This window comes from Lonchura striata, chromosome 4 (genome assembly GCF_046129695.1).
Source record: "Lonchura striata isolate bLonStr1 chromosome 4, bLonStr1.mat, whole genome shotgun sequence".
NCBI lineage: Eukaryota > Metazoa > Chordata > Aves > Passeriformes > Estrildidae > Lonchura > Lonchura striata.
Genome location: NC_134606.1, coordinates 47,544,020 through 47,687,584, shown reverse-complemented (window position 1 = coordinate 47,687,584; position 143,565 = coordinate 47,544,020). Strand labels below are relative to the sequence as shown.

The 143,565-nt window shown below is 43.3% G+C and overlaps 1 protein-coding gene and 1 long non-coding RNA gene across 6 annotated transcripts; one reads left to right on the top strand and one right to left on the bottom strand.

Moving 5' to 3' along the window:
• Positions 1–89,718: 89,718 nt before the first annotated feature.
• NPNT (nephronectin) lies at positions 89,719–138,371 on the top strand. 5 transcript variants are annotated; one of them, XM_021525511.3, is made up of 13 exons: positions 89,719–89,850; positions 91,179–91,279; positions 98,584–98,634; positions 106,773–106,865; positions 113,583–113,702; positions 114,455–114,574; positions 118,615–118,749; positions 119,976–120,092; positions 121,975–122,319; positions 130,746–130,841; positions 131,231–131,329; positions 134,779–135,035; positions 136,441–138,371. In XM_021525511.3, the coding sequence occupies exons 1-13, from the start codon at positions 89,780–89,782 to the stop codon at positions 136,534–136,536; spliced, it is 1,701 nt and encodes a 566-aa protein (XP_021381186.2). In that variant the 5' UTR covers positions 89,719–89,779; the 3' UTR covers positions 136,537–138,371. The 5 variants fall into 5 exon arrangements, with proteins under 5 accessions (XP_021381186.2, XP_021381185.2, XP_021381187.2 ...); XM_021525510.3 differs by having other exon boundaries at positions 119,970–120,092; XM_021525512.3 differs by lacking the exon at positions 98,584–98,634 and having other exon boundaries at positions 119,970–120,092.
• On the bottom strand, positions 131,624–139,206 carry LOC110468015 (uncharacterized). Its single transcript, XR_002464969.3, has 3 exons — positions 139,021–139,206; positions 137,353–137,537; positions 131,624–132,565 (listed from the first exon to the last, which is right to left on the bottom strand). It is a non-coding gene; the product is annotated as an uncharacterized LOC110468015 (long non-coding RNA).
• Between the last annotated feature and the right edge of the window lie 4,359 nt (positions 139,207–143,565).

Genomic DNA, 143,565 nt, shown 5'->3' with positions numbered 1-143,565 from the left:
GTCCATGGGCCGCTCCAGGCCGGGCTGGGCAGGGCCCTGAGCGCCCTGACCTGGGGGGCGGCAGCAGCAGCAGGCGATGGCTGAGCTGCCTCCATGGCCTTCTGGAACTCCGTGGGTGAGCACTGCGGCCATCAGCTCCCTGGGCATGGAACGTTGCCACCGGTTGCCAGGGGCACTCCTGGTTCCATGTTCTGTTGGCACGGAATCTGTTGAGCCAGTTGAGGGATTCTCTGCTGCGCAGCAGACGCAGAGCATCCCTCTTCTCCACCCCACAAGGGATTAGAGAGCGATTTGCTGACTTTTGCGAGCCAAACTCTGGACTGACCGTACAGGTGAGTGCAGACAATTCTTGGAAAGGCTTCTGATGCTGAGGGGCTGGGCTGGGCTGCAGGATGGGCTGCAGGTGGGCTCAAGTACCAGAGTCATGGACTTTGCCTCTAGCTTTGGACAGGAACTGGAGACTTGGGAATGGGAGTCTTAGGGCATGGGAGTGTTCAAGAAAACTGGCAATCCAAATGGATAATCTCGCCTCTACTTTTATGATAGGTTTGGAAGAGCACGCCGAAAGATCTGCAGTGGGCTGCCTAAAGGAACCGAAGGGATTGATCACATCCCTGGCATTCCTTTTTTGGAGTTTGTCCCGCTTATTTTGGTGGTTGTTTTTGATCACCAAACACCATGAGTTCAGTAAGTACTTTGCAACTCCATGCAAATCTGATTCTTGAAGTGTTTTCCAGGGTAGGCCTAGAAAGCATTTCAAGAGTTTGTAGCAAATGCGGAGGAACAGAAGCCTTTGAAATCTTCATGTACTTGATGTTCTGGAATTGGGAAGGTTTTGGATCTCTGTGGGTGTTAGCAGTAGCGCAGAAATGCTTACGGTGTGAGCAGCAACCTGCTGGAATTGGGAACTGGTGTCCTCATTTTCAAGCCATTGGGACAGGCTCTTTCTCGGGGAGGTGGCTTGTCCGAGATCAGGGGTGCTGTCTTTTCCCTGACGTGATGTGCTTGGGTGGAAATGGCCCATAGCAGCATTTGGTGTGTATTCCAGCCTTTGCAGGAGTGTTTTCTGAATCCTTGTGTGCTGCCATTGGTGTTGCAAAGCCCAAGGGCCATGTTAATATTAGTGGCAGAGAAAATGCTAAGGCTTTGTTCCCTGTCAGCGTCAGCGAAAGCGCCCTAGAGGAGCAGTTGATTCCAGACCAGCTCGGAAACGGAGCCGGCTGCTGCCCTCCAGCGCAGGTGGAACTTCACAGACGGAGCCAACAGACCTTGAGGAAAGTGGCACACCTGCTTCTGAGCCTGGTAAGAACAGAAGCGGCTTCTGGAGGGTGGAAGACCATCTGGCCATGTGCTTTTGCCAGTTTCTAGGCCCTTTACTGGGGAGGAAGGGAAACCTTGGGATTGGGGAAGCTCCTGGTATGGCATCCCTAAACAGCAAGCCTTCTGACAACTGTTTTGGTTTGTGACTGAGATCATTATTGCTGCTGCTTGTTATTGCTGCTCTTAGTGGCTGCAAGTGGCAGATGAGCTGTGTAGGAAAGGTCCTCCAGTGCTGCTCAAACACCTGAACGTGTGTTCTGATGAGCTGGCAGTCACTGCAGCTGCCACAGTGGAGGGTGGCAAGCTGAGTTTGAGATCTCCCAAGCTGGATGGAGACGAAGAAAACCTGTCATTAGCTCTGTCCCATCCTTCAAGGAACCAATCTACAGCATGGTGCCAGAAAATTAGTAAAATTGCTGTGGTTTGTTTGGTTTAGTTTGTTCTATATGAAATGAATCACCTGTTGATGTGAACGCCCTGTCATCTGTAGTCATCCAATAGAACCTGTGAGGAGCTCAGCTGCCCTTCAGCTTGTTTTGCACAGGGTCTGCCCTGCTCCCTGTGCACTGTTGAGGGCAAAGCTTGCGTGAAATGTCGGACACATTCCTGAACTTGAGGGCACGGGGAATCCAGCCACAGCCTGTTCTACAGTGGCAGCCCATTGCATTCCTCTGCAATCTCTGACCATGGTTCTAATGTTCTCTCTTTTCAGCTGGTGGAGAAGTCATAGATCCCACACGTGACTCTTCTGAGCCTGAAGTCATCACTATCAGTGATGATGAGTCTCCTGTGGTAAGTAATGACTGGCACACTCCTCTCCATCTTGCATTCAAATTAGTTTTCTTGCCTGTCTTCTGAAATCTTACCGAGTACCCTGGCCTCAAACGTTGAATGATGGCTCTGATTTGCCACAGTTTAGTCAGCAGTTCCCAGTCAGCCCCAAACATGCTCATGAACACATCAGCATGCCTGAGAAGTGCTTGCAGAGAGTGGGTGAGCAGCCTAAGAGGTTGTTCCTTCTGTGATTTAAAGGAGAGCACAGGAAGTCTTTGACTTCCCAAGGAAGAAGTGTTTTAGCTGCAACATCAGTTTAAGGTACCTCTGTCACTGAGGTGTAAAATGCAAGTGTGGCTGACTGGGGTACACAATAATTTGGTTTCTTATTCCAAGAAGTCTTTAAAAGGGTCACATTTGGTACTTTTTCATTTTCCCCTACTATTTGGTAAGAATATGCTTGGGTGCAGCCCACAGTGCAGTGTATCTGCTCAAATTTGGGTTGCCACTGCTGCTGTGCAAAACAGAAACATGCAGCAAACATAGCACGGGAGTTATATCCTGACGGGGTTGTTCCTGAACTTTGGCAAAGAAAAGGCCCCAAAGTTTACAGCAGAATTTGCATGACCCAGCTCCACATGCACCAAATGCAAGAGCAGGGCTGGGTACAGGGTATTTCCCCCTTCAGCAGCTGTTCATATAGATAATAAGTAGTGTTCAGGCTATCACAGGTGAAATTGCCAGTTTGGGGGAGAAAGAGAGAAAGAAATAGCTCCATCCCAAATCCAATTAGGGAATGGAAATAGGGACGCAGGAAGTACAGCGTTCAGGTGGTTCCTAAGTGGTGGTTCCATTTCTACCCCATTTCAGGACAAGCAGCAGAGCCAGCAGCAGCCACATCTTCCCAGAGCATCAGAGAATCCAGCCGAGCCACTGGCAAGGAATGATGAAGAGGAACCTAGAGCATATGATGGGTATGTGCGAGTGAAAGTGTCTATCAAAACTCTAATTTCAGATAAGTGGTCAAAAGAGGTTTTAGCCAAGCTTTTGGGTTCTGCCTAACTCTTTGCAAATACTTCAGACCTGGCATCTAGTGGCCTACCTGGAAGAGAATTAAAATAAGCCCAGCAAAATCCAGCAGAAGCCTTTCTTGTCTGTTTGTGAAGCCTTAGCTTCTTAGGAGTTGTCCATCTAACATCCAATGGAAGAGGATGGCTGGGCACACCGTCCACAAAAAATCTTGGAATGACTGTGTTTCTGGGCTGGGATGTTGCTTAATCAGAAGAGGGGATGTTTTAAGTACCAGTGTTTTCTCTGTTAGTAACCCTTGATGTCCAGTGAAATTAATGGCTGTTTTTTCTTGTGGTTCTGCTCTCTCTAGTTACTATCTATTTGATTTTGATCCTCCATATTGGTCAGAGGAGGACTCAGAGGTGAGGATCCACATGTTCTTGTCCTTTGTGGTTTGTGGGAGGAAAAGGGACAAAAGGGGAGCTCCACAACTCAGTTGTTTTAGATGGGTGCTATGGGCAGCTGGCTGGAAGCACAGCCCTTGCTGGGAAGCTCCAACTTGCCCATCCCCCCAAGTCCCTTCTTGGTGATGTCTATAGAGGGAGAAATCCCTGCCAGGATGACACTGTCAGATCTCTGTGTTCTTTGTAGTTCTAGCAGGAAGTAGCAGATTTCACATAGTCCATGTCCAATTTGCCTGGATAGAGAAATAGAGTAGCAAACTGGAATTCTTTACACACAAATTTCTGTTTTGGTTTCCATTCTTCAGCAGCTGTTCATCCAACATGAAGTGTTTAGGGCTGGGACTGCAGAAGTGGCCCTTTTTGGGGCTAACAAGCAAAAGAAAAGCTTCTAGCCCAAATCCAATCAGGGAACTGATAGAGGGAGGTAGGATAGAGTTGTTTTGAGTGGTTCCTACTCTGTTTTCATTTTTACCCCACTGCAGTCCAGGGAGCAGAACCAGCAGGACTCACATCTTTCCAGACTGTCAGAGAATTCAGCTGGTCCACTGACAACCCATGATGAAGAGGAACCAGGAGATAGTGGGTATGTGAGAGTAAAATATCTCTCTAAATTTTAATTTCTGATATAGAGTAGGAACAGGTTTTTCCAAGATTCTGGGTTCTGCTGAAGTCGGTGCAGAAACTTCAGACCTGCAATATAGTGGCCTGTCTGGCAGAGAAGTAAGCAAAAGAACCCAAAAAGACACATAGCAAAATCCAGCTGAAACCTTTCTTTTCTTTTCATGATGTCACGGTTTAATATTTGTTACAGTGTGGCATGATATATGCTGAAATGCTTGCAGTACATAGTGGCTCGGGGAACAGTTGTGGTGCTGGGCTGGGATTTTGCTTAATCAGAATAGGTATTACATGTTGGTAACTCTCTGTCTGCAGTGAGATTATTGGCTCCATGTTCAAATGGCTGCATGTTCTTTCTGGTTCGCTCTAGTGCATGGCCAGCAGGTCCTGCTAGTCCTTCAGTGAGGGAGGGTGACAGCTCACAGGTGCAGGACCAGGAGCACAGCCAGCAGCACCCACTTGGCTCCAGCAACACAGAGAATTCAGCTGAGCTTCGGGCAAGTGACAGTGAAGAGGAACCAAGACATAACGATGAGTATGTGACTGGTGAAGTGTCTCTACAAAGTGTAATTTCTGATACATGATAGAATCAGGTTTTTGCCACACTTTTGAATTCGACTTGATTCAGCCTGGAGAATTCTGACTTGACACGTAGTGGCCTGTCTGGAAGAGAAGTAACGGAAAGAAAACTCTAAAAACCCACAAAATGCCGGAGGAACCTTTCTTCTCCAATCAGGAAGTCATTACTGACTTTCTCTTACATTATGCTTTGAGATACACTGTAGTGCTTGCAGTACATAAAAGCTCTTTCACTGACTGTGTTTCTGGGTTGGGATGTTGCCAAATCAGAATGAGGGGTTATTTCTATTTTTGCAATTTTATGTTGTGGGAGCCCTCTGTGCTCTGTGAAATTGACAGCTGCATGTTCTTCTGGTTCTGCTCCCTCTAGTGCATGGTTGGCATGTCTCCTGCGTCTTCCGACTTGTGAGGATGACAATGCAGAGGTGAGGATCCACAGCCCTTGCTGAGAAGCTCCAACTTGCCCATCCCTCCAAGTCCTTTCTTGGTGGCGTCCATAGAGGGAGAAGCCCTTGCCAGGATGGTACTGGCAGATCTGTGTGTTCCTTATAGTTCTATAGCATTGAGTGACAGACTGCACATAGTCCAAGTCCAGTTTGCCTGGCGCCAGTAGAGCAGCAAACTGGAATTCTGTGCTGCAAATTCCTGTTGTGGTTTCTGTTGTTTAGCATCTGTCCATCTAGGACAAAATCTTTAGACTAATGATTGAGCCTTTTGGGGGAGAAAGAGGGAAAGAAAAGACTCCATGCCGAATCCACTTAGGCAACTGATACAGGAGAGCAGGTTGTTCAGGAAGATTCAGGCACCTCCTAATCTGTCTCCATTTTTACCCCGTTCTGGGAGCAGAGCCGGCAAGACCCACTTGATTCCAGAGCAGCAGAGAATGCAGCTGAAGTAGTGGCAGATGAGAATGAAGAGGAAGCACAAGACATTGAAAGGTATGTGACAGATAAAGTGTCTCTTCAAAGTCTAATTGCTGATATATGGTAGAAAACAGGTTTCTGCCAAGCTTTATGGCTTTTCCTTTCTGTTGATGAAAACCTAATCGAATGTATCTTTCAGTAACACTGTAGTAACACTGAAGAGGCTGAAGTATATGAAAGTAATTGAAATGGGGCTGGGATGTTGCTACATCAGAAGAAGGGATGTTTTACTTTCTGGCATTTCTCTATCAATAACCTGTCATGCATGGTGAAATTAACGGCTGCATGTTCTTTCTGCATCTGTTCTCTATAACGCAAGGCCCTCTGGTAGTCTCCTCTGCGTGATTTGCATGAGTTGTTACTCACAGGTAAGGATCCACCTGTTGTTGTCCTTTCAGATTAGTGGGAGGGGAAGGGACAACAAGGGAGCTGCACAACTCAGTTGTTCTAGATGGGTGCTATGGGCAGCTGGCTGGAAGCACAGCCCTTGCTGGGAAACGCCAGTTTGCCCATCCCTCCAAGTCCCTCCTTGGTGGTTTCCGTAGAGGAAGAAGCCCTTGCCAGAATGGCGCTGGCAGATCTGTGTGTACCTTGTTCTAGCATTGACTGATAGAATTAATTACTCCCAAATTGATGTGGTGGCTTCCTTTCTTTCGCAACTGTTCATCTAAGGGGAAGTGTTAAGGTTATCATAGCAGAATTTGCCAGTTTTGGGAGAATGAGGGAAATAAAGAGCGCCAGGTCAAATCCAACTAGGGAACAGGAACAGGGGAGGAGGGTGTTCAGGGGCTCCTAAGCTGCCCCTGTTTGTACCCTGTTGCAGCAATGAGAGCAGAATCAGCAGCACCCACTTCTTTGCTTTTCAGGGCAGCGGCTCTTTGTGCTACTGCTTTGAATGCTCTTAGGCAAAGTTCGAGGGTGATGCCCTACCCTTGCTCCCCTCCTCTGCTGTAACTGCTTTCTGAGCTGGGGTTTGTGTGCAGCACCAGGGGGGCTCACCAAATCTAATTGTATCTTCTTTTCTCTCCCTTCCCATGTGCATCGATGGAAGCTTCTTGAAGGTGAGTTGATGTTTCACAGTAGGTAATGGACTTTTATCTAAAATGTGATAGCTAGTTTTGTTGTACTTTCCCAAGAAAGTTGAGCAGCAGGGATTGAAACTGCTCTTAGCAAAGGGCAAGGGACAGGGCTAAAGCCCCTGGCCAGTGTCTTAGAGAACGGATGCAATGTGTGTGTGGTGGCCTCTGTCAGTCACAGTGGGAAATCCCTGCAATAAAAGTTGTAGCTGAATACTTATGCAGAAGGAACTTTAATTTGGTAACACTTTCTGCAGTTTTGATTGATTAGTGATTGATTAGTGTTACATGGACACTGGAGTTGCAGAGGTCATGGCTGCCTGTGGTTTCTGAGAGTTAAAAAGCATTTCTTGACCCTTTTGCTGTTACAGAGCAGGCCATTAAGAATGGTTCTCCCTGTGACTTGCTCAATATGTTGTCCACAAAAATAGGATTGGTTACTGGGGTGTGACAGGTAAATAATCATACACTTGAGAGAGACATTGGTTGTTCATTTCAGTGTTTCACCAGTCTGGGTGCTCAGTGGTATTTCACAAATCAGACACAGCCACTATCAAAATAACTTCTATTATTTATAGATGTTATCAAACAAAGAAATTAGCATTACAAGTGACATGGTTATCTCCTTAGCTCGTGTTCTGTCTTCTTTTGGTTAATGACTGTCTTTCTTCTCACCTTAATTAGTCCACTCAGTCCATTGCTCAGTCTCCCTCTTCTTTTGGGCTGGGGAGATGTCTTGAGTTGCTGCTCCATGAGTTGGGGGCTGCAATCTCCCCCTGGCAGGAATTATTTTCTACCAGTCAGAGCTGCTTTCAGGAGAGTTGGCTTTCTTAGTTTCTTCCTTATCTTGGGAGTTGTGCCAGATGTCCTTTTGGCCCCTCAATTCTGCATTTTTTGCGTCCACTCTCAGTGGGCGTCCTTCTCCCCAAGCTTTGTTAACCCTTCCCCAAATCTGAGCTCCTTCAAGCATGTCAAGCCCTGAACCTTTCCAAGGCAATTCTACCAACAAGGAGTTTGTTTTTCTGCCACCTGGGCATCACTCAGAGCTTGTTTGTTAGTTGCTGTCTATTTAATGGAATAAATCTCCCTTCCAGGTGATTTGGTTTGATAGTGCAGAATGCTCAAATACAGCAATACAAAGATCATCCTTCCTTAAGAAATCTTTCACATATGTTTTGATTTTGTATCTGATATAACTTATGAAACTTACAGATTATCAACAGCAAAGGAGAAGGGCCACCCTGAACAGACACGAACAGGTGGATGGCTCTGGTAATGGAACAGGAGCTAATGGTGCATCTGTGCCTGACTCGGCCCCTGCAGGACAGGGAGCAGCAGAGGAGGGAGCTGCACTTTCCGAGTATGTATGGCTCACGCCCTAACAAACATGAAATTTTGTGCCCTTTTTTTTGTTTTCTGTATAGGACTAAGTTACACAGGTATGCCTGGTTTATCTTTGAGGCCTTCTCATACTCTATGTATTTCCCTCCTTCTCCCATGTTGCATGATGATCACATGATGCCATTTGCATTTGGGGAGAAAAAGGCAGCCCAAGGCAGATGTACAACTTTGCACAGAACCTTAGAGATGAGTGTGAGGGTATGGCAAAGAATGGGGATTACTTGCATCAAAGCCCAGAGCAAGGTGACTGACTGCACTTTTCTCCTAGTGAAAACCAGGACACCCTTTCCCTCAGAGCAGGGAGACCCCCCCATATGCTCATTAAATGCAGCAGAGACTTAAAGACAGCAGGGTTCTTCAAAGGAAATGTGTCATGGCTAATCCGTGCAGTTGTATGAAGATGTGAGATTTTATGGATCAATAAATGTTGAAGTGTGGTGATCTTTACAGCTGCATGTGCTCTCTGGTTCTGTTTCCTCTAGTGCACAGCAAGGAGGTGTCATTAAGTGTCCAATTTGCATGGATTCTTACTCAGAGGTAAGGATCCACCTATTGTGATCCTTTCTGCTAGGTGGGAGGAGAAAGCAAGAAGGGGAGTTGCACAAGACTGGGATACTGTGGGGATGTGGGATGCTGTGGGCAGCTGGCTGGAAGCACAGCCCTTGCTGTGAAGCTCCATGAGTCACTTCTTGGTGAAGTGACACTGGCCGATCTGAGAGTCTCTTGTTATTTTGATTCCAGATGCTCAAAGTCTCATTTGCCTGGTGCAAGTTGAGCAGCAAACTGGAATTCTTTCCTCCTAATACATGTTGTGATTTTCATTCTTCCAGATGATGCAAAGTGGACGACTGATTCTGGCAACCCTGTGTGGCCATGTCTTCTGCAGCGAGTGCCTCCCTGTTGCCCTGGAGATTCTCGGCAGGTGCCCAATCTGCCAGGTGGAACTTACTCCAGAACTATACCATCCCATTTATATATGAGTTCTTCTCCTCTCAGGACAGACTGAGGTGGATCTTGGACAATAGGCAGCGTAGAGACTTGCTTCTTTATGTATATAGTTCTTCCTGCATATAGTTTCATTTTAGATGAATTCAATTTTAAATAAAGTTTGGATTGATTTAAATATAGTCTATCTGCTCTTCTGTCTGCACTGTGCTGATAGACAGAGATGTTGTTTAAAAGGTGGAAATAAGGCTCTTGATTGGAGCAGTCAGAAGCTCATTGTTTTCATCTCCCTGTAGTCATTGATTTGGGGGCAATGTGCTAAAGCCATAAGCTTTGCAGTTCTTGTGGCCAGTGTGTGTTGTACAGGGAAAAAGAAACACAGCCTGCTTGGGGTGAGAGGGATTCAATTTCTCAGGCCAGACTCTGGTGGACGCTTTGGGGAAAATGTCATGACTTTATCCCTCAGAAGATGGAAAGAGTAGCAGGTTGTGCACACATCCAAAGAAAGCAATGTTCTTTGGCAATAACTGCTACATTAACAAACTGCTGCATTTAGTGCTGTAAGGTTTCATTAGAAGTAGTATCTGGAGGCTTTTGAAGGAAGGTGTTTTTGAATGTCTGAAGTTGGTTACCATCTTTGAGCTGTTGGCAGTACAACTGTGTTGTAGCTTCCTTCAATCACAGCAGTATAATCCTATGTTACACTGAAGAGGAATGCAACTGTCCAGAGATTTAAAGATTGGACATAAGGGAGGAAAGAAAATTACTTCTGTTATACAAAAGTAATAAAGAGGCACAGGCAGATCTCAGGTGAACAGTGGGAGAGTAAATTCATTGTTCCACGAACGAGAAAACTCAGATGACCAAACTGAACTGAGGTCCTCTGTGTGTTAAAAGTTGGACATCTCTGTGGACATGAATCCTTAATTTTGGTTTTTCATCTTTGTCTTTATTGTATTATTTATCTGCTTCCTCAGTCATATTTCAAGATGTCCTAATATTGCCATATTTAGGTAGAGGTAGTAATAAACAAGGTTCAATGTAGCCCCCAAATTTTATGTGGCTTGGTCTTAATAAAAAAAACGAAAACATTAGTATTAGCCTGATAAAGTGATTTTTCGATTTTCGTTTTTAACGAAACCTACTTGAGTTGTCAAAATTAAACTCAAAGATCATTCTTCAACAGACACAAATAAAATTATTGAATTACAAGATGGCCATAAATTTTAGACCGATGTTTTTTGGTTCTCATTTTTGGCTAGACTTTTAGCTACTTGGTGGATGCAATGGCAGTGAGCAGAAATGTCTCGCTGAATTATCTATATGTCTTTCCCATAGCTATATTCCCAGGTGGCATGCAATGCCACGTATTCTCATTAAAAGGAGCACTTAAGGAAACGATTTATGGTCAAGTAAATTTAAGTAATGAAATGGCACTCAGCTGATTTTATAATAGGTTTAAACAGATGTTAATATGGTTCAACACTATTGGCTGAGGCAATTTTCTTTTAAAATTTTGGTATAGGGTTAGGAATTAAAGCATTCCCTGTGTGTATATATATATATATATATATATATATATATATATATGTATATAATTTTTAGAAAGTATTGATCTAGGAAAGCACTGATTGGCAAAAAGTAACTGAAGAGTTAAAGTATTGGTTTCAGTTGTGGTGCATAGTTGTCAGCAGAAGGAAAAGCACATTTTCAGCTCATTTCATCATTGATCTGTAGGCACAGAAGAAATGGGGTTTTTTGGGCTTTGAAGGCCAGACCAGAAAGACAGCATATTTGAATTGTTCATTTCTCATAATCGGTGCTTTCGGATTCATACAAGGTGCTTAAATATTCATCTATTAAATGTATATTAGGGATTGCTTTAGTGTCTTTGCATTTTTATATAAAGTATTAAATTTCCTTTGGGATTTTTCAAAAAATGGAAAAGTCATCCCTACCCATTCTTCAACACCCAGCATGTTGTCAAATACCCAAAAGGATGAATTGCAATTGTAAGAAATGAGCCTCCTCATGTAGAGCTGGAGCTGAACATATCCTTGTGCTCTTGTCGTGGTTTGACATGGAAAGATAATTTTTTCCAGAAGGAAGAGGTCAATTTAGATATTGACCAATTGAAAGTAGACACGCCTCTGAGAACACAGAGGGTTAAAAGCAGAATTCCCAGGGGAACTCGCTCTCTTTGGTTCTGGTCATCGTGCAGTGCAAACTCTCCCCTGCCCAGCCACGAGCTGGGTGGGGGAGGGGAAGCCCCCATGGCCTGAAAGGTAGGCCCCAAGGGTGGTGGAAGGACTGGAACCGGGCTGGCCCCTGCAGATGGAAGGGTGGAAGAAATCTGGGATTTCTCCATTTCCCCCCCCACCCCCCGGTTTCTCTCCCGAGGGGGAGAGAGAAAGAGACGGCGGCGGTCCTGTCCTGTCAGCAATTCCACCGCGAGGAAGGAGGAGCGGGGGGAGCTGCAAGGTGCCCAGTTGTGTGGGAGTTGCTGGATGTCCGGGCATCGAGCCATCCCTGGGAGTTCGGACTTTTAACCCTTCCTTGAGAAATGAAAGCTTTGTGAATTTTCCTTTCCCCTTCTCGGTTTGAAAGAGAGGAAGAGGGACACCTTGGACCCTGGGATGTTGGAAGGAGGAATTCTAGAGGGGAGGGGGACAAGGAGTGGCTTTTGGCTGGACTTTTCCATGTTAGCCACAACCTGAACCAAATCTTCTCCTTCAAGAGGGACTGTGTTTTGGGAGGATGCCAGTGAGTCAAGAGACCTGCTTCAGCTGGGAAAAAGACAAAAGTGGAGTGAAGAGAGAAAAGGTTAGGGGGTTTGTGGTGGCGCCCCCTTGCCCTGGAAAGGAAAGAGAAGAGAAGAAGATCTCTGTTCTTGAGGCCTCGGCCCCAGGGGAAAATGGGGGGGGACTGTGGTCCCAAACAATGAAAAACTGAACTGTTGTTTTCTCCCCTCTTGGCAGGGCATCCTTGAAAGGAAAAATCCTAAAGGCAGTCTGACCATCCATGCATTGTGGTGAGAGCACTGTGCATGGAAAGGAGAAGGGTCACCAAGGCAAACTTTTTCTCCGGGCGGTGCCATGTGTGACATGGAAACACAGGATGTGGAGCTGTGTTTCTTGAGGGGTCTGTGGCACAGGAGAGACTCTGTTCCCTCGATAGACTGAGTATCGATTGCTTGGAGGGTGGAAACCTGATTGGGGTCCAGATTGTGTCTCACTGTGGTTTGTTGGAGTTGGGTGGTGGGGGGAGGAATGTTTTGCAAGGTTTTCATTTGATCTTTGTGTGGATTTTTTTCCCTTGTTTAGTTTTCTCTTTTCTTTAGTACTAGTAGTTTAATAAAGTTTTTTTTTCCTGTTATTAAGCTTGGGCCTGCTTTGCTCTATTCTAGGTTCCACTTCACAGCATTCAAGGGAGGGATCACATTTTCATGGGGGCACTGGCATTATGCAGGTGTCAAACCATGACAGCTCTCCAGAGCCCCGGATCAATTTCCACCATTCTCCCCACACCCCAGAGCACCCAACGGGACCAGGGGCGGAGGAGCAGCCCTGAACCTGGCAGGGCTGAGATGGGTTCCCTGCTGCTCTCAGGAGCCACAGCCCTTCCTTCTGAACACAGGTCCTGAGGCAGAGTGGCTAGAAGGAAAAGCGAATACTAATTCTGCTTCTTCTGCTCTGTCACCTTCCGTAGTGGAGCAGGGCCTCAGGAGGAAGGTGCTGTCCCCGGGAGCAAAGCAAAACTCCTCAGTGCTGCTGGGAACGCTGGTAGAGGAGCATTGGACCCCTGAAAATGTCAAGACTTCAAAGACTTGAAATAATGATCTGAATTGTTAGACTTTCCACAGTCTGAGAAAAAGCCCAACAAATTTTGATTCTTTTTTAATGGCTGTTTATTAGGGTTAAAGTTCAAACACTCGGATAAGAGTTAAAACAGCAACAGACTCATAGACCAGAAGGAGGAGGGTTAAGGAAGGGTTTAAATTTCTTTCTGACTTGGGGAGGTGTGGTGTGATGGGGTTTCTTTAGCCGCAGAAAGGCTCCAGTGATGCTCGGCTTGCTCAGGCTGAGGGCGCGGGAGGTGCAGCTCTGCCCCTGCTCTGCCCCTGCCCTGCCCCACGTGCGGAGCTGTGCCCAGCTGTGCCCAGCTGTGCCCAGCCCAGCAGGATGTGCCTGTGGAGCAGGGCCGGAGGAGCCCTAGGGAGGTGTGGGGGCCTGGAGCACCTGTCCCCTGGCCAGGCTGGGAGAGCCGGGGCTGTCCCGCCTGGGGAGCAGCCGGGAGCGGGGAGGCCTCACTGCGGCCTTGCGGTGCCCAAAGGGGGCAGAGAGCCATGGGGAAGGGGAAGGGCTTCAGACGAGAAGGGGAGATTGGGATCGGGTGTTTGGCAGAGCTGAGGGGGCGGTGAGACATTGGAACGGGCTGCCCAGAGAAGCTGTGGCTGCCCTGTCCATGGGCCGCTCCAGGCCGGGCTGGGCAGGGCCCTGAGCGCCCTGACCTGGGGGGCGGCAGCAGCAGCAGGCGATGGCTGAGCTGCCTCCATGGCCTTCTGGAACTCCGTGGGTGAGCACTGCGGCCATCAGTTCCCTGGGCATGGAACGTTGCCACCGGTTGCCAGGGGCACTCCTGGTTCCATGTTCTGTTGGCACGGAGTCTGTTGAGCCAGTTGAGGGATTCTCTGCTGCGCAGCAGACGCAGAGCATCCCTCTTCTCCACCCCACAAGGGATTAGAGAGCGATTTGCTGACTTTTGCGAGCCAAACTCTGGACTGACCGTACAGGTGAGTGCAGACAATTCTTGGAAAGGCTTCTGATGCTGAGAGGCTCTCCGGGCTGCAGGATGGGCTGCAGGTGGGCTCAAGTACCAGAGTCATGGACTTTGCCTCTAGCTTTGGACAGGAACTGGAGACTTGGGAATGGGAGTCTTAGGGCATGGGAGTGTTCAAGAAAACTGGCAATCCAAATGGATAATCTCGCCTCTACTTTTATGATAGGTTTGGAAGAGCACGCCGAAAGATCTGCAGTGGGCTGCCTAAAGGAACCGAAGGGATTGATCACATCCCTGGCATTCCTTTTTTGGAGTTTGTCCCGCTTATTTTGGTGGTTGTTTTTGATCACCAAACACCATGAGTTCAGTAAGTACTTTGCAACTCCATGCAAATCTGATTCTTGAAGTGTTTTCCAGGGTAGGCCTAGAAAGCATTTCAAGAGTTTGTAGCAAATGCGGAGGAAGAGAAGCCTTTGAAATCTTCATGTACTTGATGTTCTGGAATTGGGAAGGTTTTGGATCTCTGTGGGTGTTAGCAGTAGTGCAGAAATGCTTACGGTGTGAGCAGCAACCTGCTGGAATTGGGAACTGGTGTGCTCATTTTCAAGCCATTGGGACAGGCTCTTTCTCGGGGAGGTGGCTTGTCAGAGATCAGGGGTGCTGTCTTTTCCCTGACGTGATGTGCTTGGGTGGAAATGGCCCATAGCAGCATTTGGTGTGTATTCCAGCCTTTGCAGGAGTGTTTTCTGAATCCTTGTGTGCTGCCATTGGTGTTGCAAAGCCCAAGGGCCATGTTAATATTAGTGGCAGAGAAAATGCTAAGGCTTTGTTCCCTGTCAGCGTCAGCGAAAGCGCCGTGGAGGAGCAGTTGATTCCAGACCAGCTCGGAAACGGAGCCGGCTGCTGCCCTCCAGCGCAGGTGGAACTTCGCAGACGGAGCCAACAGACCTTGAGGAAAGTGGCACACCTGCTTCTGAGCCTGGTAAGAACAGAAGCGGCTTCTGGAGGGTGGAAGACCATCTGGCCATGTGCTTTTGCCAGTTTCTAGGCCCTTTACTGGGGAGGAAGGGAAACCTTGGGATTGGGGAAGCTCCTGGTATGGCATCCCTAAACAGCAAGACTTCTGACAACTGTTTTGGTTTGTGACTGAGATCATTATTGCTGCTGCTTGTTATTGCTGCTCTTAGTGGCTGCAAGTGGCAGATGAGCTGTGTAGGAAAGGTCCTCCAGTGCTGCTCAAACACCTGAACGTGTGTTCTGATGAGCTGGCAGTCACTGCAGCTGCCACAGTGGAGGGTGGCAAGCTGAGTTTGAGATCTCCCAAGCTGGATGGAGACGAGGAAAACCTGTCATTAGCTCTGTCCCATCCTTCAAGGAACCAATCTACAGCATGGTGCCAGAAAATTAGTAAAATTGCTGTGGTTTGTTTGGTTTAGTTTGTTCTATATGAAATGAATCACCTGTTGATGTGAACGCCCTGTCATCTGTAGTCATCCAATAGAACCTGTGAGGAGCTCAGCTGCCCTTCCGCTTGTTTTGCACAGGGTCTGCCCTGCTCCCTGTGCACTGTTGAGGGCAAAGCTTGAGTGAAATGTCAGACACATTCCTGAACTTGAGGGCACGGGGAATCCAGCCACAGCCTGTTCTACAGTGGCAGCCCATTGCATTCCTCTGCAATCTCTGACCATGGTTCTAATGTTCTCTCTTTTCAGCTGGTGGAGAAGTCATAGATCTCACACGTGACTCTTCTGAGCCTGAAGTCATCACTATCAGTGATGATGAGTCTCCTGTGGTAAGTAATGCCTGGCACACTCCTCTCCATCTTGCATTCAAATTAGTTTTCTTGCCTGTCTTCTGAAATCTTACCGAGTACCCTGGCCTCAAAGGTTGAATGATGGCTCTGATTTGCAACAGTTTAATCAGCAGTTCCCAGCCAGCCCCAAACATGCTCATGAACACATCAACACGCCTGAGAAGTGCTTGCAGAGAGTGGGTGAGCAGCCTAAGAGGTTGTTCCTTCTGTGATTTAAAGGAGAGCACAGGAAGTCTTTGACTTCCCAAGGAAGAAGTGTTTTACATCAATTTAAGGTACCTCTGTCACTGAGGTGTAAAATGCAAGTGTGGCTGACTGGGGTACACAATAATTTGGTTTCTTATTCCAAGAAGTCTTTAAAAGGGTCACATTTGGTACTTTTTCATTTTCCCCTACTATTTGGTAAGAATATGCTTGGGTGCAGCCCACAGTGCAGTGTATCTGCTCAAATTTGGGTTGCCACTGCTGCTGTGCAAAACAGAAACATGCAGCAAACATAGCACGGGAGTTATATCCTGACAGGGTTGTTCCTGAACTTTGGCAAAGAAAAGGCCCCAAAGTTTACAGCAGAATTTGCATGACCCAGCTCCACATGCACCAAATGCAAGAGCAGGGCTGGGTACAGGGTATTTCCCTCTTCAGCAGCTGTTCATATACGTAATAAGTAGTGTTCAGGCTATCACAGGTGAAATTGCCAGTTTGGGGGAGAAAGAGAGAAAGAAATAGCTCCATCCCAAATCCAATTAGGGAACGGAAATAGGGACGCAGGAAGTACAGCGTTCAGGTGGTTCCTAAGTGGTGGTTCCATTTCTACCCCATTTCAGGACAAGCAGCAGAGCCAGCAGCAGCCACATCTTCCCAGAGCATCAGAGAATCCAGCCGAGCCACTGGCAAGGAATGATGAAGAGGAACCTAGAGCATATGATGGGTATGTGCGAGTGAAAGTGTCTATCAAAACTCTAATTTCAGATAAGTGGTCAAAAGAGGTTTTAGCCAAGCTTTTGGGTTCTGCCTAACTCTTTGCAAATACTTCAGACCTGGCATCTAGTGGCCTACCTGGAAGAGAATTAAAATAAGCCCAGCAAAATCCAGCAGAAGCCTTTCTTGTCTGTTTGTGAAGCCTTAGCTTCTTAGGAGCTGTCCATCTAACATCCAATGGAAGAGGATGGCTGGGCACACCGTCCACAAAAAATCTTGGAATGATTGTGTTTCTGGGCTGGGATGTTGCTTAATCAGAAGAGGGGATGTTTTAAGTACCAGTGTTTTCTCTGTTAGTAACCCTTGATGTCCAGTGAAATTAATGGCTGTTTTTTCTTGTGGTTCTCCTCTCTCTAGTTACTATCTATTTGATTTTGATCCTCCATATTGGTCAGATGAGGACTCAGAGGTGAGGATCCACATGTTCTTCTCCTTTGTGGTTTGTGGGAGGAAAAGGGACAAAAGGGGAGCTGCACAACTCAGTTGTTTTAGATGGTTGCTATGGGCAGCTGGCTGGAAGCACAGCCCTTGCTGGGAAGCTCCAACTTGCCCATCCCCCCAAGTCCCTTCTTGGTGATGTCTATAGAGGGAGAAATCCCTGCCAGGATGACACTGTCAGATCTCTGTGTTCTTTGTAGTTCTAGCAGGAAGTAGCAGATTTCACATAGTCCATGTCCAATTTGCCTGGATAGAGAAATAGAGTAGCAAACTGGAATTCTTTACACACAAATTTCTGTTTTGGTTTCCATTCTTCAGCAGCTGTTCATCCAACATGAAGTGTTTAGGGCTGGGACTGCAGAAGTGGCCCTTTTTGGGGCTAACAAGCAAAAGAAAAGCTTCTAGCCCAAATCCAATCAGGGAACTGATAGAGGGAAGCAGGATAGAGTTGTTTCAAGTGGTTCCTACTCTGTTTTCATTTTTACCCCACTGCAGTCCAGGGAGCAGAACCAGCAGGACTCACATCTTTCCAGACCGTCAGAGAATTCAGCTGGTCCACTGACAACCCATGATGAAGAGGAACCAGGAGATAGTGGGTATGTGAGAGTAAAATATCTCTCTAAATTTTAATTTCTGATATAGAGTAGGAACAGGTTTTTCCAAGATTCTGGGTTCTGCTGAAGTCGGTGCAGAAACTTCAGACCTGCAATATAGTGGCCTGTCTGGCAGAGAAGTAAGCAAAAGAACCCAAAAAGACACATAGCAAAATCCAGCTGAAACCTTTCTTTTCTTTTCATGATGTCACGGTTTAATATTTGTTACAGTGTGGCATGATATATGCCGAAATGCTTGCAGTACATAGTGGCTCGGGGAACAGTTGTGGTGCTGGGCTGGGATTTTGCTTAATCAGAATAGGTATTACATGTTGGTAACTCTCTGTCTGCAGTGAGATTATTGGCTCCATGTTCAAATGGCTGCATGTTCTTTCTGGTTCGCTCTAGTGCATGGCCAGCAGGTCCTGCTAGTCCTTCAGTGAGGGAGGGTGACAGCTCACAGGTGCAGGACCAGGAGCACAGCCAGCAGCACCCACTTGGCTCCAGCAACACAGAGAATTCAGCTGAGCTTCGGGCAAGTGACAGTGAAGAGGAACCAAGACATAACGATGAGTATGTGACTGGTGAAGTGTCTCTACAAAGTGTAATTTCTGATACATGATAGAATCAGGTTTTTGCCACACTTTTGAGTTCTACTTGATTCAGCTTGGAGAATTCTGACTTGACACGTAGTGGCCTGTCTGGAAGAGAAGTAACAGAAAGAAAACTCTAAAAACCCACAAAATGCTGGAGGAACCTTTCTTCTCCAATCAGGAAGTCATTACTGACTTTCTCTTACGTTATGCTTTGAGATACACTGTAGTGCTTGCAGTACATAAAAGCTCTTTCACTGACTGTGTTTCTGGGTTGGGATGTTGCCAAATCAGAATGAGGGGTTATTTCTATTTTTGCAATTTTATGTTGTGGGAGCCCTCTGTGCTCTGTGAAATTGACAGCTGCATGTTCTTCTGGTTCTGCTCCCTCTAGTGCATGGGTGGCATGTCTCCTGAGTCCTCCGACTTGTGAGGATGACAATGCAGAGGTGAGGATCCACAGCCCTTGCTGAGAAGCTCCAGCTTGCCCATCCCTCCAAGTCCTTTCTTGGTGGTGTCCATAGAGGGAGAAGCTCTTGCCAGGATGGTACTGGCAGATCTGTGTGTTCCTTATAGTTCTATAGCATTGAGTGACAGACTGCACATAGTCCAAGTCCAGTTTGCCTGGCGCCAGTAGAGCAGCAAACTGGAATTCTGTGCTGCAAATTCCTGTTGTGGTTTCTGTTGTTTAGCATCTGTCCATCTAGGACAAAATCTTTAGACTAATGATTGAGCCTTTTGGGGGAGAAAGAGGGAAAGAAAAGACTCCATGCCGAATCCACTTAGGCAACTGATACAGGAGACCAGGTTGTTCAGGAAGATTCAGGCACCTCCTAATCTGTCTCCATTTTTACCCCGTTCTGGGAGCAGAGCCGGCAAGACGCACTTGATTCCAGAGCAGCAGAGAATGCAGCTGAAGTACTGGCAGATGAGAATGAAGAGGAAGCACAAGACATTGAAAGGTATGTGACAGATAAAGTGTCTCTTCAAAGTCTAATTGCTGATATATGGTAGAAAACAGGTTTCTGCCAAGCTTTATGGCTTTTCTGTTGATGAAATGCTAATTGAATGTATCTTTCAGTAACACTGTAGTAACACTGAAGAGGCTGAAGTATATGAAAGTAATTGAAATGGGGCTGGGATGTTGCTACATCAGAAGAAGGGATGTTTTACTTTCTGGCATTTCTCTATCAATAACCTGTCATGCATGGTGAAATTAACGGCTGCATGTTCTTTCTGCATCTGTTCTCTATAACACAAGGCCCTCTGGTAGTCTCCTCTGCGTGATTTGCATGAGTTCTTACTCACAGGTAAGGATCCACCTGTTGTTGTCCTTTCAGATTAGTGGGAGGGGAAGGGACAACAAGGGAGCTGCACAACTCAGTTGTTCTAGATGGGTGCTATGGGCAGCTGGCTGGAAGCACAGCCCTTGCTGGGAAACGCCAGTTTGCCCATCCCTCCAAGTCCCTCCTTGGTGGTGTCCGTAGAGGAAGAAGCCCTTGCCAGAATGGCGCTGGCAGATCTGTGTGTACCTTGTGGTTCTAGCATTGACTGATAGAATTAATTACTCCCAAATTGATGTGGTGGTTTCCTTTCTTTAGCAACTGTTCATCTAAGGGGAAGTGTTAAGGTTATCATAGCAGAATTTGCCAGTTTTGGGATAATGAGGGAAATACAGAGCGCCAGGTCAAATCCAACTAGGGAACAGGAACAGGGAAGGAGGGTGTTCAGGGGCTCCTAAGCTGCCCCTGTTTGTACCCTGTTGCAGCAATGAGAGCAGAATCAGCAGCACCCACTTCTTTGCTTTTCAGGGCAGCGGCTCTTTGTGCTACTGCTTTGAACGCTCTTAGGCAAAGTTAGAGGGTGATGCCCTACCCTTGCTCCCCTCCTCTGCTGTAACTGCTTTCTGAGCTGGGGTTTGTGTGCAGCACCAGGGGGGCTCACCAAATCTAATTGTATCTTCTTTTCTCTCCCTTCCCATGTGCATCGATGGAAGCTTCTTGAAGGTGAGTTGATGTTTCACAGTAGGTAATGGACTTTTATCTAAAATGTGATAGCTAGTTTTGTTGTACTTTCCCAAGAAAGTTGAGCAGCAGGGATTGAAACTGCTCTTAGCAAAAGGCAAGGGACAGGGCTAAAGCCCCTGGCCTGCGTCTTAGAGAACGGATGCAATGTGTGTGTGGTGGCCTCTGTCAGTCACAGTGGGAAATCCCTGCAATAAAAGTTGTAGCTGAATACTTATGCAGAAGGAACTTTAATTTGGTAACGCTTTCTGCAGTTTTGATTGATTAGTGATTGATTAGTGTTACATGGACACGAGTTGCAGAGGTCATGGCTGCCTGTGGTTTCTGAGAGTTAAAAAGCATTTCTTGACCCTTTTGCTGTTACAGAGCAGGCCATTAAGAATGGTTCTCCCTGTGACTTGCTCAATATGTTGTCCACAAAAATAGGATTGGTTACTGGGGTGTGACAGGTAAATAATCATACACTTGAGAGAGACATTGGTTGTTCATTTCAGTGTTTCACCAGTCTGGGTGCTCAGTGGTATTTCACAAATCAGACACAGCCACTATCAAAATAACTTCTATTATTTATAGATGTTATCAAACAAAGAAATTAGCATTACAAGTGACATGGTTATCTCCTTAGCTCGTGTTCTGTCTTCTTTTGGTTAATGACTGTGTTTTTTCTCACCTTAATTAGTCCACTCAGTCCATGGCTCAGTCTCCCTCTTCTTTTGGGCTGGGGAGATGTCTTGAGTTGCTGCTCCATGAGTTGGGGGCTGCAATCTCCCCCTGGCAGGAATTATTTTCTACCAGTCAGAGCTGCTTTCAGGAGAGTTGGCTTTCTTAGTTTCTTCCTTATCTTGGGAGTTGTGCCAGATGTCCTTTTGGCCCCTCAATTCTGCATTTTTTGCGTCCACTCTCAGTGGGCGTCCTTCTCCCCAAGCTTTGTTAACCCTTCCCCAAATCTGAGCTCCTTCAAGCATGTCAAGCCCTGAACCTTTCCAAGGCAATTCTACCAACAAGGAGTTTGTTTTTCTGCCACCTGGGCATCACTCAGAGCTTGTTTGTTAGTTGCTGTCTATTTAATGGAATAAATCTCCCTTCCAGGTGATTTGGTTTGATAGTGCAGAATGCTCAAATACAGCAATACAAAGATCATCCTTCCTTAAGAAATCTTTCACATATGTTTTGATTTTGTATCTGATATAACTTATGAAACTTACAGTTTATCAACAGCAAAGGAGAAGGGCCACCCTGAACAGACACGAACAGGTGGATGGCTCTGGTAATGGAACAGGAGCTAATGGTGCATCTGTGCCTGACTCGGCCCCTGCAGAACAGGGAGCAGCAGAGGAGGGAGCTGCACTTTCCGAGTATGTATGGCTCACGCCCTAACAAACATGAAATTTTGTGCCCTTTTTTTTGTTTTCTGTATAGGACTAAGTTACACAGGTATGCCTGGTTTATCTTTGAGGCCTTCCCATACTCTATGTATTTCCCTCCTTCTCCCATGTTGCATGATGATCACATGATGCCATTTGCATTTGGGGAGAAAAAGGCAGCCCAAGGCAGATGTACAACTTTGCACAGAACCTTAGAGATGAGTGTGAGGGTATGGCAAAGAATGGGGATTACTTGCATCAAAGCCCAGAGCAAGGTGACTGACTGCACTTTTCTCCTAGTGAAAACCAGGACACCCTTTCCCTCAGAGCAGGGAGACCCCCCCATATGCTCATTAAATGCAGCAGAGACTTAAAGACAGCAGGGTTCTTCAAAGGAAATGTGTCATGGCTAATCCGTGCAGTTGTATGAAGATGTGAGATTTTATGGATCAATAAATGTTGAAGTGTGGTGATCTTTACAGCTGCATGTGCTCTCTGGTTCTGTTTCCTCTAGTGCACAGCAAGGAGGTGTCATTAAGTGTCCAATTTGCATGGATTCTTACTCAGAGGTAAGGATCCACCTATTGTGATCCTTTCTGCTAGGTGGGAGGAGAAAGCAAGAAGGGGAGTTGCACAAGACTGGGATACTGTGGGGATGTGGGATGCTGTGGGCAGCTGGCTGGAAGCACAGCCCTTGCTGTGAAGCTCCATGAGTCACTTCTTGGTGAAGTGACACTGGCCGATCTGAGAGTCTCTTGTTATTTTGATTCCAGATGCTCAAAGTCTCATTTGCCTGGTGCAAGTTGAGCAGCAAACTGAAATTCTTTCCTCCTAATACATGTTGTGATTTTCATTCTTCCAGATGATGCAAAGTGGACGACTGATTCTGGCAACCCTGTGTGGCCATGTCTTCTGCAGCGAGTGCCTCCCTGTTGCCCTGGAGATTCTCGGCAGGTGCCCAATCTGCCAGGTGGAACTTACTCCAGAACTATACCATCCCATTTATATATGAGTTCTTCTCTTCTCAGGACAGACTGAGGTGGATCTTGGACAATAGGCAGCGTAGAGATTTGCTTCTTTATGTATATAGTTCTTCCTGCATATAGTTTCATTTTAGATGAATTCAATTTTAAATAAAGTTTGGATTGATTTAAATATAGTCTATCTGCTCTTCTGTCTGCACTGTGCTGATAGACAGAGATGTTGTTTAAAAGGTGGAAATAAGGCTCTTGATTGGAGCAGTCAGAAGCTCATTGTTTTCATCTCCCTGTAGTCATTGATTTGGGGGCAATGTGCTAAAGCCATAAGCTTTGCAGTTCTTGTGGCCAGTGTGTGTTGTACAGGGAAAAAGAAACACAGCCTGCTTGGGGTGAGAGGGATTCAGTTTCTCAGGCCAGACTCTGGTGGACGCTTTGGGGAAAATGTCATGACTTTATCCCTCAGAAGATGGAAAGAGTAGCAGGTTGTGCACACATCCAAAGAAAGCAATGTTCTTGGCAATAACTGCTACATTAACAAACTGCTGCATTTAGTGCTGTAAGGTTTCATTAGAATTAGTATCTGGAGGCTTTTGAAGGAAGGTGTTTTTAATGTCTGAAGTTGGTTACCATCTTTGAGCTGTTGGCAGTACAACTGTGTTGTAGCTTCCTTCAATCACAGCAGTATAATCCTATGTTACACTGAAGAGGAATGCAACTTTCCAGAGATTTAAAGATTGGACATAAGAGAGGAAAGAAAATTACTTCTGTTATACAAAAGTAATAAAGAGGCACAGGCAGATCTCAGGTGAACAGTGGGAGAGTAAATTCATTGTTCCATGAAAGAGAAAACCCAGATGACCAAACTGAACTGAGGTCCTCTGTGTGTTAAAAGTTGGACATCTGTGTGGATATGAATCCTTAATTTTCATTTTTCATCTTTGTCTTTATTGTATTATTTATCTGCTTCCTCAGTCATATTTCAAGATGTCCTAATATTGCCATATTTAGGTAGAGGTAGTAATAAACAAGGTTCAATGTAGCCCCCAAATTTTATGTGGCTTGGTCTTAATAAAAAAAACGAAAACATTAGTATTAGCCTGATAAAGTGATTTTTCGATTTTCGTTTTTAACGAAACCTACTTGAGTTGTCAAAATTAAACTCAAAGATCATTCTTCAACAGACACAAATAAAATTATTGAATTACAAGATGGCCATAAATTTTAGACCGATGTTTTTTGGTTCTCATTTTTGGCTAGACTTTTAGCTACTTGGTGGATGCAATGGCAGTGAGCAGAAATGTCTCGCTGAATTATCTATATGTCTTTCCCATAGCTATATTCCCAGGTGGCATGCAATGCCACGTATTCTCATTAAAAGGAGCACTTAAGGAAACGATTTATGGTCAAGTAAATTTAAGTAATGAAATGGCACTCAGCTGATTTTATAATAGGTTTAAACAGATGTTAATATGGTTCAACACTATTGGCTGAGGCAATTTTCTTTTAAAATTTTGGTATAGGGTTAGGAATTAAAGCATTCCCTGTGTATATATATATATATATATATATATATGTATATAATTTTTAGAAAGTATTGATCTAGGAAAGCACTGATTGACAAAAAGTAACTGAAGAGTTAAAGCATTGCTTTCAGTTGTGGTGCATAGTTGTCAGCAGAAGGAAAAGCACATATTCAGCTCATTTCATCATTGATCTGTAGGCACAGAAGAAATGGGGTTTTTTGGGCTTTGAAGGCCAGACCAGAAAGACAGCATATTTGAATTGTTCATTTCTCATAATCGGTGCTTTCGGATTCATACAAGGTGCTTAAATATTCATCTATTAAATGTATATTAGGGATTGCTATAGTGTTTTTACATTTTTATATAAAGTATTAAATTTCCTTTGGGATTTTTCAAAAAATGGAAAAGTCATCCCTACCCATTCTTCAACACCCAACATGTTGTCAAATACCCAAAAGGATGAATTGCAATTGTAAGAAATGAGCCTCCTCATGTAGAGCTGGAGCTGAACATATCCTTGTGCTCTTGTCGTGGTTTGACATGGAAAGATAATTTTTTCCGGACGGAAGAGGTCAATTTAGATATTGACCAATTGAAGGTAGACACGCCTCTGAGAACACAGAGGGGTTGAAAGCAGAATTCCCAGGGGAACTCGCTCTCTTTGGTTCTGGTCAGCGTGCAGTGCAAACTCTCCCCTGCCCAGCCACGAGCTGGGTGGGGGAGGGGAAGCCCCCATGGCCTGAAAGGTAGGCCCCAAGGGTGGTGGAAGGACTGGAACTGGGCTGGCCCCTGCAGATGGAAGGGTGGAAGAAATCTGGGATGTCTCCATTTCCCCCCCCACCCCCCGGTTTCTCTCCCGAGGGGGAGAGAGAAAGAGACGGCGGCGGTCCTGTCCTGTCAGCAATTCCACCGCGAGGAAGGAGGAGCGGGGGGAGCTGCTGCAAGGTGCCCAGTTGTGTGGGAGTTGCTGGATGTCCGGGCATCGAGCCATCCCTGGGAGTTCGGACTTTTAACCCTTTCTTGAGAAATGAAAGCTTTGTGAATTTTCCTTTCCCCTCCTCGGTTTGAAAGAGAGGAAGAGGGATACCTTGGACCCTGGGATGTTGGAAGGAGGAATTCTAGAGGGGAGGGGGACAAGGAGTGGCTTTTGGCTGGACTTTTCCGTGTTAGCCACAACCTGAACCAAATCTTCTCCTTCAAGAGGGACTGTGTTTTGGGAGGATGCCAGTGAGTCAAGAGACCTGCTTCAGCTGGGAAAAAGACAAAAGTGGAGTGAAGAGAGAAAAGGTTAGGGGGTTTGTGGTGGCGCCCCCTTGTCCTGGAAAGGAAAGAGAAGAGAAGAAGATCTCTGTTCTTGAGCCCTCGGCCCCAGGGGAAAATGGGGGGGGACTGTGGTCCCAAACAATGAAAAACTGAACTGTTGTTTTCTCCCCTCTTGGCAGGGCATCCTTGAAAGGAAAAATCCTAAAGGCAGTCTGACCATCCATGCATTGTGGTGAGAGCACTGTGCATGGAAAGGAGAAGGGTCACCATGGCAAACTTTTTCTCCGGGCGGTGCCATGTGTGACATGGAAACACAGGATGTGGAGCTGTGTTTCTTGAGGGGTCTGTGGCACAGGAGAGACTCTGTTCCCTTGATAGACTGAGTATCGATTGCTTGGAGGGTGGAAACCTGATTGGGGTCCAGATTGTGTCTCACTGTGGTTTGTTGGAGTTGGGTGGTGGGGGGAGGAATGTTTTGCAAGGTTTTCATTTGATCTTTGTGTGTTTTTTTTTTTCCCTTCTTTAGTTTTCTCTTTTCTTTAGTACTAGTAGTTTAATAAAGTTTTTTTTCCTGTTATTAAGCTTGGGCCTGCTTTGCTCTATTCTAGGTTCCACTTCACAGCATTCAAGGGAGGGATCACATTTTCATAGAGGCACTGGCATTATGCAGGTGTCAAACCATGACAGCTCTCCAGAGCCCCGGATCAATTTCCACCATTCTCCCCACACCCCAGAGCACCCAACGGGACCAGGGGCGGAGGAGCAGCCCTGAACCTGGCAGGGCTGAGATGGGTTCCCTGCTGCTCTCAGGAGCCACAGCCCTTCCTTCTGAACACAGATCCCGAGGCAGATTGGCTAGAAGGAAAAGTGAATACTAATTCTGCTTCTTCTGCTCTGTCACCTTCCGTAGTGGAGCAGGGCCTCAGGAGGAAGGTGCTGTCCCCGGGAGCAAAGCAAAACTCCTCAGTGCTGCTGGGAATCGCTGGTAGAGGAGCATTGGACCCCTGAAAATGTCAAGACTTCAAAGACTTGAAATAATGATCTGAATTGTTAGACTTTCCACAGTCTGGGAAAAAACCCAACAAATTTTGATTCTGTTTTAATGGCTGTTTATTAGGGTTAAAGTTCAAACACTCGGATAAGAGTTAAAACAGCAACAGACTCATAGACCAGAAGGAAGAGGGTTAAGGAAGGGTTTAAATTTCTTTCTGACTTGGGGAGGTGTGGTGTGATGGGGTTTCTTTAGCCGCAGAAAGGCTCCAGTGATGCTCGGCTTGCTCAGGCTGAGGGCGCGGGAGGTGCAGCTCTGCCCCTGCTCTGCCCCTGCCCTGCCCCACGTGCGGAGCTGTGCCCAGCTGTGCCCAGCTGTGCCCAGCCCAACAGGATGTGCCTGTGGAGCAGGGCCGGAGGAGCCGTAGGGAGGTGTGGGGGCCTGGAGCACCTGTCCCCTGGCCAGGCTGGGAGAGCCGGGGCTGTCCAGCCTGGGGAGCAGCCGGGAGCGGGGAGGCCTCACTGCGGCCTTGCGGTGCCCAAAGGGGGCAGAGAGCCATGGGGAAGGGGAAGGGCTTCAGACGAGAAGGGGAGATTGGGATCGGGTGTTTGGCAGAGCTGAGGGGGCGGTGAGACATTGGAACGGGCTGCCCAGAGAAGCTGTGGCTGCCCTGTCCATGGGCCGCTCCAGGCCGGGCTGGGCAGGGCCCTGAGCGCCCTGACCTGGGGGGCGGCAGCAGCAGCAGGCGATGGCTGAGCTGCCTCCATGGCCTTCTGGAACTCCGTGGGTGAGCACTGCGGCCATCAGCTCCCTGGGCATGGAACGTTGCCACCGGTTGCCAGGGGCACTCCTGGTTCCATGTTCTGTTGGCACGGAGTCTGTTGAGCCAGTTGAGGGATTCTCTGCTGCGCAGCAGACGCAGAGCATCCCTCTTCTCCACCCCACAAGGGATTAGAGAGCGATTTGCTGACTTTTGCGAGCCAAACTCTGGACTGACCGTACAGGTGAGTGCAGACAATTCTTGGAAAGGCTTCTGATGCTGAGGGGCTGGGCTGGGCTGCAGGATGGGCTGCAGGTGGGCTCAAGTACCAGAGTCATGGACTTCGCCTCTAGCTTTGGACAGGAACTGGAGACTTGGGAATGGGAGTCTTAGGGCATGGGAGTGTTCAAGAAATCTGGCAATCCAAATGGATAATCTCGCCTCTACTTTTATGATAGGTTTGGAAGAGCAGTTTTCTGTCACGCCGAAAAATCTGCAGTGGGCTGCCTAAAGGAACCGAAGGGATTGATCACATCCCTGGCATTCCATTTTTGGAGTTTGTCCCGCTTATTTTGGTGGTTGTTTTTGATCACCAAACACCATGAGTTCAGTAAGTACTTTGCAACTCCATGCAAATCTGATTCTTGAAGCGTTTTCCAGGGTACGACTAGAAAGCATTTCAAGAGTTTGTAGCAAATGCAGAGGAACAGAAGCCTTTGAAATCTTCATGTACTTGATGTTCTGGAATTGGGAAGGTTTTGGATCTCTGTGAGTGTTAGCAGTAGTGCAGAAATGCTTACGGTGTGAGCAGCAACCTGCTGAAATTGGGAACTGGTGTGCTCATTTTCAAGCCATTGGGACAGGCTCTTTCTCGGGGAGGTAGCTTGTCAGAGATCAGGGGTGCTGTCTTTTCCCTGACGTGATGTAGTGGGGTGGGAATGGCCCATAGCAGCATTTGGTGTGTATTCCAGCCTTTGCAGGAGTGTTTTCTGAATCCTTGTGTGCTGCCATTGGTGTTGCAAAGCCCAAGGGCCATGTTAATATTAGTGGCAGAGAAAATGCTAAGGCTTTGTTCCCTGTCAGCGTCAGCGAAAGCGCCGTGGAGGAGCAGTTGATTCCAGACCAGCTCGGAAACGGAGCCGGCTGCTGCCCTCCAGCGCAGGTGGAACTTCGCAGACGGAGCCAACAGACCTTGAGGAAAGTGGCACACCTGCTTCTGAGCCTGGTAAGAACAGAAGCGGCTTATGGAGGGTGTAAGACCATCTGGCCATGTGCTTTTGCCAGTTTCTAGGCCCTTTACTGGGGAGGAAGGGAAACCTTGGGATTGGGGAAGCTCCTGGTATGGCATCCCTAAACAGCAAGACTTCTGACAACTGTTTTGGTTTGTGACTGAGATCATTATTGCTGCTGCTTGTTATTGCTGCTCTTAGTGGCTGCAAGTGGCAGATGAGCTGTGTAGGAAAGGTCCTCCAGTGCTGCTCAAACACCTGAACGTGTGTTCTGATGAGCTGGCAGTCACTGCAGCTGCCACAGTGGAGGGTGGCAAGCTGAGTTTGAGATCTCCCAAGCTGGATGGAGACGAGGAAAACCTGTCATTAGCTCTGTCCCATCCTTCAAGGAACCAATCTACAGCATGGTGCCAGAAAATTAGTAAAATTGCTGTGGTTTGTTTGGTTTAGTTTGTTCTATATGAAATGAATCACCTGTTGATGTGAACGCCCTGTCATCTGTAGTCATCCAATAGAACCTGTGAGGAGCTCAGCTGCCCTTCCGCTTGTTTTGCACAGGGTCTGCCCTGCTCCCTGTGCACTGTTGAGGGCAAAGCTTGAGTGAAATGTCGGACACATTCCTGAACCTGAGGGCACGGGGAATCCAGCCACAGCCTGTTCTACAGTGGAAGCCCATTGCATTCCTCTGCAATCTCTGACCATGGTTCTAATGTTCTCTCTTTTCAGCTGGTGGAGAAGTCATAGATCCCACACGTGACTCTTCTGAGCCTGAAGTCATCACTATCAGTGATGATGAGTCTCCTGTGGTAAGTAATGACTGGCACACTCCTCTCCATCTTGCATTCAAATTAGTTTTCTTGCCTGTCTTCTGAAATCTTACCGAGTACCCTGGCCTCAAACGTTGAATGATGGCTCTGATTTGCCACAGTTTAGTCAGCAGTTCCCAGTCAGCCCCAAACATGCTCATGAACACATCAACACGCCTGAGAAGTGCTTGCAGAGAGTGGGTGAGCAGCCTAAGAGGTTGTTCCTTCTGTGATTTAAAGGAGAGCACAGGAAGTCTTTGACTTCCCAAGGAAGAAGTGTTTTAGCTGCAACATCAGTTTAAGGTACCTCTGTCACTGAGGTGTAAAATGCAAGTGTGGCTGACTAGGGTACACAATAATTTGGTTTCTTATTCCAAGAAGTCTTTAAAAGGGTCACATTTGGTACTTTTTCATTTTCCCCTACTATTTGGTAAGAATATGCTTGGGTGCAGCCCACAGTGCAGTGTATCTGCTCAAATTTGGGTTGCCACTGCTGCTGTGCAAAACAGAAACATGCAGCAAACATAGCACGGGCGTTATATCCTGACGGGGTTGTTCCTGAACTTTGGCAAAGAAAAGGCCCCAAAGTTTACAGCAGAATTTGCATGACCCAGCTCCACATGCACCAAATGCAAGAGCAGGGCTGGGTACAGGGTATTTCCCTCTTCAGCAGCTGTTCATATAGATAATAAGTAGTGTTCAGGCTATCACAGGTGAAATTGCCAGTTTGGGGGAGAAAGAGAGAAAGAAATAGCTCCATCCCAAATCCAATTAGGGAATGGAAATAGGGACGCAGGAAGTACAGCGTTCAGGTGGTTCCTAAGTGGTGGTTCCATTTCTACCCCATTTCAGGACAAGCAGCAGAGCCAGCAGCAGCCACATCTTCCCAGTGCATCAGAGAATCCAGCCGAGCCACTGGCAAGGAATGATGAAGAGGAACCTAGAGCATATGATGGGTATGTGAGAGTGAAAGTGTCTATCAAAACTCTAATTTCAGATAAGTGGTCAAAAGAGGTTTTAGCCAAGCTTTTGGGTTCTGCCTAACTCTTTGCAAATACTTCAGACCTGGCATCTAGTGGCCTACCTGGAAGAGAATTAAAATAAGCCCAGCAAAATCCAGCAGAAGCCTTTCTTGTCTGTTTGTGAAGCCTTAGCTTCTTAGGAGCTGTCCATCTAACATCCAATGGAAGAGGATGGCTGGGCACACCGTCCACAAAAAATCTTGGAATGATTGTGTTTCTGGGCTGGGATGTTGCTTAATCAGAAGAGGGGATGTTTTAAGTACCAGTTTTTTCTCTGTTAGTAACCCTTGATGTGCAGTGAAATTAATGGCTGTTTTTTTCTTGTGGTTCTGCTCTCTCTAGTTACTATCTATTTGATTTTGATCCTCCATATTGGTCAGATGAGGACTCAGAGGTGAGGATCCACATGTTCTTCTCCTTTGTGGTTTGTGGGAGGAAAAGGGACAAAAGGGGAGCTGCACAACTCAGTTGTTTTAGATGGGTGCTATGGGCAGCTGCCTGGAAGCACAGCCCTTGCTGGGAAGCTCCAACTTGCCCATCCCTCCAAGTCCCTTCTTGGTGATGTCTATAGAGGGAGAAATCCCTGCCAGCATGACACTGTCAGATCTCTGTGTTCTTTGTAGTTCTAGCAGGAAGTAGCAGATTTCACATAGTCCAAGTCCAGTTTGCCTGGATAGAGAAATAGAATAGCAAACTGGAATTCTTTACACACAAATTTCTGTTTTGGTTTCCATTCTTCAGCAGCTGTTCATCCAACATGAAGTGTTTAGGGCTGGGACTGCAGAAGTGGCCCTTTTTGGGGCTAACAAGCAAAAGAAAAGCTTCTAGCCCAAATCCAATCAGGGAACTGATAGAGGGAAGCAGGATAGAGTTGTTTTGAGTGGTTCCTACTCTGTTTTCATTTTTACCCCACTGCAGTCCAGGGAGCAGAACCAGCAGGACTCACATCTTTCCAGACCGTCAGAGAATTCAGCTGGTCCACTGACAACCCATGATGAAGAGGAACCAGGAGATAGTGGGTATGTGAGAGTAAAATATCTCTCTAAATTTTAATTTCTGATATAGAGTAGGAACAGGTTTTTCCAAGATTCTGGGTTCTGCTGAAGTCGGTGCAGAAACTTCAGACCTGCAATATAGTGGCCTGTCTGGCAGAGAAGTAAGCAAAAGAACCCAAAAAGACACATAGCAAAATCCAGCTGAAACCTTTCTTTTCTTTTCATGATGTCACGGTTTAATATTTGTTACAGTGTGGCATGATATATGCCGAAATGCTTGCAGTACATAGTGGCTCGGGGAACAGTTGTGGTGCTGGGCTGGGATTTTGCTTAATCAGAATAGGTATTACATGTTGGTAACTCTCTGTCTGCAGTGAGATTATTGGCTCCATGTTCAAATGGCTGCATGTTCTTTCTGGTTCGCTCTAGTGCATGGCCAGCAGGTCCTGCTAGTCCTTCAGTGAGGGAGGGTGACAGCTCACAGGTGCAGGACCAGGAGCACAGCCAGCAGCACCCACTTGGCTCCAGCAACACAGAGAATTCAGCTGAGCTTCGGGCAAGTGACAGTGAAGAGGAACCAAGACATAACGATGAGTATGTGACTGGTGAAGTGTCTCTACAAAGTGTAATTTCTGATACATGATAGAATCAGGTTTTTGCCACACTTTTGAGTTCTACTTGATTCAGCTTGGAGAATTCTGACTTGACACGTAGTGGCCTGTCTGGAAGAGAAGTAACAGAAAGAAAACTCTAAAAACCCACAAAATGCTGGAGGAACCTTTCTTCTCCAATCAGGAAGTCATTACTGACTTTCTCTTACGTTATGCTTTGAGATACACTGTAGTGCTTGCAGTACATAAAAGCTCTTTCACTGACTGTGTTTCTGGGTTGGGATGTTGCCAAATCAGAATGAGGGGTTATTTCTATTTTTGCAATTTTATGTTGTGGGAGCCCTCTGTGCTCTGTGAAATTGACAGCTGCATGTTCTTCTGGTTCTGCTCCCTCTAGTGCATGGGTGGCATGTCTCCTGAGTCCTCCGACTTGTGAGGATGACAATGCAGAGGTGAGGATCCACAGCCCTTGCTGAGAAGCTCCAGCTTGCCCATCCCTCCAAGTCCTTTCTTGGTGGTGTCCATAGAGGGAGAAGCTCTTGCCAGGATGGTACTGGCAGATCTGTGTGTTCCTTATAGTTCTATAGCATTGAGTGACAGACTGCACATAGTCCAAGTCCAGTTTGCCTGGCGCCAGTAGAGCAGCAAACTGGAATTCTGTGCTGCAAATTCCTGTTGTGGTTTCTGTTGTTTAGCATCTGTCCATCTAGGACAAAATCTTTAGACTAATGATTGAGCCTTTTGGGGGAGAAAGAGGGAAAGAAAAGACTCCATGCCGAATCCACTTAGGCAACTGATACAGGAGAGCAGGTTGTTCAGGAAGATTCAGGCACCTCCTAATCTGTCTCCATTTTTACCCCGTTCTGGGAGCAGAGCCGGCAAGACGCACTTGATTCCAGAGCAGCAGAGAATGCAGCTGAAGTACTGGCAGATGAGAATGAAGAGGAAGCACAAGACATTGAAAGGTATGTGACAGATAAAGTGTCTCTTCAAAGTCTAATTGCTGATATATGGTAGAAAACAGGTTTCTGCCAAGCTTTATGGCTTTTCTGTTGATGAAATGCTAATTGAATGTATCTTTCAGTAACACTGTAGTAACACTGAAGAGGCTGAAGTATATGAAAGTAATTGAAATGGGGCTGGGATGTTGCTACATCAGAAGAAGGGATGTTTTACTTTCTGGCATTTCTCTATCAATAACCTGTCATGCGTGGTGAAATTAACGGCTGCATGTTCTTTCTGCATCTGTTCTCTATAACACAAGGCCCTCTGGTAGTCTCCTCTGTGTGATTTGCATGAGTTCTTACTCACAGGTAAGGATCCACCTGTTGTTGTCCTTTCAGATTAGTGGGAGGGGAAGGGACAACAAGGGAGCTGCACAACTCAGTTGTTCTAGATGGGTGCTATGGGCAGCTGGCTGGAAGCACAGCCCTTGCTGGGAAACGCCAGTTTGCCCATCCCTCCAAGTCCCTCCTTGGTGGTGTCCGTAGAGGAAGAAGCCCTTGCCAGAATGGCGCTGGCAGATCTGTGTGTACCTTGTGGTTCTAGCATTGACTGATAGAATTAATTACTCCCAAATTGATGTGGTGGTTTCCTTTCTTTAGCAACTGTTCATCTAAGGGGAAGTGTTAAGGTTATCATAGCAGAATTTGCCAGTTTTGGGATAATGAGGGAAATACAGAGCGCCAGGTCAAATCCAACTAGGGAACAGGAACAGGGAAGGAGGGTGTTCAGGGGCTCCTAAGCTGCCCCTGTTTGTACCCTGTTGCAGCAATGAGAGCAGAATCAGCAGCACCCACTTCTTTGCTTTTCAGGGCAGCGGCTCTTTGTGCTACTGCTTTGAATGCTCTTAGGCAAAGTTAGAGGGTGATGCCCTACCCTTGCTCCCCTCCTCTGCTGTAACTGCTTTCTGAGCTGGGGTTTGTGTGCAGCACCAGGGGGGCTCACCAAATCTAATTGTATCTTCTTTTCTCTCCCTTCCCATGTGCATCGATGGAAGCTTCTTGAAGGTGAGTTGATGTTTTACAGTAGGTAATGGACTTTTATCTAAAATGTGATAGCTAGTTTTGTTGTACTTTCCCAAGAAAGTTGAGCAGCAGGGATTGAAACTGCTCTTAGCAAAAGGCAAGGGACAGGGCTAAAGCCCCTGGCCTGTGTCTTAGAGAACGGATGCAATGTGTGTGTGGTGGCCTCTGTCAGTCACAGTGGGAAATCCCTGCAATAAAAGTTGTAGCTGAATACTTATGCAGAAGGAACTTTAATTTGGTAACGCTTTCTGCAGTTTTGATTGATTAGTGATTGATTAGTGTTACATGGACACGAGTTGCAGAGGTCATGGCTGCCTGTGGTTTCTGAGAGTTAAAAAGCATTTCTTGACCCTTTTGCTGTTACAGAGCAGGCCATTAAGAATGGTTCTCCCTGTGACTTGCTCAATATGTTGTCCACAAAAATAGGATTGGTTACTGGGGTGTGACAGGTAAATAATCATACACTTGAGAGAGACATTGGTTGTTCATTTCAGTGTTTCACCAGTCTGGGTGCTCAGTGGTATTTCACAAATCAGACACAGCCACTATCAAAATAACTTCTATTATTTATAGATGTTATCAAACAAAGAAATTAGCATTACAAGTGACATGGTTATCTCCTTAGCTCGTGTTCTGTCTTCTTTTGGTTAATGACTGTGTTTTTTCTCACCTTAATTAGTCCACTCAGTCCATGGCTCAGTCTCCCTCTTCTTTTGGGCTGGGGAGATGTCTTGAGTTGCTGCTCCATGAGTTGGGGGCTGCAATCTCCCCCTGGCAGGAATTATTTTCTACCAGTCAGAGCTGCTTTCAGGAGAGTTGGCTTTCTTAGTTTCTTCCTTATCTTGGGAGTTGTGCCAGATGTCCTTTTGGCCCCTCAATTCTGCATTTTTTGCGTCCACTCTCAGTGGGCGTCCTTCTCCCCAAGCTTTGTTAACCCTTCCCCAAATCTGAGCTCCTTCAAGCATGTCAAGCCCTGAACCTTTCCAAGGCAATTCTACCAACAAGGAGTTTGTTTTTCTGCCACCTGGGCATCACTCAGAGCTTGTTTGTTAGTTGCTGTCTATTTAATGGAATAAATCTCCCTTCCAGGTGATTTGGTTTGATAGTGCAGAATGCTCAAATACAGCAATACAAAGATCATCCTTCCTTAAGAAATCTTTCACATATGTTTTGATTTTGTATCTGATATAACTTATGAAACTTACAGTTTATCAACAGCAAAGGAGAAGGGCCACCCTGAACAGACACGAACAGGTGGATGGCTCTGGTAATGGAACAGGAGCTAATGGTGCATCTGTGCCTGACTCGGCCCCTGCAGAACAGGGAGCAGCAGAGGAGGGAGCTGCACTTTCCGAGTATGTATGGCTCACGCCCTAACAAACATGAAATTTTGTGCCCTTTTTTTTGTTTTCTGTATAGGACTAAGTTACACAGGTATGCCTGGTTTATCTTTGAGGCCTTCCCATACTCTATGTATTTCCCTCCTTCTCCCATGTTGCATGATGATCACATGATGCCATTTGCATTTGGGGAGAAAAAGGCAGCCCAAGGCAGATGTACAACTTTGCACAGAACCTTAGAGATGAGTGTGAGGGTATGGCAAAGAATGGGGATTACTTGCATCAAAGCCCAGAGCAAGGTGACTGACTGCACTTTTCTCCTAGTGAAAACCAGGACACCCTTTCCCTCAGAGCAGGGAGACCCCCCCATATGCTCATTAAATGCAGCAGAGACTTAAAGACAGCAGGGTTCTTCAAAGGAAATGTGTCATGGCTAATCCGTGCAGTTGTATGAAGATGTGAGATTTTATGGATCAATAAATGTTGAAGTGTGGTGATCTTTACAGCTGCATGTGCTCTCTGGTTCTGTTTCCTCTAGTGCACAGCAAGGAGGTGTCATTAAGTGTCCAATTTGCATGGATTCTTACTCAGAGGTAAGGATCCACCTATTGTGATCCTTTCTGCTAGGTGGGAGGAGAAAGCAAGAAGGGGAGTTGCACAAGACTGGGATACTGTGGGGATGTGGGATGCTGTGGGCAGCTGGCTGGAAGCACAGCCCTTGCTGTGAAGCTCCATGAGTCACTTCTTGGTGAAGTGACACTGGCCGATCTGAGAGTCTCTTGTTATTTTGATTCCAGATGCTCAAAGTCTCATTTGCCTGGTGCAAGTTGAGCAGCAAACTGAAATTCTTTCCTCCTAATACATGTTGTGATTTTCATTCTTCCAGATGATGCAAAGTGGACGACTGATTCTGGCAACCCTGTGTGGCCATGTCTTCTGCAGCGAGTGCCTCCCTGTTGCCCTGGAGATTCTCGGCAGGTGCCCAATCTGCCAGGTGGAACTTACTCCAGAACTATACCATCCCATTTATATATGAGTTCTTCTCTTCTCAGGACAGACTGAGGTGGATCTTGGACAATAGGCAGCGTAGAGATTTGCTTCTTTATGTATATAGTTCTTCCTGCATATAGTTTCATTTTAGATGAATTCAATTTTAAATAAAGTTTGGATTGATTTAAATATAGTCTATCTGCTCTTCTGTCTGCACTGTGCTGATAGACAGAGATGTTGTTTAAAAGGTGGAAATAAGGCTCTTGATTGGAGCAGTCAGAAGCTCATTGTTTTCATCTCCCTGTAGTCATTGATTTGGGGGCAATGTGCTAAAGCCATAAGCTTTGCAGTTCTTGTGGCCAGTGTGTGTTGTACAGGGAAAAAGAAACACAGCCTGCTTGGGGTGAGAGGGATTCAGTTTCTCAGGCCAGACTCTGGTGGACGCTTTGGGGAAAATGTCATGACTTTATCCCTCAGAAGATGGAAAGAGTAGCAGGTTGTGCACACATCCAAAGAAAGCAATGTTCTTGGCAATAACTGCTACATTAACAAACTGCTGCATTTAGTGCTGTAAGGTTTCATTAGAAGTAGTATCTGGAGGCTTTTGAAGGAAGGTGTTTTTAATGTCTGAAGTTGGTTACCATCTTTGAGCTGTTGGCAGTACAACTGTGTTGTAGCTTCCTTCAATCACAGCAGTATAATCCTATGTTACACTGAAGAGGAATGCAACTTTCCAGAGATTTAAAGATTGGACATAAGAGAGGAAAGAAAATTACTTCTGTTATACAAAAGTAATAAAGAGGCACAGGCAGATCTCAGGTGAACAGTGGGAGAGTAAATTCATTGTTCCATGAAAGAGAAAACCCAGATGACCAAACTGAACTGAGGTCCTCTGTGTGTTAAAAGTTGGACATCTGTGTGGATATGAATCCTTAATTTTCATTTTTCATCTTTGTCTTTATTGTATTATTTATCTGCTTCCTCAGTCATATTTCAAGATGTCCTAATATTGCCATATTTAGGTAGAGGTAGTAATAAACAAGGTTCAATGTAGCCCCCAAATTTTATGTGGCTTGGTCTTAATAAAAAAAACGAAAACATTAGTATTAGCCTGATAAAGTGATTTTTCGATTTTCGTTTTTAACGAAACCTACTTGAGTTGTCAAAATTAAACTCAAAGATCATTCTTCAACAGACACAAATAAAATTATTGAATTACAAGATGGCCATAAATTTTAGACCGATGTTTTTTGGTTCTCATTTTTGGCTAGACTTTTAGCTACTTGGTGGATGCAATGGCAGTGAGCAGAAATGTCTCGCTGAATTATCTATATGTCTTTCCCATAGCTATATTCCCAGGTGGCATGCAATGCCACGTATTCTCATTAAAAGGAGCACTTAAGGAAACGATTTATGGTCAAGTAAATTTAAGTAATGAAATGGCACTCAGCTGATTTTATAATAGGTTTAAACAGATGTTAATATGGTTCAACACTATTGGCTGAGGCAATTTTCTTTTAAAATTTTGGTATAGGGTTAGGAATTAAAGCATTCCCTGTGTATATATATATATATATATATATATATGTATATAATTTTTAGAAAGTATTGATCTAGGAAAGCACTGATTGACAAAAAGTAACTGAAGAGTTAAAGCATTGCTTTCAGTTGTGGTGCATAGTTGTCAGCAGAAGGAAAAGCACATATTCAGCTCATTTCATCATTGATCTGTAGGCACAGAAGAAATGGGGTTTTTTGGGCTTTGAAGGCCAGACCAGAAAGACAGCATATTTGAATTGTTCATTTCTCATAATCGGTGCTTTCGGATTCATACAAGGTGCTTAAATATTCATCTATTAAATGTATATTAGGGATTGCTATAGTGTTTTTACATTTTTATATAAAGTATTAAATTTCCTTTGGGATTTTTCAAAAAATGGAAAAGTCATCCCTACCCATTCTTCAACACCCAACATGTTGTCAAATACCCAAAAGGATGAATTGCAATTGTAAGAAATGAGCCTCCTCATGTAGAGCTGGAGCTGAACATATCCTTGTGCTCTTGTCGTGGTTTGACATGGAAAGATAATTTTTTCCGGACGGAAGAGGTCAATTTAGATATTGACCAATTGAAGGTAGACACGCCTCTGAGAACACAGAGGGGTTGAAAGCAGAATTCCCAGGGGAACTCGCTCTCTTTGGTTCTGGTCAGCGTGCAGTGCAAACTCTCCCCTGCCCAGCCACGAGCTGGGTGGGGGAGGGGAAGCCCCCATGGCCTGAAAGGTAGGCCCCAAGGGTGGTGGAAGGACTGGAACTGGGCTGGCCCCTGCAGATGGAAGGGTGGAAGAAATCTGGGATGTCTCCATTTCCCCCCCCACCCCCCGGTTTCTCTCCCGAGGGGGAGAGAGAAAGAGACGGCGGCGGTCCTGTCCTGTCAGCAATTCCACCGCGAGGAAGGAGGAGCGGGGGGAGCTGCTGCAAGGTGCCCAGTTGTGTGGGAGTTGCTGGATGTCCGGGCATCGAGCCATCCCTGGGAGTTCGGACTTTTAACCCTTTCTTGAGAAATGAAAGCTTTGTGAATTTTCCTTTCCCCTCCTCGGTTTGAAAGAGAGGAAGAGGGATACCTTGGACCCTGGGATGTTGGAAGGAGGAATTCTAGAGGGGAGGGGGACAAGGAGTGGCTTTTGGCTGGACTTTTCCGTGTTAGCCACAACCTGAACCAAATCTTCTCCTTCAAGAGGGACTGTGTTTTGGGAGGATGCCAGTGAGTCAAGAGACCTGCTTCAGCTGGGAAAAAGACAAAAGTGGAGTGAAGAGAGAAAAGGTTAGGGGGTTTGTGGTGGCGCCCCCTTGTCCTGGAAAGGAAAGAGAAGAGAAGAAGATCTCTGTTCTTGAGCCCTCGGCCCCAGGGGAAAATGGGGGGGGACTGTGGTCCCAAACAATGAAAAACTGAACTGTTGTTTTCTCCCCTCTTGGCAGGGCATCCTTGAAAGGAAAAATCCTAAAGGCAGTCTGACCATCCATGCATTGTGGTGAGAGCACTGTGCATGGAAAGGAGAAGGGTCACCATGGCAAACTTTTTCTCCGGGCGGTGCCATGTGTGACATGGAAACACAGGATGTGGAGCTGTGTTTCTTGAGGGGTCTGTGGCACAGGAGAGACTCTGTTCCCTTGATAGACTGAGTATCGATTGCTTGGAGGGTGGAAACCTGATTGGGGTCCAGATTGTGTCTCACTGTGGTTTGTTGGAGTTGGGTGGTGGGGGGAGGAATGTTTTGCAAGGTTTTCATTTGATCTTTGTGTGTTTTTTTTTTTCCCTTCTTTAGTTTTCTCTTTTCTTTAGTACTAGTAGTTTAATAAAGTTTTTTTTCCTGTTATTAAGCTTGGGCCTGCTTTGCTCTATTCTAGGTTCCACTTCACAGCATTCAAGGGAGGGATCACATTTTCATAGAGGCACTGGCATTATGCAGGTGTCAAACCATGACAGCTCTCCAGAGCCCCGGATCAATTTCCACCATTCTCCCCACACCCCAGAGCACCCAACGGGACCAGGGGCGGAGGAGCAGCCCTGAACCTGGCAGGGCTGAGATGGGTTCCCTGCTGCTCTCAGGAGCCACAGCCCTTCCTTCTGAACACAGATCCCGAGGCAGATTGGCTAGAAGGAAAAGTGAATACTAATTCTGCTTCTTCTGCTCTGTCACCTTCCGTAGTGGAGCAGGGCCTCAGGAGGAAGGTGCTGTCCCCGGGAGCAAAGCAAAACTCCTCAGTGCTGCTGGGAATCGCTGGTAGAGGAGCATTGGACCCCTGAAAATGTCAAGACTTCAAAGACTTGAAATAATGATCTGAATTGTTAGACTTTCCACAGTCTGGGAAAAAACCCAACAAATTTTGATTCTGTTTTAATGGCTGTTTATTAGGGTTAAAGTTCAAACACTCGGATAAGAGTTAAAACAGCAACAGACTCATAGACCAGAAGGAAGAGGGTTAAGGAAGGGTTTAAATTTCTTTCTGACTTGGGGAGGTGTGGTGTGATGGGGTTTCTTTAGCCGCAGAAAGGCTCCAGTGATGCTCGGCTTGCTCAGGCTGAGGGCGCGGGAGGTGCAGCTCTGCCCCTGCTCTGCCCCTGCCCTGCCCCACGTGCGGAGCTGTGCCCAGCTGTGCCCAGCTGTGCCCAGCCCAACAGGATGTGCCTGTGGAGCAGGGCCGGAGGAGCCGTAGGGAGGTGTGGGGGCCTGGAGCACCTGTCCCCTGGCCAGGCTGGGAGAGCCGGGGCTGTCCAGCCTGGGGAGCAGCCGGGAGCGGGGAGGCCTCACTGCGGCCTTGCGGTGCCCAAAGGGGGCAGAGAGCCATGGGGAAGGGGAAGGGCTTCAGACGAGAAGGGGAGATTGGGATCGGGTGTTTGGCAGAGCTGAGGGGGCGGTGAGACATTGGAACGGGCTGCCCAGAGAAGCTGTGGCTGCCCTGTCCATGGGCCGCTCCAGGCCGGGCTGGGCAGGGCCCTGAGCGCCCTGACCTGGGGGGCGGCAGCAGCAGCAGGCGATGGCTGAGCTGCCTCCATGGCCTTCTGGAACTCCGTGGGTGAGCACTGCGGCCATCAGCTCCCTGGGCATGGAACGTTGCCACCGGTTGCCAGGGGCACTCCTGGTTCCATGTTCTGTTGGCACGGAGTCTGTTGAGCCAGTTGAGGGATTCTCTGCTGCGCAGCAGACGCAGAGCATCCCTCTTCTCCACCCCACAAGGGATTAGAGAGCGATTTGCTGACTTTTGCGAGCCAAACTCTGGACTGACCGTACAGGTGAGTGCAGACAATTCTTGGAAAGGCTTCTGATGCTGAGGGGCTGGGCTGGGCTGCAGGATGGGCTGCAGGTGGGCTCAAGTACCAGAGTCATGGACTTCGCCTCTAGCTTTGGACAGGAACTGGAGACTTGGGAATGGGAGTCTTAGGGCATGGGAGTGTTCAAGAAATCTGGCAATCCAAATGGATAATCTCGCCTCTACTTTTATGATAGGTTTGGAAGAGCAGTTTTCTGTCACGCCGAAAAATCTGCAGTGGGCTGCCTAAAGGAACCGAAGGGATTGATCACATCCCTGGCATTCCATTTTTGGAGTTTGTCCCGCTTATTTTGGTGGTTGTTTTTGATCACCAAACACCATGAGTTCAGTAAGTACTTTGCAACTCCATGCAAATCTGATTCTTGAAGCGTTTTCCAGGGTACGACTAGAAAGCATTTCAAGAGTTTGTAGCAAATGCAGAGGAACAGAAGCCTTTGAAATCTTCATGTACTTGATGTTCTGGAATTGGGAAGGTTTTGGATCTCTGTGAGTGTTAGCAGTAGTGCAGAAATGCTTACGGTGTGAGCAGCAACCTGCTGAAATTGGGAACTGGTGTGCTCATTTTCAAGCCATTGGGACAGGCTCTTTCTCGGGGAGGTAGCTTGTCAGAGATCAGGGGTGCTGTCTTTTCCCTGACGTGATGTAGTGGGGTGGGAATGGCCCATAGCAGCATTTGGTGTGTATTCCAGCCTTTGCAGGAGTGTTTTCTGAATCCTTGTGTGCTGCCATTGGTGTTGCAAAGCCCAAGGGCCATGTTAATATTAGTGGCAGAGAAAATGCTAAGGCTTTGTTCCCTGTCAGCGTCAGCGAAAGCGCCGTGGAGGAGCAGTTGATTCCAGACCAGCTCGGAAACGGAGCCGGCTGCTGCCCTCCAGCGCAGGTGGAACTTCGCAGACGGAGCCAACAGACCTTGAGGAAAGTGGCACACCTGCTTCTGAGCCTGGTAAGAACAGAAGCGGCTTCTGGAGGGTGGAAGACCATCTGGCCATGTGCTTTTGCCAGTTTCTAGGCCCTTTACTGGGGAGGAAGGGAAACCTTGGGATTGGGGAAGCTCCTGGTATGGCATCCCTAAACAGCAAGACTTCTGACAACTGTTTTGGTTTGTGACTGAGATCATTATTGCTGCTGCTTGTTATTGCTGCTCTTAGTGGCTGCAAGTGGCAGATGAGCTGTGTAGGAAAGGTCCTCCAGTGCTGCTCAAACACCTGAACGTGTGTTCTGATGAGCTGGCAGTCACTGCAGCTGCCACAGTGGAGGGTGGCAAGCTGAGTTTGAGATCTCCCAAGCTGGATGGAGACGAGGAAAACCTGTCATTAGCTCTGTCCCATCCTTCAAGGAACCAATCTACAGCATGGTGCCAGAAAATTAGTAAAATTGCTGTGGTTTGTTTGGTTTAGTTTGTTCTATATGAAATGAATCACCTGTTGATGTGAACGCCCTGTCATCTGTAGTCATCCAATAGAACCTGTGAGGAGCTCAGCTGCCCTTCCGCTTGTTTTGCACAGGGTCTGCCCTGCTCCCTGTGCACTGTTGAGGGCAAAGCTTGAGTGAAATGTCGGACACATTCCTGAACCTGAGGGCACGGGGAATCCAGCCACAGCCTGTTCTACAGTGGAAGCCCATTGCATTCCTCTGCAATCTCTGACCATGGTTCTAATGTTCTCTCTTTTCAGCTGGTGGAGAAGTCATAGATCCCACACGTGACTCTTCTGAGCCTGAAGTCATCACTATCAGTGATGATGAGTCTCCTGTGGTAAGTAATGACTGGCACACTCCTCTCCATCTTGCATTCAAATTAGTTTTCTTGCCTGTCTTCTGAAATCTTACCGAGTACCCTGGCCTCAAACGTTGAATGATGGCTCTGATTTGCCACAGTTTAGTCAGCAGTTCCCAGTCAGCCCCAAACATGCTCATGAACACATCAACACGCCTGAGAAGTGCTTGCAGAGAGTGGGTGAGCAGCCTAAGAGGTTGTTCCTTCTGTGATTTAAAGGAGAGCACAGGAAGTCTTTGACTTCCCAAGGAAGAAGTGTTTTAGCTGCAACATCAGTTTAAGGTACCTCTGTCACTGAGGTGTAAAATGCAAGTGTGGCTGACTAGGGTACACAATAATTTGGTTTCTTATTCCAAGAAGTCTTTAAAAGGGTCACATTTGGTACTTTTTCATTTTCCCCTACTATTTGGTAAGAATATGCTTGGGTGCAGCCCACAGTGCAGTGTATCTGCTCAAATTTGGGTTGCCACTGCTGCTGTGCAAAACAGAAACATGCAGCAAACATAGCACGGGCGTTATATCCTGACGGGGTTGTTCCTGAACTTTGGCAAAGAAAAGGCCCCAAAGTTTACAGCAGAATTTGCATGACCCAGCTCCACATGCACCAAATGCAAGAGCAGGGCTGGGTACAGGGTATTTCCCTCTTCAGCAGCTGTTCATATAGATAATAAGTAGTGTTCAGGCTATCACAGGTGAAATTGCCAGTTTGGGGGAGAAAGAGAGAAAGAAATAGCTCCATCCCAAATCCAATTAGGGAATGGAAATAGGGACGCAGGAAGTACAGCGTTCAGGTGGTTCCTAAGTGGTGGTTCCATTTCTACCCCATTTCAGGACAAGCAGCAGAGCCAGCAGCAGCCACATCTTCCCAGTGCATCAGAGAATCCAGCCGAGCCACTGGCAAGGAATGATGAAGAGGAACCTAGAGCATATGATGGGTATGTGAGAGTGAAAGTGTCTATCAAAACTCTAATTTCAGATAAGTGGTCAAAAGAGGTTTTAGCCAAGCTTTTGGGTTCTGCCTAACTCTTTGCAAATACTTCAGACCTGGCATCTAGTGGCCTACCTGGAAGAGAATTAAAATAAGCCCAGCAAAATCCAGCAGAAGCCTTTCTTGTCTGTTTGTGAAGCCTTAGCTTCTTAGGAGCTGTCCATCTAACATCCAATGGAAGAGGATGGCTGGGCACACCGTCCACAAAAAATCTTGGAATGATTGTGTTTCTGGGCTGGGATGTTGCTTAATCAGAAGAGGGGATGTTTTAAGTACCAGTTTTTTCTCTGTTAGTAACCCTTGATGTGCAGTGAAATTAATGGCTGTTTTTTTCTTGTGGTTCTGCTCTCTCTAGTTACTATCTATTTGATTTTGATCCTCCATATTGGTCAGATGAGGACTCAGAGGTGAGGATCCACATGTTCTTCTCCTTTGTGGTTTGTGGGAGGAAAAGGGACAAAAGGGGAGCTGCACAACTCAGTTGTTTTAGATGGGTGCTATGGGCAGCTGCCTGGAAGCACAGCCCTTGCTGGGAAGCTCCAACTTGCCCATCCCTCCAAGTCCCTTCTTGGTGATGTCTATAGAGGGAGAAATCCCTGCCAGCATGACACTGTCAGATCTCTGTGTTCTTTGTAGTTCTAGCAGGAAGTAGCAGATTTCACATAGTCCAAGTCCAGTTTGCCTGGATAGAGAAATAGAATAGCAAACTGGAATTCTTTACACACAAATTTCTGTTTTGGTTTCCATTCTTCAGCAGCTGTTCATCCAACATGAAGTGTTTAGGGCTGGGACTGCAGAAGTGGCCCTTTTTGGGGCTAACAAGCAAAAGAAAAGCTTCTAGCCCAAATCCAATCAGGGAACTGATAGAGGGAAGCAGGATAGAGTTGTTTTGAGTGGTTCCTACTCTGTTTTCATTTTTACCCCACTGCAGTCCAGGGAGCAGAACCAGCAGGACTCACATCTTTCCAGACCGTCAGAGAATTCAGCTGGTCCACTGACAACCCATGATGAAGAGGAACCAGGAGATAGTGGGTATGTGAGAGTAAAATATCTCTCTAAATTTTAATTTCTGATATAGAGTAGGAACAGGTTTTTCCAAGATTCTGGGTTCTGCTGAAGTCGGTGCAGAAACTTCAGACCTGCAATATAGTGGCCTGTCTGGCAGAGAAGTAAGCAAAAGAACCCAAAAAGACACATAGCAAAATCCAGCTGAAACCTTTCTTTTCTTTTCATGATGTCACGGTTTAATATTTGTTACAGTGTGGCATGATATATGCCGAAATGCTTGCAGTACATAGTGGCTCGGGGAACAGTTGTGGTGCTGGGCTGGGATTTTGCTTAATCAGAATAGGTATTACATGTTGGTAACTCTCTGTCTGCAGTGAGATTATTGGCTCCATGTTCAAATGGCTGCATGTTCTTTCTGGTTCGCTCTAGTGCATGGCCAGCAGGTCCTGCTAGTCCTTCAGTGAGGGAGGGTGACAGCTCACAGGTGCAGGACCAGGAGCACAGCCAGCAGCACCCACTTGGCTCCAGCAACACAGAGAATTCAGCTGAGCTTCGGGCAAGTGACAGTGAAGAGGAACCAAGACATAACGATGAGTATGTGACTGGTGAAGTGTCTCTACAAAGTGTAATTTCTGATACATGATAGAATCAGGTTTTTGCCACACTTTTGAGTTCTACTTGATTCAGCTTGGAGAATTCTGACTTGACACGTAGTGGCCTGTCTGGAAGAGAAGTAACAGAAAGAAAACTCTAAAAACCCACAAAATGCTGGAGGAACCTTTCTTCTCCAATCAGGAAGTCATTACTGACTTTCTCTTACGTTATGCTTTGAGATACACTGTAGTGCTTGCAGTACATAAAAGCTCTTTCACTGACTGTGTTTCTGGGTTGGGATGTTGCCAAATCAGAATGAGGGGTTATTTCTATTTTTGCAATTTTATGTTGTGGGAGCCCTCTGTGCTCTGTGAAATTGACAGCTGCATGTTCTTCTGGTTCTGCTCCCTCTAGTGCATGGGTGGCATGTCTCCTGAGTCCTCCGACTTGTGAGGATGACAATGCAGAAGTGAGGATCCACAGCCCTTGCTGAGAAGCTCCAGCTTGCCCATCCCTCCAAGTCCTTTCTTGGTGGTGTCCATAGAGGGAGAAGCTCTTGCCAGGATGGTACTGGCAGATCTGTGTGTTCCTTATAGTTCTATAGCATTGAGTGACAGACTGCACATAGTCCAAGTCCAGTTTGCCTGGCGCCAGTAGAGCAGCAAACTGGAATTCTGTGCTGCAAATTCCTGTTGTGGTTTCTGTTGTTTAGCATCTGTCCATCTAGGACAAAATCTTTAGACTAATGATTGAGCCTTTTGGGGGAGAAAGAGGGAAAGAAAAGACTCCATGCCGAATCCACTTAGGCAACTGATACAGGAGAGCAGGTTGTTCAGGAAGATTCAGGCACCTCCTAATCTGTCTCCATTTTTACCCCGTTCTGGGAGCAGAGCCGGCAAGACGCACTTGATTCCAGAGCAGCAGAGAATGCAGCTGAAGTACTGGCAGATGAGAATGAAGAGGAAGCACAAGACATTGAAAGGTATGTGACAGATAAAGTGTCTCTTCAAAGTCTAATTGCTGATATATGGTAGAAAACAGGTTTCTGCCAAGCTTTATGGCTTTTCTGTTGATGAAATGCTAATTGAATGTATCTTTCAGTAACACTGTAGTAACACTGAAGAGGCTGAAGTATATGAAAGTAATTGAAATGGGGCTGGGATGTTGCTACATCAGAAGAAGGGATGTTTTACTTTCTGGCATTTCTCTATCAATAACCTGTCATGCGTGGTGAAATTAACGGCTGCATGTTCTTTCTGCATCTGTTCTCTATAACACAAGGCCCTCTGGTAGTCTCCTCTGCGTGATTTGCATGAGTTCTTACTCACAGGTAAGGATCCACCTGTTGTTGTCCTTTCAGATTAGTGGGAGGGGAAGGGACAACAAGGGAGCTGCACAACTCAGTTGTTCTAGATGGGTGCTATGGGCAGCTGGCTGGAAGCACAGCCCTTGCTGGGAAACGCCAGTTTGCCCATCCCTCCAAGTCCCTCCTTGGTGGTGTCCGTAGAGGAAGAAGCCCTTGCCAGAATGGCGCTGGCAGATCTGTGTGTACCTTGTGGTTCTAGCATTGACTGATAGAATTAATTACTCCCAAATTGATGTGGTGGTTTCCTTTCTTTAGCAACTGTTCATCTAAGGGGAAGTGTTAAGGTTATCATAGCAGAATTTGCCAGTTTTGGGATAATGAGGGAAATACAGAGCGCCAGGTCAAATCCAACTAGGGAACAGGAACAGGGAAGGAGGGTGTTCAGGGGCTCCTAAGCTGCCCCTGTTTGTACCCTGTTGCAGCAATGAGAGCAGAATCAGCAGCACCCACTTCTTTGCTTTTCAGGGCAGCGGCTCTTTGTGCTACTGCTTTGAATGCTCTTAGGCAAAGTTAGAGGGTGATGCCCTACCCTTGCTCCCCTCCTCTGCTGTAACTGCTTTCTGAGCTGGGGTTTGTGTGCAGCACCAGGGGGGCTCACCAAATCTAATTGTATCTTCTTTTCTCTCCCTTCCCATGTGCATCGATGGAAGCTTCTTGAAGGTGAGTTGATGTTTTACAGTAGGTAATGGACTTTTATCTAAAATGTGATAGCTAGTTTTGTTGTACTTTCCCAAGAAAGTTGAGCAGCAGGGATTGAAACTGCTCTTAGCAAAAGGCAAGGGACAGGGCTAAAGCCCCTGGCCTGTGTCTTAGAGAACGGATGCAATGTGTGTGTGGTGGCCTCTGTCAGTCACAGTGGGAAATCCCTGCAATAAAAGTTGTAGCTGAATACTTATGCAGAAGGAACTTTAATTTGGTAACGCTTTCTGCAGTTTTGATTGATTAGTGATTGATTAGTGTTACATGGACACGAGTTGCAGAGGTCATGGCTGCCTGTGGTTTCTGAGAGTTAAAAAGCATTTCTTGACCCTTTTGCTGTTACAGAGCAGGCCATTAAGAATGGTTCTCCCTGTGACTTGCTCAATATGTTGTCCACAAAAATAGGATTGGTTACTGGGGTGTGACAGGTAAATAATCATACACTTGAGAGAGACATTGGTTGTTCATTTCAGTGTTTCACCAGTCTGGGTGCTCAGTGGTATTTCACAAATCAGACACAGCCACTATCAAAATAACTTCTATTATTTATAGATGTTATCAAACAAAGAAATTAGCATTACAAGTGACATGGTTATCTCCTTAGCTCGTGTTCTGTCTTCTTTTGGTTAATGACTGTGTTTTTTCTCACCTTAATTAGTCCACTCAGTCCATGGCTCAGTCTCCCTCTTCTTTTGGGCTGGGGAGATGTCTTGAGTTGCTGCTCCATGAGTTGGGGGCTGCAATCTCCCCCTGGCAGGAATTATTTTCTACCAGTCAGAGCTGCTTTCAGGAGAGTTGGCTTTCTTAGTTTCTTCCTTATCTTGGGAGTTGTGCCAGATGTCCTTTTGGCCCCTCAATTCTGCATTTTTTGCGTCCACTCTCAGTGGGCGTCCTTCTCCCCAAGCTTTGTTAACCCTTCCCCAAATCTGAGCTCCTTCAAGCATGTCAAGCCCTGAACCTTTCCAAGGCAATTCTACCAACAAGGAGTTTGTTTTTCTGCCACCTGGGCATCACTCAGAGCTTGTTTGTTAGTTGCTGTCTATTTAATGGAATAAATCTCCCTTCCAGGTGATTTGGTTTGATAGTGCAGAATGCTCAAATACAGCAATACAAAGATCATCCTTCCTTAAGAAATCTTTCACATATGTTTTGATTTTGTATCTGATATAACTTATGAAACTTACAGTTTATCAACAGCAAAGGAGAAGGGCCACCCTGAACAGACACGAACAGGTGGATGGCTCTGGTAATGGAACAGGAGCTAATGGTGCATCTGTGCCTGACTCGGCCCCTGCAGAACAGGGAGCAGCAGAGGAGGGAGCTGCACTTTCCGAGTATGTATGGCTCACGCCCTAACAAACATGAAATTTTGTGCCCTTTTTTTTGTTTTCTGTATAGGACTAAGTTACACAGGTATGCCTGGTTTATCTTTGAGGCCTTCCCATACTCTATGTATTTCCCTCCTTCTCCCATGTTGCATGATGATCACATGATGCCATTTGCATTTGGGGAGAAAAAGGCAGCCCAAGGCAGATGTACAACTTTGCACAGAACCTTAGAGATGAGTGTGAGGGTATGGCAAAGAATGGGGATTACTTGCATCAAAGCCCAGAGCAAGGTGACTGACTGCACTTTTCTCCTAGTGAAAACCAGGACACCCTTTCCCTCAGAGCAGGGAGACCCCCCCATATGCTCATTAAATGCAGCAGAGACTTAAAGACAGCAGGGTTCTTCAAAGGAAATGTGTCATGGCTAATCCGTGCAGTTGTATGAAGATGTGAGATTTTATGGATCAATAAATGTTGAAGTGTGGTGATCTTTACAGCTGCATGTGCTCTCTGGTTCTGTTTCTTCTAGTGCACAGCAAGGAGGTGTCATTAAGTGTCCAATTTGCATGGATTCTTACTCAGAGGTAAGGATCCACCTATTGTGATCCTTTCTGCTAGGTGGGAGGAGAAAGCAAGAAGGGGAGTTGCACAAGACTGGGATACTGTGGGGATGTGGGATGCTGTGGGCAGCTGGCTGGAAGCACAGCCCTTGCTGTGAAGCTCCATGAGTCACTTCTTGGTGAAGTGACACTGGCCAATCTGAGAGTTTGATTCCAGATGCTCAAAGTCTCATTTGCCTGGTGCAAGTTGAGCAGCAAACTGAAATTCTTTCCTCCTAATACATGTTGTGATTTTCATTCTTCCAGATGATGCAAAGTGGACGACTGATTCTGGCAACCCTGTGTGGCCATGTCTTCTGCAGCGAGTGCCTCCCTGTTGCCCTGCAGATTCTCGGCAGGTGCCCAATCTGCCAGGTGGAACTTACTCCAGAACTATACCATCCCATTTATATATGAGTTCTTCTCTTCTCAGGACAGACTGAGGTGGATCTTGGACAATAGGCAGCGTAGAGATTTGCTTCTTTATGTATATAGTTCTTCCTGCATATAGTTTCATTTTAGATGAATTCAATTTTAAATAAAGTTTGGATTGATTTAAATATAGTCTATCTGCTCTTCTGTCTGCACTGTGCTGATAGACAGAGATGTTGTTTAAAAGGTGGAAATAAGGCTCTTGATTGGAGCAGTCAGAAGCTCATTGTTTTCATCTCCCTGTAGTCATTGATTTGGGGGCAATGTGCTAAAGCCATAAGCTTTGCAGTTCTTGTGGCCAGTGTGTGTTGTACAGGGAAAAAGAAACACAGCCTGCTTGGGGTGAGAGGGATTCAGTTTCTCAGGCCAGACTCTGGTGGACGCTTTGGGGAAAATGTCATGACTTTATCCCTCAGAAGATGGAAAGAGTAGCAGGTTGTGCACACATCCAAAGAAAGCAATGTTCTTGGCAATAACTGCTACATTAACAAACTGCTGCATTTAGTGCTGTAAGGTTTCATTAGAAGTAGTATCTGGAGGCTTTTGAAGGAAGGTGTTTTTAATGTCTGAAGTTGGTTACCATCTTTGAGCTGTTGGCAGTACAACTGTGTTGTAGCTTCCTTCAATCACAGCAGTATAATCCTATGTTACACTGAAGAGGAATGCAACTTTCCAGAGATTTAAAGATTGGACATAAGAGAGGAAAGAAAATTACTTCTGTTATACAAAAGTAATAAAGAGGCACAGGCAGATCTCAGGTGAACAGTGGGAGAGTAAATTCATTGTTCCACGAAAGAGAAAACCCAGATGACCAAACTGAACTGAGGTCCTCTGTGTGTTAAAAGTTGGACATCTGTGTGGATATGAATCCTTAATTTTCATTTTTCATCTTTGTCTTTATTGTATTATTTATCTGCTTCCTCAGTCATATTTCAAGATGTCCTAATATTGCCATATTTAGGTAGAGGTAGTAATAAACAAGGTTCAATGTAGCCCCCAAATTTTATGTGGCCTGGTCTTAATAAAAAAAGCGAAAACATTAGTATTAGCCTGATAAAGTGATTTTTCGATTTTCGTTTTTAACGAAACCTACTTGAGTTGTCAAAATTAAACTCAAAGATCATTCTTCAACAGACACAAATAAAATTATTGAATTACAAGATGGCCATAAATTTTAGACCGATGTTTTTTGGTTCTCATTTTTGGCTAGACTTTTAGCTACTTGGTGGATGCAATGGCAGTGAGCAGAAATGTCTCGCTGAATTATCTATATGTCTTTCCCATAGCTATATTCCCAGGTGGCATGCAATGCCACGTATTCTCATTAAAAGGAGCACTTAAGGAAACGATTTATGGTCAAGTAAATTTAAGTAATGAAATGGCACTCAGCTGATTTTATAATAGGTTTAAACAGATGTTAATATGGTTCAACACTATTGGCTGAGGCAATTTTCTTTTAAAATTTTGGTATAGGGTTAGGAATTAAAGCATTCCCTGTGTATATATATATATATATATATATGTATATAATTTTTAGAAAGTATTGATCTAGGAAAGCACTGATTGACAAAAAGTAACTGAAGAGTTAAAGCATTGGTTTCAGTTGTGGTGCATAGTTGTCAGCAGAAGGAAAAGCACATTTTCAGCTCATTTCATCATTGATCTGTAGGCACAGAAGAAATGGGGTTTTTTGGGCTTTGAAGGCCAGACCAGAAAGACAGCATATTTGAATTGTTCATTTCTCATAATCGGTGCTTTCGGATTCATACAAGGTGCTTAAATATTCATCTATTAAATGTATATTAGGGATTGCTTTAGTGTCTTTGCATTTTTATATAAAGTATTAAATTTCCTTTGGGATTTTTCAAAAAATGGAAAAGTCATCCCTACCCATTCTTCAACACCCAACATGTTGTCAAATACCCAAAAGGATGAATTGCAATTGTAAGAAATGAGCCTCCTCATGTAGAGCTGGAGCTGAACATATCCTTGTGCTCTTGTCGTGGTTTGACATGGAAAGATAATTTTTTCCGGACGGAAGAGGTCAATTTAGATATTGACCAATTGAAGGTAGACACGCCTCTGAGAACACAGAGGGGTTGAAAGCAGAATTCCCAGGGGAACTCGCTCTCTTTGGTTCTGGTCAGCGTGCAGTGCAAACTCTCCCCTGCCCAGCCACGAGCTGGGTGGGGGAGGGGAAGCCCCCATGGCCTGAAAGGTAGGCCCCAAGGGTGGTGGAAGGACTGGAACCGGGCTGGCCCCTGCAGATGGAAGGGTGGAAGAAATCTGGGATTTCTCCATTTCCCCCCCCACCCCCCGGTTTCTCTCCCGAGGGGGAGAGAGAAAGAGACGGCGGCGGTCCTGTCCTGTCAGCAATTCCACCGCGAGGAAGGAGGAGCGGGGGGAGCTGCAAGGTGCCCAGTTGTGTGGGAGTTGCTGGATGTCCGGGCATCGAGCCATCCCTGGGAGTTCGGACCTTTAACCCTTTCTTGAGAAATGAAAGCTTTGTGAATTTTCCTTTCCCCTCCTCGGTTTGAAAGAGAGGAAGAGGGACACCTTGGACCCTGGGATGTTGGAAGGAGGAATTCTAGAGGGGAGGGGGACAAGGAGTGGCTTTTGGCTGGACTTTTCCGTGTTAGCCACAACCTGAACCAAATCTTCTCCTTCAAGAGGGACTGTGTTTTGGGAGGATGCCAGTGAGTCAAGAGACCTGCTTCAGATGGGAAAAAGACAAAAGTGGAGTGAAGAGAGAAAAGGTTAGGGGGTTTGTGGTGGCGCCCCCTTGTCCTGGAAAGGAAAGAGAAGAGAAGAAGATCTCTGTTCTTGAGGCCTCGGCCCCAGGGGAAAATGGGGGGGGACTGTGGTCCCAAACAATGAAAAACTGAACTGTTGTTTTCTCCCCTCTTGGCAGGGCATCCTTGAAAGGAAAAATCCTAAAGGCAGTCTGACCATCCATGCATTGTGGTGAGAGCACTGTGCATGGAAAGGAGAAGGGTCACCATGGCAAACTTTTTCTCCGGGCGGTGCCATGTGTGACATGGAAACACAGGATGTGGAGCTGTGTTTCTTGAGGGGTCTGTGGCACAGGAGAGACTCTGTTCCCTTGATAGACTGAGTATCGATTGCTTGGAGGGTGGAAACCTGATTGGGGTCCAGATTGTGTCTCACTGTGGTTTGTTGGAGTTGGGTGGTGGGGGGAGGAATGTTTTGCAAGGTTTTCATTTGATCTTTGTGTGTTTTTTTTTTCCCTTCTTTAGTTTTCTCTTTTCTTTAGTACTAGTAGTTTAATAAAGTTTTTTTTCCTGTTATTAAGCTTGGGCCTGCTTTGCTCTATTCTAGGTTCCACTTCACAGCATTCAAGGGAGGGATCACATTTTCATGGGGGCACTGGCATTATGCAGGTGTCAAACCATGACAGCTCTCCAGAGCCCCGGATCAATTTCCACCATTCTCCCCACACCCCAGAGCACCCAACGGGACCAGGGGCGGAGGAGCAGCCCTGAACCTGGCAGGGCTGAGATGGGTTCCCTGCTGCTCTCAGGAGCCACAGCCCTTCCTTCTGAACACAGATCCCGAGGCAGAGTGGCTAGAAGGAAAAGTGAATACTAATTCTGCTTCTTCTGCTCTGTCACCTTCCGTAGTGGAGCAGGGCCTCAGGAGGAAGGTGCTGTCCCCGGGAGCAAAGCAAAACTCCTCAGTGCTGCTGGGAATCGCTGGTAGAGGAGCATTGGACCCCTGAAAATGTCAAGACTTCAAAGACTTGAAATAATGATCTGAATTGTTAGACTTTCCACAGTCTGGGAAAAAACCCAACAAATTTTGATTCTGTTTTAATGGCTGTTTATTAGGGTTAAAGTTCAAACACTCGGATAAGAGTTAAAACAGCAACAGACTCATAGACCAGAAGGAAGAGGGTTAAGGAAGGGTTTAAATTTCTTTCTGACTTGGGGAGGTGTGGTGTGATGGGGTTTCTTTAGCCGCAGAAAGGCTCCAGTGATGCTCGGCTTGCTCAGGCTGAGGGCGCGGGAGGTGCAGCTCTGCCCCTGCTCTGCCCCTGCCCTGCCCCACGTGCGGAGCTGTGCCCAGCTGTGCCCAGCTGTGCCCAGCCCAGCAGGATGTGCCTGTGGAGCAGGGCCAGAGGAGCCGTAGGGAGGTGTGGGGGCCTGGAGCACCTGTCCCCTGGCCAGGCTGGGAGAGCCGGGGCTGTCCCGCCTGGGGAGCAGCCGGGAGCGGGGAGGCCTCACTGCGGCCTTGCGGTGCCCAAAGGGGGCAGAGAGCCATGGGGAAGGGGAAGGGCTTCAGACGAGAAGGGGAGATTGGGATCGGGTGTTTGGCAGAGCTGAGGGGGCGGTGAGACATTGGAACGGGCTGCCCAGAGAAGCTGTGGCTGCCCTGTCCATGGGCCGCTCCAGGCCGGGCTGGGCAGGGCCCTGAGCGCCCTGACCTGGGGGGCGGCAGCAGCAGCAGGCGATGGCTGAGCTGCCTCCATGGCCTTCTGGAACTCCGTGGGTGAGCACTGCGGCCATCAGCTCCCTGGGCATGGAACGTTGCCACCGGTTGCCAGGGGCACTCCTGGTTCCATGTTCTGTTGGCACGGAGTCTGTTGAGCCAGTTGAGGGATTCTCTGCTGCGCAGCAGACGCAGAGCATCCCTCTTCTCCACCCCACAAGGGATTAGAGAGCGATTTGCTGACTTTTGCGAGCCAAACTCTGGACTGACTGTACAGGTGAGTGCAGACAATTCTTGGAAAGGCTTCTGATGCTGAGGGGCTGGGCTGGGCTGCAGGATGGGCTGCAGGTGGGCTCAAGTACCAGAGTCATGGACTTCGCCTCTAGCTTTGGACAGGAACTGGAGACTTGGGAATGGGAGTCTTAGGGCATGGGAGTGTTCAAGAAATCTGGCAATCCAAATGGATAATCTCGCCTCTACTTTTATGATAGGTTTGGAAGAGCAGTTTTCTGTCACGCCGAAAAATCTGCAGTGGGCTGCCTAAAGGAACCGAAGGGATTGATCACATCCCTGGCATTCCATTTTTGGAGTTTGTCCCGCTTATTTTGGTGGTTGTTTTTGATCACCAAACACCATGAGTTCAGTAAGTACTTTGCAACTCCATGCAAATCTGATTCTTGAAGCGTTTTCCAGGGTACGACTAGAAAGCATTTCAAGAGTTTGTAGCAAATGCAGAGGAACAGAAGCCTTTGAAATCTTCATGTACTTGATGTTCTGGAATTGGGAAGGTTTTGGATCTCTGTGAGTGTTAGCAGTAGTGCAGAAATGCTTACGGTGTGAGCAGCAACCTGCTGAAATTGGGAACTGGTGTGCTCATTTTCAAGCCATTGGGACAGGCTCTTTCTCGGGGAGGTAGCTTGTCAGAGATCAGGGGTGCTGTCTTTTCCCTGACGTGATGTAGTGGGGTGGGAATGGCCCATAGCAGCATTTGGTGTGTATTCCAGCCTTTGCAGGAGTGTTTTCTGAATCCTTGTGTGCTGCCATTGGTGTTGCAAAGCCCAAGGGCCATGTTAATATTAGTGGCAGAGAAAATGCTAAGGCTTTGTTCCCTGTCAGCGTCAGCGAAAGCGCCGTGGAGGAGCAGTTGATTCCAGACCAGCTCGGAAACGGAGCCGGCTGCTGCCCTCCAGCGCAGGTGGAACTTCGCAGACGGAGCCAACAGACCTTGAGGAAAGTGGCACACCTGCTTCTGAGCCTGGTAAGAACAGAAGCGGCTTCTGGAGGGTGGAAGACCATCTGGCCATGTGCTTTTGCCAGTTTCTAGGCCCTTTACTGGGGAGGAAGGGAAACCTTGGGATTGGGGAAGCTCCTGGTATGGCATCCCTAAACAGCAAGACTTCTGACAACTGTTTTGGTTTGTGACTGAGATCATTATTGCTGCTGCTTGTTATTGCTGCTCTTAGTGGCTGCAAGTGGCAGATGAGCTGTGTAGGAAAGGTCCTCCAGTGCTGCTCAAACACCTGAACGTGTGTTCTGATGAGCTGGCAGTCACTGCAGCTGCCACAGTGGAGGGTGGCAAGCTGAGTTTGAGATCTCCCAAGCTGGATGGAGACGAGGAAAACCTGTCATTAGCTCTGTCCCATCCTTCAAGGAACCAATCTACAGCATGGTGCCAGAAAATTAGTAAAATTGCTGTGGTTTGTTTGGTTTAGTTTGTTCTATATGAAATGAATCACCTGTTGATGTGAACGCCCTGTCATCTGTAGTCATCCAATAGAACCTGTGAGGAGCTCAGCTGCCCTTCAGCTTGTTTTGCACAGGGTCTGCCCTGCTCCCTGTGCACTGTTGAGGGCAAAGCTTGAGTGAAATGTCGGACACATTCCTGAACCTGAGGGTACGGGGAATCCAGCCACAGCCTGTTCTACAGTGGAAGCCCATTGCATTCCTCTGCAATCTCTGACCATGGTTCTAATGTTCTCTCTTTTCAGCTGGTGGAGAAGTCATAGATCCCACACGTGACTCTTCTGAGCCTGAAGTCATCACTATCAGTGATGATGAGTCTCCTGTGGTAAGTAATGACTGGCACACTCCTCTCCATCTTGCATTCAAATTAGTTTTCTTGCCTGTCTTCTGAAATCTTACCGAGTACCCTGGCCTCAAACGTTGAATGATGGCTCTGATTTGCCACAGTTTAGTCAGCAGTTCCCAGTCAGCCCCAAACATGCTCATGAACACATCAACACGCCTGAGAAGTGCTTGCAGAGAGTGGGTGAGCAGCCTAAGAGGTTGTTCCTTCTGTGATTTAAAGGAGAGCACAGGAAGTCTTTGACTTCCCAAGGAAGAAGTGTTTTAGCTGCAACATCAGTTTAAGGTACCTCTGTCACTGAGGTGTAAAATGCAAGTGTGGCTGACTAGGGTACACAATAATTTGGTTTCTTATTCCAAGAAGTCTTTAAAAGGGTCACATTTGGTACTTTTTCATTTTCCCCTACTATTTGGTAAGAATATGCTTGGGTGCAGCCCACAGTGCAGTGTATCTGCTCAAATTTGGGTTGCCACTGCTGCTGTGCAAAACAGAAACATGCAGCAAACATAGCACGGGCGTTATATCCTGACGGGGTTGTTCCTGAACTTTGGCAAAGAAAAGGCCCCAAAGTTTACAGCAGAATTTGCATGACCCAGCTCCACATGCACCAAATGCAAGAGCAGGGCTGGGTACAGGGTATTTCCCTCTTCAGCAGCTGTTCATATAGATAATAAGTAGTGTTCAGGCTATCACAGGTGAAATTGCCAGTTTGGGGGAGAAAGAGAGAAAGAAATAGCTCCATCCCAAATCCAATTAGGGAATGGAAATAGGGACGCAGGAAGTACAGCGTTCAGGTGGTTCCTAAGTGGTGGTTCCATTTCTACCCCATTTCAGGACAAGCAGCAGAGCCAGCAGCAGCCACATCTTCCCAGAGCATCAGAGAATCCAGCCGAGCCACTGGCAAGGAATGATGAAGAGGAACCTAGAGCATATGATGGGTATGTGAGAGTGAAAGTGTCTATCAAAACTCTAATTTCAGATAAGTGGTCAAAAGAGGTTTTAGCCAAGCTTTTGGGTTCTGCCTAACTCTTTGCAAATACTTCAGACCTGGCATCTAGTGGCCTACCTGGAAGAGAATTAAAATAAGCCCAGCAAAATCCAGCAGAAGCCTTTCTTGTCTGTTTGTGAAGCCTTAGCTTCTTAGGAGCTGTCCATCTAACATCCAATGGAAGAGGATGGCTGGGCACACCGTCCACAAAAAATCTTGGAATGATTGTGTTTCTGGGCTGGGATGTTGCTTAATCAGAAGAGGGGATGTTTTAAGTACCAGTTTTTTCTCTGTTAGTAACCCTTGATGTGCAGTGAAATTAATGGCTGTTTTTTTCTTGTGGTTCTGCTCTCTCTAGTTACTATCTATTTGATTTTGATCCTCCATATTGGTCAGATGAGGACTCAGAGGTGAGGATCCACATGTTCTTCTCCTTTGTGGTTTGTGGGAGGAAAAGGGACAAAAGGGGAGCTGCACAACTCAGTTGTTTTAGATGGGTGCTATGGGCAGCTGGCTGGAAGCACAGCCCTTGCTGGGAAGCTCCAACTTGCCCATCCCCCCAAGTCCCTTCTTGGTGATGTCTATAGAGGGAGAAATCCCTGCCAGCATGACACTGTCAGATCTCTGTGTTCTTTGTAGTTCTAGCAGGAAGTAGCAGATTTCACATAGTCCAAGTCCAGTTTGCCTGGATAGAGAAATAGAATAGCAAACTGGAATTCTTTACACACAAATTTCTGTTTTGGTTTCCATTCTTCAGCAGCTGTTCATCCAACATGAAGTGTTTAGGGCTGGGACTGCAGAAGTGGCCCTTTTTGGGGCTAACAAGCAAAAGAAAAGCTTCTAGCCCAAATCCAATCAGGGAACTGATAGAGGGAAGCAGGATAGAGTTGTTTTGAGTGGTTCCTACTCTGTTTTCATTTTTACCCCACTGCAGTCCAGGGAGCAGAACCAGCAGGACTCACATCTTTCCAGACCGTCAGAGAATTCAGCTGGTCCACTGACAACCCATGATGAAGAGGAACCAGGAGATAGTGGGTATGTGAGAGTAAAATATCTCTCTAAATTTTAATTTCTGATATAGAGTAGGAACAGGTTTTTCCAAGATTCTGGGTTCTGCTGAAGTCGGTGCAGAAACTTCAGACCTGCAATATAGTGGCCTGTCTGGCAGAGAAGTAAGCAAAAGAACCCAAAAAGACACATAGCAAAATCCAGCTGAAACCTTTCTTTTCTTTTCATGATGTCACGGTTTAATATTTGTTACAGTGTGGCATGATATATGCCGAAATGCTTGCAGTTCATAGTGGCTCGGGGAACAGTTGTGGTGCTGGGCTGGGATTTTGCTTAATCAGAATAGGTATTACATGTTGGTAACTCTCTGTCTGCAGTGAGATTATTGGCTCCATGTTCAAATGGCTGCATGTTCTTTCTGGTTCGCTCTAGTGCATGGCCAGCAGGTCCTGCTAGTCCTTCAGTGAGGGAGGGTGACAGCTCACAGGTGCAGGACCAGGAGCACAGCCAGCAGCACCCACTTGGCTCCAGCAACACAGAGAATTCAGCTGAGCTTCGGGCAAGTGACAGTGAAGAGGAACCAAGACATAACGATGAGTATGTGACTGGTGAAGTGTCTCTACAAAGTGTAATTTCTGATACATGATAGAATCAGGTTTTTGCCACACTTTTGAGTTCTACTTGATTCAGCTTGGAGAATTCTGACTTGACACGTAGTGGCCTGTCTGGAAGAGAAGTAACAGAAAGAAAACTCTAAAAACCCACAAAATGCTGGAGGAACCTTTCTTCTCCAATCAGGAAGTCATTACTGACTTTCTCTTACGTTATGCTTTGAGATACACTGTAGTGCTTGCAGTACATAAAAGCTCTTTCACTGACTGTGTTTCTGGGTTGGGATGTTGCCAAATCAGAATGAGGGGTTATTTCTATTTTTGCAATTTTATGTTGTGGGAGCCCTCTGTGCTCTGTGAAATTGACAGCTGCATGTTCTTCTGGTTCTGCTCCCTCTAGTGCATGGGTGGCATGTCTCCTGAGTCCTCCGACTTGTGAGGATGACAATGCAGAGGTGAGGATCCACAGCCCTTGCTGAGAAGCTCCAGCTTGCCCATCCCTCCAAGTCCTTTCTTGGTGGTGTCCATAGAGGGAGAAGCCCTTGCCAGGATGGTACTGGCAGATCTGTGTGTTCCTTATAGTTCTATAGCATTGAGTGACAGACTGCACATAGTCCAAGTCCAGTTTGCCTGGCGCCAGTAGAGCAGCAAACTGGAATTCTGTGCTGCAAATTCCTGTTGTGGTTTCTGTTGTTTAGCATCTGTCCATCTAGGACAAAATCTTTAGACTAATGATTGAGCCTTTTGGGGGAGAAAGAGGGAAAGAAAAGACTCCATGCCGAATCCACTTAGGCAACTGATACAGGAGACCAGGTTGTTCAGGAAGATTCAGGCACCTCCTAATCTGTCTCCATTTTTACCCCATTCGGGGAGCAGAGCCGGCAAGACGCACTTGATTCCAGAGCAGCAGAGAATGCAGCTGAAGTACTGGCAGATGAGAATGAAGAGGAAGCACAAGACATTGAAAGGTATGTGACAGATAAAGTGTCTCTTCAAAGTCTAATTGCTGATATATGGTAGAAAACAGGTTTCTGCCAAGCTTTATGGCTTTTCTGTTGATGAAATGCTAATTGAATGTATCTTTCAGTAACACTGTAGTAACACTGAAGAGGCTGAAGTATATGAAAGTAATTGAAATGGGGCTGGGATGTTGCTACATCAGAAGAAGGGATGTTTTACTTTCTGGCATTTCTCTATCAATAACCTGTCATGCATGGTGAAATTAACGGCTGCATGTTCTTTCTGCATCTGTTCTCTATAACACAAGGCCCTCTGGTAGTCTCCTCTGCGTGATTTGCATGAGTTCTTACTCACAGGTAAGGATCCACCTGTTGTTGTCCTTTCAGATTAGTGGGAGGGGAAGGGACAACAAGGGAGCTGCACAACTCAGTTGTTCTAGATGGGTGCTATGGGCAGCTGGCTGGAAGCACAGCCCTTGCTGGGAAACGCCAGTTTGCCCATCCCTCCAAGTCCCTCCTTGGTGGTGTCCGTAGAGGAAGAAGCCCTTGCCAGAATGGCGCTGGCAGATCTGTGTGTACCTTGTGGTTCTAGCATTGACTGATAGAATTAATTACTCCCAAATTGATGTGGTGGTTTCCTTTCTTTAGCAACTGTTCATCTAAGGGGAAGTGTTAAGGTTATCATAGCAGAATTTGCCAGTTTTGGGATAATGAGGGAAATACAGAGCGCCAGGTCAAATCCAACTAGGGAACAGGAACAGGGAAGGAGGGTGTTCAGGGGCTCCTAAGCTGCCCCTGTTTGTACCCTGTTGCAGCAATGAGAGCAGAATCAGCAGCACCCACTTCTTTGCTTTTCAGGGCAGCGGCTCTTTGTGCTACTGCTTTGAACGCTCTTAGGCAAAGTTCGAGGGTGATGCCCTACCCTTGCTCCCCTCCTCTGCTGTAACTGCTTTCTGAGCTGGGGTTTGTGTGCAGCACCAGGGGGGCTCACCAAATCTAATTGTATCTTCTTTTCTCTCCCTTCCCATGTGCATCGATGGAAGCTTCTTGAAGGTGAGTTGATGTTTTACAGTAGGTAATGGACTTTTATCTAAAATGTGATAGCTAGTTTTGTTGTACTTTCCCAAGAAAGTTGAGCAGCAGGGATTGAAACTGCTCTTAGCAAAAGGCAAGGGACAGGGCTAAAGCCCCTGGCCTGTGTCTTAGAGAACGGATGCAATGTGTGTGTGGTGGCCTCTGTCAGTCACAGTGGGAAATCCCTGCAATAAAAGTTGTAGCTGAATACTTATGCAGAAGGAACTTTAATTTGGTAACGCTTTCTGCAGTTTTGATTGATTAGTGATTGATTAGTGTTACATGGACACGAGTTGCAGAGGTCATGGCTGCCTGTGGTTTCTGAGAGTTAAAAAGCATTTCTTGACCCTTTTGCTGTTACAGAGCAGGCCATTAAGAATGGTTCTCCCTGTGACTTGCTCAATATGTTGTCCACAAAAATAGGATTGGTTACTGGGGTGTGACAGGTAAATAATCATACACTTGAGAGAGACATTGGTTGTTCATTTCAGTGTTTCACCAGTCTGGGTGCTCAGTGGTATTTCACAAATCAGACACAGCCACTATCAAAATAACTTCTATTATTTATAGATGTTATCAAACAAAGAAATTAGCATTACAAGTGACATGGTTATCTCCTTAGCTCGTGTTCTGTCTTCTTTTGGTTAATGACTGTGTTTTTTCTCACCTTAATTAGTCCACTCAGTCCATGGCTCAGTCTCCCTCTTCTTTTGGGCTGGGGAGATGTCTTGAGTTGCTGCTCCATGAGTTGGGGGCTGCAATCTCCCCCTGGCAGGAATTATTTTCTACCAGTCAGAGCTGCTTTCAGGAGAGTTGGCTTTCTTAGTTTCTTCCTTATCTTGGGAGTTGTGCCAGATGTCCTTTTGGCCCCTCAATTCTGCATTTTTTGCGTCCACTCTCAGTGGGCGTCCTTCTCCCCAAGCTTTGTTAACCCTTCCCCAAATCTGAGCTCCTTCAAGCATGTCAAGCCCTGAACCTTTCCAAGGCAATTCTACCAACAAGGAGTTTGTTTTTCTGCCACCTGGGCATCACTCAGAGCTTGTTTGTTAGTTGCTGTCTATTTAATGGAATAAATCTCCCTTCCAGGTGATTTGGTTTGATAGTGCAGAATGCTCAAATACAGCAATACAAAGATCATCCTTCCTTAAGAAATCTTTCACATATGTTTTGATTTTGTATCTGATATAACTTATGAAACTTACAGTTTATCAACAGCAAAGGAGAAGGGCCACCCTGAACAGACACGAACAGGTGGATGGCTCTGGTAATGGAACAGGAGCTAATGGTGCATCTGTGCCTGACTCGGCCCCTGCAGAACAGGGAGCAGCAGAGGAGGGAGCTGCACTTTCCGAGTATGTATGGCTCACGCCCTAACAAACATGAAATTTTGTGCCCTTTTTTTTGTTTTCTGTATAGGACTAAGTTACACAGGTATGCCTGGTTTATCTTTGAGGCCTTCCCATACTCTATGTATTTCCCTCCTTCTCCCATGTTGCATGATGATCACATGATGCCATTTGCATTTGGGGAGAAAAAGGCAGCCCAAGGCAGATGTACAACTTTGCACAGAACCTTAGAGATGAGTGTGAGGGTATGGCAAAGAATGGGGATTACTTACATCAAAGCCCAGAGCAAGGTGACTGACTGCACTTTTCTCCTAGTGAAAACCAGGACACCCTTTCCCTCAGAGCAGGGAGACCCCCCCATATGCTCATTAAATGCAGCAGAGACTTAAAGACAGCAGGGTTCTTCAAAGGAAATGTGTCATGGCTAATCCGTGCAGTTGTATGAAGATGTGAGATTTTATGGATCAATAAATGTTGAAGTGTGGTGATCTTTACAGCTGCATGTGCTCTCTGGTTCTGTTTCCTCTAGTGCACAGCAAGGAGGTGTCATTAAGTGTCCAATTTGCATGGATTCTTACTCAGAGGTAAGGATCCACCTATTGTGATCCTTTCTGCTAGGTGGGAGGAGAAAGCAAGAAGGGGAGTTGCACAAGACTGGGATACTGTGGGGATGTGGGATGCTGTGGGCAGCTGGCTGGAAGCACAGCCCTTGCTGTGAAGCTCCATGAGTCACTTCTTGGTGAAGTGACACTGGCCAATCTGAGAGTTTGATTCCAGATGCTCAAAGTCTCATTTGCCTGGTGCAAGTTGAGCAGCAAACTGAAATTCTTTCCTCCTAATACATGTTGTGATTTTCATTCTTCCAGATGATGCAAAGTGGACGACTGATTCTGGCAACCCTGTGTGGCCATGTCTTCTGCAGCGAGTGCCTCCCTGTTGCCCTGGAGATTCTCGGCAGGTGCCCAATCTGCCAGGTGGAACTTACTCCAGAACTATACCATCCCATTTATATATGAGTTCTTCTCTTCTCAGGACAGACTGAGGTGGATCTTGGACAATAGGCAGCGTAGAGATTTGCTTCTTTATGTATATAGTTCTTCCTGCATATAGTTTCATTTTAGATGAATTCAATTTTAAATAAAGTTTGGATTGATTTAAATATAGTCTATCTGCTCTTCTGTCTGCACTGTGCTGATAGACAGAGATGTTGTTTAAAAGGTGGAAATAAGGCTCTTGATTGGAGCAGTCAGAAGCTCATTGTTTTCATCTCCCTGTAGTCATTGATTTGGGGGCAATGTGCTAAAGCCATAAGCTTTGCAGTTCTTGTGGCCAGTGTGTGTTGTACAGGGAAAAAGAAACACAGCCTGCTTGGGGTGAGAGGGATTCAGTTTCTCAGGCCAGACTCTGGTGGACGCTTTGGGGAAAATGTCATGACTTTATCCCTCAGAAGATGGAAAGAGTAGCAGGTTGTGCACACATCCAAAGAAAGCAATGTTCTTGGCAATAACTGCTACATTAACAAACTGCTGCATTTAGTGCTGTAAGGTTTCATTAGAATTAGTATCTGGAGGCTTTTGAAGGAAGGTGTTTTTAATGTCTGAAGTTGGTTACCATCTTTGAGCTGTTGGCAGTACAACTGTGTTGTAGCTTCCTTCAATCACAGCAGTATAATCCTATGTTACACTGAAGAGGAATGCAACTTTCCAGAGATTTAAAGATTGGACATAAGAGAGGAAAGAAAATTACTTCTGTTATACAAAAGTAATAAAGAGGCACAGGCAGATCTCAGGTGAACAGTGGGAGAGTAAATTCATTGTTCCACGAAAGAGAAAACCCAGATGACCAAACTGAACTGAGGTCCTCTGTGTGTTAAAAGTTGGACATCTGTGTGGATATGAATCCTTAATTTTCATTTTTCATCTTTGTCTTTATTGTATTATTTATCTGCTTCCTCAGTCATATTTCAAGATGTCCTAATATTGCCATATTTAGGTAGAGGTAGTAATAAACAAGGTTCAATGTAGCCCCCAAATTTTATGTGGCCTGGTCTTAATAAAAAAAGCGAAAACATTAGTATTAGCCTGATAAAGTGATTTTTCGATTTTCGTTTTTAACGAAACCTACTTGAGTTGTCAAAATTAAACTCAAAGATCATTCTTCAACAGACACAAATAAAATTATTGAATTACAAGATGGCCATAAATTTTAGACCGATGTTTTTTGGTTCTCATTTTTGGCTAGACTTTTAGCTACTTGGTGGATGCAATGGCAGTGAGCAGAAATGTCTCGCTGAATTATCTATATGTCTTTCCCATAGCTATATTCCCAGGTGGCATGCAATGCCACGTATTCTCATTAAAAGGAGCACTTAAGGAAACGATTTATGGTCAAGTAAATTTAAGTAATGAAATGGCACTCAGCTGATTTTATAATAGGTTTAAACAGATGTTAATATGGTTCAACACTATTGGCTGAGGCAATTTTCTTTTAAAATTTTGGTATAGGGTTAGGAATTAAAGCATTCCCTGTGTATATATATATATATATATATATGTATATAATTTTTAGAAAGTATTGATCTAGGAAAGCACTGATTGACAAAAAGTAACTGAAGAGTTAAAGCATTGGTTTCAGTTGTGGTGCATAGTTGTCAGCAGAAGGAAAAGCACATTTTCAGCTCATTTCATCATTGATCTGTAGGCACAGAAGAAATGGGGTTTTTTGGGCTTTGAAGGCCAGACCAGAAAGACAGCATATTTGAATTGTTCATTTCTCATAATCGGTGCTTTCGGATTCATACAAGGTGCTTAAATATTCATCTATTAAATGTATATTAGGGATTGCTTTAGTGTCTTTGCATTTTTATATAAAGTATTAAATTTCCTTTGGGATTTTTCAAAAAATGGAAAAGTCATCCCTACCCATTCTTCAACACCCAACATGTTGTCAAATACCCAAAAGGATGAATTGCAATTGTAAGAAATGAGCCTCCTCATGTAGAGCTGGAGCTGAACATATCCTTGTGCTCTTGTCGTGGTTTGACATGGAAAGATAATTTTTTCCGGACGGAAGAGGTCAATTTAGATATTGACCAATTGAAGGTAGACACGCCTCTGAGAACACAGAGGGGTTGAAAGCAGAATTCCCAGGGGAACTCGCTCTCTTTGGTTCTGGTCAGCGTGCAGTGCAAACTCTCCCCTGCCCAGCCACGAGCTGGGTGGGGGAGGGGAAGCCCCCATGGCCTGAAAGGTAGGCCCCAAGGGTGGTGGAAGGACTGGAACCGGGCTGGCCCCTGCAGATGGAAGGGTGGAAGAAATCTGGGATTTCTCCATTTCCCCCCCCACCCCCCGGTTTCTCTCCCGAGGGGGAGAGAGAAAGAGACGGCGGCGGTCCTGTCCTGTCAGCAATTCCACCGCGAGGAAGGAGGAGCGGGGGGAGCTGCAAGGTGCCCAGTTGTGTGGGAGTTGCTGGATGTCCGGGCATCGAGCCATCCCTGGGAGTTCGGACCTTTAACCCTTTCTTGAGAAATGAAAGCTTTGTGAATTTTCCTTTCCCCTCCTCGGTTTGAAAGAGAGGAAGAGGGACACCTTGGACCCTGGGATGTTGGAAGGAGGAATTCTAGAGGGGAGGGGGACAAGGAGTGGCTTTTGGCTGGACTTTTCCGTGTTAGCCACAACCTGAACCAAATCTTCTCCTTCAAGAGGGACTGTGTTTTGGGAGGATGCCAGTGAGTCAAGAGACCTGCTTCAGATGGGAAAAAGACAAAAGTGGAGTGAAGAGAGAAAAGGTTAGGGGGTTTGTGGTGGCGCCCCCTTGTCCTGGAAAGGAAAGAGAAGAGAAGAAGATCTCTGTTCTTGAGGCCTCGGCCCCAGGGGAAAATGGGGGGGGACTGTGGTCCCAAACAATGAAAAACTGAACTGTTGTTTTCTCCCCTCTTGGCAGGGCATCCTTGAAAGGAAAAATCCTAAAGGCAGTCTGACCATCCATGCATTGTGGTGAGAGCACTGTGCATGGAAAGGAGAAGGGTCACCATGGCAAACTTTTTCTCCGGGCGGTGCCATGTGTGACATGGAAACACAGGATGTGGAGCTGTGTTTCTTGAGGGGTCTGTGGCACAGGAGAGACTCTGTTCCCTTGATAGACTGAGTATCGATTGCTTGGAGGGTGGAAACCTGATTGGGGTCCAGATTGTGTCTCACTGTGGTTTGTTGGAGTTGGGTGGTGGGGGGAGGAATGTTTTGCAAGGTTTTCATTTGATCTTTGTGTGTTTTTTTTTTCCCTTCTTTAGTTTTCTCTTTTCTTTAGTACTAGTAGTTTAATAAAGTTTTTTTTCCTGTTATTAAGCTTGGGCCTGCTTTGCTCTATTCTAGGTTCCACTTCACAGCATTCAAGGGAGGGATCACATTTTCATGGGGGCACTGGCATTATGCAGGTGTCAAACCATGACAGCTCTCCAGAGCCCCGGATCAATTTCCACCATTCTCCCCACACCCCAGAGCACCCAACGGGACCAGGGGCGGAGGAGCAGCCCTGAACCTGGCAGGGCTGAGATGGGTTCCCTGCTGCTCTCAGGAGCCACAGCCCTTCCTTCTGAACACAGATCCCGAGGCAGAGTGGCTAGAAGGAAAAGTGAATACTAATTCTGCTTCTTCTGCTCTGTCACCTTCCGTAGTGGAGCAGGGCCTCAGGAGGAAGGTGCTGTCCCCGGGAGCAAAGCAAAACTCCTCAGTGCTGCTGGGAATCGCTGGTAGAGGAGCATTGGACCCCTGAAAATGTCAAGACTTCAAAGACTTGAAATAATGATCTGAATTGTTAGACTTTCCACAGTCTGGGAAAAAACCCAACAAATTTTGATTCTGTTTTAATGGCTGTTTATTAGGGTTAAAGTTCAAACACTCGGATAAGAGTTAAAACAGCAACAGACTCATAGACCAGAAGGAAGAGGGTTAAGGAAGGGTTTAAATTTCTTTCTGACTTGGGGAGGTGTGGTGTGATGGGGTTTCTTTAGCCGCAGAAAGGCTCCAGTGATGCTCGGCTTGCTCAGGCTGAGGGCGCGGGAGGTGCAGCTCTGCCCCTGCTCTGCCCCTGCCCTGCCCCACGTGCGGAGCTGTGCCCAGCTGTGCCCAGCTGTGCCCAGCCCAGCAGGATGTGCCTGTGGAGCAGGGCCGGAGGAGCCGTAGGGAGGTGTGGGGGCCTGGAGCACCTGTCCCCTGGCCAGGCTGGGAGAGCCGGGGCTGTCCCGCCTGGGGAGCAGCCGGGAGCGGGGAGGCCTCACTGCGGCCTTGCGGTGCCCAAAGGGGGCAGAGAGCCATGGGGAAGGGGAAGGGCTTCAGACGAGAAGGGGAGATTGGGATCGGGTGTTTGGCAGAGCTGAGGGGGCGGTGAGACATTGGAACGGGCTGCCCAGAGAAGCTGTGGCTGCCCTGTCCATGGGCCGCTCCAGGCCGGGCTGGGCAGGGCCCTGAGCGCCCTGACCTGGGGGGCGGCAGCAGCAGCAGGCGATGGCTGAGCTGCCTCCATGGCCTTCTGGAACTCCGTGGGTGAGCACTGCGGCCATCAGCTCCCTGGGCATGGAACGTTGCCACCGGTTGCCAGGGGCACTCCTGGTTCCATGTTCTGTTGGCACGGAGTCTGTTGAGCCAGTTGAGGGATTCTCTGCTGCGCAGCAGACGCAGAGCATCCCTCTTCTCCACCCCACAAGGGATTAGAGAGCGATTTGCTGACTTTTGCGAGCCAAACTCTGGACTGACTGTACAGGTGAGTGCAGACAATTCTTGGAAAGGCTTCTGATGCTGAGGGACTGGGCTGGGCTGCAGGATGGGCTGCAGGTGGGCTCAAGTACCAGAGTCATGGACTTCGCCTCTAGCTTTGGACAGGAACTGGAGACTTGGGAATGGGAGTCTTAGGGCATGGGAGTGTTCAAGAAATCTGGCAATCCAAATGGATAATCTCGCCTCTACTTTTATGATAGGTTTGGAAGAGCAGTTTTCTGTCACGCCGAAAAATCTGCAGTGGGCTGCCTAAAGGAACCGAAGGGATTGATCACATCCCTGGCATTCCATTTTTGGAGTTTGTCCCGCTTATTTTGGTGGTTGTTTTTGATCACCAAACACCATGAGTTCAGTAAGTACTTTGCAACTCCATGCAAATCTGATTCTTGAAGCGTTTTCCAGGGTACGACTAGAAAGCATTTCAAGAGTTTGTAGCAAATGCAGAGGAACAGAAGCCTTTGAAATCTTCATGTACTTGATGTTCTGGAATTGGGAAGGTTTTGGATCTCTGTGAGTGTTAGCAGTAGTGCAGAAATGCTTACGGTGTGAGCAGCAACCTGCTGAAATTGGGAACTGGTGTGCTCATTTTCAAGCCATTGGGACAGGCTCTTTCTCGGGGAGGTAGCTTGTCAGAGATCAGGGGTGCTGTCTTTTCCCTGACGTGATGTAGTGGGGTGGGAATGGCCCATAGCAGCATTTGGTGTGTATTCCAGCCTTTGCAGGAGTGTTTTCTGAATCCTTGTGTGCTGCCATTGGTGTTGCAAAGCCCAAGGGCCATGTTAATATTAGTGGCAGAGAAAATGCTAAGGCTTTGTTCCCTGTCAGCGTCAGCGAAAGCGCCCTGGAGGAGCAGTTGATTCCAGACCAGCTCGGAAACGGAGCCGGCTGCTGCCCTCCAGCGCAGGTGGAACTTCGCAGACGGAGCCAACAGACCTTGAGGAAAGTGGCACACCTGCTTCTGAGCCTGGTAAGAACAGAAGCGGCTTCTGGAGGGTGGAAGACCATCTGGCCATGTGCTTTTGCCAGTTTCTAGGCCCTTTACTGGGGAGGAAGGGAAACCTTGGGATTGGGGAAGCTCCTGGTATGGCATCCCTAAACAGCAAGCCTTCTGACAACTGTTTTGGTTTGTGACTGGGATCATTATTGCTGCTGCTTGTTATTGCTGCTCTTAGTGGCTGCAAGTGGCAGATGAGCTGTGTAGGAAAGGTCCTCCAGTGCTGCTCAAACACCTGAACGTGTGTTCTGATGAGCTGGCAGTCACTGCAGCTGCCACAGTGGAGGGTGGCAAGCTGAGTTTGAGATCTCCCAAGCTGGATGGAGACGAGGAAAACCTGTCATTAGCTCTGTCCCATCCTTCAAGGAACCAATCTACAGCATGGTGCCAGAAAATTAGTAAAATTGCTGTGGTTTGTTTGGTTTAGTTTGTTCTATATGAAATGAATCACCTGTTGATGTGAACGCCCTGTCATCTGTAGTCATCCAATAGAACCTGTGAGGAGCTCAGCTGCCCTTCAGCTTGTTTTGCACAGGGTCTGCCCTGCTCCCTGTGCACTGTTGAGGGCAAAGCTTGAGTGAAATGTCGGACACATTCCTGAACCTGAGGGCACGGGGAATCCAGCCACAGCCTGTTCTACAGTGGAAGCCCATTGCATTCCTCTGCAATCTCTGACCATGGTTCTAATGTTCTCTCTTTTCAGCTGGTGGAGAAGTCATAGATCCCACACGTGACTCTTCTGAGCCTGAAGTCATCACTATCAGTGATGATGAGTCTCCTGTGGTAAGTAATGACTGGCACACTCCTCTCCATCTTGCATTCAAATTAGTTTTCTTGCCTGTCTTCTGAAATCTTACCGAGTACCCTGGCCTCAAACGTTGAATGATGGCTCTGATTTGCCACAGTTTAGTCAGCAGTTCCCAGTCAGCCCCAAACATGCTCATGAACACATCAACACGCCTGAGAAGTGCTTGCAGAGAGTGGGTGAGCAGCCTAAGAGGTTGTTCCTTCTGTGATTTAAAGGAGAGCACAGGAAGTCTTTGACTTCCCAAGGAAGAAGTGTTTTAGCTGCAACATCAGTTTAAGGTACCTCTGTCACTGAGGTGTAAAATGCAAGTGTGGCTGACTAGGGTACACAATAATTTGGTTTCTTATTCCAAGAAGTCTTTAAAAGGGTCACATTTGGTACTTTTTCATTTTCCCCTACTATTTGGTAAGAATATGCTTGGGTGCAGCCCACAGTGCAGTGTATCTGCTCAAATTTGGGTTGCCACTGCTGCTGTGCAAAACAGAAACATGCAGCAAACATAGCACGGGCGTTATATCCTGACGGGGTTGTTCCTGAACTTTGGCAAAGAAAAGGCCCCAAAGTTTACAGCAGAATTTGCATGACCCAGCTCCACATGCACCAAATGCAAGAGCAGGGCTGGGTACAGGGTATTTCCCTCTTCAGCAGCTGTTCATATAGATAATAAGTAGTGTTCAGGCTATCACAGGTGAAATTGCCAGTTTGGGGGAGAAAGAGAGAAAGAAATAGCTCCATCCCAAATCCAATTAGGGAATGGAAATAGGGACGCAGGAAGTACAGCGTTCAGGTGGTTCCTAAGTGGTGGTTCCATTTCTACCCCATTTCAGGACAAGCAGCAGAGCCAGCAGCAGCCACATCTTCCCAGAGCATCAGAGAATCCAGCCGAGCCACTGGCAAGGAATGATGAAGAGGAACCTAGAGCATATGATGGGTATGTGAGAGTGAAAGTGTCTATCAAAACTCTAATTTCAGATAAGTGGTCAAAAGAGGTTTTAGCCAAGCTTTTGGGTTCTGCCTAACTCTTTGCAAATACTTCAGACCTGGCATCTAGTGGCCTACCTGGAAGAGAATTAAAATAAGCCCAGCAAAATCCAGCAGAAGCCTTTCTTGTCTGTTTGTGAAGCCTTAGCTTCTTAGGAGCTGTCCATCTAACATCCAATGGAAGAGGATGGCTGGGCACACCGTCCACAAAAAATCTTGGAATGATTGTGTTTCTGGGCTGGGATGTTGCTTAATCAGAAGAGGGGATGTTTTAAGTACCAGTTTTTTCTCTGTTAGTAACCCTTGATGTGCAGTGAAATTAATGGCTGTTTTTTTCTTGTGGTTCTGCTCTCTCTAGTTACTATCTATTTGATTTTGATCCTCCATATTGGTCAGATGAGGACTCAGAGGTGAGGATCCACATGTTCTTCTCCTTTGTGGTTTGTGGGAGGAAAAGGGACAAAAGGGGAGCTGCACAACTCAGTTGTTTTAGATGGGTGCTATGGGCAGCTGCCTGGAAGCACAGCCCTTGCTGGGAAGCTCCAACTTGCCCATCCCCCCAAGTCCCTTCTTGGTGATGTCTATAGAGGGAGAAATCCCTGCCAGCATGACACTGTCAGATCTCTGTGTTCTTTGTAGTTCTAGCAGGAAGTAGCAGATTTCACATAGTCCATGTCCAATTTGCCTGGATAGAGAAATAGAGTAGCAAACTGGAATTCTTTACACACAAATTTCTGTTTTGGTTTCCATTCTTCAGCAGCTGTTCATCCAACATGAAGTGTTTAGGGCTGGGACTGCAGAAGTGGCCCTTTTTGGGGCTAACAAGCAAAAGAAAAGCTTCTAGCCCAAATCCAATCAGGGAACTGATAGAGGGAAGCAGGATAGAGTTGTTTTGAGTGGTTCCTACTCTGTTTTCATTTTTACCCCACTGCAGTCCAGGGAGCAGAACCAGCAGGACTCACATCTTTCCAGACCGTCAGAGAATTCAGCTGGTCCACTGACAACCCATGATGAAGAGGAACCAGGAGATAGTGGGTATGTGAGAGTAAAATATCTCTCTAAATTTTAATTTCTGATATAGAGTAGGAACAGGTTTTTCCAAGATTCTGGGTTCTGCTGAAGTCGGTGCAGAAACTTCAGACCTGCAATATAGTGGCCTGTCTGGCAGAGAAGTAAGCAAAAGAACCCAAAAAGACACATAGCAAAATCCAGCTGAAACCTTTCTTTACTTTTCATGATGTCACGGTTTAATATTTGTTACAGTGTGGCATGATATATGCTGAAATGCTTGCAGTACATAGTGGCTCGGGGAACAGTTGTGGTGCTGGGCTGGGATTTTGCTTAATCAGAATAGGTATTACATGTTGGTAACTCTCTGTCTGCAGTGAGATTATTGGCTCCATGTTCAAATGGCTGCATGTTCTTTCTGGTTCGCTCTAGTGCATGGCCAGCAGGTCCTGCTAGTCCTTCAGTGAGGGAGGGTGACAGCTCACAGGTGCAGGACCAGGAGCACAGCCAGCAGCACCCACTTGGCTCCAGCAACACAGAGAATTCAGCTGAGCTTCGGGCAAGTGACAGTGAAGAGGAACCAAGACATAACGATGAGTATGTGACTGGTGAAGTGTCTCTACAAAGTGTAATTTCTGATACATGATAGAATCAGGTTTTTGCCACACTTTTGAGTTCTGCTTGATTCAGCTTGGAGAATTCTGACTTGACACGTAGTGGCCTGTCTAGAAGAGAAGTAACAGAAAGAAAACTCTAAAAACCCACAAAATGCCGGAGGAACCTTTCTTCTCCAATCAGGAAGTCATTACTGACTTTCTCTTACGTTATGCTTTGAGATACACTGTAGTGCTTGCAGTACATAAAAGCTCTTTCACTGACTGTGTTTCTGGGTTGGGATGTTGCCAAATCAGAATGAGGGGTTATTTCTATTTTTGCAATTTTATGTTGTGGGAGCCCTCTGTGCTCTGTGAAATTGACAGCTGCATGTTCTTCTGGTTCTGCTCCCTCTAGTGCATGGGTGGCATGTCTCCTGCGTCTTCCGACTTGTGAGGATGACAACGCAGAGGTGAGGATCCACAGCCCTTGCTGAGAAGCTCCAACTTGCCCATCCCTCCAAGTCCTTTCTTGGTGGTGTCCATAGAGGGAGAAGCCCTTGCCAGGATGGTACTGGCAGATCTGTGTGTTCCTTATAGTTCTATAGCATTGAGTGACAGACTGCACATAGTCCAAGTCCAGTTTGCCTGGCGCCAGTAGAGCAGCAAACTGGAATTCTGTGCTGCAAATTCCTGTTGTGGTTTCTGTTGTTTAGCATCTGTCCATCTAGGACAAAATCTTTAGACTAATGATTGAGCCTTTTGGGGGAGAAAGAGGGAAAGAAAAGACTCCATGCCGAATCCACTTAGGCAACTGATACAGGAGAGCAGGTTGTTCAGGAAGATTCAGGCACCTCCTAATCTGTCTCCATTTTTACCCCGTTCTGGGAGCAGAGCCGGCAAGACGCACTTGATTCCAGAGCAGCAGAGAATGCAGCTGAAGTACTGGCAGATGAGAATGAAGAGGAAGCACAAGACATTGAAAGGTATGTGACAGATAAAGTGTCTCTTCAAAGTCTAATTGCTGATATATGGTAGAAAACAGGTTTCTGCCAAGCTTTATGGCTTTTCTGTTGATGAAATGCTAATTGAATGTATCTTTCAGTAACACTGTAGTAACACTGAAGAGGCTGAAGTATATGAAAGTAATTGAAATGGGGCTGGGATGTTGCTACATCAGAAGAAGGGATGTTTTACTTTCTGGCATTTCTCTATCAATAACCTGTCATGCATGGTGAAATTAACGGCTGCATGTTCTTTCTGCATCTGTTCTCTATAACACAAGGCCCTCTGGTAGTCTCCTCTGCGTGATTTGCATGAGTTCTTACTCACAGGTAAGGATCCACCTGTTGTTGTCCTTTCAGATTAGTGGGAGGGGAAGGGACAACAAGGGAGCTGCACAACTCAGTTGTTCTAGATGGGTGCTATGGGCAGCTGGCTGGAAGCACAGCCCTTGCTGGGAAACGCCAGTTTGCCCATCCCTCCAAGTCCCTCCTTGGTGGTGTCCGTAGAGGAAGAAGCCCTTGCCAGAATGGCTCTGGCAGATCTGTGTGTACCTTGTGGTTCTAGCATTGACTGATAGAATTAATTACTCCCAAATTGATGTGGTGGCTTCCTTTCTTTAGCAACTGTTCATCTAAGGGGAAGTGTCAAGGTTATCATAGCAGAATTTGCCAGTTTTGGGATAATGAGGGAAATACAGAGCGCCAGGTCAAATCCAGCTAGGGAACAGGAACAGGGAAGGAGGGTGTTCAGGGGCTCCTAAGCTGCCCCTGTTTGTACCCTGTTGCAGCAATGAGAGCAGAATCAGCAGCACCCACTTCTTTGCTTTTCAGGGCAGCGGCTCTTTGTGCTACTGCTTTGAATGCTCTTAGGCAAAGTTAGAGGGTGATGCCCTACCCTTGCTCCCCTCCTCTGCTGTAACTGCTTTCTGAGCTGGGGTTTGTGTGCAGCACCAGGGGGGCTCACCAAATCTAATTGTATCTTCTTTTCTCTCCCTTCCCATGTGCATCGATGGAAGCTTCTTGAAGGTGAGTTGATGTTTTACAGTAGGTAATGGACTTTTATCTAAAATGTGATAGCTAGTTTTGTTGTACTTTCCCAAGAAAGTTGAGCAGCAGGGATTGAAACTGCTCTTAGCAAAAGGCAAGGGACAGGGCTAAAGCCCCTGGCCTGTGTCTTAGAGAACGGATGCAATGTGTGTGTGGTGGCCTCTGTCAGTCACAGTGGGAAATCCCTGCAATAAAAGTTGTAGCTGAATACTTATGCAGAAGGAACTTTAATTTGGTAACGCTTTCTGCAGTTTTGATTGATTAGTGATTGATTAGTGTTACATGGACACGAGTTGCAGAGGTCATGGCTGCCTGTGGTTTCTGAGAGTTAAAAAGCATTTCTTGACCCTTTTGCTGTTACAGAGCAGGCCATTAAGAATGGTTCTCCCTGTGACTTGCTCAATATGTTGTCCACAAAAATAGGATTGGTTACTGGGGTGTGACAGGTAAATAATCATACACTTGAGAGAGACATTGGTTGTTCATTTCAGTGTTTCACCAGTCTGGGTGCTCAGTGGTATTTCACAAATCAGACACAGCCACTATCAAAATAACTTCTCTTATTTATAGATGTTATCAAACAAAGAAATTAGCATTACAAGTGACATGGTTATCTCCTTAGCTCGTGTTCTGTCTTCTTTTGGTTAATGACTGTCTTTCTTCTCACCTTAATTAGTCCACTCAGTCCATGGCTCAGTCTCCCTCTTCTTTTGGGCTGGGGAGATGTCTTGAGTTGCTGCTCCATGAGTTGGGGGCTGCAATCTCCCCCTGGCAGGAATTATTTTCTACCAGTCAGAGCTGCTTTCAGGAGAGTTGGCTTTCTTAGTTTCTTCCTTATCTTGGGAGTTGTGCCAGATGTCCTTTTGGCCCCTCAATTCTGCATTTTTTGCGTCCACTCTCAGTGGGCGTCCTTCTCCCCAAGCTTTGTTAACCCTTCCCCAAATCTGAGCTCCTTCAAGCATGTCAAGCCCTGAACCTTTCCAAGGCAATTCTACCAACAAGGAGTTTGTTTTTCTGCCACCTGGGCATCACTCAGAGCTTGTTTGTTAGTTGCTGTCTATTTAATGGAATAAATCTCCCTTCCAGGTGATTTGGTTTGATAGTGCAGAATGCTCAAATACAGCAATACAAAGATCATCCTTCCTTAAGAAATCTTTCACATATGTTTTGATTTTGTATCTGATATAACTTATGAAACTTACAGTTTATCAACAGCAAAGGAGAAGGGCCACCCTGAACAGACACGAACAGGTGGATGGCTCTGGTAATGGAACAGGAGCTAATGGTGCATCTGTGCCTGACTCGGCCCCTGCAGAACAGGGAGCAGCAGAGGAGGGAGCTGCACTTTCCGAGTATGTATGGCTCACGCCCTAACAAACATGAAATTTTGTGCCCTTTTTTTTGTTTTCTGTATAGGACTAAGTTACACAGGTATGCCTGGTTTATCTTTGAGGCCTTCCCATACTCTATGTATTTCCCTCCTTCTCCCATGTTGCATGATGATCACATGATGCCATTTGCATTTGGGGAGAAAAAGGCAGCCCAAGGCAGATGTACAACTTTGCACAGAACCTTAGAGATGAGTGTGAGGGTATGGCAAAGAATGGGGATTACTTGCATCAAAGCCCAGAGCAAGGTGACTGACTGCACTTTTCTCCTAGTGAAAACCAGGACACCCTTTCCCTCAGAGCAGGGAGACCCCCCCATATGCTCATTAAATGCAGCAGAGACTTAAAGACAGCAGGGTTCTTCAAAGGAAATGTGTCATGGCTAATCCGTGCAGTTGTATGAAGATGTGAGATTTTATGGATCAATAAATGTTGAAGTGTGGTGATCTTTACAGCTGCATGTGCTCTCTGGTTCTGTTTCCTCTAGTGCACAGCAAGGAGGTGTCATTAAGTGTCCAATTTGCATGGATTCTTACTCAGAGGTAAGGATCCACCTATTGTGATCCTTTCTGCTAGGTGGGAGGAGAAAGCAAGAAGGGGAGTTGCACAAGACTGGGATACTGTGGGGATGTGGGATGCTGTGGGCAGCTGGCTGGAAGCACAGCCCTTGCTGTGAAGCTCCATGAGTCACTTCTTGGTGAAGTGACACTGGCCGATCTGAGAGTCTCTTGTTATTTTGATTCCAGATGCTCAAAGTCTCATTTGCCTGGTGCAAGTTGAGCAGCAAACTGGAATTCTTTCCTCCTAATACATGTTGTGATTTTCATTCTTCCAGATGATGCAAAGTGGACGACTGATTCTGGCAACCCTGTGTGGCCATGTCTTCTGCAGCGAGTGCCTCCCTGTTGCCCTGGAGATTCTCGGCAGGTGCCCAATCTGCCAGGTGGAACTTACTCCAGAACTATACCATCCCATTTATATATGAGTTCTTCTCTTCTCAGGACAGACTGAGGTGGATCTTGGACAGTAGGCAGCGTAGAGACTTGCTTCTTTATGTATATAGTTCTCCCTCCATATAGGTTCATTTTAGATGAATTCAATTTTAAATAAAGTTTGGATTGATTTAAATATAGTCTATCTGCTCTTCTGTCTGCACTGTGCTGATAGACAGAGATGTTGTTTAAAAGGTGGAAATAAGGCTCTTGATTGGAGCAGTCAGAAGCTCATTGTTTTCATCTCCCTGTAGTCATTGATTTGGGGGCAATGTGCTAAAGCCATAAGCTTTGCAGTTCTTGTGGCCAGTGTGTGTTGTACAGGAAAAAAGAAACACAGCCTGCTTGGGGTGAGAGGGATTCAATTTCTCAGGCCAGACTCTGGTGGACGCTTTGGGGAAAATGTCATGACTTTATCCCTCAGAAGATGGAAAGAGTAGCAGGTTGTGCACACATCCAAAGAAAGCAATGTTCTTTGGCAATAACTGCTACATTAACAAACTGCTGCATTTAGTGCTGTAAGGTTTCATTAGAATTAGTATCTGGAGGCTTTTGAAGGAAGGTGTTTTTAATGTCTGAAGTTGGTTACCATCTTTGAGCTGTTGTCAGTACAACTGTGTTGTAGCTTCCTTCAATCACAGCAGTATAATCCTGTGTTACACTGAAGAGGAATGCAACTGTCCAGAGATTTAAAGATTGGACATAAGGGAGGAAAGAAAATTACTTCTGTTACACAAAAGTAATAAAGAGGCACAGGCAGATCTCAGGTAAACAATGGGAGAGTAAATAATTGTGCCATGAAACAGAAAAGTGAAAACGAAACTTTTCTTATTTCCGGCATTGTCTTGAAGCCAATATTTTATGTCTTTCTCAGTTTTAGTGGTTTTTTCCACTATATTTCTCTAATTGTGTTCACATTTAAAAAGGAGCATCTCAAAGGCCTTGGATGACTACTGTCACAGGTCTATAATATTATAATGATTAGGTAATGACACGTCAATTGTTCTTAAATGATTTTGTACATAAGACAAAGGATGGAAAGACTTCACAGTTTTAGAGTTTTTGTGGAGATGTGATACCCATTTCTCAAGGAAAGTGCAGAGTTAAATGGAAATAATAGATATTTTAGGTTACAGGGTTTCTAAGAGACCTTCATCTCATTTGCTCAGGGTTAGAAATGAGAGTGACCTCCATGTAGGTTCCTTGAGTTGTCTTTCTGGCTGAAAGTTTTACTTTTCTGAAATTTTTGGGAAACCACTCCAGGCTTCACAACCTTTCAAGGACAATAAGCAGCTGCCTCATGATGATGCCAGCCAGCTCTCCCTTGACTCTCAGATGGGTCCTATTTACTTGTATGGACTTGTATGAGTTAGAGAACTGTACCCAACTAGGGTAAAAATTTTGGCTGTGGTAACATGGTAAATGGCAAACATTGAGGAAATGAGTAAGTTTTCTGACCTCTGAAATAAACATGGAAAAGTCTAAAATATAATTTTTAACTTACTTACATAAGAAAAAAAAGCCAGATAATACCCTCATCTAGTAGCTACCCTACCAGTGTTTAGATGTTTTAGCCTGTTATTCTCCAGAAAGCTGGGATACTTCTGGTGCTGGCATGTGGAGAGGAGCAGTGGGATATAAATGTGCAGAGGTAAGGGTGAGATGAATGGAGCATGGTTATTTGACACACTCCAGCAGCAGAACTCTCTCTCTCTAGCCATTTTGTTTCCTTCCCCCTTCTATGTTTGTAGAAAGGTTTTTAATCTGGTATGTCCTGGACTGTGGACCATTTCTGGGTTATCTGTGGCTGTTTGAATTGATGGAGGTAAGAGCTGCTTATGTGGTGTTTGGGTTTCTCTTTTTTGTGAACACGTTGATCTCCAATTTAGTTTTTCATTCAGTCTGTATAAAAAATACACATTACAACACAAGCATAAGGTGAAAAAAATCATGTAGGTGATTTTAATAGCTTATATGCAAAGAATCCTACTATTTTGCAAAGAAAATGCAAAAATGGTGGTCTGGGATATCATAACCAAGTTCTTGTAGAGCTCTTGGGGTGCCAATAAGTTTTTCAAACTCAAAGTTAAGAGAATGCATTTTATAACATGCATATTTCTTTGTGGTATTTGTATTTAGCCAGTGGGATGTCCCACAATAACTACCATTGAGTCAGGTTTTAAATTAGGTTTTCAAATAGAGGGGGCTTTAAATAAGGACAACAAAGTTATGCATAGTTAAAATAGACAATAGGGAAGGATCATGGGACATGGAAGCCTCATGGTTTAGAACTTAGGCCAAGAACTTTGAGCCAACTTCTATTAATTACAAACTTTGTTGCTCCTTTCTCAGAGATGTCAAGTCCAGATCACTGTAGGCAACCAGTAGATTCAAAGTTCTAATTCACTACTGCAAATCCCAGGCACCCTCCTTCAACTGAGGTTTGCAATGGGCAACTTCCTAAAATTAACTTTTCTTCAGTTTTATTCTGCAACTATGAAAAGGCTGTGGAATCACCAGGCTTCTGGTTTTTATGAGGTTTGTCCAGCTAACATTACTTTTCAGCTCAAACTATGGATTCTCTCATGAATAAACACCAATTTTGTCACCCATTTTGCAGTGTTACAGTTCCTGAGCTATAAGACATATATTTTGCTATGGTTCAATATAATCTTGGAGGATGACATGTTTGGCTGATAATAACTCCTGGTGTTTTTTATTGGCTTTGATCTCTTAAACAAAATCACATCAGATATAGACTATAGAGTTGCCTGAGAGGTCAGCAGTTATAGTAGGTGTGTGTAATTTTGCACACATTTAAATAATTTTGTAGAAAGAGCTAATGTTTGGTACCTGTGAAGGTTGTTTTTATTCCTCTGGCATGTTTCCATTCAAATACCCATTTAATGTGGTCACCAACTATAGAAATAGTTAAACAGTACTGTAAATGGACATGTTTTCTTTGTTGGGATGATCACTGACACACTGAATTCTTTTCATTAAGTAATTTGACCACAGGCATTTCTTTACTTTGGAAAAAGGAGGCAAAAAGCTCTAGCAAATATGCTTCCTTTCAGTTTTCATATTTGCAGTGTTTATATAGGGGAATATAATTAGAATTTCAGGATAAATTGCACAAGGTATTGGAAAAAAATCAAGACTAAAATAAACATTCAATTCCTCTTTTTTTTTTATTTGACCATTGCACACAAACATTTGGTTATAAATAGATACCTTGTCTGTGTTGGAGTAGCATTTTACATTCAAAGCAGGATTCTGAAAAAGAAAATACTTTTCAAAGTGATGTGAAGCAAACATGCAATTTGAAACCTTTGGTTAGTTGATGAATCTTTACCACAATTGGATTACATTTATATGCTCTGTAGTAAATACCAAAAAGCCCTCTAAAGTAAAATGTGTGCCAGCTGAATAATCCTTACTGAGAGAACTTGCAACTGCAGCTGTTCTTAGCTCTTGATAAGTTTGCATTAGCAGGGTATTGTGTACTATTGATATACACAGTAGTTACTGTTATAAGAATAAACACCACTGGCATGTACACTGCCAACCTGAGAGACATAAATCAGCTAATCCATTTGATGGTAGCACTTACCTTACCTGAAAGAAGTGGGAGCACTGAAGTTCTGAGGAGAACACAGTACCATTCTGTGTCTACCATCCTTATACAGAATTTGCTACTCTGTGTAGAGATTGCTGGAAAACATAGTTTCATGTTTTTCCTTGTGAAACTAATCTTGAAGAATGTTAGTGCCTCTCTGAAGATCTGTTAACCAGGAAAATGTAGGCACACACATGCACATAATTCCTAGGAATTAATACTTATCTTAATATACAGAGAAGAGTCACTGCAGCACAGAAGACAGTAAGATAAAATTTTCAGCTGGTGTTCTCAAGCTGTGCTTTTGAAGAGTAGAGCTTTCTGCCTGGATGATCAAGTCCACTAGATTCATTCCTTATACAAAGCACAATAGGTTTCTGTAAATAGTGTCTGACTCCCCTGGTTGTATGTATGCACCTTCCATTTATTGAGAAAGAGTAGGAAATACCTTTATTTGGTAATTTGCTGGTTTGAACCAAGAAAATCAAAGCTGAATTTGGCACCCATGAAAACCAAACAGGAAGAAATTACTCAAAGCAGTAAATGCCAGAAGGTTGTAGTTTAATTCTAATCAATACTCCAGACCTTGCTGTGCTGTCACTGTGTGAGGAGTGAGAAACTCAATCAGGTTTTGACATGCAGAAGGAATCAGTAGAAATTTCTATGAGAGATGTCCCTAGGTCACACTGATACAGTATTCCTTGGGGTTGCACACACTGTACAGAGTTGCCCTAGAAGTGAGCACACCTAACTTTTCATTCATCAATGCTGTTGATGTTGCGGAAATGATTCATAAACTAAATGAATTAAAAGTCCAGGACAATTACATTTGGTTTCAATATTTTTTTGCTTGAATCCAAAAATCATAATCTTCTGGGAGCCAAGAACCAGAGATTAGCATCTTCGGTGTCATTTACAGCACAAACAAACCTGACCCTTTAAGCAGACTTCTTTTGGTTTCTTCCTGATTTAACATGCTTAAAATATATTCACTTTTCCTTAGGGAATCACTGCCTTTACTTTCAGTGAAAGTAAAAACTGAGTACCATGCAAGTCTGACAATCTGATTTTCTGATGGGCAGCTGGCATTCTTTAACTGCACTTAAAGGAAAAATAACCCCTCATTTAACTGAATAGTTTCTCTCTGCCTTTGAGAGCTGAGAGCTTGTCACTTTAAAGGTTCAGCTTTTACACTATTCAGATTGTTGCAAAATATTTTAGAGCAGCTCAGGCTATGATTGATGAAGAAGGTATGATGGAAGAAGGTAGACCTTTCTATAGATACTTTCCTATCTACTCTTCAACTCTAATAGTTCCCCTACTTGACCAAGCATAGTTCTCAGTCATGGCTGGTTGATAAGGGAAGAGCAACTGGTGTCAGCTACCTGCACTCATGCAAAGCATTTGATACTGTCCCACACAACTTCCTTGTCTCTAAGCCGGAGAGGCATGGATACGATGGATGGACCACTGAATGGATAAGGAATTGGCTGCATGGTCGCACTCAAAGAGTTGTGGTCAAATGGCTTCATGTCCAAGTGGAGAGCAGTTACAAGAGGTGTTCCTCAGGGGTTGGTGTTGGGACTGGCACTTTCTAATGTCTTTGTCTCCGACATGGACAGTGGAATTTTAGTGCACTCTCAGACAGTTTGCTAACAATACCAAGCTGAGTGGTGGGGTTGACACACTGGAGGGAAGGGATGTCACCCAGAGGAACCTTGGCAGGCTCAACAGGAAGCTCCATGCAAACCTCATGATATTCAGCAAAGCCAGGTGCCAGGTCCTGGACAAGCACAAATATACAGGCTGGGTGAAGCACAAATACAGGCTGGGTGAAGAATAGATTGAGAGCAGCCCTGAGGAGAAGGACTTGGGAATGTTGGTGGATGAGAAGCTCAACACAACTCATTGATGTGTGCTTGAGAAGGCTTGGAGGAATCTCATCAGTGTGCAGTAGTACCTGAAAGGAAGGCGCTGTAAAGCAGATGGAGCCAGGTACTTGCCAGTACTGTCCAGTGACAAGAAAGAGGCTATGGACTCAATCAGGAGATTCCAGCTGAACATGATGAAACACTTTTTCACTCTGAGGGTGTCTGAACACTGGCATGAGTTGCCCAGAGAGTTTGAATGACTGAATACTGGCATGAGTTGATCAGAGAGGTTTTCAGCCTTAGAAGAAGTCAAAAGCTACCCGGACACTGTCCTGGGCAACCAGATGTAGGTGACCTGCTTGAGGAGGGAGGTTGAACCAGGTAACCAACAAAGGTCCTTTTCACTCTCAACTATTCTTTCAGAGTTTTCAGTTTAATATAAAGTTGAACAGAGAATCTGGGTCAACAGTATCAAAATTAAATGAAAACTCTTCCTCAGAGCATCTGCAGTAAGTTTTCCTGCCTTCTACTTCCCCTTTGTATCCCAAAATATACTAGGAATTTTCTGTATGTCAAAACAAGATTGAAATAAAATAAAGAATTCCATTAGACAGCTATTTTCCCCATGAGAATAGCAATTTAAACTCATTTATATGGGCAGTTCTAGGTCAATTTATCAGCAACTAGTACCAGATGATGTATGTCATTATACAACTATAGCTGAGCTTAGGCAAGCAACCTGAAACCAAATGAAACCTGGTTTTCCTGAGGGAAAACCAGGACCAAGAGTAATTTATTTATATTCAGCTAATTTACTCCATCTTTGCTAGAATTCATATAGAAATTCAGGTTCATTATAAGAAAAAGAAAACAGCCTAAAGAATGAGGTTAAAGTGGTGCTTGATCATTTCTCTCTGGAAAGGCATTGTTATAATTTATATAGGAAGTCTGGGCAGCATACCCACACTTGCCCTCTCCCTCCTCCTCAGTATTGGCAAAGAGCCCAAGGCACAGGGAGGAACAAAGTTATGAAAACTGTTTGAGAGTCTAAGCTGGTACCTTAGGCAGTTGTAAATAATTTTCTTCTGGTTCTGCATCTCCCAGTGTATTTCTTGCTGTAAGGACCATAATTCATGAGCAGTTACAATTGAATCCATGCTGCACCAGCTTATTTGCTGCTTTTGTCATAAAGAAAATTCTGGTAACTTTTCAGGTTGATTTATGGCTCTTCCTTATATATTAAAGTTCTTATACAACTCAAGAAGTCCTAGCTTGCAGTTTTGGCTCACGAAAGAGAAAACTTATTTGAAGTTCATATTTGTTTTCAGGTAACATACAAAACTGCTAGCCTGCTTAATTCAATACAGTTCCTATTAGAATTATGATCAAGAACATGTCTTCATGAAAATATCTTCTGTTAATGTTACCTTTTTTCTTTTGTTGAAATTATAGCATAAATTGTGAGTTTGGTTTCAAGTCACATATTTGTGGTTTTTGATTCCTAAAAGCTTTTTAATAGTTATCCTCTGCATGACATATGTGACTCTTCTCCTTTTTTGTTTTATTTATATTTTATTTATTTATGGAGATTAATCTGGTGATTACATTTTTGGGTTTTGGGTTGTTTTCTTCTTTAAAGAATCTGTCATCTGCCTCTAATGTTGTTGAACAGAAGGTTTTTATGCACCTCTTGCCCATGAAAAATATAGTGCACTGTTGACCCTAAGTGTTGCTGAATGTGTATTTTCTTGCTATATAAGTAATATTTCTTTGGGAAATTCCACTAAGGCTGAATGTCTTGCTTCTGCCTCAGTTTTGGTCTCTTCCCTCTGACTGCTAAATGCATGTGCATGCAGCCCATGGAGACAGTTATTACTTAAGTGACAAAGTACTGATGATGTAGGATGGTGTTCTTGTGTTCAAGCATTTGCCTTCCTGAGGAAAGCAGGCAGCATCAAGCATTGGCTGCAGGGTTTAAAACTGGACATGAAGAGCTGTAGCATGATCTGAAAAACACATGCTATAAAGCTATAGGAGCTGTGTTGGACTCTGTATTGCTGAAACAGTAGAACCTTACAAAAATTACATGGAAAAAAGTGAGGTAGACTGACTCCCTAATGAACAGGGTAATATTAAATTTGGGGGATTATCATTCTGATGCCCTGTGCAAAAGATGTTTGTTATCAAAACTGGTAATGTGGAGAGCTAGAAATCTTTTAAAATTACATATGCATATTTTATACATGTGACTTTTTACAGAGTTTTGAAAGGCAAATTATTGTTTATTTACAGGGAAAGCTAACTTCTTTGCACTGTAATGAAATACAGTAAACGTCAACACAAATACTACTCATAGTTTTTAAAGAAGGATTAAGTATATGTGGAAAAAACGGGAAAAAAACAAATTAATTTGGAAGACTTCATGCAGAAAAAGCATATGGAAACTTTTGAACTAGTATCCAAAGAACAGGACTTATCTGTATAGAAGGTAATTGGATACTACAGTGTCTGACAAGTTGGATGACTTTCTTAGCCTTTCAAGAAGGTTTACTAAGAGAGAGTTGGAGTATAAGTGATTTAGCTGATTGCGTCACTTATCATTTTCTTGATACTTTAAAGTTTTCGTATTAGCATGGGAGTCATAGAGATTCTTACCTTCCATGTGACAGAGATAATATTTACTTAATAAATTTTATCTTTAAATATACTACAGAATTGCATAGCCCCAGGGAAAAGTAGTGACATTGAAAGTCTCATAGGAACTTTGGACTTGGATTCTTTCCTTCTGTTCCCTTTCATAAGAACTATACATGTTACATCAGCAACACAAATACAGACTGTGATCCTGCTTGCCATTAACTGCAAATCAAGTGGTTTTTACACAGGTTGTGGTGTGATTTAGTGACTTGGGATGGTGTGAGATTTGTGATCAACTTTCTCAGCCTCAACAAAGATTAAGTACCTAGAAAAGAGGAAGGATGGATTTTTGGTTTAAGTATGAAATTGAAAAACAGGAGATCTGTTCTTGATTTGATGACAGATTGATTTGTGGAAAAGTAATTTTTCTGTTCCTTAATTTTTCTGTTCCTTAATTTCTGCTTACGTAAATATGAGTATTATTGACTAATTCTGCTGAATAGATGACTTATTTATTAACATTAATAATGTGCTTTAAGACAAGGAGGAAATCATTATTAGGAAAGAGGATTTGAAAGAACTTATTACCTTCCTCAAAGAAAAGTTACTTGACAGTAGAATACCTGGAAAGCAATATCGTCTATTGGTGTGTTTTATGTCCAGTTCATAGGTATGTGTAACAATGAAGATAAATTTTTAAGTACTTTCTGTGTGATTTCTGTTGTATCTACCATATTCTGTCATCTGCCATATTTACCAATATCTGTCAGCCTAAAATATGTGCCACTTATATCTTTATAGCTCTATTTAAAAAAAAATATTGCCTGTCCAGATGATGCCAGGGACTATTCTGGAAACTGTTTCTGTTCTGATGGTTTTCCCCCTCGAGAATGGTTATAGCAACAAAGAGCATACAAAACCCTAGAGTTAGAGTTCATCCCGCATCAGAAGTTTGGAACACTGAGACTGCTGGGCACAGCCTACCACAGGTAAAGTAAAAGTAGTGCTGTTAGAGAGAAGCAGGTCTGAAGCACACAAGGTTTATTTCATTAGACAAAATTGCAAATAAGCTTGTCTTCCTTAGAACTGGGTTTCCTGTTGTTTACATGTGGTTTTAGTTGATGCTCCTTGCATTACCAGTTACATAAATGGCTCATGACAGTGATTCTTGATTCTTTAATGCAGTATACACTGCCAATAGACTCTGCACCATACTGTTGCGGATTTTTGAAACATCACTACTGAGCAGTGCACTGCACACATTCCTGCATGTGTAGTTAAACTGCACTGTGCCAGACAGATGTCACTCTGTCACACTTGCCATCCAAGAAGCAGCAGTTGCCCTCACCACCTTTACCCTCCCTGCAGCAGAATTAGCAAGCCCGTCTCTCAAAGAATTTCCTCACTCTCTGCTGCCTTATCACCAGGATTCAGATTTGTGTGCAGTCAGATGTGCTTCATCACTTATGGTGGAGAATACAGGAATAGAATATGTACCTGGGACTTGATTTCCTTGTAAGTTATAGATAATTCAGAACCTAATGGGCTTGCTAATGGCATGGGCAGCTGAAAGTATTTTCAACTCTTCCTCTGCTGTCAACACAGAGTATCTTATCAAGTTTAGGGTCTTGATTTGCACAGAAAGGTCTCAATCCGAGCTCAATATACCCATGAGACTAGAAGTCTGACATGAAGGTCATGACTGATAGTGTGGCTATTTTGGCACAAGACACATAAAGATAATTATGGAAGAATGGAGAGGAGTAAAAGAAGAAAAAAACCAACCAGGAAGGATCACTGTACTTGCATAAAATGAGCACTTTTTCAGGAAAAATTCACCTTCCTATGAGTTTTGACTTTTTTAAACAGAAGAATAGCAACATTGCTATTCAAAATACTATCTTCGTCTGTGTTTCTGCTTCATTGTTGCTAATTTGCAGCTAAAAACCTGACAATCATGTTATGCTTAACCAAGTGTCATACCAGTGTCTTTAAAGAAACTTTTTGGACATTTGTTCTAGTCAATCATCTGAGTGTTTGATGCACAGCTGCTGGACTTCTATAGTTAGTTAAGTCTTGCTGGACATCAGGTCAGCCAACCTGATGGCATCAGCATTTTGCCAGACTTGCATACTTCTTCTCCAAACATAAGGCACAAAAGTGCTTTTTACTGTCATACTGCCAAGAACTTCTCCACCTCCAGCTTCTATACAGAATCTTGATGCATACTCACGCAACTTAATGCATCTTTAACTGATCAAGAGATCTGGTTCTTTGACAGCTCACTCAGTAATCCTTCTACTGTCATGGATATGAGAAACTGCCTTGTTTAGAGAACTCCACTAGTCATGATGAACCATTGCCAAAACAAATGAATTCATAAGAGAGTGGATGTTCAGTTCCACTGATGGGTATGGAAGTGTAATATGTGATCTTTCAGTGACTGGTTAACTGGTTTTCTGGGTTGATGTTCCAAAACAAATTGTAAAGGCAGCAGAAGTCAACCAAGAGCAGACAATCTTAATTAGAGTAGGCACCATGTCTGACCAGCTAGTATTAACATAGAAGAGAGCCAAACAGGCTGCTGAGGAAGTCTTAAATACACAGTACAGTCTGGAGAGATGAAATGATCTTACTGCCATTTGCGAGTGAACATGCCTTAAAGGAATAGTATATGCTTAAAATTGTTGTGTACATTAAGTACCATTATGCAGCATTGCATTCAAGGAATTGATTTTATTACATGTCCCTTTGGACATGGGAGGGAAAGTGTCAGGTTGCCCTAGACCTTAATTCAGAGTGATGTTCAAATGTGGTTTTTGGCACATGTTCTGCACTTGGCAGTGGTGTAATTTGTGTACACTTTTTTTTTCCCCCTACAAGATGGAAAGGCACATACAGATGCTTTTGCCAGAAAGAAATCCTTGTGTTTATCACCAATAGATTATATCCCCTTTTGCCCATTAAATCTTGACAGTGATTTCTGCAAAGTCTGTTATACCACAGCACACATCCAAGAGAAAAAAAACAATTATCAATCAGTCAAGAGCTGGCAATCAGCTCTATATTTCAGCAAGGATCTAATACAAGCCAGATGCTCTTCTGTCTTTCCCAAACAGCACCGTGTCGCTGCATTCACTGCTTGGCTATCAAATTCTCAAGTGAACCAGGTTTGGTCCTCAGTGCAATTTTTATATCTGAATTCTCTGAGGGGGCTTGGATGTTATCTGAGCACAGGTACAAGCACCTTGCAGAATCATCCCCTTGCAGGTTCTGCAGTTGTTTTTTCCCCCGTGTCTGAGAAATTCTGAGCTGATGCTGCGGACAGAATCATGGGAATTGTATGGTCATGAAAAGATGAATAAAAGAGGGGAAGGAGCATTGGAGGAGATCTTCTGCTCAAATGTGAGCAGAAAGTGGTAAAACCATTCTGAGGAAAGGTGTAATTTTTGAAGACCTACTAGCACAACCTGTATCTTGTGCAAAAATTTGCCACCTTTGTGCAGTATAACTTGAATTATCTGTGAAGTGTTTTGAGGGTGGAAAATGCTCTGCACAGCACTACCAGCTGAAACCTGAAACTTTAAGTTGTGGTGGGCATCCAACCGCTTTCTGAAGGGTTTGGCTTTGTATTATAGCACAATCCAGGGAAGATTCTTGTTTTCTGCTTCTAAGCTACAGCCAGACTCTTGTAGGATGATGAGCTTTAGCCTTGATGTAGGCACAATTTAAACAAATGCTGCAACCCCGTCCCAGTGCTTGACCCCATCTGTCTGTAATCAGAGAGATCTCAGAACAGCTCTGACCCGAAACTGGTGACAGGCTGCTATTAGAAGTGTCCTTTGGTAAGTCTCAAAGCCGTAGTTCATAGAAACCAAACAAAAGTAAGTGAGTAATTGAAGTATGTAGTTGAACAAAAAAGAAATATGCAACTTTGAAGGATCTACAATGATTTAACATGTTAGTGGTGAGTACAGATGTGGTCATTGCTGTCAGTAGCAGTGCAAGCACATTACATGCTGTGTGGTTAGTATTTAAACTTATCACCTGTTCTTCTGGAAGGGCTGGACACCTGATGTCAAACACGCCAACACCCGTGAGTTATTAATAGGAGTATTTGAGACAGAAAAACCATATACACCTTGCAAGTCTTTAAAACAGCTTTGTTGTTGGGGAGGTTTCGTTGGTAAAAGAAGTCAAATCGTGACGCTCTTGGTTTAGACGGGAGCTTTGCAGAGAGGAGGGCGTAACCATCTTCCTTCAGGAAGTTCAAGATACAAAAGCTCACGACAAGGAAGCCCACCCTTCCCAGTGCCCCCAGAGCGCGGTTTGTGCCTCGCTGTCCGCAGCGGCTGGGGCTCGCTACCGCTCTGTCCCGCCCCAGGTGTCCCACGCACGCCAGGTGCCCCGGCAGGGGGAGGCGGCCCCGGGCGGGCCGCGGGCGCCTCTGCCGGGGTCGGGCGGCGCTGCCGCTCCCCGCGCCGCGCCGCCTCCGCCTGGCAGCCAGGCGGGCGGGCAGGGAGAAGGAGAGGGAACGGGAAAGGGAGGGCGCCGAGCTCGCCGCCGCTCCGGAGCTGTGGCAGCGCGGCCGGCCTGGGCGGCAGCCGGACCCCCGCCCGCCCGGCAGCGGGAGCGCCTCCGCCACCGCCGCCCGCCCGGGGCTGCCTCGGCGGCCAGCGGAGCCCCCGCCGGCCATGGAGCTCTCCCTGCGGCTGCTCCTGGCGTCCTGCCTCTCGCTGGGGGCGGCCGGGGAATTTGACAGAAGGTAGGCGCGGGGAGAGCGGGGGCGGCGGCCGGGACCGGCCGGGCAGGGCGAAGTCGGCGTTCCCTCGGGGAGAGCGGAGGTAGCCCGGGCTCTCCCCTTTCTGACGCGGGGCGCCGCGGTGGCCCCCGGGCTCCTGCCTGGCACCGGCCCCCGGGGCTGGCCGCCGGCGAGGCGGGGGCGGCCGGGCCCTGGGCAGGAGGCGTGTGGCGCTGCGACGCGCGGTGCGGGCGGCCGCGCCCGCGGGCTGGCCGGCCGCGGACGCAGGTGGAGGCGCAGGGCCGCCGCTGGCGCTGCCGGGGCTCCCGGCACGGGCCTGCCGGGCCCCGCGCCTCCCGCCCTGCCCGGGGCTGCGCGGCGCTCGGCAGCCTAAACACGGGCTTAGGTGCAAGATGAGTTTATTGCTCTGGCGGGGCTGCGTCCCGCAAGAATTAAAAACAAAGCGCATCGCGTGCTGCAGAGATAAAATTAGCTTACTGACGCCCGGAGGCACTCGAAGCACACGGCGGCGGAGATCGCGGCTCAAGTTGTGACACGAAGCTCGGGGCGCGCGTGCCCGTGGGCCGTGTCGCGTCGTGTCGCGACCGGCGGCGCTGCAGGGAGCGGGCACTGCGCCGTGCGGGGCAAGCGGCCAGCGCGACCCCCGCCCTCCCCAGCGATTCTTTTTTTTTTGGTTTGGTTTTTTTTTTTTTAAATAGGATCTGTTCAAATGCAGCGCTCGCGGGGTTTCAGCCTGTCGTTTAAAGACATTACTCCTTCCTGTCAATAGTTTATAGCTGCGTGAGGCTGTGCTATCTTTTCCTTGGAATAAGACTACAGCTCTCATGTTATATTTTATTTCTGTTTAACAGTCCAAGAAGCTGTTTTTTTCATTCTTTTTTTCCTTTTATGTTTCAGTGAGGAAATTTTTCATCTATTGTAAAACTTTATGATGGCGTTTATTCGATGCTGTAGGTTGTTTCAGACTTCTGAACTTCTGTTCAGTGCCAGCCTGGGAGTGGCAGCAATGAGCATACCTCAAAGCATGTTAGCTGTTTCAGGCTTTGCTCATTATCCTATTATTTCCCCTCTTCACCTGTTGGCATCTGAATTTTTTGAACTAAACAAAGTATGAATGATAGAAATATCCCAAGGCTCAGCTGAGAGCAGTTACTCTCTTAAAAAAAAAGTTAAAAAAAAATATATATCTCTATACACAGAAGAGGTATTTGCTGTTCTTTGTCTTTAGGGTTTTTTTGGTTGGTTGGTAGATTAATTTTTTTTTTTACTCTAGGATGATTTGAGTTACTTTTAAAATGCTTCACCAGACTTTGTTGAACTGTCTTGTACAGGTGGCCCAGACAAATGGTCTCGTCTGCAGGACTGTGTCGGTTTGGAAGCAGAATTGACTGCTGCTGGGGCTGGGCCCGAGTGGCCTGGGGACAGTGCCAACGTGAGTATCACTGCTGCTGGGGCTTCTAGTCACTTGTAGAGAAGGCTTGTACACACCTAGTCATGTCTTTCACGCGTTCATACACATCCTTACAATGCAGGGCTAGGCTTTTGCACGTGTGCACCTGACTGACTTAGAAGGATGCTGTCGTGTTAAAATTCTGTCTGTTTTTAACAGTACTAAAAATGATTGCAGTCAAATAAAGTAAAATGGAGTTAGGGCAATGAGAATTTGAAAATTTCTGTTTGGCTTCTGCTTTGTTTCATGCTCTGATCTTATAACCTGATGTAACTACACTGTGTCATGTTACAGGTACTGCAGGGTGATAATAGTTGCATCCAAGAAGGAAACCAAAATTACTGATATTTCACTTAGAAATTTTGATGGAAATGTTCCAATAAGTATTAAGCTCAAGTATTCTTTCAGTAAACCCAAACTAAGGGAATAAATCTGCCTGACAGCATCCTTTTACTGGGTCACATGTGAAGAGAAACATCTCTGAGATTCTCACATCTATCTAGACTCTTTGATATGACTGCAGGATAAAACAGTAGATAAGTCTTCATCATTAACTACACCTTCAGTAGGAATTCTGTGGAGGCAGCTAGTACTGTCTAGAAATTAAAATTGTTAGAATTGATGTAGAGACTTCAGCTTGTTAAAATTACAACCTTTCGTACTGAGGATGCTTACTCATGTGTTTAACACTCATACATGAAGGACATCCTGAAGTTTTTGTAGAAGCAAGCCTATAAACACTGGTCCTTAGTTTTTTTATTTTATTTTTTTATTTAGACAGGAACATATGTGGATGAGATAATTTTGTGCCAAGCCATTTCCAAAATAAAACAGGTGTTAAATGCTGTCAGTTCATAGTCTGCAGGTCAAATATTTGGCAAAAGATAGGAAAAGCCTTGGAAATGCAACTCTCAGCAAAGGTTTTGTTCAAATCTGTAAACAGCAAGACTGGTTTCTCTCTTCCCAAGTGTGTTAGAAGCCCACAGTGTTTAATAGATACATAAGATGACTAGTAAAAAACAATGGAAAGTACTTCTGGAATACAACATCTCTCATACTGTTTCTTTGATGCAGAGTTCTCAGGCTGATACCTCTCAGGCCATACTATGAATAATTTTGATTTTTAGGGCTCTAATTGGTAACAAGTAATCCTTGCCTTGGCATGAATATTTATGAAGACAGAAGAAGAATATTTAGTTGGTTGATTGAGACTACTCCAGAGGCAATAGGATCTATGCCCATCTTTCGTGATGCAGTTTTATTTAAAAATCATTGTGTGTTTAAATGTTTGAGGCTATGAAGGCTTAACTGGCAAATATCAATAATTTGCTTTGTTTAAAACCAACAAACAAAAACCAAAAGAGTCCAGCCTAGTGTATCACTTTTCTTAGACAAGTTGTCTTCCATATTGCGACCATAAATCGTAGCTCATGCTTAGGTGAAAGTTATTATTACCCAATCTGATTTGTGTTTGCATTTTTATGATCTTGGGAGACAGACATTGTATAAATTTATACTATCAAAAGATTAATAATTAAAAATTTGAAACGAGACAAAAGTAATATTACGCAGTATTTGTTGTTCTTTGAATTCTGTCAGTTATTTAATTTTTAGTGCTAGCTTTTCCAGATACTATAAATGCTTTATTCTTTAAAGTTAAAGGTAGGTGAATGCTTACCTCCTTCCACTGCATTTTAGTCCATTATCCACAAATTTGTCTCTATGAACATTCAGAAGACATGTAGATAGGTATTTTCTGGGATCATCTCCAGTAATTTGGACCAGACTTTCAAAAGAATACAGATATCACTTAGGTGTCAAAAAGCATTTTCCCCCTTTTTTTTTCTTTACATACTAATAATTTTTGAATTGCTGGGTCAGAAGAGTCTCAGATATTTGGGTGAAAATTTTACTGAAACCATCAGCAGCTCCTTCTCTGTTCTAAATGGGAGTCAAACTATTGGCAAAATAAAACATGAAAATCTGCCCCAGCTGTGGGTGGTGAAAATTCCAGACATATCACAAAGCAGGAGATTACACTAAATGAAAGTGAATCTCGCTGGTGCTTGCAGCCAAATAGAAAATCTGTAGTCAACTCTCCACTTCGGGAATGTGGCGCCCAGTATGTAGGATTAACCTGGCACAGAAGGCAATATTCCTGGCCTCAAATTAAAACTTGGGTATTTTACTGTACAAAGGAATATCACTGAAAATTTTCCAAAAAGCCACGTACGTGATTATTTCCTTTGCCTTCTCTCTGGTCAAGGTAAAGCTCTTAGCCGTGTTCCCAAAATAAGTGGCATAAATAGATGTCAGACTTTCTCTACTAGATGTACATTTTCTTTGGTGTTATAGTACAAGTTCTGTTTGCACAAGGAAAACAAGTGTAGGGTCAGACTTAAAAGTTAGTAGTGAGACCCAATTTATAAATGTGTACAAAAGAAGCTTCAAATATTTAGGCAATAATGCTGAGCTCTTTATTAGTGAGTTAGAACTGCTGTTTTTCAAACCAGCTTGAGCCATCCTTGGTATGCCTGCAACTGCTAGAGAACCTTTGGACTCTCACCTGCTTACTCACACATAATTTACCACATGAGCACTAATTATCTCTGAATTTATCCTTCTGACAACAAATATAAGGTGAGAGCTGTGCTGGAGCCAGAGTGGAGCAGGCACACAGATACATGATAGGGTGGTCCCAGTTTGCAAAGATCTCTGAACTGTGATGAGTCAAGGCCAAGTGGTCACTAAAATACCTTGATGTGTTTTCTGCTGTCCAGCTGAGCTGCTCCACCAAGCACGTCTGGATGTGCCCTCTGCCTACAGCTGTTGAGAAAAAAAAATGTTTGTTTAAACCAGCTGTGTAATTTAAGGTAATGGTTTAATTGGGACAAATGCTTAAACCTGAATGTGTCAGCTTTAGCAGAGCATGAGTGTGGCGCAGCTGATGCGTGTCATTTAAGGCCTTAAGCCTTGGCGACTCTGTGCTCCTGATCTTCCATCCATAATCCATCCAAAGAGTTGCAAAGTGAAACTGAGCTGTGTTAGCTAAACTTGGTTTTGTGAAATGTGAAATTATTCCTTTTATGTCCCTTTGACTGGCAAATGAGTGCACATGGAGCATAATCATTCTCAGTGCTGCTTAGCAACCTCATTCAGCATAACAACTCCGCTGTCTGCTCTTACAAACATGTTGGAAGAAGTTGAAGTAGGGCCCTCCTTTAATTTACACTTCTTTCTTTACAACATCCTCTGTCTGCTCTTTACACCAATCAAGACTTGTGCACATAGGTCTCATCTGTCTGTAAGCTTGCTTCCAGAGCCTGTCAGTGTCAGCTGTAACATCTCAGCCAGTAGAAATATTCACTCTGCAGTGACAAGAAATTCCCTTCCCAAGTGCCCTTTCAAATTCCAGTAAATGTGCTTAGAAGATGTCCTTCAAACTGAAAGAATCAAGAACTTTGAAACAGGTTGGACTTTTTTTTTCTTTTTCTTTCTTGCAGGTTTTGAATACCCAAGTGAGATCCATGTTTAGGCAGCTAAGTGCGTTTTGAGAGTGATTACCTAGGCATGTTTTCAAAAGGTCTGAACACATGTAACTCAAATTCATTGGCATTTCTTAGTCCTTGTAAATTGAAAATCCATCCACACTTGTTTAGTGGCTTAGATTTAGAACTATGCATATCTTCCATTATTAACATAACTAAGTAGCTTTTCTTAGATTTTGATTTGGTATGTAAAAGATTAATTCAACTTGGTGTGTAGAAAAGCTAATTTGGAAGCAACAGAAATTGTGTTTTAACACCAACTACTAGCTCCCATGAAGTGCCCTCATCATTGATAGAGTTGATCCTTTACACTCTGAGGGACTCACAGCATCAATGCTCTGAAGTTAGATATTAAATATCCCACTTGACATTAGTCCAAAAATCCCATGTTGTTGCCCAGCCTGCAGGATTTACTTGCACTTTAATTTGTACGAGTGGGAGTAATAGCTGTAAGTGGGAATAATCACACAGAAACCTACCTCTCTGAAAGAAGGAATGTTGATAAAGTACTTGATGAAATATGAATAAAAATAGGGTTGTTGTCTTGCTTTATGTCTTACTGTTGTGCACACAGCTGAGCTATAACCCAGAGTAAAAGTGAGGGTAAAAGTTGTTGCTTCTGAATTCTTTTCTCAAGCAGAGGAGGCGACTTCCTGTGACACAGTATTTTTGGTGACAGCAGGTATCAATAGTGCATTTTTAATTTCTAAGTGCTTTTGCATTGTAAGGCAACATCATCTGTGGTACTGAATGTGTTGTCCTAACCCAGAGCCCATTCAAGGGGTTTTAAAGGACACAGGGAAAACCAAGTCAGGACACGCGTCCTTGCACGCATCTTGCACAAATGTGTGTATTTTTACCACTCATCTATCTAGGTTCCCTCAAACTGTTCTTAAAACTAACGATCTGTCTGCCTCACTTTTAGCTGGCTTACAAATATCTCTGTAGTTCTTTCAAAAGCTATAAAAATGGTTTCTGCCTCTGTGTGTGTTTTTCATGAACAAAATACACCTGCTTTGAACCTGGCTGTGTCTGTTTGTAATTGATTTGTACACCAGTTGTATGTTGTCAAGGTACACTACAGATGTGAAGATTGTTTCAAAATTTTAGCTGCAGTTTAACAGCAAAAAACTGTGGAAAGAGATAATACTTTAACATAGATTTAAAAAGTTAAGCAGGATTTTTAAAAGAAAAGCAATATGGTGTGGCTTGTATTCTCATTCTGCATTACAGTTTGGACAACTCCTTTGCTGGAGGTGAAAGCAAAAATAGCTCCTTTTGCTGTATTAACATAAATACAGAAGAGAAGACCATATCTGCACCTTGTATAAACAAATGCAGGTCTACTGTCAGATCCTCTGCTGACTGGAGTCTGTGTGGCTGTTGGAGTCAGCAGATTTTGTTTGATGGATAGAAAGTTTGACCAACAGAAGATGCTTAATAGGAATAAAACATAACACGGGTTTGATAAGCAGTGATAGTTGATGACTTCACCCATTTCTATGTATAATTCTCCTTAAACAGTAAGAAAATCCATGCAGTCTGCCTCAAGAAGGGGGTGGTGAAGATGAGTGTGCTCTTTCAGAGAGCCCATCAGCTGTAACTCCATCTGGTTATCTCCCCGTGTTGAGGTTTGAATGTTTTACCTAGGAAGCAAACCCAGAATAGGTCAACAAAGTGATTTTCCACCACAATTGGCTAAAAGGCCTAGGGACAGAACAGTCAAGGATATATAAATTCAAACCATCAGTTTACACCTCCCCTTAGCTTAGCATCATTAAAAAAGTGTTAATTGAAGGATGTCAGGCTGGCATTTAGATTTAGCCAAACCTGGTAGAAAGCATATGATTTCAGGAAGTTCTGAAGAGGACTTGCAAGAGAGAAGAGCTTGTACAAGTTGATGTATAGCAGATGCAGGCATAACTGAGTGCTTTGCTGGGAACTGTGCATGTTGCTGCCTTCTCACAGCCCTTGGGAAGGCTCTTGCAGTGTCTGTGCTGCTGCTGCTGTCCTAATGAGCTCAAAGGCTGTGTACCTGTTCTGTGAAATCTCTTACAGGGGTGGGAGGGGGAGGAAGCAGTGCCTGTGCTCTCATTGATGCTTAGAAAGAGATTTTTGTATTGGTAAAAATGAAATTGATGGGAGTTACCCATATAAATCATCCAACACATCAATGGGAGAAGAGGGTATGGGCAGCTTAGGATTTCTGTTTCCTGCATGTAACATTGCTTTCAGTGGAAATGGCAATTCTGTATAGTCCAAGATGCACAAAAATAAAACCATGATAGTGTCAATAATGACCTGTGAAAATACTGGTTTCTAGGAGGCTGATCCACTAGCAGAAGCATCCCTAAAATAAGTGAGAATTTTGCTACTGAATTTGGGATTGCAAGATCACAGTCTGAATTAATGCATTGTGTTGGCAGTGTTGAATAAATACTGATATGGAGCATGTCTGCTTCTTATAAAATGACTAATATTTTTGTGCATCCCTGGTACTTTTCAAACAAAATACAGAATTGCAATACTGCTTTACACTGCTATTCAAGAATAAAAATGAGGTTTTGCTATTTTTATTCAGTTTTTTCCAGTTTAGAACCTTTATGCCTTTAAAGCATGACTTGACTGGTTAAAGATACAGTATCCTTTTCCACTTCCCAACTGCATTCCTCATGCACTTCATATGCAGATTAGTAGTTTTGCAGCCTGCTTTTTTCTAAGGAAATGTCATCAGTAATCAATTTGACCAATTGCAACTATAGTATACTCATAATTGCATCTTCTGTGAAAGCCTAGCAACAACCTGAGCAACTTCCTTTCACTGTAACCAACGCTAAAGGACTTCCTAGTTAAAACTAATTTAGACTAGTATAAGTTGCAATCATAGAAAACCCTGAAGTGTTGGTCGCACACTGCTTAAAATACAAAGAGCTGCTGTTGCTTAAGTCCCAGCCTGCTATCACAAGGCTGTGTAGCCTAACAAGCCATGCTGCTAGCATTACATTTATTGGCAAATAAAATTATTTCAAATAGCCTGAAACATATATCTGAGTTTTCATCTTATATTAATTGTGTAGCATATCTTGTTTCATGTGGTAGTAAGAGCTGAAAAGGCTTCTAAGTATTACTTTTAATTTAGATGACATTACATTTTTAAATGTTATAAAAATGACCCGTAAATTTGTATGCCAACATGTTTATTGGTTGCAGATGTTCAGATACATAGAACTGGGTGTAATTTTAATTGCTCTTAAATTAGCATCCAGATGCTAGGCCTTTGTGTTTGAGCTGTGGACACACAGCGTTAAATTAAAAATATATACTCAAATGAAAGGATACTGTTTCTTTAAGAAAAACATTTGTGCTCTGTTGATGGAGATGTTGAACCTGAACCGTAAAACATGAGAATTTTTACAACTTCTTGCTGTATGAAGCTTGACAAAGTGTAGTTCCTTAGTTGATTGAATAAGAATAGCATCACATCATTATATTTAATTACTCTTATGTATCAAAATGTATTTGTTAAACCTCATAATGAAATACTGATGTAAGGTATTTCCATTTTTAAATGTGTACCAGAATTTCTTTTTATTTCAGAAAAGCTGTGAATGTTGAATGTATGTAATTCTCCAGGAATGTAACAAGTTGATAAAAACCACAGCCAAGTCCATCCTCCTTACAGAGAAAAAAAAAAAAAAAAAAAAGCTGGAATTTCTCTTTTGGATATTTGTTTTGCAGCATTCTACGTCTTAAGGCAGAGAATAGCCAGCCTAAGGTGCCAGCCCAAAGGTTAGCTGAACATATTTCTTGAAATACTTTTGGCAAGTTTATGACTTGGAGTTATGGCCTTGAAGTCATATGTTTACATGAAAATTTTAATATGTGGCAAGAAGGTAATTTTTTGTTGTCTTTCATTTTTTTAAGCATTTGGGGAAGATGATGGGGGAAAGAAATTAACAGGGCTATTTTGTCCCACATGCCTCTACAATGATACACTTATTTTCTAAAATACAATGCTTTTTCCCTTTTCACTCCTTTTCTTTATTTTACCCTCAAGCCCTGTGCAGTATTTTTCCCTTTCTGCAAATTATTTGTACTACCAGCAATGCATTTATGAGCTGTCAGAACTAGGAGGCCTAATTTGCTTTCATGGCATTGAATCATGTGCAGTGAGAGGTTATTTTGGGGTGGCTGAGACACTCACTGACCCCCACTGCCTGCTTTGCACTTCCACTACAGGTTGTCCTTCCAGAACAGGGAAACTTTACAGCCCTTGGTCTCCAGCAGTGTAGAACCTGGCGCGCAAAATGAAATCAACACAGTTTACTTTGGTACCCATGGCTGTAGTCTGTTGCTGCTTAGGAATTGCTGTGTCTTGTTTGTTCCTGGCTCACTGGTGAGGTTCCAGATGACTGGAAGCTGGCCAATGTGGCACCCATTCACAAAAAGAGTGGGAAGGAGGATCCTGGTAATTATAGACCAGTTAGCCTGACCTCAGTACCCAGTAAGGTCATGGCACAGTTTACACTGAGTGTCATCACCCGGCACTTACAGGGTGGCCAGGGCATCAGACCAGCCAGCATGGCTTTAGGAGGGATAGGTCGTGTTTGACCAACCTGGTCTCCTTCTATGACCAGGTGACCCACCAGGCTGTGGGTGTTGTCTGTTTGGATTTCAGCAAGGCCTTTGCCACTGTCTCCCACAGCACACTCCTGGAAAAGCTGCAGCCCATGGCTGGGACAGGAGCACTCTTTGCTGGGTTGGGAACTGGCTGGATGGCCGGCCCAGAGAGTGCTGGTGAATGGTGCTGCATCCAGCTGGGGCCAGGCACCAGTGGTGTCCCTCAGGGGTCTGTGCTGGGCCCTGTTCTCTTCAACATCTTCATTGATGTCATGGATGAGGGGATTGAGTCCTTCATTAGTAAATTGGGGATGACACTAAGCTGGGAGTGTGTGTTGATCTGTTGGAAGGTAGGAGGGCTCTGCAGAGAGACCTGGAACTCCATCCATCTGGATGAATGGGCAAGTCCAAGCGCTTACTCCTGCATTTTGGCCACAATAACCCCCTGCAGCATTACAGGCTGGGGACGGTGTGGCTGGACAGTGCCCAGGCAGAAAGGGACCTGGGGGTACTGGTGACAGCAGCTGAACATCAGCCAGCAGTGTGGCCTGGTGGCCAAGAAGGCCAAGGGCATCCTGGCCTGTGTCAGGAATGGTGTGGCCAGCAGGAGCAGGGAGGTCATTCTTCCCCTGTACTCAGCACTGGTGAGGCTGCACCTTGAGTGCTGTGTCCAGTGCTGGGCCCTCAGTTTGGAAAGGATGTTGAGATGCTGGAGTGTGTCTAGAGGAGGCAATGAGGCTGGTGAGGGGCTTGGAACACAAACCCTGTGAGGAATGGCTGAGGGAGCTGGGGGTGTTTAGCCTGGAGAAAAGGAGACCCAGAGAGTGATAAGGTCACCCCTACAACTTCCTGAAAGGTTGCTGTAGTCAGTGGAGGGTCAGTCTCTTCTCCCACGAAACAACTGACAGAACTAGAGGACGCACCTTTAAGCTGTGTCAAGGGAGATAGAGGTTGGATATTAGGAAAAAGTTTTTATAGAAAGAGTGATAAAGTACTGGAATGGCTCAGGGAGGTGGCGGAGTCACCATCCCTGGATGTGTTTTAAAAGAGATTGGATGTGGCACTCAATGCCATGGTTTAATTGAGGTTTCAGGGCATGGGTTGGACTTGATGATCTTGAAGGTGTCTTCCAGCCTAGAGATTCTGTGATTCTTTTTTCACTCCCTGTGGCAGAGGCACGAGAGTCTCAGGGAGGAGCAAAGCACTCAGCCATTCATCTGTCTGTGAAATCAGCTTTGTTACTGTGATACAGAAGTTACACTGCGGAAGCCAGTGGATGTTTTATATTCAAATAAAATATCAGTAGGACCCAGTTTGTCTTCTGTCACCACACAGAGACATCATTTCTACCTGTTGTAATTCTGTGAACACATAGAAAAATTCAGGTAACAAACAGGCATTTGAGACAATAAGCACCATTCTTTAAGCAGTTTTAGTGAACCACTTGAAGTGCAAACACAAAGCTTGACAAAGCCATGAAATAGTTCTTGCTTTTCTAATTTTGCATGTGTTAGATCAGATTTCTGCTGATTTTTTAAAAAAGAGTATTTAAGTGTATAAGCATTAGATAAACTTTTACTGACTTCATTGAATCCTATTGATTTCAGTGTTACCCATGCTTAAGTTATGTGTGCTGTGTAGAGCTGTTCTGAATAGCAAGGCATTCATAAAACAGAGTCTGGATTTGTCTGTGTGGTTTAGAAACACATTTGGCAGCAGTCATAGCCAAGCCAAGAATTCAAGGCAGTGAATGGCCCACACTGGTTGCAGTTTCTCATGTTTATGTGCTGTTACCAGAATCATAAGTGCAAACTGAGTAACTGATTTACTCGGGCAAGTGTTGGAGCTGTGCATGAAAAATAAGGAGCCACTTAATGGAATGTATGTTTCAGATAAAAACTTGAACATTTTGACAATATGACTGTCACAAATAAGGGCAAGTAGTTTCTGAAGAAATATTTAAGCATTAGATACTACCATTTTGTCTTATGTTATTGTCAATTCCTAGTTATTGAAGTTGGTCAAGCACCTTTATTATCTTCAAAAAAAAAAAAAAACAACATAGTAAGAAGTGTTGTGTAGATGAAATTAACTGAAAATTAATACCCAGTTGTCCTAGTCAGGCTTATTAATCTCTGCAGAGATACATTCTGTGACTCCTAATTCACTTGTTTGCAAAGCAAAGTCACTTTTTCAGAAGTAATTCTCTAATGTGAGTTTTGGGTATGATGTGTTTTTACCACCTTCTAGTAACTTTGAGGTGGGATAAGCTTTATGCATTCTCTTGCAGTTGTGAGTAATTGAAGTATGTAGTTGAACAAAAAAGAAATATGCAACTTTGAAGGATCTACAATGATTTATTTTACAAATTAGCTCATACCTTCAGGATCCTAGGTCAAAATTACTGTGAATAAGGCAGTTTCATTTTCCTGAGCATGTTACATGAATTTACAAAGAATTGCAAAAAGTAAACAGAGAGATGAGCGCTGCAGGTGACTCTGAGGGAGAGGAGTACTATGGAGCTTGTCATTGTGGTCTGTGAGCACCATAGGAGGAAGGCACCCAGGTTCAGGTGGAGGAGGCAGCCTGGAGGAAAGGTTCTTTCACCCACATGCAAACCTTGTTAGAAAGCTGGCCGTGGGGGGAGTGTAAGAAATGATCCGAAGATGGGAAGTGTGTTCTCCAATCAGCAATGTAAGAGGATCCAGTAAAGTGATGTGGAGCTGATTACACTATGTAATCTTTTCTGGGCTGCTGCACAAATTACTTGCTGTGCCTTAAAATTGAATTTTAAGGAGCTGGGATCTGGAGTCAGAATAAATAGGGGGGCTGCATGTTACTTGGGAAGAAAGGGCAGAAACAAGGCCACTCAGGCAGATGGCTAGCATAGTTTGTTTCAGATGAAGGCATTTCTGTGCATAATTTTAGGTTTCAGAGAGAAGAAAAAGAAGTTCAGAAATTGGGAGGCAAAACAGAGAAAAAGAATATAAGAATGTACTCAATGCTGTTTTAATAAAAAACATAGCTAGGAGTGCTGGAAAACCAAAGAGAATTTTAAGTGCTAGAGATAGTCCATTAAGAAAGCTCAGGGATTTCCATTGTTGGCCACAAATGAAAAGGAATAAGCAGGTAGGAACCAGGCAGTGCAATCTTCTGGTTAGGACTCCACCAGTGTTTGGTAGTCAATAAAGAGATCAGTAATGTTAAAATTCTAGAAGAGAAGAACTAGAGGAGACGGCATGTGGTAGTCACCCATGCCCACAAAGTGGGCAGCCTAGTGCAGCGGATCTGACCAAGTGTGAGGTACTTCCAAAGCAGTGAGGGAACTGTGTGCAGTGAGAAAATACAGATGAAATGAAAACATCCCCCAGCATTACAGACCTATAATGAATTTGTTGAATGTGTTTTTCATTTGTTGTATTTATGCAACAATTAAAAATAATTCAGAATTGTTGAGTAATGCTTGGATACCACCATCAGCAAGCAGTGGCTCAGAAGATTGGTGGCTTCTGGCTTTTGCACAAGCATAACTTTTGCTAGCAGCATGTGCATTTCACCTGAAATTCTTTCTTCCACTCTCCCACACTTGAAAAAAGGAAAAAAAAAACATAACCCATCATAAACCTGAACTACCCATTCACATTTCAATTCCTTGTGGTATTTTTACAAGACGTTTAATTTGTTCTGAAGTTTAAGTGAGACTTAAAATGTGGTATTTGTCACCTTATTTTGGAGGAAAAAGGTAGTTCTTGCCAACCTTGAAAATAGGTACTCAGATTTATGGCCAAATAAAAGGACCTAGGATACCTCCTTGAAGTTAATGGAAACTGAGAGCAAATCTTCACATCTGAGCAAAAAAAAGCATTGAAATGATCCAACAGAAATGGATAATCATGAGACCAGAGCTTTTTTTTGCTGATTATCTCTTGAATAAATTGGTGAATCAAGTCAAAAGGAAAGTTCATTATAGTTCATTCTATGGTACAGATAAAAAGCAAGACTCGACTAAAGATGAAAATTGCTGTGCTTAGGATTTCTTTTTCTGTCTATGTCAATCCACATTCCTACCCAATGGGAGTGCAGTTTAAGAGTTTTCAGAGAGTAATCCTTGGAGTTGTGGTAGGTCTGCTTTGATACTAATTCAGCAGTAAATTAGCAGTCTTGTTTTGAGTGGCACTTCTCTATCCAGTGTAATTTTAACTTTTGTTTACAACAGTTACTATTTAAAGTGTAGAAAGTTTTTACTGATTTTTGGCAGCCCTTTTCAGAACCTTCTGGATTCCACTGTCCTGTATTCATAAGAGAGTGACTTTCTCAACCTGATGTAACCCTTCTGTCTACATTTCCTTCTTCTCCAGTAAGGAAGCAAGTGTTACATAACAGGCTCAAATCCAGGGACATGGGTTACTTCAGTCATTGTAAATGTGGGTCACTTGGAAGGAAGTGATAGTTTATTGGTTGTGGAGGAATTTTTGAATTTTCAACAGGCAAAAAGTAGTAATTGGGAGACGTTTTTTCCTCCATTATTTGTGAGTCTATTTGTTTTCAAAAAAATGCAGAAACTCCATTTGTCTGTGTGTGAATGGAGTGACTGAATTATTTTCTTCTGTTGTATTTGGAGCTTTGCAAGAAAACACGTAGAGTGCAGACTTAAAACACCCAGTCACATCAACACATGTAGTGTATACTTTGACTGTCAAACAGCTGAAATAGTTGTCTGCTATTAAAAGAAATGCTGAAAGTCTGGCTTAAGCTTATTTTTGTACCTGCATCTGGTTGTTGCTAGTGTTCAAATAGAGCTCATTGGGAGTCAGTGAGTGGATTTACTGCCTTGGATTTACTGCAGGGCAGCTGCTCCTTTGAATAAGGATTTTCATGCTGGAGATGGCAGAGCTGGAGCTGACCCACCCCTTTGGGCCTGGTCATTTTGGTAGGGGTCAGTAGGGACCCCAGCCAGGCATGCAGACTTGGCTGAACCATCTGATTCTTTATTCCTGAGCACCCTGCAAAGCCCCAGTAGAATTAATAGGAAGACACAAAAGTTTTATCCTGTGAGTGGCTTGATTCCTTCTAGGAAATCCTTCAGATTTATCTGTGGCGTTGGCTGAGCTACAGATGTTGTTAAACCTACTGAAAAGCATTTTTCTCCTGTATGTAGAAACATTTCAGTTTTAATATTGTATTGAATTTCAGCTGTGTCTAAGTAAGATCCATAATGCTGAAGTAGCCTAAGTCCATAGAATGTACTCTAATAAACAGGTTTTCCTCAAGAACCGTGTTTGGCAGCAAACAAAGATTTCCAAATACCCATTTAATGTGCAAGAGCCCCAGTGTTTTATGATGACTGTCTTTATGGACAGTGGTTTGCTAGTCATTTGGAAGCTTTTCTTGGAATAGTAGAGATTTTTGTCTTCAAGTATGAGACTTTTTTTTCTCTGATTGAGCTGCTGCTAATGTACAATCTGGCCAATTGAGGGAGGGACCAAGGCTTTAAAAAAATCAGCTTAAAGTTGCCACAGGTTCTTTTAACAGTTACTGAGCTGTTATACTTTACACCAAAGTGATCCCATGGTACCTCTTAAAAAGAACGGATTTAAGTAAGTGTATCCCACTTCACAATATGGATCTTCTCTAAAGTGCAGCTGAAAATTTAAACAAATTTTCAAAAATGTGTTTCTAGTAATTTCTTTTTCTCTTCTGTAGTTTAGATCACAACTTTTTTTTTTCCTGGTTTCTTTGAAGTCATTAAGTTGGCCTTCATAGTTCTCAGTTTGTCAACATCGTCTCTGATTAGACCAGGGTCTGTGATGCCAGGAAGGTAAGAATCTTGGCATCTAAACAGACTCTTAACAAAGGAGATCCTTTTTTCCTGTTTATGGCCATAGTGATTAAAAGAGCAGTAAATGTTTCCAAGTATGATATTCTAGAAGTGTCTCATGGTGGATCAGTTGCTATTCAATCAGACTTGTCCATTACCCAAGGACATACTTTCTGAAACATACCCTTTTAGTAGTCTGAGAAGCTCCTTTCACTTACACTTCCATTGAGAAGTGTTTCTAAATATGATTTTCATTTCTTTGTTTCCAGACAGTGTTTGTCAGGGGAGACAAAAAAAAAAAAAAATCTTGCATTTCTATTGCCTTTTAAGATACTCCTTAACAATTTTTTGGAAAGAGACTTCACCATCATACTAGGAAGATCCATCAGGAGCAGAGCTGTAGATTTAAAACAAAGTTTTGTTGTCTCAGGATATATTACTGATTATAGGTTTATACTATACTTAAAGAAAATACATGCCTGATAATACTGGGAGTCCTGAAACAGTCCTAAATAAAGGAAGTCCCAAAACTGGAGCAAACTCCTTATATACTAACAGCTGCTTCTCTGGATATATTTGTGGGAATTGCCAGTTCTGGATGCTTTGAATCTTATGGAGAAGATTTTCAGAACATTAAAGAAGTACTTGGATAGTTCTTCCAAAACCAAAACAAATATCTTGTTTCTTTTAAATTTTTGTTTAATTTAACCCTGTTGAATAGCTTGGCTAGAAGGCAAATTACATTTTTTGAGTGCATTCTGGGAGATTTCTGTTAAATTATGTCCTCGATACATCCAGTTTTATGGTACAGCCCATCATTGTCAGATTAGTAGTGCAGCTAGTTAGTTACTTGCAAAGTCCAAATTATACTGTTCCTTTATAAAATTAACTTTAAGCTGGGGTAAATAGATAAATCCGGGGTATAGGGTATCCAAGTTATGCTACCATCTGATTTCTGCCTATTTTGTGTCTATCTTGCTTTAGCAGAGAGCTCAGCAGGATTGTGTATCTGCATTTTGTCATATAATGATAAACATCTTGACTATAGTAAATACTGCATTTTTACAGTAGATTGAAAAAGTAGGTTTAATAATAGAAAAACATTTCTAATGCAAAAGACTTAGAAATTATGTTTAAAATTTCCATCTGTCAAATGTTTTTCAGTTACCCACCCAGGAAAATATTCCTGTTGGCTAGTCCTACATCAGCAAAAATATATTTGTGCATGAATTCTTATATTTCTTCAAAAGCAATGCTTTTGCTGTTTGTTATTGAAACTTTAAAAATTTGTTTTTTGAATTTTTTTTGGTGTCATATTGAGAGAGGTGCCAAAAATTGGCTTTCTATTATTTCTTGGAATTCTGTATTTATTTTCTGAATATGGCATAGACAGTACTTTTATTGGTTAGGTAGTTGCTGTTTATTTCAAAGTAAAGCACTGTCAGCTGTGACTGGAGTGGAAAGATAATGAGTGTTCCTCTGTTTTCAGCTATATGCCAGCCAGGGTGCAAACATGGTGAATGCATTGGGCCAAATAAGTGTAAGTGCCACCCAGGATACACTGGAAAAACTTGTAACCAAGGTAAGAAAGAATTTCTTTTTGAAATCCTGGAAGTATTGTTGATCTCTGTACCCATCACCACCAATGCTGTGTGTGTCCCCTGTGTTTATAGAACAGTGAACTCATATACCAGGTCTTTTACTGCTGCAGCAAGTCTGATATTTGGACTGACTTTTGGAGAAAGATTGATATCTGCAGTGGGATGACGCAGGGGAAAAATTGTTTTCATTCAGAAGAAATTAATGAGATTAATATATAGGATGTAGTTACATGCTCTCCTTAATCAGAAGCAAATTATTTAAACCTTATGGTCAGGATTGTTTTTTATAAAGTCACAATTTTCATATTTGAATAGTGAAATAATATTTGTTTCATTAAAAACCTAATAATTCATACATTTTCAGTTTAGTGTTTCTAATCCTGAACTAACCAGGTTGCATTAAACTGCTAAATGATTAGTGTAAAGATGAAGTTTCTCTCACTGGATTATCAAGGCTCATTGTTCGGGTCTTTTTTCTCAAAAATTATGTCCAAAGCATGTAATGGTATAAAGATCATAGAGTATAAATTATTAGAGAATTGTAATATGTGATTTTTAGACTTTGATGGCTAAGACATGTTCACACACAAATATATCTCAATTATATCTCTCTTGCAGTTGTCTCAGCCTACAGGAAAATGTGTGCATTTTCAGAGTGCTGAGGAAATTATGGTAGAAAAGTGTGATATTTAGAATTATTTTCTTCAAGGATGTACTCTGATGTTGCTAAATTTCTTATGACGTTGATTTTTAGACCGAGTTATTTTCTTTAAAAGTAGATACATATTTATTTTCAGATTTACTGATCCTTCTAAAACTGATGTGAAAATGTGTGCTGTGCTGTTCAGTGTTCTCAAAAGTTTCCATCATCTCTTATATTATCCTGTCTTTTTTTTTTCCCTTAATCTGGGCTGACATTTTATATTATCATTTTATTCTACATGCTTTCATCAGTCCAAAACCTTTTTAGAAAACAGTGCAGTGAACTAACAGTTTTTATATGTAGTAAATAGTTTAGCAATATCGAAAGAATGCTTTCCAAATTACTGGAGGCTTCAATCTTGAACTAAACTATTTACTTGCCACTAAATGCTAAGGAAGGAAAAATGCAATAGGTTATCAAAGGAGGCACTTGGGGCAGTATTGATGAAATATTCCTGCATGGTGTTGGTGACAAAGCTGCCCAGCAGACGTAGGTGAGGTTAGTGAGATACCAGCTGACTGTGGTGCCCCAAATGTGCACCAGTTCAGGTGGCTGCTGCTGTTCTACTGCATGGTAAGACCCTTGAGCTATTCCTGGAGTCATGATCTGTGTTCTTGCCATGTGCTGATTCAGTATTTGGATGAGACTGGAAAGATTTCAGTGAATGCAGAGTCTGCTTTTGCTGCTAGGAGATTCAAATGGCACAGGGTAAGTGGGACCTATGTTATTATACCTTAATACAGCACCTGCCCTGCTCAGCCTGTGGCCCATTTTCTCAATCCTGTCCTAGAATAGTAACAGAAGTAACAATGTTGGCAGAGGAGATTCTGGAGTTCCCTGCAGGGATGGAAGTGTTGCTAGGATGTGTGAATCTGGGCTGTAAAGTATGCTCATGTTCTTTGTGAAAGGCTTTCTTTGAGTACAAGCTCTGAAAAACAGACTTTACATCTCATCTGTTCATGTGCCCCATGATGAGGCTGTGTTCCTGGGACTCATCCAAGAGATCAGCCCAGCCTCACAGCAGAGCTGTTCAGCCCTGACTGTGTGGTGATGCTGGATGCTTGTCCTTTTCCAGTGGTGCTGCTGCAGCTGCTGTGACAATCCTTACCTCGCTTTAGATCACTCAGAAGTTAAGACTACCTGATACTTTTTAAATCAAATTGCAGTGACTGCACAAGAGCTAACCATGTGTTCTCCCTACAGCATTTATATCTTCTGAATGGTTTCAGTGTTTCCCTTCTGGCTTTTTGATCCTAGCACTACAACTGTAAGCAGTGAGGAGACAAACAGAGGCACGTGAGGGAAAATGCCCTCTGCCACCTCTCTTAATTTATAGTGATAATAACAGAACTCATGCATTCCAAATATGTTCATCTGAAAATTGGTAGCTGCTCTTGAAGAAAATGCAGATAATATTTAGCAAGACAAATACAGACAGTTGTAATTTTTGCTAGCAATCTAAAGCATATACAGGTTAACTTTCTTTGGCTGGGAAAGGTTGTCTTTATAAAAAAAAAATCTAAGGCTGCTTTTCTGTAACTTTCTATTTTCTTAAATAGTTTCTTCTAGGAAAATGATGCAATGTTCACTGCTTGAAATTCTTGTCAGCACTTGATATATATGTATATTTATTAAGTGAAGTAATGTATATTGCTATATTTTTATTATGCCTTCTCCCTACCCTGTGAAGATGTGCAGCTGTAGACAAGTCTACTTGGTCAGAGCAGTGAAGCTCTTGTGTTCTACTCCCTGGATCATCCTGCAGGAAATGTAGCAGCAAGGGGTGAGGTGGTCCTGTGTTTCAGGTTTTGTGCTTCTCCTTTCTGCACAGCTTCAAACAGGAGTGCAATTTTTTGCAAAGGAGGCGGAGACTGATAGACCCGTCAATGGCTGGGTTGTGAAAGCTGAACCCGCAGTGCCCTTAGCATACAGAGCAAATAATTGGTTGTATTTCCTTGGTGCTTCTGTGTGTATTCTGAAAAGTTTTGACTCTGCCATACTCATGGTTGTCACTTGCATTTGTTTTTTTTCTCTGCTCTTCTTTCGGAGCCTGTCTTTTTTTCTTTTCTGAGTTCCTGTGTAAAGTGATAGTGATGGAAATTGTTTATCAGTTTAGATAAAGACAAAACTGTGATTTAGATGAAGTTGGAAGTTGTAGAAAAGGAGGGTTAAAAAACTTCTGAATTTGGCAGCTGTTGATTAATCAGACTAAGTGAACAGAAACTCTTCAGGTGATAGAAATCTCTTATCAGGTTGGCAGGGTAGTGTGATTGCTACTGCTGGAAATGAAGGCTGATCTACTATTTATAGTATGGTGATAACAGTCTAATTTTTCTACTTGATTTCTGGTCTTTTACATTCTATTTTCAGAGTTGGGTAAATGTGGTATTGAATATTTAACTTCAATGTTGCCTGATCCAAGTTACATGATAGGCAGAAAAGGCAGAAAAAGTCTTGAGTGCTGAAGTCTGCAGAAGCTAATTAAAAGGAAATAGCAGAGGGTATTGAATCTGCCTAGAAATAAGTGGCTCATTGTTGGGTGTGCACTGAAGTTGGTCCAAGACCATGTGTGGTGCAGTGCAGCAGTCAAAGGAGTCACATCCAAGTTTGCCAGCATAATGCTCTGTCCTTCCCTTGCACTCACATTTAATTTAATTCCTTTATATATAAAATACTTGTGCTCAGCAGCTTGTTTGCTATAAACCTGCTTCCCATAGTGGCTAAAACAGTCAGTCTGCTTTTATGTGCTCTACTGCCTTGTGTTACTTTCAAATCAAGAATGTTAGTTTTGCATTGGCTGTGAAATTGTAGGCAACGTGGTAAGTTAAAGATTGAAAAGTGAAATTCTCAAATGCAGGACAATGAGTGAGCATTCCCACAAAGAAATTAAAGGGATTTGTTAAACTTTTCAATATTGTTGCACTTTATACTATTCTCTAAGTATGTTACTATTAGGTGTCTATTTATCAGTACCAGAACTTTTATTTCTGTACTAAGAATACTTTGTATGAAGTGGTGGTGTAGAATTCAGAATCCTCTAAAAGGATCTAGTATTTTAATGCTCATAATGTAATCTATACTCTGCAGTATTAATATAGTATATTTACTATACTATAGAACAGTTGTAAATTATTATTTTCAACTTTGAGTCTGTGGTCATAACTCTGGAAGTAAGTGCATGACAGTTTTTTAGTTGTCAGGTGTATCTAAACTTAGAAGCTGAAATGCAGTAGAATTTAAACACTAGAACTTAACAGAAGGTACTGTTAAAATCCTGCCCTGTCAATTTAATTTCAGTGTTACTTTTCCTTACTCTGTCCCTACTTCTATTTAAGTATTTTATACTTAGCTCTGTTATGCCTTTATTTTGTAAAGTGATTATTTTTGTAGAAAATAGGAAGAATACAGATATTTTAGACTAAGAGAACTTTTTTCCTCTTACTTCAAAATGATGGTTGTCAATGAACTTCAGTATATTTAATACTATGGGTTCCTTGGGGATGTATTTTTGAATTGCGGTCAAATGCTAACAGAGTTTTTTAATGTAACAATGACTTTTTTAACAGACACATTGCACATGTAATAAAATATTTATTGCAACTATAATGTCTGTCAGGAACTGCCAACTTGTGGTATGCTTTACAGAAAAAGATTTTTTTTTTGTGCTGCCAAGAGAAATTTGCCTTTCAAAACATGAGCTTTCATTTGCTTATTAGTGGAGATTTTTATGTAAAGCTTTCTTCACACAAAGGTTTCCACAGTGAAAACTTGTCCTTGCCCTCTAGCATAATAATCTACTGCATTTCCATTTGGCCTAGGAGTATACTTGTAGTCACAACTCCTAGAAGAAGACCCTGCTTTCACAGGACAAAATGTTCTTTCTTCTACAGCTGTTTCTCTCAAGCCCAGCAGGTATTTTCCTGTGAGTGTGGCATTGGTGCCTGCTGTGAGAAGTATACTCTCCTGACAGGAAACTTTTCCCAACTCCCAAAGAGTGAGAGCTGTAGAAGGGGTGCTATCTCTGCAGCACATGGTCCTCAGGAAGACTGCAGAGGTGGTCATGTCATCACTCCTTCTTTATCATGCACAGCTCCAGCCCTTATTTTGGCTATCTTTCCTCACTGAAGTCCTTCTTAGTCTCACCTAGTCTTCCTCCCCACTTGAGGAGAAGGTTTCCTGGAAACATCTTGTCCAGCCTTAGTGGGTGGAAATCTTACCCACTTCCCTCTTGCAGAAGAGGGGAGTAGGAAGTATTCTTGTCCTTAAACATGCTGTTCTTCTTAAGACCTTGGAAAATGAACTAAGGGGAGGGCTCTGGGGAGGGTCATGTTTGCATGATGCTCATTATTCCTTGACCCCATGAAGATGGAAAGAAAGTAGGTCAGAAGACAGAAAGTTTAATGATTCATGTAAACACTGTTAGGAGCTCTCAGGAACAGCAGTGACAAAACAGGCAAGATCCTTGCAGCTGAGTTTGGATTACATCAGTGATTTGCAGTGTGATACATGTATTTTTCTCTTGATGGCTCCGCATTTTACCAGTCAAATTAAAGGGAATACATTTCTCAGTTTTAGAATGCCATTTAAAAATATTTTGCCTGAAAAGAGTAAGGTGAAGAATGCTACTCTCACAAACCAATGGATTACAGTGTTTCAGGACAAATTTAAAATCCAAACATTAAGAACTTGTAAAATTCCAGGTGTAGTTGTCTAAAATCAATGTTTTCTCTAACTTCATCTTGACAGTGTATGTAACTTTCTTCATTCCATTTACTATATAGACCCAGTAAAGTTTTCTGTTTTACTTCTGAAAAGCAATCAATTAATTATTGCCTTCATTGTAACCAGAGGTGGGTTTATCTTATTGGTTCAGCATCTTAACCCTGAGCCTTTGCCTCTATTCCACAGGAGGCATCTGTCACCTCCTCAGCTGGCATTTTATGAAGTGGCTACTGTGTGTGTATCTATGACATGATGGGAACTTCAAGCCTTACCTTTCTGCTACATGGATTGAGTGACACTTGATATGATGGTGCTTAGTATTGGGTGATAGCTCTTTGAAAACTTCTGGAAAAATAGCAATTGTCTGTCTGCAAAAGACCACCAGACAGCATGGTGCAATATTACAGATGATGGTTGATAACTCATTTTCTTAGGTCCTCTCTGGCTGGATTTGTGAATTGATTTATTATTTTCATCTTTGTTCTCATCTTTTTTCATTACTATGCAAATAACTACCAACAATAATAAGTGACAAATTATTCTGGCTTACTCAAACAAATCAACACATATTCTTGGAAGAGAATTCTGAAGGAAATCATCTTGTTGTTTGAAGTTCTGTCTATTAATATGGAAACTGTAGGCTGAATATTTTCAGTTCAAGCCATGAATTCTCTATTAAATTGTAAGTCTGAAAATCTAGCCCTCATGGATGGTCCTTGACAAATATAACTGATGTCAGATGCTTTCATTTAGTATTTTCTAAATGATAAGGATTAAATTTTCTTTGTGAGATTATTTGAAGTAAGTTGCCATCAGCTTTCCTACCTTCCTCTGCCACTAATTTTGAAGCATGATAGTGAATCACTGAATTGCTATCAGAATCATGATAGTGATTGCAGAGTGATGTTTGCTTTCTCTCTCCTCCTTCTTCTTCCGAGTGCTTCCTGGTCCTGGACATGGCATCATGTGAATAGTGGCAAAACGTGGGTGGCCTGTGCTTGTGTGTTGCCTAATGAAGCAGCTGGCACTTCATCTAATGCTAATATTGTCATTTTTGAAAAGACACTTATGAAACCAAGCCAAATAAGCTGCTTGGATGGAGGGATGAACAGCGCTTCATGCAGGATGTTTTGGACGCTTGCTATCAGCTGCATATAAAAAGCAAATTGCCGTATTTTTCCTTCCTTCTCCAGCAGCTTGAACTGGCAGTTTTGCCACGCATGCCTTGTGTGTTTTCTTCTCCCACCCTCTGCCCTTGTGCCCTTCATTTCAGATCTGAATGAGTGTGGACTAAAGCCGCGGCCGTGCAAGCACCGGTGTATGAACACCTACGGCAGCTACAAGTGCTACTGCCTGAACGGCTACATGCTAATGCCAGACGGAACGTGCTCAAGTACGGCCAGCCTTGGGGCTTGCTCTTTCCCAGCTCCTCAAAATCCCTGCTCGAGTTTCCCCAGAAAACTTCTATGAAATGAAAATGAGTCCTCAAGTAAAAGATTAATCTTGTTGGAAATTAGGTAGCTGCACAAGATGAGCTACGTTTTTCCTAGTTAAATTAGGCTGAAAAGCCAGGAGCAATTGTTTTGATTTTATTAGTTTTATTGAAAGTTTCCCCCAAAGCATTCTTCAGTGCTGTAAATCACTGCTAATTGGCCTTTGAGGACAAGTGCTTGGAGTTTTCATTGCAGCAAGGCACCTGCATTTCTGCTGCCTTATGGCCTTATGAATGTAAAATCTTTAATGCTGCAGATGTTGGTTGTTGGACTGGTATAAAAATTGTACTGTCATCTCTCTGGGGGTCAGGTTCTTACTTGCTCCCATAAAAACAGTTACTTTGAATATCTGGACAGAGGGAAGGGGAGACTAAATACCTTCAGTTAGAGATACCCCATTTTTAAAATGGCAGTAACTGTCCAGGAGAGTCTGTAGTACATATTAGGCTTTATATTCTGGGGACTGCATTCAATAATACAACTTACTACAATTGTGGTACTTTTTTTTTTATTATTTTCTTAGAGAAGTAGTTTGTGGAAAGAAAAATTTTACTAGCAGATATTTTTCCTCTTTGAAGGATACAAGCATTTCCCCACTTTTGTCATAAATACGTGATCTTTATCTAAATGTGTTCAATTATTTTTTCTCCAGATGCCCTTTCTTGCCTGATGGCAAACTGTCAGTATGGCTGTGACGTGCTGAAAGGGGAGGTGCGCTGCCGCTGTCCTTCTCCAGGGCTGCAGCTTGGGCCTGATGGCAGGACTTGTGTAGGTAGGTGATCAAATGTAGATTTAAATTTTTTTTTTTTCTCCAGAATGCTTTTATCCTTGCACAGAATGCAGTTCAAGAGAGTTTATCAGAGGTACATAGAATGCATAGAACAGGCTGTTTAAAGCTGTTAATAATGAGAATAGTAATAGGGCTGTTGCTCAGGTGCCCTCATGTCAGAGATCGCCAATGTTTTCAGTCCTCTAAGTTTCATTGTCTGCCTAAAGCCCATACAGACTCCTTAGTATCCAAGTCCTTGGCCCTTGCCACTCCTGCTACTTGGTCATTTTAGACTATTGCTAACTTCAAAATACCTGCCTGCATAAAAAAAGGAATGAGGAGATCACCTTTCCCTCTTACCCAACAAGGTGGTGCCTAGCTCAGTGGGTAGAGGGATAATTTGTAAAAATCATTGATATGATAGTGGGGCAAGGTGAAGGTCTGTGCATGTTCCCAGTATTAGTGGGATTCAATGTGCTTTATTCCATACTGTCAAAACTCCAGGTTAAAATAAACACAGGAACTTAGAGCATATAAAAGTGAAATGTTTTGTTCCCATGCTTGTGAACATGGAAAAGGTGCTTATGGTTAATCAGACTCTACTATGGTCTGAAGAACAGTGTGACATGTGATTTCATCAGTCATTAACTATACATCCTAAGTGGGATATGATGCTCCAGTGATTTCATTATTTATAGTCTATGAAGTGCTACAATTCCATAACCAGTAACACTGAAGGAATGTAAGAACATGGGGATGTCCTAATCATCCCTTTGGGTATCTTGGCTTTCCACAGGATAGGTGGTTCTCCAAGTACCTGACCCATGCTGACCAAAAATTTCTTGGCAGAGAAAGGGACATACTCCAGATCTTCTGATGAGAAGAGCAGGCTCCGCACCAAGTCAGAGGCTTTCTGAAGTGCATGATTGGCACATCTGTGTATGGGAAAAATTGGAAAGAATAGGAGGAAAAAACCTACCCTTGTTGCATACTGAAGGGATTAAGTTGTGATAAATCCCATTGTGGATATTATGGCTGAGAGATCTTCGGAAGATACTTATGCCATACATGCCATAGTGAGCTGAATGATTATAAGTACAAACTCAAGAAAGGTGCACCATGTAGAGAAATTTGCTAGAAAAAATGTTTGCCATATTCTCCTAGTGTGTATTTTTCTATTCAGGAAAGTTTCATACTTTGAAGCTCTTTGAGTTCTTCAATGCAGTTTCCAAAAAAAAACATGTTTTTTTTTTTTTCCCCAGAAAGGCAAAGAACTGTGTACCCACATTTTACTTGGGTATGCATAATTTAGAATGACTTCATAACCTATTTCTAAAATTTCCACAAGAATTTCAGAGCAGCCTTGTACAATACAGAGAAAATAGTTACAACAAGAGATGTCTGTTCTTCCTGCATCGTAACATAATGTTCTCCCCTTTTTTGGTAAGAAGTGATTATGACATGCACCCTTTCTGTGTTACTTCTCTATCAGGTTCAAGTTGCAGTAAATACCTCAAATTGTTGAAGCTGCTTGGGATTAAGGCTATGCTTTTTGCTCATGTTTATACAAGCTTGTCACTGTTGGGGAAATTGTTGGCTCCAGCAAAGGTCTGGATAATGCTGCAGTGCAAATAGAAGTGTAGGTGGTGGTAAGAAAATGGAAGTGTACATTGCCTACAGCTCATGAAATCCTTGTTCAAGGAACATTTGAAAGACAGCTGGGAATGCAATGCCTATTTTTAGCACAGGTGGAAATTCCTCTGGGCATTATTCTATTCTTAGTTTAACACTTGCTGATCATTCCTTTGTTTAAAATGTTCCTTTCAGACAATCAGTAAAGAGCCACCAATTTGGCTATAAAGGTAAATTGTATAAACTAAATTACAACAAAGTGAAAAATAATTCAGCAAAATATTCAGTGAAAATGTGGATTAAACAGCTAATTAATTGATTAATGACTCTTGAATCAATAAATCAATTGGCCTTGCCAGGTTTTTGGATTGGGATTTTAATTTAATGAAATGAGCCATATACACATTTCATCTTCAAATGTCCTGAAATTATTTGAGGGCTGAAAATAATGATTTTTCACAATAAAATTATTTCCTTTTTGTGTGCGTGTTTAAAAAATTGAAGATGCAGCCTTGTAAACTTAAAAACCATGCTATTTTTAAAATAGTCTCAAGTTATTTTGTGCTTGAGTTGGTAATCTGATCATACTTGCAACAAGAGAGAGAAGCAATTCTTCTCTGGTGGACACTGACCATCACACTGCCTCCTGTGCCTTTGGAGCAGCTCCCTGATGCTGAGATGAGCTCCAAATCCCCCCTCCATGCCCTGCTTTTGATAGGAAGCAGGTATGAACCACAGCATGTTGCAGCAGGCAAAAGGAAACAGCTCTACACCTTTTGGTTCAGGCATGGATTGACTTGGAGGAAGCCACAGTCACTGTACTGTTTGAGAGCTGCAAGAAACTGATCACAAGCACTGGCATATTGTCTTTTGGTTACTGATCAAAAAGTGGATTTCCCCTCAGCAATGTTCATCCATGCACCTCTCATTATATGCAGATGGAAGGCTGTTATATTTTTCCATATTTTTGCATCAGTTTTGAACATTGTACTGATTAACAGTTCTGTCCTATATCTCTAGGACACATAACTGCATACACAGTTGCCATGATTTAACATAATTTTTGCCTTATGTGAATAAATATGAATATGTGCAGAGGAAAAAACAGGTCATGCTACATTAAGTCTTTAAAGATCATAATCCATGCCATGATAAAGTATATTCAGTGGCTAATCTTGTTTTTACTGAACTATTTTTTGAAGCTGTGATTTAAAGATTAAAAAACTCAACCAAAACCAACAAAGAGCAGAACTCTTAGTAATCAAGCATCTAAAACTTGCAGCCTTGAAATAACATTTTAATAAAGGGTAGAAAATTGTTGTTGAAAATTTTGACTTGTTGATTAAATTATAATAAAAAGCATGGTAGAGTTTGTAAAACTTAGTAGCATATTCAAAACCTATAATGTTAACAGTAAATTCAAATGAAGAGACAGATTTATAGGAAGATTCAGGCATGTGGAGACGTGCCCAGTATTGGCCTTGTTTTCTTTCTCATTGAGGCCTTTACTGCAGCATTCCAGCAATGCTCCTGATGGAGAGAGAGCAGCCAGGAGGGCCAGGGGTGTGGGAGCTCAGGGGCTGAATCCCTGCTGTCCTCAGTAATTCTTCATGCAGAGTGGGACAGTGCCAGCAGGAGCTACTGGGACAACCCATCTGGCAGGCAAATCGTGGCTTTAAGTCACTTCTTTTGGCCGTGGGAGCGCAGCTTGGAGAGAAACTGAAGTTCCATCTTCCCCACCTCAGGTAGCTGCCCTAACTAACCAGCAGCTTTGTGGTAACATTTTTTCTGTGTGGTGGAAGAGGAGCTGCCTTGTTCAGGCCTCTTTCACAAGAGCATCAATCACTTGGCTTTGTTTTGCACTCTTGACATCGGCAGCTGAAGGGCTCCTTTTGGGAAAAGAACGGCATGGAGAGCAAAATCTTGCTTTCCCATAGATCAAGAGCCTGATAGAGCTGCAGAGCAAAGGCTTGAACTGTGCCCTGTAGATAACCAGCAAACAGGAGGAGCTGCGTGCGTCAGAAGCAGCCGTGCATGGCAGGTCTCTACCTCAGTGGAGAATTAGTGTTTGAGCTCTCAGCAGCCTCAGCTCCGGTGTCCAAGGGCTGCAGAGTGAGTGGCAGCGCGAGCAGCTTTTTTGTGTCAGCCTGACCTCATCTGAGAGCTTCCCAGGCAGGGAGAGCAGCAGTGGGTGAGCATCAGCTGCTCCCTGGGCATCTGCCTGTGACCCAGAGCTGAGCTGGAGGGTACAGCCAGAAGTGCTCAGGAATTACTGCTGACTGACCAAGGGCTCTTATGAAAAATACTTTGACTATTCTTTAGCTTTCCATTATGTGAAACCATTGAAGATACAATGCATACATTATATTTTAACTGTTATTAAGAATAATACAGTTCCTTTGTTTCCACAGATATTGATGAATGTGCTACTGGAAGGGTTCTCTGCCCACGATTTAGGCACTGTGTCAATACCTTCGGGAGCTATATTTGCAGGTGTCATAAAGGCTTTGATCTGATGTACATTGGAGGCAAATACCAATGCCATGGTAATAACAAACTATTTCTCACATGCATGTAATAGAGCTGTGTATTTGAAAATTAAATTAATGGCTCAAAGAGTAATATTTATTTATTATGACTGAAATGTTGAAGCAGGTTGTTTTACACTGCGTCAGTATTTTAAGAAAGGGTCAATTATAGGAATAGGCTGTGAAAGAGAAGGCATGTATTTGGCCTACATTCTTGTAACTGGTTCTTATGTGGGAGCTAGTGGGGAGAGCAGAGCTGATGACTGCAGGAATTCCTTTCCAAAGCCTTTTTTTTTCTCAGGGTTCACTGTCACTGGCAGTTGTAGGCTTGGAGCAGAATATGAGCTTAGTCTGTGTCTGAGCTGTAACACTGGTGTGCTCCATAGCATGTCCCAAGATCCAAGATAAGAATATGTGCACACCCTGCCTCCTCCCAGCCCAGACTGCCCAACTTTACTTTCCCTGCTGACAGGTGGGGAAGAGGCAGGAGTTGGGAAATAACCTGTTTTTGTCTGGACATGAAACTGGAATGCAGCTGGTGTATGCCCTTCAACAAAGATATTCCCAGGTCACTCTGCATTAGTTTGACAGGGTCTCAACTGGTTATGATTCTTTCACTAAAAAAAAAAAGATCATGTGGCGATAATGAGGCATTGCTTTATGTTTGCTTAAATATTTTTTTCAGAGAAATCTGTATTCAGAGAGCTGGAATTTGGAGATTGTTGCTTGCATCACTGACAATAAATGTGGATATGGCATATGAAATGTTTCCATATGAAACTGCTGGAACTGTTTCTACTTGATGTAGAAACATCTATACAGATGTACTATATAGGAAGAATTTTATGAAGAAAAACCAATTTAGTATCTATGTGATTAAGAACATGCATATTACTACACTCAGTTTGTTTTATTTTTATTCTGTCACCTGTAAGAAGCGGTTGTTAAAATTGTGATTTTAATGATCCCAGCTGCGAATACCTATGGCATGTCTGAAGCTAATACTAAGATAAAAGCTGATAAATACCAAAGTTGCCCAATAGTCCCTATTTTCCTTAATGTTTGCATTACCATATTGATTTGTGACTGTCTATTTTCTTTTTCCCCCTGGCAAAAATTGTTGTTTTTTTTTTTTAATAATCAAAATTGTATTAATGTTTGGGGTTTTTTGCAGGGATAAGCAGAAAGTCAGGTTTCTGTGAAGCAAATTACTTTTTAATGTAAATTTTCTGTTGCAGATATAGATGAATGTTCCCTTGGCCACCACCAGTGTGGTAGTTTTTCACATTGCTACAACACTCCAGGATCCTACAAATGCAAATGTAAAGAAGGGTACAGAGACAATGGAACAAACTGCATACGTATGTAATGCTCCTTTTATAATAGAGATTCTGAAGTTTATGTGTCCCATTTTGTAAACTTTAAGGTACAGCTCTGTCAGGCTCAGTTTCTCTTAACTATTTTTAATACTAAATAAGGGACTGGGGAGTGTAGTTGGAGTTTTCTAGGTCTTAGCATGCCTTGGTAAAAATATCTTTCCCTGAGACATTTTCATAATTAGAAAGAAATTCACCTCTCCCTATTTGCAGCTTGATTTTAGAGATTGCTTCAGGATGAGAGCAACTGAGTAAGCAGGGTAGGTCTGATCAAACAGTGCACATTACTCATACCCTGTTGTTATGTACACTCCACACCTGGCCTGTTTCATCAGCTCACCCCATCCACTCCCTGCTGCTTCCCAGGTGTGAGAAGTGCCAGGAGGGAGGATTTCTCTGGAAGGATTTGGTGTTGGAAAATTCCCTTGGCCACCTATTTCTTGGGAGAAACAGCTACCCCCTTGGTACAGAAGGTGTTGGGGCTCTCCCATATTTGATGTCCCACAGGAGTAAGCAGCTCTGTGACATCTGCTGGATCTTTTTGATCCTGCATTCCTCTTTGGGATCTGGTCTTTGGTGACTCACTGATCTCTTTAAAGAGCAGCACCATTTTTCCCCTTCAGCTGCAGCTGTCATAGTAAAAGGTGTTCTATCACATCCTTAGTGCTTGTAAGTATATGTGGGCACATTTCATGTGTGTTACTGGGACATAGTCCTAAGGGGTGTTTTATATTTTAATATACTATAAATGTCAAAACTACAGGGTATTCAAAGGGATAGTAATAAACAAGTGGCCAGAGGGAAAACATTTTTTACCTGCTATCATCAAACAATTCACTGTTTAATAAATAGTAGTTTTTCATGTTAATTGTGTGCTATACTTGAAACACTTGTACACAAAATATGTGACTAGAGTTCTTACTGAGCCTTTCAGTATCTCCAGTGAGATATAAAAGGCTTATTAAGCAATAGAAAACAACAAAACATATTCTTGTGCTTCATGTCTTCAGGAACTCTCCTTGTGAGACTAAGTTAAAATTTGTTGTCCTTTCTGAACCATTGGAGGAGATCATACTGTGGGCACTGTCACTGGGGTGAAAGTGCTGCACGGTCCAGCACCTCATTTTTGTGAAGGCTGAAAAATGTCTCAGTTTCCTGGTGTTTAGCAAAGCGAAGGATCTAAATGAAGGCTGGCTTGGTTGAATCTCTAGAATGATTACTGCTTGTTGACAGGGGGAAATGCTTAGAAGGAAAGGTCTGCAAGAACTTTCTTAATCCAAAGGTATCTAGCCATTTGTGATCAAAATGGTTGTAACATCAAGATCTTCTTAAACTTGCTTCCACTCCTGGTTATGAACATGTCCAGTTTAGAGAGCTGCTTAACCAATGGCTTCCTCCCCATGCTTTTAAACCACCATGCTTTTTTGTAAGTTTTGCCAACTTTGAAAGAGACTTGATGCTTGAGAGGAGGTGGGATGGAAGTGTCTTGACCTTCAGTCATTCTAAATTATCTCTAAATTGCTGCAGTGCCAAGTATGACATAAAGGGATGTGATAATTGAGCAGTGCTGATGCTAAAGTATGTTTCTAACTAATGGAAACCTTCAGAAGAAGAAGTATTTCATCCAAGTGTCTCTGTGTCATAATGAAATAGACTGTTACATTTCTGGAGTGAGAGGCTGAGACATCCACTTGGGTCCCATTTTGATTCTCTTTGCAGTTATTCCTATTGTTCTGATTGAACCACGTGGACCATATCACATATTCAAGGCACTCTCCCTGAGGGAGGCAGTGAGTAGAATGAGTAGGATTGTTGATGCTGAAGACACAACTCCTCAGACCACTGCATGTACCTGCTTTTGTTACAGAAAGGCCAGTGACCAGGCCGACAGCTCGTTCGACACCTGGGCTGACAGCTCGTCCGACACCTGGGCCAACTCAACTTGCACCCAGGACAACTCGACTGACACCCAAGCCAACCACGAGATACGTGCCAGTGACAACAAGGCCGGTCACGACACCAGTGGTGAAGCCTCCGCCTCCAACAACACCTCAGCCTACAACAGTAAGACCTACACTAGCACCACAAAGAACTCCTCTGGTAACAACTGAAGAGCCTTCACATGTTCCCATTGAAACTACATCTTCCCAAGGAGTTATAGATGACAACAGGATCCAGCCAGATCCTCAGAAACCCCGAGGAGATGTGTTCAGTAAGTAATTTTCCATAGGCCTTTGTTTATCAAAGCTGTAGATGAAAGCACGCACTATACTGTTTGGGATTTTTGGAACACTATACCACTGAGAACAGAGAAATGAAACTGAAAATGGTTGTATGGTAAAGCTGCACAAGTAGTTGATTTTATTACCTAACAAAAGTTTGAGACGGAATTTCTGAATCAATTAATCAAAAAAGTGTTTATTTTTTCCTCCTGAAATTATTGAGTATATTGTCCTGGTGAAGTACTTAATTATGCTCTCAGGTGAAGGTTTTAAGGAAATTAAAGACATTTGATTGAAAAGTATCGAAGTACAACGTAACTCATAAAGTAGTCAATGGCTTTAAATTCAGAGAGTTGAGAATCTCTCCTAAAAAAAGTATTTCCATAGCTTTAAGAATAGTAAAGAGATGGGATCGTGTCTGATTATCTAAAGAGTTCTATGTGACCTCTTTTGTATGGGTTCAAATAGTCTCAGATGTTAATGACTAAACAATGGGAATAATGCATAAAAATAGCATAGAGGGTAATTTTCTGGACTGTGTCTGTGGAAAGGGATGCATGAAAAGCTGAAGATAGTAAAGATTCTCATAGCATGAACACATGTAACTTTAGGAGCTTCTCTGAAGTCTACAGCACCACTGTGCCAGCTTTAGTGCATACCACAGGAGACATTACTGGCACTTACAGAGCTGTGCATATCTGCCAAGAAATACTCAACACACGATTTCATCTTTAGTTCTGCAGCTAATTTTAGAGACGGAGAGAGTGTGTTGGATCAGCTCTCCAGCTTGTTGTACAATAAAGCTGCTGAAGCAATGCAGTAGGAGGAAGAGTTTGCTGTCTCAGAGCAGGTGTACAAGCAATGTGGGAGTTTTTTTCTGGTTGCTTTGGCATCTGTGTAATCATTTTTTGGGCTTTGTTGTTCTAGGTCATTACTCAGTAAAATATTTAGTTCCTTGTCAAATAGTTTTCCCTGGAACATTTTATCTGCTGTAGACAGAAAATGGAGAGTGAAGCTGACAAAAGTTAGAAGACAGATCCTGGTACTGCTTAGCAGAGTGTACATTTGGCTTCATATTCAGTTTAAAATATGGAGATATGTTTAAGTGAAATTCTAAAAGGAAATATTATAAAGATTTATGAAGCTTAATCTAATGGGACCCAATTAGTTAAAAATATAGTTTTGTGGAAATTATTGTAGAATCCAGGATTATGCTTCCCAGGTGGCCTGTTGCAAGTGTTCTCTGGAATACTAAAGCAGAGGGGTAGTTTTCAGCCATTTTGATGAAGTCATAACAATTCTCTGTGTAAAGCTTATTATTTACAATTAATCTTTCTGTATTGTCCCTAGAGAGATTTGGAAGCTAATGTTTTCAATACATGTGTTTCAGATATAGGAGTTTGGAAAATAGGAAAGTGAAAGCCTTTGAAGTTTGGCTTGGTCTGACTGCAGCTTACATTATGGTACATACAGCAAACACAGGACCTTTGCAGTGTTTATCAACTGTTGGTTTAGGTCAGCTGCCACACTCTGAGGTTTGTGATATACATACATAGCTTCAAAGGCTACAGTGCACAGCACAGCAGGACTGAAACGAGTCAAGCACCAGCTGTTCCTGGCCTCAGCAGGTAATACAGGGACAGAGAGTCATCAGATCAAGTCAGCAGATGTCTATCTTCAATACCATGTAATTTTTTTAATTCACTGCAAGACACATATTTGATACACATATGTGTGACTGAAAGCATATTCCACTTGTGCTCCAGATGATTCTAGTATGGTGATCTTCAATGAGGCTGGTGTCTTTTTTTCTCCTCTCTCTTATCTTTTTATCTCCACTCTGCATTCTGCTCTGTTTTTCTCTCTTTTCTCTTCTGGACACTGAAAGTCTCATCTAGGTAGTGGTCACTGGAGTTCTCTCCTACTTTTTCTCTGTCTAGAAGCATTTATGTTGGGAGCAAAAGCATTTGTTAAGGATTTGAAACCTACAGTTTAGTGCAAAACAGTTCAATTTCAGAAGAACGTGAGACTTTCTCAAAGAAAGCATTGCTTGTAGAGTAAGGTGTTTCTTCACCTTTTGAATCCTGTTACTGCAGAGGTTTGTGGGGAAGAGCAGAAGTTAATTCCTCATGTCGGATATTTAGAAAAGCAGGTAGAAAAGTTATAGCCCACATACCTTAATACAGTGGGATGTGCAGAGCCTGGGTCTGCCTCTCAGTACCACACTTGTAAGGATAACACAGAGATACTTAAACATCCCCAGATGCCATCACACCAGGGTTCAGCAGCATGGGAGCATTATGCCAGGTGCTGCATTCCTGAGCATTAGCTGGGCTGCTGGCCTGGTTGCTTGAGTGCTCTTGGCCCATGGTAAATGTGAGGTGAGATGTGTTACCTGAAACACCTTTCACTGACAGATGTGTGCAGGGAGGATTGAGTTCAGGTTCGTGCTGGCCAGCCCTGCCCCTGGTGTGTGGAAGAGCAGTGCCTGGCTCTGTTGGGCTGCAGCTGCTCAGTGTGAGGCACTGTGAGCTCAGGATGACAGCGCTCCCACCGTGTGTAAGCCAGTGCCTCTCCAAAATCATTCCTCACAGCCAGACACAGTGGTAACAACCATGGTGTTCAGGCAGTACAGGATTTCAAACTGGAATAACTAGTAACATTTAGCTAACCTTCAACTGCTTCTTAGCTGCTAGCTGGATGTACCAAGCCCTCCCCACCTCCAAAAACATTAATAGATTTTTCACTTGCCTCTACATTTCTTCAGGGAAGCAGAGTTTTGAACTATTTCCTTCAGCTTCTTTAAAGCTGTTTCTATTGTAGTCTCACCTACATCAGACATCTTGGTAATATTCCTGGGTTGTGGATATGAGCTAATTTTGTTTTGCATATACTGAGCTTCTTTAGGTTCATTTCCTCAAATCAACTGCTTCTCCAGTTGAGGCAGCAAAGAAGCCAGTTAGCAAAAATTGATTTGCACTGTGATCCCCATATGCTTTCCTGGAAAGAGAAGAAAAAGCCTTGCTCTTTCTGCATCTCTTTGTTTCTCACTAGAGAATACAGGCAGCAATTAGTAGTCTTGTAATTCTTATTTTCTTGGAAAACAGAGGAGAAAATCAATGTTAGATCCACATAGGTCATGAACTAGGATTTAACCTCAGTTTTATAAATCTTCAAAATAATTTGTGTCTTCTTAGGTGTTTGCTTCCTCCCGTGTCTCCAAGGGTTTTGTATTCCAAAGAGTCACAAAAGGTAGTGTTTTATCACACAGGGATGGGCAAAACCCAGCATAGAGAGCACTGTACCCAGCAGCCACTGGCAGTTTTGTGCTCCCAGCCATTAACATCTGCTAAAGACCTCAAAGCTGTGTTTTCAGCTACGTTGTCTTGGGATGCATGAACATGTCCCTTCCTTTTTCTCCCATGGGGCTCTGCAGCCTTAGGGAGGAAGCAGCCCTGCTTTGCTCTGCCATCAAATAGGTGGTACTTCTGGCAAGTACCCCATGGCAAAGGGGCCATTGGCTGCTGCACAGATGTCCTAGACCAAATCCTGCCAATCCTGGTGCTTAGGATTGCTCCAAATCAGGAGAGGAAACATGCTTGGGTCAACCGGACTTTTTTTTTCTGCAAGCATCTCTCAAATTCTAGTTTTTTCTTAGTTAACCTTTTCCTTGGTAGCTCCTTGCTCCTGATTTTCTCCCTTTGTTGTTATTTGACCTTCTGTTTCACACACTGGGTCAGCTTGACCTAGGATTTCACTTCAGAGCTCTCTTGAATATGCTGCTCAACTTGAAATGAGCTGAGGATCACACAAATTACTCTGTTCAACAGTGACAAAGAGCACAAATGATGAAAATGCTGATAATGTTATTTAAATGCCTTTGCAATTTTTGCAAGGTATTGGGTTATTGCTTTTCTTTAGGTGCTTTACTCCTTTTCTAAAAAAGCCTTCAGTGACTTTGGGGAGCTGCTGTTTTAGAGAACAAAAAAATTTGTATTTTTTAACATGGAATTCCTACACTTGGCCTTTGAACCTCTTAGTCAGATGCAGACAGTGGAATCTGGCACCAAGGATAATCTTCTCCTGATATGGATATGGGGGGAATGGCAATGAGAGAGGAATGCAGTGATAGCTTAATATTTAACTATTTCAGGGCTGATACAAACTGCAGTGAAGTACAGAGAAATCTTTTCTAGTTATAAGTCTCTAACAAATAGAACAAACTTCTCAATAAGACTGTGAATTTCTGCTACCATTGGGATCTGGATGATAAGCACTAAAAGCATAAACTTAAAGTATAATACTAGATATCAGCATAGCAAGAGCAAACCTCCTTATCTGTATTAAAAGACAGTTCAGCAGTTTTCCTTCTTAGCCGTTAGTGGAGACAAAAAGATTGGAGTTAGGAAATGTTTCTCACAACAGGTATTAAAAATGTAAAGATTGGATTAAAACTGGATTCTTTCCTTTCTCCCTTTCAGTGACTGCAAAGTCCTTAGTGCAGTAAGTGTGGTTTTGTGATCCTTGAAGCTGTTGAAAAAAGGGAAATAATAAAAGTAAAGAATAGGGGTTTTGTTATTGCTTGATATCAGTAGAGTAGCATTATTTTATGACAGTATTTCATTTGTCTTCACTGTTCTGGCACCTTTTAAAATGTATTTGTCTTTATTTTTAAGCATTTGCAATAGGTGCTTTGTTCCTGTTGGTACTCTGGAGGTTACTCATGAAATCTAGAAGTCTTAAAAGTCCCACCTTCAATCAATCTTCCAGCAAGTTTTGTCCCCGGATCTGATATGCAAGCTTCTATACACTCCTTGTTTTAGCTGTGTTTCCCTGAAACTCAGCTGGAACTCTGCACTTCCTGAATGGATGTTCATACAAAAGCAGGCAGGTCACTTTGCAGAAAACCTTCTGCAAAGATAAATACCAAGATGCTTGATTTCAGTAAAACTTATTGAGCCTTGTAACTGCCCAGGAAGTGCAAGACTGGACTGCAGAGTGGTGGCATGCTGACACTGCTGTGCCTCCCCTCATATGTAAATAGTGCTGGAGAGGGTGGCACAGTCCATCGAAGCACTTCCTAAAATAACTCTTACTGCAGAATTTGAATTCTGTAGAATTTTAAGAAATATATCCTGGACACTGTGGGTGTCTGAACAAAAGAGTGCCATGTACCTCTCTGTTGCCTCTTTTTTTTTAGCCCAGCATATATCAATATCTTCCCTGGAGGAAAACAGGACTTATTCTTGTTTTCTCAGTCTGTCTGACCTCTAGACTACCCTTACTTTTAGCTGCTTTCTACTAGTTGTGTGTGAGATCTCATCACTTGCAGGAATTTTTGCAAGTGGGATTTAACAGCTATTCAGTAGCTATTCAGTCAAAAAATCTTTTTCCTTTTTTCTTGTTTTTAGTGAATGGTAAGCTTAGTCATGATTACTGTGTGGAGTGGAATTGTAATTACAGTGCAAAATCAGTTTTTTCTGTAAGCCAGAGAACTGCATTATTAATAGTAGTAACAACTACTAATAACATGAAGTCACACTCCATGTTTTGGTTTTGTAACGCCAAACCAGCAATTATTAGTTTATTGCAAACAAGCTGATATATATACATGTACTTTCTTATACTCCCAATATCAGCAACTAGCAAGTAAATAAAAAAAGCAGTATTGCTTTCCCAAAAGTTAAAAATGCCCAAAAGAAATTGCTCTTATTTAATATTTAATAATCACAGTTATTTAATGTTTCCCCCAGATTTGTGAGTCTATGAAGAAGTTAGATCATGAACTTTGAGAATAAGGTAGTATGGGTATAGTGGCTCACTCAGAGCTTATAAAATTCTCCAAGTAAAAGAAGCCAAGTTTCTATTTAACAAGCTTTATCAAACCATTGAAGTTAAGTGAAAAGCACACTGATACGCTATATAAAGTACACAGAAAGGGCTTGGGAAGCTTGCAGAAAATAATTGTACCAAGTACTTTCTCCCATGATCACCACTCAACATATTGGTTGTTGTGGCAAAAAGAAGTGTACATGTGGGTCATATTTAGAGTCCTGCATCTCTTAGGGTAACCCTTGTTTCAAATTGAGTGCACATTCCTGTAATTAGGTCCAAGCACTGAAGTGACTCTACTAAAGCAGTGCAACACATTCTTCTAGAAGTTTGTAAAAAAAGTGTTCAGAAAGGACTCTCAGTGATATTTTTTTAAAAAATATTTTTTCAGAGCTTTAATTATAGGCAGATATACCAACTTGAATTTGGAGAATTCTTGTATGTGTCTACAGATGTAAGTCAGGTTTATAGAAAACATCAGTGCATTATAAGTGGTACTTGAAGAAGTACACTGAACTAGTTTACAAGGTAAGTTTCTAATATTTTTTGCAGTATTTTCCATAAACATGGACTGTGACAGACTGGGAAGAGGGTGCACAGGACATGTACCTTAAAACTGTGACCCCTGAGTATCCTACAAGCCTCCAAGCATGGCAGAGAGTTTCCTTCATGCTCTTTGCCACAGTGCTCTTTTAGAACCTCCTTTAGTGCTCATTTAGAACCTGTGGTCTGAGCCTTGCTGTGCTGTGCTCAGCAGTTCTGCAGCTGACTTGTTCTCCACAGCATAGAAAACAAACAGTATCTTCTTCCCTTGGCACAGTCTGAGGTGAGGAAAGGCAAGGTGGTGCTCCCTGGGTGTGCAGCATAGGTGTGCTTGTTCAACTGCCCCACCTACATAATTCAGGGTGAACAATTGATTTATGTGCCTGAATATAATATTTATGCATACATGTTCTGCAAGGCAATTATTGGCCTAGGTTGTGTGGACTGTGCACATTTGTAAGGTTTCTTTCATGTTAAAGCTCAATGTTTTTAATCACGTAAGCAAAACAGCCCAGGTGAAATGAAGCAACAAAAATGCTATTTACAGTCAAGGAATCTTTAAAAATGAACAGTCCTCTAATACCCAAGTCAGCCTTAAATCTGCAGCTGTTTTGAGCATTAATATCCTAGACTGCAAATAGACATAATCAAAAAATCTGCAAAGGATTAAAAAGAAAACAAAATAAAGGGAGACTCAATGATTCAAATAATGACTATTATATTTAAGAGTTCACTGGTTTACTACAGGTTTTGAGCTTTTAAACTATTTGTTTTTGTTGTATAAAATTTTTATTCAAGACCTCGAGCCTAGAATAGTACTTTAAAAATACATTAGAATTTGCTTATTTTGTCCTAATTTCAACATTTGTTATTTCCTATCTTTTGGCTTTAGAGGAGCTCTTGTAGCACTGCTATTTTCATGTTGACCTAGCGTAAAAGAAGTTCCTTCTTAACCTTGGATTTGATTTTCTGAAAACAACAGTCCTTTCAGTTATCTTAATTCTTCTTGTTCTCACTTGTTCTATAGAGACATTAATAGTTATTTTAGCACTGAAAATGGAAAACATGCCAAGTTTTTAATAGATAAGACACTTAAAAATACCTTAGATGTCAGAGGTGCCTATAAAATCTGAGGACATGTCTGAAACACATTACTACTGTTATGAATTATGCATTAGACCTGCCTCTGAAAGAGGAATTTTCCAAGACAGCTCTATTCAGTGCAATCTGTTTATCTCTAGCTGACAGCTGTCCATCAGGCAAGAAACCTGTGTGAAACTTGCACAAACTGGCACAGCATCTTCAGAGATACGGGGGAGTCTTTGTAGGCACCTGCCTTTGGCAGCCATCACTCCCACAAAGAGCTCATAAATTTCAGGTTGTCCCGAATGTTGAATGTCTAATAACCTCTGGGCCTCTTAATCACGGAGAGCTGTTCCTTCTCCTCCAGCTGGGAACAGCAGCTGAAGCACAGGCTGTGCAGGAAAGCAAAAAAATATAATTACAGTTGAATTCCAGCTTCCACTAGAGCTCCTCCTTCTCAACTCCCAGTACAACCCTGATAATTGTTTTGGGAGCTCTAATCCTTTGCAGATTGATGGATGTATCTTCAGCTGTATTTCAAAGGTTGAGTGCATGTGGGGCCTCTTCCAAGTACTGTTGAGGTTCTCCTGTAAATGTCTGTGGAAGGGTTGTGTGAGGACTTCCATGTGGCTTTATTTTATTGAGAAACCACTATCTCTGAAAATGCATTTGGAGAGGAATAGTGTGCTTCAAGGTTAAAGCTTTCCCCCTTGGTTAAAAAGGTGCTTTCATTCAAAGGGCCTTTAGGAAATTTGGAATCACCTTTTACAGTGCTTAGGTAAATGTTAGAACACAAATCATAAATCATGTAGGAATAAAGTTTATGAGTCTTTGTGTTGAATATAATTAAATGTATTGAAATCTTCAGGAAAAGCACAATGCCCAGAGCTGCTCTCCTGGTTTTTGCTAGAGATAAATTAGTGACCTACTTCTTTATCTCATTAATTTTTCTTCACAGTTCCACGCCAGCCTGGAGTGAGCAATAATCTGTTTGAAATACTTGAAATTGAAAGAGGGATTACAGCTGATGAATTTGAAGCAAACGATGACCCAGGTAATGACCATGTCTCCTACTTAGGACCTAGGGTTTATGATTTTTTGAGATTTCTTGTTGGTTTATACATTTTTCAGGACTCCAAAATCTTATGCCCCTCTTTGAAACTATGCTTTATAAAACCATGTAAAACCAACCCTTTGCCTATATGATGAACCTTACACTTTTATTTCCTAAAAAATTCACCACAAAAATAGCATGAATTGTTAATAATACAAGGGTCTTTTTTATTGTTTTAGTATTTTTGTAGATTCTTTTCCTAGGGCTCCTTCTGCATTTAATTTTCATACTTACTTGCTAATGTATGCTACATGGGAAATTGAAAACTAAATCAATCTGAAGAGTTTCTGTGGGGTTTTTTTTTGTGACCTCCTGCTCTGTTCTGCTAGGTGTGCTGGTACACAGCTGTGATTTTGACAGTGGACTGTGTGGATGGATCAAGGACAAAGATGATGACTTGCACTGGGAACCAGTGAGAGATGTATCGGGTAAGTGATGTCTGTACAATCACAGCCTGCAGCTGAAGAACCACCAAGGCTTGAGGTTGATGACAGTTCTGCTTGAGAACAAGTTACACAGCTTCTGTTCCCTTTAGTTCCGGGGTATATTTCACACCGATGCCTCTTTTGTGTATAAAAAGCAAAATTGAGGATTCGCAATGTGAAAGAGCACTTGAAAATTTACACTTTGATCATAGCTGATATCTTTAAAATAGGAATGTCTCTGAAGGAGTAGTAAATGTAGTCAGCAAAAGTTTGTCTTAAATGAATCAGAAAAATATGTGGACTAGAGAACAACTTTTATTTATGGTGAAACAAAGCTTGTTTTTCAAATTACCACATAAACATCATTATTTCCCTATCACTAGAAAAATTATAGAAGGCACTGGAAATATCTTTGTTTAGCTGCCAGATACAATGTTTTAGTTTAACCTCTCAGATTGCTGTAGCTTGGAGTAGAATTCAATAAAATCAATCTGTATATAGAAAAATGTTAGGTAAGTGGAAGGCAGACAACTTAATGCTGAAATACAGAGGCTTCTAAAAAAGGGACTATTTGGGATGCTAAAAAGTGGCATTACACCAAACATTAGAGGGGAGTGTGTAGTGGCTGCTTGCAGGACAGGAGACAGTGCTGGCATCAGCACTGGTGCTCAGCCACAGGAGCAGCCCTTCCCAGTCTCCCAGTCTGCTGTCCAGCACGTGGCATGTGTTTTGTGCCCTGTTGATGTTGGTGTGGTACTGCGAGGTTGCTGCCCTCGCTGCCTCCCTTCCCCCAGCGTGCCGGGGATTAGACACACATCCCTGGCTCCCCGTAATGATGGGATTACTCCGTGCCCGAGGAGCAGCCTTTGAAGTGCACAGAGCTCACACGGTGTGGGGCTGCCAGGGCGGAAGGAAAGGCGAGCTCTGGGGTTAAGATGAGGAAGGGTGAGGGCACGGAGAGCCATTTTCCTCATGCACCCCCTGTCAGAGCTGTCTGGCCACTGATGGGGCAGTCATGTGCCACCACAGCAGGTGACCTGGCACCTTTTCCAGGCTGCTTGGCTGGCTCAGTGCAAGTGCTGTCTTCACTGCCCGGGCAGGGGTCCCCCCAGACAGGCTGCTCCGGTACTTCAGGAGCTCCTTGTGACACTTGAAAAGCCTTGGGAATGAGGGGAGAGCAGAGGTCCTTCCTCTTGCAGATGAGAAAACAGACAGCTGGCTCCTGCCTGCAGCGTGGCACTTAAAAAAAAAAAAAATTTACATGTAATTCATACCTTTTTTAAAACAACAGATTTTAAAATCCATTTTTTCTAAGTTAGTCACTCAAGGCATATTCATTATCTGTGCTCAGAAATTGTTCTTAATACATACTAAATTCCATAACTATGATGTTAACTGGCTCTTTTTGTCAGACTTTTTCCCTGCATTGCTTCCCAGTAGTCAGGGACAAGCTCAGCTTTTTATTTCCTGTGTATGTTCTGCTACTGTTGACATAACCTGTTAAAACTAGTCCCTTGAAGTCACCCACCCACCCCCTCCAGTCTGGAATACCTTGTTGGAAGGATTTATAATCACAGCTTGTTCCTGACTGCTTGCTTTCACCTTGCAAAGTTTGCTATATATTGGTTTATCAGAATCTGCATTTTGAAGGGTGCTGTGCTGTGCTGAAGCATTATAAGCTTATCTTGCATGCAGAAAATGCTGATTTGAGGGAACCTTTTCCGGCCGGGGCTTGCCTTACAGCTATGTTTGCTTTGTGCTTACCTAAATCTGTTTCCTATTGATTGGATTTAGCTACAGTAACTATCTGAAAACGATGCACTTAATAAGTATCTACTTTCATAGTGGTATAATTGTATCTTCAGCAAACAGGTACAGTTATTTAAACTCTATTATGCTTATTTTAGCAATTAGTGACCTGGCTGCAAAAGCAGTGCATTAAAAAGAAAGAAAGAAAGAAAAAAAGCCCCAAAAACTCCCTGAGAAAATACCCACCAAAAGGTTTTAACAGATCCTTGGACAAATGGATCCCACTTCATGGCTAAATGCTAATCTAGGGGCCCAGACAGCAGCATAATACTTTGCTTTGTTAAATCTCATTCAGACTAAAACTTAAAAACTTATGTAGAAGTAGTGAATTGGAGACAAGGTTGGCTTTCCTTTTAAGTATGTGACAAGCTGTCGTGCATTGTAATTAAATTTTACAGCTTTTCAAGGGAAAACATTGTGACTTTCAAACAGAAACTTTCAAAAAATAATAATCTGTTTGAGTAGTTACAGGTGGACAGTTAAAAAACAGTTTTCTGTCCTGTTTAACTGTGTATATCAACCATATTACAAACATCCAGTATTTCTAAATCTTTGGTTTTAACTAAGGAGCCTAAAAATGCCACTTTCTTCATAAACCTCAGGTATAGGTGGCATTTTTTAATTAAAAAAATATGTAAAATCTGATAGCATAAAGAAAAAATATTCTTTGATTCAGTGTAAGATAAGGTTTTGGTGTTTTTTTTGGTTTTTTTTTAAAACCTTTTCCCTTTGGTAATTTCAGATTTTAAAGGTTTTACCCACCTTGAAAAAGCTTTAATGAAAAGTACAAACAACTCATACAGGTCTGGATTTTCTCCAAGATGTGAAGCCTCATTTAATTTACTTTTGAGTGTCGGTGTGAAAGGTGCCTTTTTTTTTTCTAGGTTTTATGGATACCTGAGATCCTTAGCGTCTCATGTTCTGAGTGTTTTCTGGAAGGCACCTTTACTTCATATATGATAAGAGATAATAATAGGGTTTTGAATTGAGTATGTATGTTCACTGACAACTTCCTATGGTTAGAATTTGGAACAGCCATGTGGAAATCATTACTGCTTCTTGTTTTCTCTATCTAATCCAGATTAGATTAACAGTTTAAATTACAGTTAAATAAAAGAGGCTATCAGGGTTGCAAAAGGATATGCTTTGAGGTTTACCCTGTTAACACAGTTCCCAAACAAAAGGAAAGGGACAGAGCCATAGCTCAATTACATGGTAGTGTTTATTCTGGTCTCTGTTATCTATCCAACAGCAAAACATTGCAGCTTGAAAGGTGCATGAATTTGCACAGTGCTTTAATGTCACTGTGGGTTTAAAATCATGCTGTGATCAAGGTGTTGTCAGAAATGACAGAATACATGGGGTTTTAGTTTTGGAGAGGGGGGTATTGTTTTCTTTGTTAAAAAGAAATTAGGTTGGCAACACCTAGCCTAGTACTAATGTATAGAGAAGAGCAGCACTGTAAATCTTACCCTGTTGGAGGTAGATGCATTTGTTCTGGTTCTGTATGCCATATTTTACACTCTCTGGACCTTGTGGACCCCTTTATTTATTTTTAATAAGTGTTGTGCTTTTGGTCCTGCAACCTAATAGTGTTAAAAAAAACAAACAAACCCCCCAACTAACTGCTCTTTCCACTGCAGGGGGGCAGTACCTTACCATCTCTGATCCCAAGGGCAAAGAAGGAGGAGTAGCACATCTTATCCTGCCATTGGGTCACCTGGCTCAGGCTGGAGATTTGTGCCTGTCCTTTAGGCATAAGGTACCTGGGCTGCATTCTGGTGCCCTGCAAGTCTTTGTAAGGAAAACTGGTGCTCATGGCCCAGCTGTTTGGGGAAGAAATGGTGGCCATGGCTGGAGACAGACACACATAACGTTACGAGGCATAGGCATCAAGAGTGTAAGTACTGATGATTGTGTTGCTTTTTGGGTTTTTGCATGAAAAAGATGAGGATGCTGAAATGGTGCAGCACTACAGTGTTCATCTTCTGGGTTCAGTTTCACTCTGTTTTACTACTTTGATCCCTGCCAATGGAATCACAATACAGATGAGCATTACTGTGTATTTTTTAAAATTAGTTTTATGCATGCAGAAAAAAGAAATCCCAGCTATAGAAATATAGTACAGGCTACTCTGTCATTTCCTGAGTTACCTGGTACAGCCTATTTTAAGGGAATCACCACCTAGGAAAGAACAGCCTCATGGACAGAGGCATACTCTATAGAGAATTAAAAAAAATACCTGTATCAAGATTCCTCATGAGCAATGCTTTGAATAATTCAGTGCCACAAAATAGGAAAAATCCCCTGTGGATTAGTAACTGGCTAAACCATGGCAAAGGTACTGAAAAGAAGTAATTTTTGGTAATGCAGGGAGATTACAAGTGCAATCTCATGTGGTTTTATGCCCTTTAGCATGCCTGCAGCTGATAAGGCTGAGGAGGTGAATGATGACCAAACAATGCCCATAACACAGAATGGTTTAGTGCAATCAAAAGAAGCTGCTTGAAGTGCCATGAAGAATCTTTTAAAACCTGGAAATTTTATAAACATTATGTGATTAAACTGGTATCAAAAGCTCAGTGTTATTCTTCAACCTCTGAAGGCAGTTTTTATTTCAGATTTGAAGAAGTAGCTTGGGTATTTCAGGGCCTGTTTTACTCTGACTTAAATATCAGGTGCTCTGAAAACCTCACACATCATAATGTTCATGATGGGAGCAAGCTACAAGATATACACAGTGTCTAGCTCTAAAATGAATATTAAGGCTGTGATTAGTGCAGATAATTTTCTAGAAAATTTACCTCAGCAACAGTAGCAAAGACACTTGACTTTGTTAGCTGTAAATGAGTGTCGGACTGAGAATGAGGACATTTGTAACAGGTGAACAATATATCTGCTATATTCTTACCCTTTTTTCCCCCCCTAAATTTCTCACTTCTGACAGTCCCCCTTTGCACTGTCCCTTGCCTCTCCTGACCCCCTGGCAGTAGCTGTCAGCATGGGCAGCCAGGGCTGCTGACCTGAACCACTGGGACACTTACCCAAAGATCAGATACTTAGCCTCTTAAGTAAGCAGGGAATGCCTCTGCCAAAGAGAAATCAGGAAGAAACGTGGAAGTTTTATCTTCTAGCTAATTAAAACTCAAAAGCAACTAAATGATAGTGATTTTGGAATGGCTTACTGGAAACCTGAGGAAAATTTGAATGAAGACCAAAATCCTTCATAGCACTTTTTAATTAATTACTTATTTGTAATTTTTTTTTTTCATCTCCCACTCAAATTGTTCTATTTCTCTTTCTAGGTTATTTTCAGAGGTGAGAAAGGGAAAGGAAGAACTGGGGATATTGGACTAGATGATGTGGTCTTGAGGAGAGGACGCTGCTCTGAAGAGCATTAGCCAAGACAATGTACCAGCAGTCATCTCCTCTTGTCCTTCTCATGCAATTCCTACAAAACTTTGAAACAGAACTGCATGGAAAAGAAGAAAAAGTGGGAGAGCAGCAACTTCTTGGTGGTATGCTAAGTGCAATCTCATGGAAATTTCACTTAAATACATGGAGAGCACCTCCCAGGATTGAGGAAATCCAATCTCAGGCTGGTTCTTTCTATTAATCCTTACCCCTAAATAATATATTGTGTGTAATAACTTTGTTCCTTGTTAAGTCTGATGAGTGCTCATAGTAAAAGCACTTGTGAAAAAGGGAGAATTAATTACAAATGGTAGCAAAAGAAAGCTCCATCTCAAAGTCTGTGTTAACTGACAGCCATTATCATCCCACAATGATTATCTTTCATTGAATTAATTTATGTGAGTCCCATTGGATTAGTGAAAGCCTGGACCTCAGCTTTGGCTTACTGCCACTGACCTTTGAAGAAAGGTTTTTCATATATGAAATAGCATTTACTTTGCTGTTGCATCTGTATTAACCAAAACCAGTTAGAGAGAGTAGGCATTGCATCCTGTAATATTGCTACTGCTGTGTTTTGTGTATATGTGTATGGTTAATATATTTATATTTTTTACTATTTACAGACTGTAGTTGCAGGGTAATTGGCAGCTGTACTTTCTTCTTGTTCAAAACAAAAGTTCAGGATCTTCATCAATACTGCTGGTCATGCCAAATTGTCAAAGTCAGTTAATGGTGCTCATTGAAAAATGCTGGTGCAGTTTTTCGCGTTGTAACATCCTGGAAGCAAAAGAGCAAATGCTCACCTGATGGAAACTGGCATCTGAAAATGCTCTGCAAGTTTGCATTGAGCTCACAAGCAAGCCCTAAAGGGCTCTGAATCCTTCAAGAAGCTCCTTCTTCAGCTGAAGCAGCCACTAGAGGTTGAACTTATATCTTATAAGGTTGAGCCCGCTGGCAGGAATGATCCCTTCCCACAGGTGGCACAAGCCTACACATGAGGAAAATGGGCAGCTGTGTTAACACTGTAAAACTATTCAGACAATGAAATGCCTCCAGTGGTCTTTGGCAAATGTCTATACTCTGCCCAAACTTCTGTATATAATAAGCATTTTATTCTTTAGAACTAGAACAACTATTATATCTAATGGGAATAAGTATTTATCAAAACTTTGGACTAATTTTATAGTTATGTATCATGCATGTGCTGTGCAGTTTCCCAGGGAATTCTTCTGTTTGGTTTGGAATTTTTTAAGTGGGCATCATCATCACTGCTAGCAATTCTAAAATTGACAAAGTAATTCTAACATTTAAGAAAATGACAAGAGATTGGTAAACTACTGCTAATGGTGCAGCCTTAAAGTTTCCAAAAAAAATTATTAAAAAATAGATCTCAGTTCTTTTGAATACTTAAATACAGTGTAAAATAAATGTCAGCTGCATAGCATGTTCAGTCTTGTACAAAGTTCACAGAAACAAATTTGCAAGACCATTAGTGGTCATATTCCAAATCCCTGTTCCTGACAAAGTACAAGTCTGAAAGTATTTTTTCCCATTCATTTCTTAGTACAAAACATGGTGTATAGAGCAGAAATGTATGTGATCAAACAGAAAGTCTCCTGCAAAACTGTATCAGCAAACATTTTGAAAAGGAAAAAAGCAATGTGTTTGTAAACATTAAATTTTAAACTATTTTGCTCTGAATATGATTATAATCTTTTTCTCTTATGTTATTTTGTGATACATCAGAAATATCTGTGAATAGTTGAAATACCTTGTCCTTACTTTAAAGTAATCAGTAAAAGAGACTGTTACTTGCTACTAACTGGGAATCTTGTTTTCATTTCTAGATAGAGAATCTCAATTTTCATTGCAGTGAAATGAAACAAAAGATGACAATCCTAGAGTGAAATAGCTTATTACCAGTTTTAAAAATCGAAATACATTTCACTATAATATGAAGAGAATACTTCATTTATTATTCAGAAGGAAGAATTATCATTTTCAACCTAACTTTAAGAGAAGTCTCACAGGTAATTTAAGAGCTTCTGCAATATTAGATATCCATTTTGCAAGAAGGAGCAGCTACCATATTTCCTCACTCTGAGTCAACCTGCACAAACTGCTGTTAGGTGCATAAGATTGACACATTGTACTCTGGTTTGTCACATTACTATGATGATTAGATTAAGATTCCCAGGATAAAATGGAACCCCTGTTGATCCAAGACTGTCAGAGATCTTCGCCATTTTTACAAACGTTCACTGGAACCCAGGATCTGGATTGATTTGGAAGGTAGACAGCAGTAAGTACTCAGGTGACAGGGGGAGGATTCAGGTCTCTGTTTCATTGATGCATTTCATTGCTACAATAAAACATGGACTTGTAGAGCCTTGTGACAGCTGCAGGACAAGACAGGAGCTCAGCAGTGTTTCTGAGCTCTGGGGGAGCTGTTGTGGCTGTAGGTCACTCACCACCAAAGCTGGTTGTCCTGTGACTCTGTGTGTTGCCTTCTCTCCATCTTTTGGATAGATGAGGATCCTTCTCCAGTTCTTGTTCTCCAGGTGCTTTTCAGGCAGCTCTCTCCAGCCATACACCTCAGCCAGGACTGCCTTTCCATATGAGCCTCAAGAAATGGATGAAAATATGGCCTGAGGTCCTCCTATGGAGTAGATTATATAGTTTTGGATTTAGTAAATAGGTAATAGAAATTCCTGCTTAGATACTTAAGCAAGCAGAAGAAATTACACTAAATTAACATGAAAAAAATTATCAAATGTTTAACCTCTTGCCAGTTTAAAACTGAATGTTCTTAAAAGACATGTGAACTCTTTTCCCCAAAGAGATTGAAAATAAGATTCTTTATAAATGACATGTACTGGGACCAGTGGCAGTGTGCATTTATGAATTTTGCTGACATCAAAATCCGCAGAATGGAAGGGACCAAGACAAGATTTCTGGTTCTAGATTCCATTCTATCCAGTGCCCTCATCTCTCATCAGAGCCATGTCACTAAATCACTAGTGAGTGATTTCAGTGAAGCCAATTCATTCTGAAGAAAAGCTTCCCTAGGTTTCCTTCAATAAATAACCTGAGACTTGGAGGTCAACATTGCTTTTACAATAGTCGGAGATAACAATAACTGCTCTTCTAAGACCCAGGTAGTCATAAGATGACACCCTGAACAGAAGAACATTTATAACAGCAGCTTTCATCATCCTGCTCTGTTCTGGTGGAGAAAAGCTGCCACAGTAGCAGCTGCCTCCAACCCATCTGCCAGGGGTCTCTCCATGCACCCCATTACAAGTTATTTCTCCTTACAAATGAAGCACAGAATTTATCAGAAATAAAGCTTGATCCAAAGTCTCTTGATCTTAGCAATGCATTGTGACACTCACCCTGAAAACTGTTCAATCTGCTTTTAAAAATTTGCAGCAAGAAACTATAGCTATCTTTAAAATTTTAATTGTGAATGTTACACATACAGAATTATTAATTAGCAAGTGAGGTCCAATTAAATACTATGCAATTTTTTTATATAGCTCTATCTCTCAAACAGCAAATTAGCAAAGTTTTCCTTGTGTTTAAAACACTTTCTTATCTGCTGTTTTATCCCGACATCCTGTAGTCACACAGCGCTTTATGACTTCAGATTTTCCGTGTCATTTAAAAAAAAAAACAAGTTGAACAATGCATTGGTGTAAACCTGCAACTTTAGAAAGAAATGAAAAACATTTTAGTGGTGAGTTTCAGGAATTATTTGAAAGATCACTGCATTAACTTTCAAAGCTTGAGGAGATTCCTTTCTCAGACCCCACCTACTGCATCAAGCAGACCTAGCAATACATGAGGAAATGCATTTGGAATGTCTGTAATGCTCCATTTGTTTAAAATACCAACAGACCAAAGACCATCAAAGACAAGTTTTCAACAGTACAGACTGAACCATCTCTAGATTTCAGAAACCAGCCCCATGTAAGTTTTCAGGATTGCAAGTCCAAAATGAATCATATCACATTCTAGTGGCTCTGCTCTTACCAATTCTCCTTGTGCGATCTCCTCCAAACCTTTATTCAGTGTTTGAGCAAAGAAGCCAAGATCCATCTGGCACACAGGATAAGGATGCTTCTCTCTGTGACACAGCCAAATCCTGCTTTCCTCTGACTAAGAGTTACTACAGCACTTTCCCAGTAATCTTTTTAACTTAATACTTGAATTTTTACCTTCTCTTCAGGCCAGGAATAATCCTCTGTCACACTTTTCTCCCAGATTTTAACTTGCTGTGCATTACAGCAGCCTGTGTTCTTATTTCAGACTCTTATCCCGAATACTCTTGATAATTCATTTTGAGTTTGCTAAACACCTGTAAAGACAAAGTATAGTGTGTATGCAGAGAATGATTTTAGTGCATTTGTATGCAACACCAGTGCTAAAATTTGATTTTGACAATCTCAAGGAATTTCAGGAAGAAATTACAGAAGTGGACTCAGCAGACTTTTCCTCTATCAGAATGGTTCAAGACAGAATTCCTTACATGTGAAGCAGGACTACTGTGGCATACATATACTCCTGCTCAGTACCAGCTTCTTGAACTGCAAAGAAGAGGAAAAAAAAAGCCTTCCAATGAAAATTGACTTTGATTCTCATGCCCCTGGTTCAAGTCTAGCACAAAAGCAAGAGCTCCTCATTTGGGAGCTCATGCAATGTGTGCCACCTCAGCTGGTGATGACACCACCAGAATCCCAGCAAAGACCATCCTGACATCCAGTACAATATGAGTAGAGAACTAAACACAAATAAGCAGTGAGCAGTGCCAGTTATGTTTTAAATTAGGAAAATAACTGCAAGAAATTTGATTAAGAGGATTCAGAGGCATGTCCAAGAGAGACACTTCGCCTTCCATCTCTCTGAAGTTCTGGGTTGGCTCAAAGAATGTTGTTATTTTACCTCAGTTTCCTGGATCAGTTGGAGGACCAAAGATGTTGAAGCTCTTCAAAGTTTCCATGTCCCAGTGCTGAGTGTCCTCTCTGAAATGTGCATGATTCTTGCTAATAGTCTAGGGGATTCCTTTAGCCATTTGTGAATGCACAAGGTTTGAAGCCACTGGAACTGCTCACTAATAATAAAGTCCACAACTCTATGGTGCATATGAATTTACATAGGAACCAGGAACCCCTGTTTCATTAGAGAGGTCATTAAACTGTGAGCAATTCAGTCACTCTTCTGTCATATGCCACTGGTTCTATCCTTATTTTAAAGACATTACAGTTGGGTGAGCTCTGTTACTGAAAGTTGCCTCTTAGATTTGAGTGATGTTTAATTGCTCACAAGGTACATCACAGTTTCGTGGGGGAGGCTGGGAGACCTCGGTATTCTGGCAGCTCATCTGTGCACTAGCAAACAGCCTTGGCACACTCACTGTGAAATCCACAGTGAACTGCTCTGCCAGATTTTTTCAGAGTAATTTGCTTGCCAAATAAAGATATGTGACCAGTTTGAAGAAATACCACATTAATACAAAAAATAGGCTGAGAAAGTACATGGCACTTTACAGGTACATGGTACATCAAGGAATGCCTTCATCACTATATGGCCTTTGATCAGATTACACTGGCAATTAGAGAGCTAGATGGGAATTCTAAGGATTCAGCTACAGCTTGGCTGCAGAGCTCCAGCCCACAGCCTCTCACACAAGTTCTTCATAACACAGTTCTTCATCTTTCATTCAGCCATCCCCTCCCAGGGTACCACTTTGTCCAGAGTGTGCTTGGCATTGCAGCAAACACAAATGATGACTACCCCTCTCTGTGGCTGGCTGTGACCAGGTGGTCCCTTATGTGTGGAGCTCTCTTCTCTTTTCTCCCAGGATTTGCCAGAGGTATCAGCTAAGCTACTAAAAAGACACTGGGCAAATTCAAACTTTCATGTGCCCTAATGAAGGTAAGGAGCTTTTCCCTTCCTGATGTGGAAGTCTGCTTCCTCCCTAAAGAGAGACCCTCACCAGAGGAGACCAAATCCATACCACCCTCTGCACTTGCTGCTCCAGCTGAAATTCCATGTACTGCAACTGGGTCCAGTTTGAAGGTAACAAACCCCACAAACTCCCCCAAATAAGAAAATATCCTGAGGATGCAGCAGACAGATTGGAACTGCGACAGTTCAAGAAGCAGCTACACTTGAAACTACAGGAGGCACAAATGGGGAATCCAAAAAATCCTGCAATTTGCACTCAGCAGTACACAACTGCAAAACAACTGGATTCCATTTCTGGCCCTGAGCTGACAGACTTGTGAGTTTTCTGACAGCCAGTCTGCCTGGAGCAGCCTGGGAGCACAGCATCTCCAAGCCACATGAGGCTACCAACAGCAACTACAAGGTAATCCTGCAGTATGCAAAACATTATGTGAGGGGGAGTTTCAAACCTTGCTATTAAAAATATCCTTGGAATGATGCCTCTGTCCTGACAGTACATACAACCCCTGCTTCATTTCAGTGGCAACAACTCCCTTTGGGGAAGAGAAGGGGAACTGCACAGAGTTCATCATAAGGAACTGCACAGAGCTCTATCAGAACAGGCACAGGCTTCTCCAGTGGTCTCAAGCCTTGCCCACCAGCCTTTCAGCTGGGGGGTCAGGCTGCTTGTGAGCTCCCTGAACACATTCAAGGATGAGTAGAAATTTTCTCTGGGCACCTCTCCACACCCTTTTTTATACTGCTGTAAGAAAGGTGAGTGTCACTCGCATGACAGATAAGAGAAGTGAGCAAATGCTTATATTGTGCACCCAGAGTAGGTAAGTGCCATTCACTTGAACTCATAAATTCTCCTGCCATACACTGTCCTCTTGACACTCGGCCACAGAGACTCAGGTCAGCCAGCCTAGCCTACAACAGCAGCTAGTTCAAAGCAGTAACACAGTAAAAAACTTCCATCATCCAGCATTATTGAAGGGGAGAAACTTTATAGACAGGTCTTTGACTTCCAGAAGTCTGGACCTTTTTCACTCATCCCTTTTTCACCA

What these genes read in the sequence shown, in the direction of transcription:
- NPNT (XM_021525510.3), top strand. Translation starts at nt 89,780, where the DNA reads ATGGAGCTCTCCCTGCGGCTGCTCCTGGCGTCCTGCCTCTCGCTGGGG. An exon ending in CCTAAGGTGCCAGCCCAAAG is followed by an intron (nt 98,635 to 106,772) that starts GTTAGCTGAACA and finishes CTCTGTTTTCAG; the next exon opens with CTATATGCCAGCCAGGGTGC. An exon ending in AGGCAAATACCAATGCCATG is followed by an intron (nt 118,750 to 119,969) that starts GTAATAACAAAC and finishes TTTCTGTTGCAG; the next exon opens with ATATAGATGAATGTTCCCTT.